The following is a 110,976-nucleotide window of genomic DNA, read 5'->3' on the forward strand; positions in this document are numbered from 1 at the left end:
CCAAATCGATTTTATATGATGTGTGGCCCTATAGATCCATATTTTCAAAAAGTAGAAATGGCCCATACCATAAGATGATCCAAACCGTCCATTTGCTGGGCCACAATGTAAATAGATCGTGCCCCGTTAATCAATTCCATAGGATGATCCTAACCCTCCGTTCTATAGAGGGACTACACATTATGGAATCTTCTATAATAGATCCAAGGGTTAGGATCATCATATGAAAATGATTTTTGAGGTACAAACTAATTACGTCGCGCCCAGCAAATGGACTGTTTGGATCATCCTATGACCTCTGCAACAAATGGACGGTTTGGATCATCCTATGACCTGTGCCGTACCGTACTTTTTGAAAAATACGGGGTATATATGGCCACACGGCCCACACATCATATAAAATCTCCATCTAAACGGTATCCAGTACCTGGTCACCTTAAGTAGCCGGTTACTGACGTGTCGGATATGCCGACGGGCCATCATTTCTTGTTGAGAAATGATTTATGCGCTCCAGTGTTGTGGTAAACATGCGCTCCACTTGTTAGTCGTGTAGTATTATTTAAAGGGATGTCAGAGGATATTACGGTTCTCAAAAAGCTCTTAAAACAATTGAGCGCATGTTTATCAAAACATTGGAGCACTGAAATCATTTCCCTTTCTTGTTTTCTCCTTTTATTTTTAGGGAATTGTTATCAGCACAACCCTATTCTGATACTTGCACAAACCCAGCCGTCGTTTTTTTCTTTAATCGGCTCGTGAGGCTATTTTGGGAAATGTAAGACTTTCAAAATATCTTTAAACAGCACTAAAAGACAAGACGGGTTAGCGAAAATATCAAAATAGGGCTGTGTTGATATCATTTCCCCTTTTTTCTTATCGTGTATTTACAACTGCCATTTTATATCTGTCCCCACTCTCTCTCTCTCTCTCATCTTTCTTTTGGGACAAGGAGAAGGTAAGCCTCCCAAACCCTAGAAAAACCCTACTAGCTCTTGATTTGTACTCTTACTGCAAATATCTTGCCTTCTTTTATCTATATTTATTTTATCTTTACTGTTGCATTTGCTTCTCGGGTTAGGGTTTTTGTTGCCTGAGAAAGAGATTTGCTTCTTTTTCGCCTCTGCTGTTGCATCTGATTAGGATTCTACTTGAAATTGTAATTTTCTATACACTCGATTGTTTCGTTTATATATCTATTTTTTTTTTGCTGTGATTGGATGGCTGTGTTGATTTGGGTTCGTATGTTTTCAGCAGTCAATGATGGCAAAATTAGGGTTTTTCTTACTTTTTATTTAATTCTTCATCGGACATGTACTCCTTTTGACCTAAATTTCTTGTTTTTATGGCTTTCTGGAACTACGAGTAGCCATGCTTGTTATTTTATCTTTACTTTTGAATCTGCTTCTTGGGTTAGGGTTTTAGTTGAAGTGGGTTTTTTCTTCATAAGGAAGGGATTTGCATCTTTTTTTCATCTTTTCCGCTGTATCTGATCAGGGTTTTACTTGAAATGTGTTTTTTTTTCTTTTGAAGTTTTGAATTTTCCAATTTTCTATAACCATTTCATTCTACGTTCGATGCTTCTGTTTACTGATCTATTTTATTTTTTTGCTGTGATTCGGTGGCCGTGTTTATATGGGTTCGCATGCTATCTGCAAACAAGGATAATAAAATTAGGGCTTTCATTACCTTTTTTTCTTTAATTTATATATATAATATTTAATCATTTTTTATCTAAATTTCTTATTTTTATGGCTTTCAGTAACTATGAGTAGCCGTGCTAGTCGAACCCTCTATGTTGGTAATCTCCCAGGCGATATTCGGGAGAGGGAAGTTGAAGATCTGTTTTTCAAGGTCAGTTTGGATTATCAGTTGTTTTGCATTCTATTTTTTTCTCTGACGAAATTCCGTTTATAGCTCGAGATCATACCAATACATGCCAGTGTTGATTTTTTTGATGCAATACATGTTAGTATATTTTTCCTCAAAAAAAAATACATGTTATTAGATATTCTGTTTGATTCTTTCAATTGAGTGTTTCTATATGTCACACACCTGTCTATAGCCTCTTACGAAAAATCTAGGAGCACCTTTCCTTCCCCTTTCCACCTTTGTAGTTGGCGAGTTAATCAAACTCATGAAATGAGCAGCAACTTTTATCCTTTGATAATTATGTTTTGCAATTATTAGTTGAAAGTTTCTCTCACCTCTATGAGTCATGACTATGCTAATAAAACCTTGAACTCGTCTTTCTCCATCCTGTCTTACAAAGCAGAAGCTCCTCTCCCTGTGCAACTATGTGTTCTAAAGGATAGATATGGACACACTCAACCTTGAGATATGTGTCCGTTCGCGCATGTGCTTGCCTTCCCACATGCATTGTGTATCTATATCCCATAATTTTTTATACGTTCCCCCTTTATGATATAAAGCTATTTTTTTCCGGACACAAAAAATACTGTCACCTCTTTCCATCTCTCTGCGTCACTTTCCCCTTTTCTGTCCTGTATTCCTCTCCTCCACATCTCTCAAAATTCATGATTTCTTGCAATCACCAAAAGAAGAGGAATTCGAAGAAACATGCCTCCATGAAAACTATTACAACTGCTAACCATAAAAAACCAACTCATAAATAGAAAAGAGTGAAAAAAATACAAAGTTTGGATTATGGTTGGTTTCTTTTGGTTGATCGCCAAATGAAGGAATGATGATGTGAATCCTTGGATCTGATATCAAATTTATGTGAATCCACGACATCCAAGAGAGAGAGAGAGAGAGAGAGAGAGAGAGAGAGAGAGAGATTTTCTAAAAAAAGAAAGGAGAAAGAGAGAGAATAGATAATCAGGTTCAAGAATAAGAAAGACTAAGATCAAGAAAAATCACGATAAAAAATGCTCATGATTAAGAAAGATCAAGATCAAGAAAGAGAGGTGATAGGAGTCGAAAAGGGGAGCGATTTATGAACTCAACTGGGAAGGGTGGAGAAAAAATGTGAAAAAGAAGGGAAAAGAGAAATGCGACTAGAAAGAAGAGATATGAAAAGAAATAGAGGAGATGGAGAGACGCATATAAGAAGTGAGAAGGATAATGGGGTGTCGGCTTATAATCCCAACTGATAGGGATTGGGTGGGGAAGAGAAGGAGAACATAAAAGAAAGAAAGTTAGATAAGAGTTTATTTTTATTGTTTCTCGTGTACTTTCGGGAGTGGTCCTCCTCGGCCCGCTCCCTTATCTAATGAAATCATTCTACCATTTCAAAAAAAAAAGTTAGATAAGAGTTTATGGATAGAAACTAAGCTGTCATAAAGCATCTCACTTCATAAATTCATCACATTTACGCAAGAATGAAAAAACTTCACAAATATTTATGCATTCTATCATTGCATATCATCAAAGAAAAGTGCCCTGACACTACATATGTATAATAAAAGAAAGAGAACTTGAATCTTCTAAAATCTAAAACAAAAACCAAACAACTTGAATGTTCTAAAACCTAACACTTTTGGACTAAAAATACCCTCTTATATTCTCAAGACACTCTCCCAACTTAAAATTTTCTTAATAAATGTGTGATACCTTTTTAAAATACTCATGACTCAAAAAACTTAAGTGATCTTGATGGGAAAAGACTATTGCCTCTATAACTTAAAGACTTATATAACACTTTAAAATCTAAACAAAACTCTTAACATCAGCGATAGGTCCCATCTTCGTTACTCCTTGATCCTCCATGTCTTGGATGGTCTCTTATCATATGGATTGGAGGGCTCTGTCTTTTCCCAAATTCCTTGAAATCTTTGAAGGAATTACATTAGACGAGAGTGAGGAGGAAGGGGGCTGCTAATAGTGAAGGGGAGAGGAGAAGATGGAGGGAGGAAAATCTGCCAACCTAGGGTTTTGGGAGCACCAAATTGGATGAAACCTCAGGCCCATTTCTCTCCTTTTTCGTTCATTTTTTATATTTTTTTCAACTTGTAAAATTAAGATTCATCAATATGGAATGCAAAGTAACACCAGAAAGAGTGAATTCTAGGACACATTTGTGCCCTATGAATGAAAAATGAGAAGTTGCTATGCCCTAAGGGTGCCCAAACATGCTGTCTATCCATGTGTTATTGTGCTAGGCATACAATGCCAATGTATAACTTCACTAAAGTTATGCACTAATTAGCAAAGTTATTTGTCATTTCATTCTGTTGTTTCTAAAATTAGGGGGCTTAACATCAGTTCCCTACATATATGTATATTAGTATATACATATGTACACGAATGTTTTTTGCTAAATACTCATTTGGGTGCTCACCATGCAGTATGGGCCTATTGTCGATATTGATCTGAAGATCCCTCCAAGACCTCCAGGCTATGCTTTTGTTGAGGTAAAAATACAATATTTTCCATCAAATTTCAAACGAAGATTTATAACTAGCAAGTGTATATCCTATGCCTGCTCATATATTACTGTCTTTCTGTTTCTCCCAGTTTGAAGAGGCTCGTGATGCTGAAGATGCTATTCGTGGCCGTGATGGCTATAATTATGATGGGCATCGGTTACGGGTAAGGCAATTTTTCTTTGTTAGATACTTAGATGTTTTTGATGAAACTACCGCTTTCTGATTCTTTACTAATTATAGGCACCACCCTTTCCAAAAGGGATTGGTTACTGATATTTTAGCTTATATTTTGGGCTGATATCTTTATAGGTGGAGCTGGCACATGGCGGGCGAGGCCAATCTTCATCAATAGATCGCCATAGCAATTACAATAGTGGTGGTGGTGGAGGCGGAGGTGGTGGTGGTGGTGGCCGTGGTGGTGGAGTCTCTCGACGCTCTGAATACCGTGGTATGTAATTTCCCATCAATTGCTGCATCCCTGTGACAGTGATTCTTCATCTTTTCCTTTTGTGGAGGCATCCTTCCTCATAAATTGTTCTAAAATTATCTGTTGTGCAGTGTTAGTTTCTGGATTACCATCTTCTGCTTCTTGGCAAGACCTTAAGGTTAACTTTAGGCTTTATATTTTTTTCTTTTGTTTTATATTTTAATTCTTCATTTTTTATCCTCTGAGCTTTGAAATCATTGCCAAATCCATTTCTAGGACCACATGCGTCGAGCTGGTGATGTTTGTTTCTCCCAAGTATTCCGTGATGGTAGTGGTGAGTTGCATTCCTTTTTTCTTTTTTTTAGTTTTAGTTCTTTGTTTGATATGTAAAGCAAATGAGTTTCCAAATAAGCTATAAATTCTACCGGCATGACATTTTTTCTTGGGAATTTACCAGCTTGTTATTTAATGGGTTAATATCTAGGAATTTATTGTGAATAATGACAATAATAGAAATTGTAATAAAAAAATATGAAAAAAATAAAAACTATATAAAATTTAAACATACATGGGATAATTTTATTTGGTTGGGATATTATTCGGCAATATTGTCTGAAATAATTACAGCGATAGTAGCATGACAACATTGTCCGAGCCCATGTCAATTATTTTAAAGCTTATTTCTTTTTCATATTTTGTCTTGTCTATCTAAGCATTATCGTAACCCTTCCAACAACAACAACAGAAAAAACCTAAGCATTATCTTAAAGTTAATATTTTGTCTTGTCTATCTACACGTTATCTTAAAGTCTTCATCAGTTTTTCCAGATATTACCTGCATGATCAGCTGTTTTATACATGAAATGAAAAAAATGTCTTTGTCCATGTCAATTATCTTAGAGTAAAGCTTAGTTCTTTTTCTTATTTTGGCTTGTCTATCTTACCCATTATCTTACACATTCTCCATAAAATAGAAGTATGTGTTTTCTGTGTAATATAATTTATCTAACTCTTCTCAATTCTATTTTGTTATCCATCTGAATTATTTTTTCTCTAGGGGTTTGCTTTTCCATATGGAATTGTATAGTTTCATTCTCGCTGCAACTCTTACTTTCTTCCACGTGTTGCTTTTCCTTTTTGCGTGCACTGTTCTAGGTTGGATCCATTTAAGGCTTAAGTTCCGGATGAAAGCTATATTTAAGTTATTTTTTTAAATAATTAATTTGGCTTTCTGATTTGTGGAAAATGAACAAAGCTGACATTCACAATTCTTGACAAACTCAATACTTGATGGTTCTAAACTATGTTGCACGGATTTTTTTGCCCCCCTATGTCGAATTCATGTCGACATGTCTCCACATGCGAATTGGACATGGATTCACGTGGGACACACTTGGATTCTTGTCGTAGCCATGTCCCGCACGAATCCTGTTTTTTCGGACGAATCCGATTCATCGTTGTCTTTTTTAAAATGCGAATCCTACATAGTTCCCCTTTAAATGTGTTTTCTTCTTAACTTTTTTTATATGAAAGCACAACCCATAATCTTTTAATAAAAATCCTAATGCCTCGACCCTCGAAAATCGACCCCCTTCCTCCTTCAACTCTCTTAATACAAAACTCGCCTCAACCCTCTACCCTCAAACTTTTCATGAATACACACGCGCGCGTGTCCACACACACACGTATATACATGGGATTTGCTAGCATCCATCGCAGAAGGAATTTTGCGGATGGTCTGTTGCATTAGACAGCAGCCACAGAGGCTCACTTTTCAGCAGATTTTGTCTACATTCATGAGGTGTCTGCTGTCAGGTGCAACACACACACACACACACACACACATATATATATATATATATATATATATATATATATATATATATATATATAGAGAAAACGGTTCCTACACATATGTGTAGAGAGTTCTCTACACACTAGCTTAAAATACAGTGGGGACCCACTTTGTTTGGGTGATCCAAGCCATCCATTTTAAAGGCCCTCACATAGATAGGCTGTCTACAAAAAATCAGATCCATAGGATCATCTCAACCCTACGATTTGTGGAGGTAAAATGGATGTCTTTAAACCTTCACAAATTAGTCCATTTTTTGCCTCCACAGTTCGAATGGTTAGGATGATCCTATGGATCTGATTTTTTGTGGACACCCTATCTATGTGAGGACCTTAAAAATGAATGGTTTGGATCACCCAAATAATGTGGCCCCTACTATATTTTAAGCTAGTGTGTAGATAACTTATCTACACATGTGTTAGGAACCGTTTTCTCATATATATATATATATATATATATATATATATATATATATATATATATATATATATATATATAGAGAGAGAGAGAGAGAGAGAGAGAGAGAGAGAGAGAGAGAGAGAGAGAGAGAGAGATTATATGGTGCCCGACCGTCAAGTCCCGTTTGTGCGTGGGCTGGTGTTGGATCAAATAACAAGGGCGGTACTACCCACATGGGACTTGACGGTCAGGCACCATATAAAAAGTCATATATATATCTATTACTATATAGCAGAAGAGAAATTGGATAATTATTGTCCATTTAACACATCAGTGTGCATGATTTTTACCCTTTTTTGCCCTCCCCACTTATCTGTACATACTATCTATCTATGAGGGTAAAATAGACATTTAATTCACCCGAAGTATAGCAGTCATCATTACACTTTTACCATCATCATTACTCTTTTACCATTAACTCCTTTGCTGATATCTAACATCTAACTCTATGAGAAATTATTTGGGGGTAAAATCGTAATCTACATACAAAAAGTACCAACACAAGGTACCTGTCTATGACAATTACGGAAAAAAAATACCGAGAAGAGGTAAAGACATATGACAATGACAAAATAACTACTTTATATTGACGGATTCCGGGCACCTGAAGAGGAACCAACAATTATTGAAACCTCTCTCGATTGGAGAGCTAGGATCAACCTATGGAAATGATTTTACGGGTACAACCGATTGATGTTGTGTTCCATCACATGGACGGTTTGGATCAACCTATAAAGCCACATAATTTCAATCTTACCCCCCTCCTTTATGCTTTTTTAATAAAAAATCTATAGGGTGATCTTAACCATCCGATTTAAAAGGAACATCATATTATGGAAACCTCTATAGATTGGAGGGCTAGGATCAGCCTATGGAAATGATTTTTGGGGTACAACCTATTTATGTTGTGTTCCATCACATGGACGGTTTGGATCAACCTATGATGTGGCCCGTACAGTTCTTTGTCGGCCCGTGCATCGCACGGGTTTTTTTACTAGTATATATAGATATATATTTAAATTTTAAAAATTTCATTTTATTTAAAAATTACCGAATCCGAATCCTACTTTTCGGGTTTTGCCGAATCCGACACCTCGAATCCGATTCCACACAAGTTCTAAAGAGTTGCTCTGTGATTGGTTTTGTAGGCACTACTGGGATCGTGGACTACACAAACTACGATGACATGAAATATGCTGTAAGTTGGCTATTGTTGTCATTCTGATCAACTTATAAATTGTATTTGCGTTAGTCATGCTTCATCTATACAGTTATATGCGATCCTTATGATTAAAGTTGATATAACATGAAATTTTAGGTGCTTTCTTTACTGTTGGATGTTTTTTGTGTTTCTTCTTTGCAGATCAGGAAACTTGATGACTCTGAGTTTCGCAATGCATTCTCTCGGGCATATATACGGGTATAAAATTTTGCAATTTAGCATTAAAAAAAAGTTGTTGCAATTTCTTTCTTTATATCACATCTAACTGTACTATTCTACATATACGTGTCCATTTTGACGTTGTAGGTGAAGGAGTATGATTCAAAGCGGAGCCTTTCTAGGAGTCGTAGTCGTAGTCGATCCTACTCAAAAAGCAGAAGCCCTAGCCGTAGTCGAAGCAAGAGTCGCAGGTTTGGATTTTGGTGGGGCCTAATAATATTATATAATATGGTCTGAGGCATAATAGTTTCCAAACTAAACACAAATTGTTGTGCAGCAAGTCTCCAAAGGTCAAATCATCCCGCCGTTCTTTATCCAAATCTCGATCTAGGTCTGTTTCCTCGCGCTCTCGTTCACGGTCAAAACCACGCTCTTTGTCAAGGTATCCCTTCCTTATATTGTCATTCTTTGTCTTAGTCTTATCATTTTAAGAATTTTTCGTATGTATTTATATGTTGTATTTAAATTGCTTTTTACTTATGTCACACATACCAGATGCCCGTCAATATTGTCACAGTTTCCATTTTTTAGTGATCTGAATGGATATATTGTAACCATTTCATTTGGACCTTTTTGTATTCTTTTGACCAAGTGATTGGTTTAGACTACTGATGCAAGTTATTAATTTGGACAAATAATGCAATATTTAAATTAATTTGTGTTAAATGTTACAATGTCGTCATATTTTCCTGTCAAGTTTCTTTTTTCCCGTGCTCGAAGTTTTTGTTAATATATGTTAGGTTCACCTTGGATTGCAACGGATGTTGTTATAGATATTCTTGATTGGTTAGGTTTTTTTTTTTTGGGGTGTGTGTGTGTCAAAACAACGTTGCTTGCAAGAGTTTGACTTGATTGGTTGAAATTACTTATAAACTCTTTCGTTGTAGGCTTGTATAAACAAATTGGGGAATATATGTTGGGAACTACGTCCATTTAGTTCCTTTGAAGACATGGAAATGTCAAGTAACACTTTTAAAAATGTTGGCAAAATTAGAAATGAAGAAAAAAGGAGACTAGAAACAATACACAAACTAGTGTGAAATGACGTGGAAAAGGGTTGAGTATGAGGATTATTGGAGGAATGGATGGGAAATAAATTAAGTAGTATTTCCCAAGTTTATATAATTAGTATTCTTATCCATTCCTTTGATGAAGTTGCTATTGAAGAAGAAAATTTTGAACGCAAATACGATATGGGGAGTTTATAGTGTGAGATTTGGTATAATGCATGAAATGTTGTCTGGAAGCAACTTAAGTATCCGTTAATTGGGTTATTTGGGTGCATTGATGAGGCTCTGGGAAGGTGCACACACCGATTTCCTTATATTTTTAAGTAACGGAGTTGGTTTGTCGATGTATGGTCTGCATTCCTCTTATGTATGCATTTTCTGCAAACCTGCTGCATATTTTGATATTTGCACAAACTCCGCTATATTTTCTTCTTTAGTTGGCTTGTGAGAGCTTTTTGGAAATTGTAATAACGTTTTGACAGCTCTTTAAATACTAAAAGACAAGATGGTTTGTGAAAATACCAAAATATGGTTGTGCTGATATCATTTCCCTTTTATAGTCATATACTCCGGTCCTTGCTTGCCCCATTTGTTGCTGCCCATCACCTGTCATTTTATGGAGCTATGTTGTTTTGTTGCTTTGGAAGTCAGCTGGCCATTGTAATAGTTTTCTAGACAAATCACTTCTCATCTACATTTTATCTGGGGCAATGTTGACCAATTAACAAATTTGTGAGTTTTTTTAACTACTTTCCGTCAGGCAAATGAGACTCTTGCAATTACATAGCCACTAAATCTATTTTATGTTATACAAATTATTTACTATATTATTGACAACCATAAATCATACACTTGATATCAGTTCTCACGCATTTGTTTATGCCTCTGGATAAAACCCCATCTGGGATGCATTGTTTGACTTGGTTTTATCTTGCATCATTCTTATTCTGCACAACATTCTTTTTATTTTATATAGTCATGTAATTTGAATCATACCAAAAATCTTACCAAATTGCGTTGCCGAAGTATTTACCTGCGGCAGTGGTGTTGCGTGATATTCTAGCTCTCATTTTTTGCATTCTCTGGTGTTGGGTCAGAAAATAAATTACAATTCATCTGTTAATGTTCTAGTAGATTGTTATGCACAGATTATGCACATATCTGCTATTTCCCTTGACTCGCCTGCTGTACTTCAAAGTCGCCTGTTTTTTTTTTCAAGCCTTTCCAAGTGTGCTAGACACTATTTTTCTCGATAAAAGAGCTGGCCCCACTGCGTCCTAACATTTGGGTTTTGGAGTTTCTATGCTACTGATGTGTGTGCCATGCTTATGCTATTTAGTCAATTTTATGTTCCGAATGCTTGCTCAAACTTGAAATTGATTGTTCCAAAGTTGATGGGGATAATTAAGAAATAGCATACCGGGTTGCCCAATTACCACCCCATGTTTATGAAAGTTGCCTTGTTTGTTTTCTAGATATGGAATTATGCGGCGATTTGGGGATTGCATATTAGGAACTTCATGGATTGGATTTGGTGTGCAAATACCTGGACTCCTTTTTGGTTGTGGAGGTATGCTGTTTCATGAATGAGCAGCATTGAAAACCCGAAAAATATATTAGCTTTTATATGTTGTGGAATAGTGGATGTCTAGCAGATGACCCGTTGCTACAGAATTGGATGGAAAGGATGGGTTGCAATTTTAGAGCTGGATTCCAGTGACCTAAGTGGTATTGGGACTTACCAATCAGCTAATAGGAGGTTACGCTCAGGATTCTGGATGTGGACTTGATGGTATAATCGAAAAATGTCCTATTTTCTAATGTCTTAAATTTAGATTCCTCTGCTTTCCGATCTTAATCTTCGCTCCATTTGGTCACTAGTGGCATTTATTTTAGTTGTTTTGGTTTAGTACTGCCGTTTCCATGACCTGCCGCGTGAAGTTCCTTTGTTATGTTGATTGAATTTAATGCTTTCCTTTGTTGAATGATGCTAATATGGTAACACCGACGTGGAAGAGGCGTTGAGGCTTTTGGATCAAGGTCTTAGAGCAACATTGTGGATATTGAATTTGGTTGTTTCTGAAACTTTTTGCAGATCTCAGTCCAGATCCAGATCCCCATCACGCTCTGTAAGATACTCTCTTGTGCTATAATTTCTGTGGTTTGCACACACACTTCTGAACTTGTCATTGTGCAGCCCCCTCGCAAGAAACGAGTGAGTAGAAGCCCAAGGAAGCGGAGCCCTGTCAGAGGCAAGAGCAGGAGCAAGAGCTTATCTCGATCACCTTCCCCTGCCGTGAAGAAGGTATATCAGGTTACGTTCTTTGATCTTTCTTGGCAGCGCTGCTTAGTTTTTTCGTAGCAGTGAACGAAAGAACTCAAGAATTGTGTTCTTCAATACCTGACCCGTTTTGGCCCCATTTCTTTTATTTCCGACTCTTGAGTCGCTGATTTGTTACGAATTCTGGAGCGAAGCAGAGTTGCTGTACCAAATTATCTTATGCCCACTTCGCCCCCTCATAGAAAAACTGGAAGAAAAAACGTTGAATAACATGCCATTTTCTATGGCTTTCAAAAGATCCTTTTTATTTTTGTGATTACTCTTCGTCTGGGGTTCTGATATCATTGAGGTTTTCTGGCAGGTGAGATCTGATCGCAGCCGATCCGTTGATTCCAGAGGCCGTTAGTATTGCAGAAGATGGACTGCGGGTCGCTCGATCATACATGTTATTGGTAAACTGTGGAGCCTTTTTTATTTTGCTAAACTGTTTTAACCAAGCCATTGGACTTGGTTAACAAGTTAGGAAAACTGAGTTAGTTTTGAACCAATTTGGGTGAGCCTTTATCTCTTCTGAATGAATGTTTCTGCTTATGATGATATTCTTTTAGCTTTGGTTGAAATGGTACGAATTAGCTCTCCATGCTTTTCGTTCTAGATAAAAAAGTGTGGGCATTCCCTTTTGTTTGCAAGGTGTAGTAGGTTGGTTGACAAGTTAGTAAAACTGACTAAGATTTGGACCAATATATCTCTTTTGAATGTTGTTGCTTAAGATGATATTCTTTTAGCTTTGGTTGAAATAGTACGAATTAGCTCTCCATCATGCTTTTCGTTCTGGATAAAAAAGTGCAGGTGTTTGATGCTTGCTGTTTTCTTTTTTATGGTTTACATTTCAGACCCTGTTTGGATTGCAGGAATTTTGTGGAGAAGTTTGGAAAATAAAAAAAAAGTATGAAAATAAAAAGTTTTTCAAAATTTCATGCTTTTACATTGTTTGATTGCATACGAAACTTCAGCACTTAAGTTTAATTTACATGGACCTTTAATATCTAATAATATCCCTAAAATTGCTATAATTTTAAGCAAAGAGAAGCTAATAGGGGTGGAAATATCATTTTCCTACTTTTTTTAGTGGGTTTAGTAAAAGATGAATGATTTTTCCCTAAAATTGCTATAATTTTTAGCAAGAGAGGGTGGAAATATCATTTTCCTACTTTTTATAGTGTGTTTAGTAAAAGATGAATGATTTTCCCCTAAAATTGCTATAATTTTTAGCAAGAGAAGCAAATAGAGGGTGGGAAAGATGACTATGGAGATTAATATTTTTTATGGGAACTATACTCCATGGAAAATAAAATTGCATTGTATTAGTCTGCAGTTTTCCTTGGAAAACAGGAAAAATTTCCAATTTTTGGAATAAGAAATTCATGGAAAATAAGTTTACCATACACCGAGAAGGACATAAAAGTAAAAATTTTCCTTTTGCTATCAGATATCTTATGAATGTAATTTCCTTATAGCTATCAAATATTTTACCAATGTAAATTCCTCTTTAGCTATTAGGTACTTTATAAATGCTTAGCACTTAGAATCCTTGCACTACTATTAGCATCAATAATTGAGGGAGGGGATTTTTAACTATGAATTATACAAAGATTCAAAAGTATATTTTGTGTTGTGAATGCCAATTACCTTGTAAAGTAAATATGAGGCTTATAATCTTATGGTTGAGCCCTTTCCAAAGGCTTGCTAAGGTGTTGCTAAATACTGTATCGAGTGGTGGCTCTTTCTTCTTCTTCAACTCTCACATTGTGGGTACTGTATTTCTGTGATAGTTGTGGGTATTATATTTCTAAGCTGCACTATTATTCACCAGAGTAATAGAAGGAAACTTTAACTAGAAAATATATAAAGATTCAAAAGTTTTTTGTGTTGAATTCCAATTACCTCTGAATCTAATGGTTGCGAGTTTTTCTTAAGGCTCTCTCCGGTGTATGTTGTAGAGTGGTGGTTTGTTCTTCGTCTTCCAACCATCATGTTACAGCCAATCATGAGGTGAAATTCTTTCATGTATAGTTTAGGAGGTGAAATCCATGAGCCAAATTTAAACTAAATATGCTCGAAATAAAAAGAAATTTGAGTTGGCAGTGGCACACCTCCGTTGGTATGCAATCAGGTGCTTGCTTGCTACCCATCTCCAGGATACAACACCAGTTGATGGCGTCTTTAACAGTGTACACATGAGTCGGGTTTTTTCTTGGAAAACCTACGGTTCGTAAACCTGGCCCTACGCGAGATAGTTTCTCAGGTTGGGTCGGGCTTTTGCACATAAGTCGCCTTCCCATTCCCCTTGGAGAAAATGGCACACAAAACATTTCACCAACTATGGATTGACATAGACAAGAGTGAAGAGTATGGACTCCTCCAGTTAGAGCTTTATATGGACAGGGATCAACCCTAGAAAAATTTAACAAATAGAAAGATGTAATATTATATTGAAAGATGGTGTAATAAAAATGTTAGTTCATATAAAAGCATAGGTTACTGAAAGTTGTCTATCTAGATAAATGGAATTTTTATTAACGCGGCAAAGAATAGTCACATTATGGAAACCTTTACATATTGGAGGGTTGTGATCATCGTGTGGAGATGATTTTCGGGCAGCACCTTTTCAAGTCAGGGGACACACACACTCACACAAAAAAAGAAGAAAAACCCGGAATGGTTTGGATCATCGATATAAACCCCGTATAAAAACGTCACTTTATGGAAACCTATGCTTATATGAACTAACATTTTTATTACATCACCTTTCAATGTAATTTTACATCTTTCTATTTGTCAAGTTTTTCGCTCTATGTTCTGTATCTAGATAAATTCCATTTATTTAAGGGAAATGATATATCCGCTCCTTTTGATCACCAGGAACACCCGTTGTCAGTGTATCAATGACTAAAGAGGGGCTGTTGTACTTTTGTCAGAAGAATTCAATAACCTTGATTGCCACAAACACTGACAAGGAGTGTTCCTGGTGATCAAAAGGGGCGGATATATCACTTCCCTTATTTAATTGTACAACTTTCAGTAACCCATTAAATAAAGGCTAGTTGTATTCACACTACCATGTTTTAATAGCAAGACAAACTTGCCTTGTCTTTTCTTTTTAATCGGCTGCTGAGAGGTTTTTGGGAATGGTAATGGCCTAAATAAAAGACGAGGTGAGTTCGTCTGGTTATCTAAACTCGTGTGGGAATATCGTAGTCTAAATAAAATCACTAGGCTATGTCTGGATGCCAATATTCTGGCCTGTTTGGATGCATGACATATACTTGAAGATCAATGGAATAAGTAGTCAATAGAGAGGAGACAAGCATCGGATTTGCTTGGAATTACCTTGGAGAACAATGGTAACTAGTGTTTGGTTGTTCGGCATAGATTCTCAGAGTGGGGGGATAACTAGGGAGTGTCATTCCCAGTGTAGAGGGAGGAAGAGAGGAAAGAGCGAGAAAGAGAGAGAGAAAAAAACACAGTTCCCAAGGTTTTTCAAGCAAAAGCCCACCTTTTTGTAAAATTTTGTTTGAAAGTTTTAAAGAGGGGACAAGAATGTCACCTCGGCTCTCTGCAGACATGCAATGGGACATCCTAAGAAGTCTCTGGAGAGTTCAATGCAATATTGGCAACTAGGGCTGCAAAAGGGTCAGGTTTTTCAAAACCCTAGCCCAACCCTGGATCCCATTATCTCGGCCCTGACCCTGAGTCAGGGCAGGGTCAGGGCCGACAAACCTCAACCCATTGCCCGCCCTACAGGGCTCAGTACGGCCCTGGCCCTCCCTGATTGGGCAGGGCCTAGCCGGACTAGCCCTGATTGACTCTAGTGCAAATACTTGTTAAGAGTGCTAAAAATAAAGCAACCACATATCATACAGAACAAAATGATCAATAAACAGAGAAAGAGAACAAAATATGACAATATGAATTCAACAACATGACGGGCAGCAGAGACAATTAATAATAATAATCTAAAGAAACATCAATTCAAAATAATAGAAAACATTAGCAAAAGAAACATGCACAGATTATTCAATTCTATAATAGAAAACTTAGGGTCGGGCCGGGTCAGGGTGACCCGAGACATTAACCCATAACCCGAGTGAGTTAGGGTCTAAAAAATGAACCTTGACCGGCCCTCAGGGTTGGAAAATCCAGCCTTGACCCTGTTCGGCCCCGGACAGGTGAGGGCTAACAGGGCCAAACTTGCACCCCTAGTGGCAACGAAACAATGAATGACATCTCTTGTGTAACAAAACACAACCTAATGATAATTCAGGCATTTTTCCGGAAAAAACTAATGGGCGACAGCTGTGATACAACACTTTACTTTTTGAAAATGTAAGGCTGACATGAGGACGTGCTAGTGTCATGATTATCCCAGACCGCTGTTGTAAAATTGCCTAGTACAGTAGAGTGAGGTTATTGTAAGGGCTTTTTTGCCATAAAAGTCGGGTGATGATAAATTCGCAGCCCTTTATAACGTGATTTGACGACAAATAGCGTTAAAGGGTGCGAATTTATCATCTCCCAAAAGAAAATAGGCGTGAGACTCGTGTCTAACAGTTGTAAAAGTGTCCAGCTTACCAACCAAAAGCCTCTACTGCTTTTTGACGTCAAATCACGTTAGAGGGAGCGCGCTATCATTCAGGGGGGCGAAAAAATCACCTTCCTTTATTTTTCCTTTTAGACAGTGACAGTCACACTGACACACACTAAAAAATCTGCCACTTTCCCTCTATTTATGCCGTGAGACGACTCCACGCATCTGTCTCTTTGAAGTTTTGAGAATGAGAGTTTCTTCTAAATTTCTTCTGCTAAGTTTGTTAGCTGAGGTTTGTTTTGGTAAATACACCCCTACCAAATTTAGCAGAAATGATTTCCCTTCGGGCTTTGTTTTTGGTGCAGGCACCTCTGCTTACCAGGTGCTGCTTTCTTTTCTGGGTTTAAATTTTTTTAAATTTTTTTGTCATCAATTCCAAAAGAAATAGAAACAAAATAAGGGTTTTAAATTTCAGAGTTTTTTTTTTATGGTTGTTGAATGTAGGTTGAAGGTGCAGCAGCAGAGGATGGAAGAACGCCCAGTATTTGGGACACTTTTGCTAACTCTGGTCTGATTTTATTTATTTAATATCTTCAAAACCCTTTTTTATTTTTCATTTTTCATTCACATTAAGGCCTCATTGTAATATAATGTGGGACCCAAATAGCGGGTCCTATCATTGGATTGATCTGAACCGTTCATTTGATTGATCTTGCTTTGGAACTTCTATGGTGCCAAAATCACGGCTATCAGGCAATCATAGTATCAGATAATGTGTACTGGTTTTCGTTGAATGTGAACCGTTGTTTATATGTAGTTCTTGACTCTCGATTTTTAAGTTTTTTAACATAAAAAGTTACATATTATTGGATTTTTGCATTGGAAGATTGGTCTAATTTTGCGCCTATCAAGTGGGACAGTTCGGATCATTCAGAAATTGGACCCACTGTGTAGCGGCATGCCACATTGGAGATCCAAAGCAAGGCCTGCCAAGTAGACGGTTCAGATCAATCAGTGGGACCCACTATGATGGAGTGGGGAAGGATTTCTGTTTTTTTTTTTTTTTTTTAAATTATTTTTCATAGGAGAATGAAAATTTTCATAGGGGGTGGAAATATCATCTCTCCATATTTTTAATCCATTTTTTGAGCAAATATCTCCTTTTATATTTTTATTATCTATTTTTTTGTTGAGAAAATTTAATTTACAGGAAAATTGCCTGACAAAAGCAGTGGAAATATAGCCTCGGATGAATATCACAAATATAAGGTAAATCCTACTCCCATCATTTAAATGTTACTATTTATTTATTTATTTACTTCACAAATTAATTGCCTATTTTACTGATTGTGAAAATCTAATTTTCCGAAACTAGAAAATGCATATCATGGTAATGCAATGAGACACAATTATGGGCCCACGTTCGATGATTTTGTGGATCTCCAATGACCAAAGAGTGATTTGGAGATCCTAATATCCATTCCATGTCTTCTATAATGTTAAATTTCTTATTTAAATTAATTAAAATCACAAATTTGTTATATTCAATCTTGTTGGGCGGAAAGAGTCATAGACTCGTGAGTCGTGATTGGCACCGATATTTTTATAGTGGTACGGCACAAACCGGCCTACATCCACTCCATGAATCTCCCCTTCGTGGCTTCAGCTATCCGGACTTCTTACGGGTGAAGTCCAAGCCGTTTACAAGCTTTTATCCCCAAAGCTTCTTCCCGAGGTTGAATCCGTTCCTCGTCCACGATCCTCAGCTTTATGCCCAAGCATGACTTCAAGGGTCATCAGGACGCCCTCCACCACTGATTACAAGGATGAAGAAAAATAGCCTTCTAAAAGGCAAATACAACAATAAGCTCTCACAAGAACAACAAAGGATGTACAAGTGATATCCTATCTCGAATCCCTCATATGATCACCAAATAGAGGCACAAGGGTGTTTAACACTCAATGGTGAGTTCCAATAGTGTTTTTTACTTGGATTTTTCTAGTAGTTTGTTGGTATGACACGTGGGCAGTCAAGACAGAGACAAGCTAAGTAGTCTCATGGCAGCTTGAAACTCTACATGCAACCAAACATGGTCATATGGCAGCCAAAATTAACACAAAACTCCTACAAAATTCAGGATATTATGCAACCAAACGGACATTAATTGATTCATGAATTTATTTCTTCACACATGTTTTGCCTTATCTTGTCAATAAAAATTCTTCTTAACTTGCCCGAGTTAATGAAAAATTGACTGCATCAATCATTATTTAGCTTGGGTCGACTCGCTTTTGCCTTGCCTGAGTTCTCATCTGTGTCCGAGTTTTGGAACATTGATTCATGGATTTATATTGCTGCACACACGTGTTCCAACTTCTAAGTTTCTTCTCTCAAATCTTTTAGGAAGATGTTCAACTCATGAAGGAGATGGGTTTGGATGCCTACAGATTCTCCATCGCTTGGTCAAGGCTTCTCCCGAGTATGATCACCTATCTCATGGCCTCATTACCTTGCTGACAAAAATATGAAAGGAAATGATATCCGTGCTCCAACATTTTGATAATGCCATTCCTCACTCTATTGCATGCATTTCCAATTTTTTGTTATGGGATCTTGGAAATTGTGGCAGTTAAGAGTTTATCAGAGAAGTCTAAAATAAAGGGAGGAGTGCCATTATAAAAGGGAGCGCCAATATCATTTCCCAATATTTATATAATTCATATTTCTTATTTGCTGTGTGTTTATTGCAGATGGAAGAGGGGCTATAAACCCAAAGGGCTTACAGTATTATAATAATCTCATCAACGAACTGATCAGCAATGGTATATGGTTCAAAACTTCAAATTCATGTGGTGTCTACAAATAACATATAATTATATGTAATCGTGTTTTCACTGAAGTTGGGTATGAATGTATGATGCCATATCCTAAATAGTAGGGGTGTCAAAAGACCCAGACAGTTTGATGGATCGTAAGGGTCAAGACTTAATTGGATAGGACTTGGGCACAACTAGATTCATAGGAAAAGATTTGGATTCATATCCTAAGGTTTGGAAATGTGCCAGATCAGACCCAGACATAGGCACAGAATCCGTTAAAAATTCCTAATCAAAGCCATTTTCCCTCCTTTCAAATTGATGAAGTTTCAAATTGATTCTCTCTCTCTCTCTCTCTCTCTCTCTCTCTCTCTCTCTCTCTTGAGTTTCTTTCTTCTCTCTCCCCTCTTCCCCTAACCTAAAGCCCTAACCAGTTAGATTAATCATAGATAGGAGATTGGTTAGAATAAACTGCGTAGCGACACTAATAGTGGAGAGAACATTATATATTTTTCCGAAATTCCAAGTTGTAAAATGTAGGTAGTATATAGGACTCTCTAACGGATGGTTTGATTTGAAATGGATTGTGGCCCGGACACCGTAAGTAGTATCCGAAGAACACTCCAAAAATGATCCGACCGATAAGGGATCCGTATGAATCGTGACACAGACATAGGTGGATATGATCCACATTGGATCCATTGACACCGCTACGAAGTACTACAACAAACAATAAAAAAGGAGCTAACATTTGCACTGATTTGTCTCAACATTTGCTTTTGGCGCCGTTTATTTAAAATTCTCTAATTGGGTGCTCATAACTTGCTGGGAATTGTAAAACCCAACAAAAGATGTTTAAAATACAGACATTAAGAAAGCTTCGTTGCTACTAACAGCTCAACCATTTCATTGTTTTTTTTTTTCACAACCTTTGGTTGGTATAGCATCATGTTAATTACTTGTAGCAATGTATAAATCAATAAAATAACTGTCATGCAAATATAACTTGTGTAGATCTTGTGAAGCCATACAATACTATACAATTTGCATTGGCGGGTCCGCCCTTTCAATGATCCTAAATGGTCTCCAGCATGGCACACTGTGGTCGTCTTGCTCCAAGTATCTCCCCCTCTTAGTGATTCTAGCACTTCAATTGGTTATCTGCAAATGGATGGTTACATAAGATACAATCATATAATCCACATACTGGAGAAAAAACTCTATTGGAGGGTCAGGATCATTTGACGGTAGGGTGATCTTTTGGGCGTGGTCGAATCCTTGATGGGGTCCAATAGATGAGCAATTTGGACCATTGAAAGGGTGTTCCTGTCTGTATCATTGCACATTGTCCTGTTTTGTATGGACAATGACCATTAATTCCTCATAACTCTAATGGGTTGTCTTAACTAGAGCTCTTACACACTCACTCGTGCATTTGTAAACAGCTGACTGACATGTGTACATAATTCGTGAAACTGTACATTGGATTGCGGAATATTTGGAGATCATTGTATCTTGTCTTGGATCTGTTAAGCATATATATCATTCTTTAAAAGGATTAATCCCTTACAGCCGGCTTCGTAAAATGCGGGGCAGGTTTTGACCTAAATAACATAAAATTGTTTCATTCTCCTGGTTACTTGGTGTTCTTTTTTCATTAATCAATTCTATCTTACCTAGAATCAACTTTTGCTTATCACTTCTTGTGTTTAAGCAGGAATTCAACCACATGTTACACTGTTCCATTATGATATCCCTCAAGCACTTGAAGACGAGTATAGAGGATGGTTAAGCCCAAAGATTGTGTAACTTTACAAACTCAGCCATGACATTTTGGTTTTGTCTTTTGGAAGTGTTTATTGTTCGATTGTTTTTAGATAAATTGAGCACTTAACTTACCCAACTTCCTTCTGTGTTTAAACTTATGTATTAGACGTTCAGACGAACACGGATGTGCACTTACACACCATGCCTAAGATAGAAACTCACTGTATTTTTACCTCATGATGTAGGAAAGATTTCAAAGAATTTGCTGATGTCTGCTTCCGAGAATTTGGTGACAGGGTTTCCCATTGGACCACTCTAAATGAGGCCAATATATTTGTAATTGGTGGTTATGACAGTGGCATTTTTCCGCCTAAGCGGTGCTCTTACCCATATGGGTTTGATTGTACGGGCGGTAACTCCTCGTTGGAGCCATACATGGCTGGCCATAATTGTTTGTTAGCACATGCCGCAGCTGCTACATTGTACAAGAAAAAATACCAGGTATCTCTTCCCAAACACTCGGCGGCAACTTGTGATTGACCTTGATATTAACCTTAACAATTATTATGATAAATAAAAAATTATTAGAAAAACATTGGGTGTTGTAATGGATCATTCCTCATAATTTCTTCAGTCACTTCATTTCTTATGTACTCTCTCTCTCTCTCTCTCTCTCTCTCTCTACACTATCTATAAACAGAGAAGAGTTAAACAGATATGTTGATGCAGGCCAAGCAACATGGTTTGATAGGCTTGAGTCTCCTTGTTTATTGGTTGACCCCTTTGACAAACTCAGAGGACGATGTTAGAGCAACCCAAAGAGCCAATGATTTCTACACTGGCTGGTTTGTCTGTAAACTTTACTCATGACAACCACCACCTTCACTTGGTCTGCTAAGGACTCTCCGATTGCAGGTTTGTCAACCCCTTGGTGTTCGGGGACTACCCCGACACTATGAAAAAGATTGCTGGACCAAAGATCCCGTCTTTCACCAAATACCAATCGAAACAACTCATGGGGTCGTCCGACTTCATTGGGGTGAATCACTACAGGTCAATGAATGTCAAGCACAGTCAGAACAATCAGATGACAAGTCAAAGAGACTTTTTGGGAGATATGTTCGCGGAAACTATCGGTATGCTTTCCTATAACCATTTTATTAATCTTAACTTGGAAACAAAAAACATGAGTAGATGAAGTTTAGAATTGGGTACTTGGATCCCAATCAAACCGAGTTAGCTTGACCATGTTTCAATGGGTTTTTTTTTTTAATGGTAACCATGTTTCATGTTGAACACCAAGTTTTTGAATATTGAGACCAAGTTTAGCTTCCTATTACTATGAAATGTTCTCTCTTGGGAGGCCAACCAAAGCTCCACAGCTCACCTCTAGATGGCTTGTATTGCAGAGAAGAGGGATGGAACGCCTGTCGGCGAGGTAAGACCTTAAAGATAGCCTGTTGGGAGAAGTTTAGCTTGTGTGACTAACAACATATATTTCAGTTCCCTCTCGTTCCATCTGGTATGCAAGGAGTACTGGAGTATTTCAAGGAAGTTTATGGCAATCCTCCTATCTATATCCATGAAAATGGTACGCATTCTCTCATTTCCAGCTCTTCTTTTATGGGTATCTTCTAATGCATGAAGCAATAGCTTCTTTGAGATCACCCTCGACCCACACAGAGAAGATGCTGTTTTCTTATTTGAATAGTTCAGATGTCTCATAAAGATCCTTGCTTAAATAGGTATATAATTACTCAATCAAGTTGATTTTTGGACCATAGGCAATTCAAGAGGTGGACACATGAATGGTTTAGAACTTTAGATCGACCAAGGTGGTATCTACATGTTTAGTAGAGCTAGGCTCAACTTGGTCTTTCCTCCTATTGTCAATCCCTTGTCTTTCAACTTGGACAGCAGTAAACATCTGGTGTTAGTATCTTTACATGAAGTCATGGTATCCTTAGATCTTGATCGTTGTACGCACAACACGTAACTTTAATGCCGGATGTGTCGTCGTCTCTTTTGCCTTCAGATCGTCACCCCGGTTTCTTATCTCCGCCATGGTGTTTCTTATGGTTACAGAACAATAGGTGTTCTCTACCTCTGATTTGATGGAGACAAGCCATTTTAGTTTTTCAACCATATTTCCTCATCCTACAATATATATATAGATTACATGTTGGTTGTCTCCTAAAACCTTGCTAATCAACACCGTATTAAATGGTTACGAGTTTTTGAATAAAACCCAACATGCAAATCAACCCACTTAAGTGGGGACCAACACTGCCATTCTCCTCCCTACTGCTCTCATTCCTTATATTTTAGGAAACAATCGGTTGCTGAAAGTCCGAAACACATGGAGTCAGTCTAAATAGATTTTTTGTATAATACCCACTTGTTGTATTGTTCTTTGGCAAATACTCACCCGTATTATTGGAATTTGCAAAAACCCACAAAAGTTTTGTAGGTATAATATGCAATACTAAAGGTGGGTATTTGCAAAAGAATGCTAGAAATAATTTTTTTTTTTTTTTTACAAACCTTGATGTTCCTCGTGTGACCATGTTCAACCATCTTGCATATCCAGGTTACAGTACGCCCTCGAATGAGACATTGGATGACGACACTCGCAGGGTGACATACCTGAGTGAGTATATGGAGAGCATGCTCAATGCTATAAGGTATAGTTTCCATTTGATCTTGTACTTTTAAAACCCAGCCATTGGGAGTTTCTTTCATCTCTCTCCTATCAAGAACAACCATGGAGTCAGGATTTTTGCAGGAATGGATCAGATACAAGAGGATACTTCATATGGTCCTTCTTGGACTGCTTTGAGTTATTTAATGGATACCAATCTCGGTATGGTCTCTATTACGTGGACTTTAAGGATAAGGATCTGAAGAGATACCCAAAGTTCTCTGCTCATTGGTACTCAAATTTTCTCAAAGGAAATAAGGAGATTGGCATTGTCAAGCCCACTGAATCTCCAAATTCTCATGTTCCTCAATAGTGATTGTGGGTTTTTTTTCTCTATTCCCTTGTGGTTTTGCTATGCCATTTTGTTGGTGATTTTGTTGTGGTCCTAATAACACGAGACTGATTTTCTCTACATATATAAATCAGGTTGCCCTTTTGGGACCCATCTCTAAACCATTTCAATTCGGTATATGGTTGGCTATTGATTAATTAGTATTTTTTAACTGATAATCTCTAGTACTAAACAAAGATTGGAGATGAAAAAATCAGAGTTGCTACAATTCGAGGAAAAACAACAATACTCAACTTAAGAAAATTAACTTAGTCCACCTTGTTCTTTGTTTGCTGAGGCCTAAAGTAAATTGGGCCTCGCCGAGAAAATCATCTCCATTGATACTAGCCCTCCTACTTTGATACCGAATGACTATTTCATATATAAAACTCAAGAGACGGGAAAGTTAGATCATCCTGTGGAGATGATTTGCATGCAGGTGAATTATCAAATATTAAGGGTGGTGCTTCTCTTAAATAAAAATATGAAGGGTTGAACCATTAGATATGGATCCGATAAGACAGGCACAGGCTTCGAATCTAAACGGATCTAATAAACAGAGTTCAAATCTAACTAAAATAAATTTCAGATCTTGCCACAAAATCTTAAATCCTAAACCCCCAACTGTTGTGCCAAAATCATGTCCATAGATTTTCAAATCCTTTGATCCATCCGACTGTCCGGGTCCATTGCCACCTTTGAGCAACCAAACAGAGCATTAGGGTTTTAAAACAACAGTACCATTAACATTTGGACTACCTTGTGAAAGAAGACTCAAACTGCTGAAAAGTGAGCCAATGTGGCTGCTCTCACATGCAATGCCTTTTGCTATGGACACTGGCAAATCCCCTAAATATAATATTTCAAATGCAATAAAAATCTTCCTTTCAAAATACCTACATTTACCATAAAAGTTATGAAAGATCATATGAGACTATTTTTGAAATTTTAGAGTACTCCATAATTTAAACATTTTTTTGGGGCATGCTCTTTTTTATGGTATTTTATTCTTTAGATATAACAACAGATATGAAATATTTCAACGATATTTAGCAGAACTTAAATGAAACAAAATTTAAATATGCAATAAGCCCCATGCAAGTCAAGTGTGTATATAAATAAATCCATTGAGCTACTGGCCAACCAAAAAAACCGCCATTAGTGTCGACCAAACAACAGACAGGATTGTCCAAAACTTAGTTTTGGATTGAGAAATTCATGAAATTTCCAAGAAAGGTGAGGCCATCTCTGCCCATTGCGATTTCACCACCAGAATTTTCTTTTCTTTCGCTCATTGCAGAAATCATTGAAGGATAGCGAACTCCAGAAACCTGCCCGCCTTTGTCCGGGTTCCCTGTTTCCTCTTTCATGCCATCTTACCAGTGATTTTATTTTATCCTCAGGCTGATATAAGAGGAATGATTGAACACCCAAAGATTGTTTCAGTTTTCAGCAGAATTTACAGAATTTGGAGATCTTACCATTTCAAAATATTCAAAGTGTTTTCAGTTTACGCAGTGCTTCAGATGAAAGGATGCATCGTTGGGGGATGAACAGAATGATAAGAAGAATTCGAATTCTCCGTTCGACTCTGTGATGATGACCTTTCTGAGCCATGACTCTGCCAGAATCCTGTTCTGTTGCCGGAATTGTGGCCGGAATCTGACCCAGTTGGAGCCGGGTGGAACGGGCGCCACCAGCTTGATTCTCTGTCAACAGGAACCAACGGGTAGGGTGCGAACTGATCCCGTTCCCACGCATAAAAACGGTTTCCTAATGAATTATCTGCTTCTTGAAGGTTTCGCACAGATGATCCTGAGGACGGAAACATGTAGAAGCCGTTATGGTCGGGTGGTGATGGTGGTGGCCCTGGAGGTAAGCCTCTCGGATTGCTGGGTGTCCTGACGCCAGAGAAAATAGGTTGTTGATGGTATGAGCGTGGACCATGGACACGTGGTTGGCCACGAGAATTACCAAGATAGGGTGGAACCATTGAGGAGAAAACTGAGCTACTAGCTCTGGAGCCAGACCTGAAAAACAGAACAGGAAGGATCAGATATGAGCACTGAATGAGTAGCATATAATACACAAACCATATGGATTTTATATGGTGCATGGACCAAATATGTTAGAGCTTATATGGGTATGATCAGTCACAAATATTTGTATTGGGAATTTCTCAGGAAGTGTGTATCTTGGAATATTTTAATTTTTTTGTTATTTTTGGATTTAAATCGGAAAAAACTGGAAAAAATAAATATTTAAAATATATAAATATTATAAAATTTAGGAACAAAATTAGATATTTGAATTTATCCCACTGTTTTTGCAAAAATAAAATAAAATATGAAAATATATTGATTATTTGTATTATGCCGGTTTATCAAAAAATTGCAAAAAAAAAAAAAAAAATCACAAAATATCGTGATATTTTCGAAATTGCCGGTGATATTTGTGAGAATGGGTATGATAAAATTACACATTAACAAATCAAACAGTATGGATACCAATGACCTAATTAAAAGTAAATAATGATTTGAAGCAGAAAAACTACGAGCAAATATATGCTTGAATGCATGAGTGCTGCAAACTAGCACATGCACTTAAATTTCAATAACATGCAGTTAATTACATGTAAAATGGCCTGCAAGTTTAAGCCCTAAATGTATGACCTAGAGAAAGTGGAAGGAAAAACCAAGGCCTCTGTAGAATGAAATTGAATCATAATACGAGGATATGCCTGTGTGTGAGTAGGTGGTTAATCATGGGTTTCCTTCGATACACAAACAAATCACATCAGCAAAACCAAGATGTTTTTCAATTTAATGGGTGATTTTAGAGGGTGTCTTGAGATTTAGTTGTACAAATGTTGCATTGGTGGGATGCCTTGACCTCATTTGATGTAATCAGGTTACAGTTATTAATAAATCTGTTATCTTTCAAAAACAAAAAAAAAATTTCAACACACGCGTGCTTACCCGTTGCCGTGAAGAAAAGGATGCACAAAAGGACCTGCTCTTGGTAGACCATCCGGATCAGCCCTCGTTGACCTCAGGGTAGCAGAAGAGAATGAAGCCTGATCAGCACTACTGATATGGGTGCTAGTTGAAGAAAAAGGTGGTGAATGGTGGTCCCAGTTGTGATAATGAAGATCGACAGCAGGAAAAGCATGTGAAGTGTCATTGGGTCCAGAAAGCGCACTCCAATGATGTTGAAAGGTGGGTCCATCAGCAGGACCATCCACAGAGTTTGAGGATGAAGGTTGCAAAGGTTGGAAGTAAGCCACATATGGACATGAATGAGCAGCCGATGAAGCAACTGTATGTTCCGCAAAGAGTCCATGATGTCCTAAAAGATCATGATCTGCAGAGAGGAAATCCTTGGTAATATAAATAAAAAGTCTTCCTGATGCCAATTATAGGCCCAATAAGTGGCATATTTGCCCATTCGGACTGTTAGTGATTTATTTCCATGTTATTTAGTTTCTAGGATTTTCATTTCCATGTTTTAGTTTTACAAATGGGAAATCAGCATCGCAGCAAAGACTTACAAGCAGGTGATGGTGACTCCCCTTCCCTGGGACAATTTGAAACATCTGAGTGTTAGTTAAGGAGCATGCAATACAAAGCAATCATGTAGCTAGCGATCAGTTACTTCTATAGAATATAAGTGACACCAGCTAACTGCTCACCACTCAAAATATAGTGTAGTTCATGCATGTCTGAGACTAATACTTAATTTAAATGATAAATTTCCATAAAGTGTTCATCATCACCATAGAACAGATTGCATTCTCACCCAACTAATTTAAGGAATTTGTCACAAATGGAGAATGTAATTTAGTTGTTAAAGGTCCTATTTTTTAAAAAATATATTTTTATTTACTTCGAAGAGTTTCTTATTGACCATAAAGTGACATGATTTAAATTGGAATTGGTTAACCAGTGTTGGATTTGGGTACATAGTTTAAATTGGAATCGAAAACTAGGAGTGCAATTAATTGTGTAGTGGTTGCCCACATTCTAGCAATTAATAATGAAGGTGGGCAGAAATCCAACTGGAGGGACAGGAAACCACCCTTTCAATAATCCAAACTGTTAATTAACTGAGCCCAACTGTATATGAGCCATGCCCCAAAACTTGCATTTTCTTTTTTTCTTTTTTTCTCTCCTAAAAGGATGCCTTTAAAAAGGCAACAGCCCAGGCTCACCGTAAAATCTCTACAAACCAGAGGGTTAAGATCATCCAATTGTGGAGGAGGTGGGGCTTAGCAGATGAACAGATTGGATCATCAAAGGGTGTCTCACAAGCCATAATTTTGGCCATCAATATTATATCAATTCAAATAAAAAACTCATCACCATATAATTCCTCATCATATTTTCTTCGTAGAAATAGGGGATTATTTGCTGAACATGGCTATTCAATAAGGATATGTTTATACCATCACTCATAGTTTTCCCTCTAAACCCATAGTAGGGATTCTTTGCTGGTCTGCAAAATTTAAGAGGATAGAAAAGGCCTTGGGACTTGCAAGCTTTATGCAGGGAGATTTTGTCCAGGCTTTGAGAAAGTTTGAATGGTCAATTGACTTCATCATTGGATTGCCCGACTTGACTTGGTTTGATCCAACCGAGCCAATAAAGGACTCCTTGGACTTCCTCGAGTCAGTAAATAATTCACAGCATCAATCATTAACTTGTGCGAGTTCTTGCCTTAGTACAAGCTTCTGAGCACTGCTTTGCCAATGATTTCGTAAGTAAAGAATTGGCATTAATGAGCATACTAAACCACACGTCACTTGCACTAATGAGCTTACTTGACCTGTCTTGCCTGCCTTGACTGCCGCAATTAGCTGATTCCACATGCTTACGCCGCCTCCCAGAAATCTCAGATTGGAAACATAATTTTCCTCGTCTCTTTCAGCCAATTGTGAAGAATACAGAACTTTCCGCATAATCCACATTCCCTATTTTGAGTCATAGTTATTTAGCTGGTTTCAATTCCAAATCATTGTTCTCTCTGCAAAACACGTACATACACTGTTTGGCTTGTTGCCCCATTTCCTCTTATCCATTTGTTAAATCTTATCAGAGGAGAAGATCCAAAAGCATTATTATTGGTAAAAGAGAGGGAGGGTTCTTTCCCATTGAGTTCTACTAAGAAGCTAACAAGTCAGAAGAAATGCCCCAGAGCATCCTGTGCAAGAGCAGACATACAACCCCTTGCTAAGTATTACATTTAGGAATTTTAATGTTGTGTGTTTACCATCATCAGTGTACAAGATCAAGTAATGTCTAACTAATCAACAGGAAAGAACAACTAACTCACCATCCCCCAACATACCTAGTCTAAGGTTAAATTCATATCCTGAACATAAGTGGCAGCTCAAGGAGCAATTCGTCAAACAGTATGCTTGCATGAACGGATAAACTAGATTTCCGTTTATTCAAAGGCGATGACCTAACTACCCGGATTTAAAGCATTGAACTTTGGTTACCATTCAATCAAAGTCTCCAGGAGCACAAATTGAAACTTATAACCAAATTACAAGTTCAATGGCATGAGTGAACCTAACTCCTATCTAATCGGATATCATTTAGGCTCTATAAGGAAATTTAGTCTCAGCGATTTGAAGATTCCAAGGGAGCAATTACTACGCAGTGTCAACTGTCAATTGACCACCATTTCCGAAAACTACATGTAACTCAGGAAGCCAATGCCTTCTTTACCAGTAGTTTTATTAGCAGCATTGAAGAGGAAACTCAACTCAACTCAACTAAGCCTTTGTCCCAAACTAGTTGGGGACGGCATTGAAGAGGAAACCTTAAAGATAAATGTTTTATCCCAATTCAATTGCAGAACCAATAGGAAACCTTGGAGATAGATGTTTTATCCCAATTCAAATTCAGAATCAATTGTTTTTTTTAATATTTCAATAGTTTAATTATTATAGTTTGTATTAATTTTTAAAAATAAATACCATTAGGTACTACGGCTAATCCACTAGACTGCCTAGTATCTTTGTGTCCTCGGAAGACCATTCAAACCAATTTGGACCTGCAGTTGAACCAGTTCAGAATGAACCTGCCCCTTTACTAGTTAACTATATGGTCGGGTTTTCAAAGCGCATGGCAATAAGGAGAGTACAACCCAATTGAGCAACTTTATTGACAAACATGAAAAGAGTAGCCAAAGGCAGCGAAAGGCATTTTAAAGAAATGAGATTTTGGTATTGAAAGATAAATAAAAGCTAGGACCAACTCCTTAAGGATGGATTATGACAGATTCCAAAATCTCAACTAAGGAATGTAAAGCCAACAGCAGAAACTCAAATAAGAGCTCATGGATGAGTAAACCACACTTACTCAAATGATGAAGGAAGTCGAGCCACTGCACTAAATGGACACCAATGAACTCCAATTGTCTGCAAAAGATATAGAACAAAAACATAACAGCAAATGAGAAATGTGGCAACATGACAAACAATCAAATGTATACACCCATGCACAACCAGTGAATTAAGAATTGCATAAATTGATTAGCATTCATAAAACCCAATAAGGAATCTGTTAAAGTATAAAAGATTAAATAACGCCTTCTCCAACAACTTAAGCTTTTGGAGTAACTGGTAGTTTCACATGGTATCAAAGCAAATGCTTGGGTTTAAACCTCCTTGATAGCAAAATCCACATGCAATGGCCAAACCCAAAAGAGGGGCCACACGTGACGTGAGGGGGAGTGTTAAAGTATAAAATATTAAATAATGCCTTCTCCAACAGCTTAAGCTTTTGGAGTAACTGGTAGTTTCACAGAATCTATAACAACGATAGCATCCAAAATGATATTAGCAGGATGTGTGGCATCCCTAGTTGGTGTAACAGCAACCTCAAGTTTTGAAGCAAGTTTCAGTTTAATGCATACATGAGAAGCTTCTCATGTATGTATTTATCCAAACAATAGAATCCAAACTAGATGAAATCCAAACTTCCATTGTTTGGATTTTAACTATTTATCTGGATTTTATCTAGTTTGGATTCTATTGTTTGGATAGATAGATAAAATCCAAACAATAGAAGTTTGAATGATATTTCAGCTGATACATCGAAACCCAGAGAGATTACAGATATTCTTCTTCCCCTTTTTCCTTTGTTTAATCTTCAAGCTTCGGTTCTTGAATCCATGCTACCCAGCCAACCACTAGTCTTGGTGAAGGAATATGTGTTCTTCTAATGATCCTCGTGTGGAACTTTTGAGGGGTTTTTTTTTTTTTAATGAGCAACTTTTGAGGTTTTAAGAGGAAACTTTGTCGATGAAACTTCAACATGACACAGAATGAGCAGCGCAATGGGATGTACAGAGAAATAGGATCCGCAAGAGGATTTTCAAGGCAGCTGGGGAGAGGACGAGGAATCTCGGTGATTGGTTTCACCATGAGTACAGATTCTTCAACTTTAGGCACGGGTTGAATGCTGGAGATGTGATAAGGTCTGGTCCAGTCTGGACAGAAACATTTCACCTGAGGTATGTGCTCTACCATAAGTTAGACAGCCAATGCACGATGGGAACTGGATTGATTTTACCAGTAGCATGGCGTGGATGATAGCACCGTGCAGAGCCTTGGCCAACCCCCCAAGGTTAAAGCTGATTTTTCCTCTGGAGTCTGGACAGAAATATTTGCAGGAAGTTGGACAGATGGGCTTCGACCCGGGATCCTTAAAAAACTTGGATGTAAAGGGTGACGGGAATGAATAGGAACATTGATGTGACTCTTATCGGAAATCTTGTGGTACCTATTTCCATTCTAGACGGAGTCTGTGTTCATGATATGATCGTTCTTTGTCGAAGCCAGGATTTCGATGTCCCTTCTCTTCTCTGGAGGAATGGGTCGTCAGCTATGATTTAGCCGACACTTTGAATTTATTGTAGACACACGTGTCCTACCATGTCTACACTCCTTTGGACATTTTTAAATGTATTGCTAGGAATGTTAGAGTTAATGTGGGCGTGTTGACACTTAGTTGTGTAATAATCAATAATTGTATGTAGATGTCACCATTTCTAGATTTTTACATGTTGCAATGTCAGAAAACTCATATCTGTGTCGAAACTCGACAAACGAATCCGTATCGGCAAACTATGATTATATATACTTACTATTTTAGCCGTGTCCCCGTTTCTAAATTTTGGGGGCTTGCCGTGTCCGACACTCCGTGTCAGTGTCGACATGACACCCGTGTCCGTGTCCACAAATCATAGGTCTCCGGCTAGAGCCATTGTTTTAAATTTCAGCCAAAATCCAAAATTTCGGATTTCGGTTTTTGGCCGAAATCTGGTCATTTTGACCGATTTCGGCCGAAATGACTGAAATTTGAAAAAAAAAATCAGTTTTCCATGGCTAGAACCCCCCCCCCCACCCACAAAAAAAAAACGCCCCCCAATAAATTAGTATAGGAGATTAGTGATATTCGCCCTAGCAGGAAGCCCCTTGGGGAAGAAGGTTGTGTCATTGGAGCGTTCATGTAGCGGAGTTTGCACAAGGGTTTTAGGGAGGTGTCCATCAGAGGAGTGTTTTCCGGTGGACATTGCTGAAGGTAGATGCTAGCTGGTTGCTCATCCGGAAAGCCCGTGACTCAGCGGGACCATTTTGGCCGGAGGGTTTTCTTCAAACAGAGGGCAGTTTTGAAGGGGATTACTATGTGTTGATTCTTGCAGCCTGGGTGGTATTACTATGTGTTGGATCCGATTGGAATCTACGCCATTAGCTTTGCGAGTGCAGCATCCTTTTCATAGTTCGGACGAAGGTGTCGCAACTACTCTGCGTCAAGAGATGATCCTTCCAGGTAGGAATGCTTTAAATTCTATTGCGGGTTCTAGTTTTTTTCCTCAAATTTGTTTTGTTGCTGGAGAGAGCTCGGTGTCTGACCGCTTTAAACAGTATGGACACAGATGATCTGAAACAGTTTGGAACTCATTCGCCAGCTGAAAGGATGTCTAAGGGAGAAGCAGTAGGCTTGAAGGAAAACCGATTGATGGCGAGACCTCGAGGAGAGGATTTTTTTAGTAGGGTAGGGGCTCTAATTTTAATCTCCGAGTCAGATGAAGATGCGATGCCTATCAGATGGGAATCGGTTGAGTCTGACACTTTGTCCATTCTGGAAAGCACAGGGGAAGAAATATGGGAATTGGTTGAAAACCACTGCCTCGTGAGCAAAATATTGGGTCTTTCTTTCAAAGGGCTGGAGCTAGTGGCTAACAAATTGTTCCTCGGAGCGGAACTCGAAGACAAACAAATGAGAGATCCAATGGATTCATCGAGGATCGAGAAATCAAGGAAACTAGGAGCTTGTCATATTACATTCCAGCATCAATTACAATAGTCCGGCCTTCAGGAAACCAAGGGCCAGATCGCGTGGAAGGTACGAGAGGGGAGCTTAGCATTGACTAGATACTGATGAAGATCCAAATATGGAATGTGAGAGGGATGGTGATGTAGAACCGGGAAGGGAAATAGAAGAAAAGGGAGAAAGAGAAGAAGGAGAGGAAGAATAGAGGAGAAAAAGAAGAAGAGAAGAGGGGAAGAATAGAAGAAGAATAGGGGAAGAAGAAGAAGAAATTAGGGGAGAAGAGAAGAGGGAAGAAGAAGAGAACTAGAAGTACGAGAAGAGAAGAATTAGAGAGAAGAAATCTCAATCAATTCAAAACTTAAAAACAAGGCCTATTTATAGGCAATTGAAATAAAATTCCATGGAAAATAAAATCCTAAAACTAAAACATGAAAGTAAAATCCTAGAAACTAGATAACATGGAAAATAAATCTCTAAAATCCTAATGGGCAAAGATGCCCCTTATTAGGCCTACAATCTGCATCATTCCCCCCCGCTTGAAAAGAACTCGCCCTCGAGTTCTAGTCCACCGGGATCAAATATGAAAACGATCCATTGAAGCAGTAGTAGTCGTAATCTGTCAGAGGCACTCCTGACGCCAAATGCCCGTGACAACCGTGAAAGTAGTCTGAAATGCTGGTGAAGCGATATGGAAGAAATCACCCATGTAGAATCATTCGAACACAAAACACTTCAACGAAGTAAAGTGGCTGGGAAGATAACAACATGCTCCTCCTGGGCTGGAGTGATTGCCATGGGAAGCATCAATCCATCCCCTATAAGGTCAATATCTAACAAGCCTCGGTAAAACGTTTCAATAATACTCTGCTTTGTAGTCTCAAATGGCCCAGCTGAACCCATCTCTGCAAATACCAAGACCCCCTGATCAAGCTACGTAACAAGGTCCTCTGTGTCAGCACAAAGCTAGGCAATCTGCTCAATCGGTTCAAAGATAGGGCAATCCTCACCAATATGCTCTCAATCATCCATCTCAGGTAAGGGCTCATCAGTCAGATCACTCGTCTCTGACTCATGACGGTGCTCGGTCGACTCTATCAATGGATCAACCTCACGTGGCTTTGCCACAATATTTGCCTCGACTGTGGAAGTGTCAAGCCGTCTCTCTAGATGCTCGGCAATCGGTCTTAGGAAAACATCTGAATCGCCATGCTCGTCAACGACGACCTCATTAACACTGGACTCTCTGGCGCTATATCTGTCATCTCTGACTCTGTATCTACCATCATGGACTCTGTATTTGACATAATCAGGGGCTCAACGTCGATAACGGTCTCATCAACATTAGCATCTGGCTTTGCAATAGTGTTAGCAAATTCCTTCTCCCCTTCGTGAGAACTAATATCATCAACACATGGTGGGGAAGAAGAAATAGCTAAGCAGCTCTGCAAATCCCACTCACATATGTGACGCTCTGGATATGCGGCTTCTCATTTATTGCGGGCTTCGGCTTCTCTTTTACGTCGAGCGGCTTCTTCACGCATCATTCTTTGTTTATACACTTCTCTCTCACGTAGTAACCTCTGTTGATACTGATTTGCATAAATCCTCATAAACTCAAAACGAACTTCTTCCCACAGATGGAATGGTGGCTTGCCCAAATAACGACGCTCTAGTACGAAGAGTCTCCATTTCGACTTGGTGTCGCTGTACACTGTATCCTTGACTCGGCGAATGGTTATCTAATGATCATAACCATAGTACTTATGGTATGCATTAAGAGCCTTGATCCATTCTAGACCTGCATCCTTGAAATCTCCATAGAAATCTCCATAGGGATAGTAGTAGTCATCATAATCATAGAAATATGGAACATGTGGTGCAGTCATCATAGTGGGGCTAAGCCGTTAGATTTGTCTGTGATGTCGAAAGGAAAACAATGTTTTTCGCGAATCTCAAATCAAACTCCCGGATAGCTTGGATTGGGGTTCGAACCCAAACGACGAATGCCAAAAGTTGCTCGAAGTAGTGGTTGCGCTAACTGTTGGGCTTCTAATAATAGGCTGGATAGACTCTAAAAGTTGTCACGAACAACGTTCGTGTTGATGGCAAAACCCAATTTTGAGCAGAAGTGGTCCGAATGAGGAAAGAGAAAATGATGGAGAGGAGAGAGGCTTGAGAGAAAGAAAACTCTATTTTTGCCTTTTCCTTTCTCCTCTTTTTTTTCTTTCCTTTTACTTTTTACTTTTTCCTTTTTTTTCTTTTTCTCTTTTTTTCTTTGCTTTATATATATAATATAATATAAGGTTACTGGACGAATGGGATAAGTAGTGGTGGTTTCGAGAACCACTGTTATGTGAGACTACAGGATACACACGGAGCTTCTCTTCGGATTCTTTTTTTTTAAGATAGCACTTATCTACATCACATGCAACACAAGGCAACTTACCTCAACGTACTGTGCAAGCAATAGCAACCTAATAAGGTAACTTACCTTCCCTTATCATCCTTCCTTCTATATATGTATGTAACTTTTCTTTTCTTCCTTTTGAATGACACATGTACAACACCTTTGTTGCTTATCTGAGAAGCAACTTTCCTTATTTTTCTCCTAAAAGTTAGTAAACCATTGGCAAACAAATCCCTTCCGAGAAATCAGACTTGCTTAGTTGCCTATTGCAATCCGCAAGTAGAGTCCGAGGAGATGCCGTTGCAGCAAGGTGTCCGGCCAGCAGTGCTTGGCCGAGCGGTGTGGCGAGATGTGGCCTTCTGGTGAATTTTCCTGGGCTATTTTATGGGATTGCAGTAGATGGCGATGAAGGGGCTGTTTGGGATATGAAAAACTTGAGAATGATGGGCTGTTTTTGTGTGGTTTTTGGGCTGGTTTTCGAGTGAAATATCTAGGCTGATTTCTAGGGCAGCAAAAGGATTGGTTTTGGGTGAAGGTTGACGATGGCTTGATGGGGACAAGATCAATCATTCTGTGAATTAGTGAATCTGACAGCTTCTTGATGGGGGCGATTTACGGCTTTATTGGCATGCAACTGGAGGATGAAGTTGAAAACTGTGAATAAGGGCAATGGCAAGGAATAAACATGTTTTGATTTCATACGGGATCTCTCTAACCCATGTGTATAGAGAGAGCGGGAGAATAGTAAGATTAGGAGTCAGCTCAGATATAGTATCGCTGTTGGATATTGTGTCCCTTGGGTGCTTGACCTATACGACCAGGCTCAATTGCTGGAGCGTCAGGGGTGGGGACCAGAAAGAGTGGTTGTGGAACACATGGCTGAAGTGGATGAAGCTGATGAGTAAATCGGCGATGAACTCTCACTATCCGAAGATATTGCTCTCCACTTTGAAGAACGCCAATATCTTAAACAAATTTGGTATCAGAGCCAAAGATCCAAGATTTTCCGTCCAATTTCTCACCTTCCCATCTCTATCTTCCGAAACACAACAGCCTACATTGAGCGAACGATCCAAAGATCATCTTCATCCTCCAGTTGGCACGCCGATAAAGCCGTGAATCGCCACCAGCAAGAAGCTGTCAGATTCACTAGGTCACGGAACCATTGATCTTGTCCACCAACACCCTCAAGCCTTAGTCACCTTCACCTTCACTGTGACCAAAGTTGTTCCAGCTAACTTACAGATTTACTACTTGTCTATTTTTAGGTGATGCCAGTGTTATTAAGTGGTTGGAGCAGCTCCAAAGGAACATCCTTTGGAATGATTCAGAGGATAGGAGGAGATTCCATTTGGTCAAGTGGAAGGAGGTTTTGATGTGATCCAGGCTTCGCGAGGATTTATTTCAGCACCTTGCAGATGTTTACTCAATGGAGTCGAGTTCTTCCCACACGGGGAGAACCTGATGTGATCCAACCGTTGGATCATCATTTATTTGCTTTAAGGACCATTATGTTGCTATATTTTAGTGTTATTGGACAGTTAAATTCTGTGATTTTCACTAATCTCAGATGTGTTTTCATTAATAATAGAGATTGCTTAAATAAGCAATTATAGATAAAGATAAACATTAAACAAAAGAGATAAAGATAAGAAGATCATCCTAATCTAAACCAACTTCCCTAATCTACCACATCCTAATCTAAACCAACTTCCACCAAGATCATAAACGGTCAGATCTTATCATGATCTGATTTGACAAATCTCAACACCCCCCCTCAAAAGTATATTGATAGGAATTCTATATACGTTTGCATACAATGAAAATAGTTAAACTGATTACAATAAAAATCCCCAAACAATTACAATAAAAACACCCCCAACACACTCAAGCGGAATATTGCCGATTCTTCTAGTGTAATGCACACCAAGTTGATGACGAAGGTCCATTAACACTGATTGATGTTTCTTGCCACATGTACGTCACTGCAGGTTGCGGAAAGGAAGCCACAATGGGCTAAATGAGACTAAGGCCTCTATGGGCGAGTCTACATAAAATGGGTCACCATGGACCAATGCCAAAATTGGCGAGAATGAGCCTCAATGGGCAAGAAAACGCTCTTAGGCACGCACTTCAAGGGTCCGAGAACACACCTCAATGGACTGAAGCACCTAAGTAGACTGGCTACTATTTTAGGCACGTACCCCAAGGGTCCGAGGCATATACCTCAATGGACTGAAGCACCTCTACTGAAATAGTTTGGAGAAACGAAAAACTGAAGAAAAAATAGGTAAGAAATTGTTGTGGTCAAGGCTTCAGGTTTGCTGGCCAAAAAGAGATTACGGTCTAGGATTCAGGCAAATCAGAGTGATGAATCGCGCATTGCTCGGCAAATGGTTGTGGAGATTCAGCGAAGATAGATTGTTGTCATGGATGATGGTAATTGAATAAAAATATGGTGCTAGCCTTGTGGATGTTCATTATTAAAAAAACCATACAGTAAAGTGGAAGATTCGCACCTCTAAACCCCAAAACTAATACCAAATACCTTACCTCAAATGGCAGACATGAAATCATTCATATAATTTTGTATGGATATGCGTGCAGTATGCCCAGTCTCGAAAAACAATGATCATGCAAACCCAACTTGTTGACATATGCATAGAATACTATATAAACATTAGTTTTTTTGTTTTTTTTTGAATGGTATAAACATTAGTTTCTAAGACCATAAGCAATAGAAAAGCATATCAATTTAAATACAAATGCACCTCAACTAACAGCAGAAAACATGAACAAGAAAAGATATAAATTATGGGTTTTCTTCCTGACAGCCATGTCGATGTGACACATGAGCAAATACACAATCCCTTATGGCTGCAAATAAGCATACAAGGCGAAAAAAAATGAAGGCCGTATGGCAATGAACGGAAAACAACTAAAGATAAAACAAACAAAATTCTCCTCTAGCCAACAAGTACAAGACCATGAAAAACAAAAGCACGATGAGCTATTGAATTGACTTGTAATTATTACCATCTCAGGGTAATTTAGATCATAGAGGTCCTCTTCATGGGGCCAGTCATCCATGCTAAACTCCGGAATTGATCGACAACCATTTGCATAAAGCCATTGACCTTTCTCAATTTTCCGGCAATTAGGACATTGCATCAATCCCTTAACATTGAATGCTGAACCAATACAATCTGTGGAAAAAATATGTGACACACACAAAAGTATAAGGAACATAACATAGGATACATCAAACCATTGATCATAGCATAACAACAGCAATTTATTTTTTGCAACACACTATAGAAGCCTTATACATAAAAGCCCATTGAATGCAATAAAACTAGATGTCCAATCAAACTCTACAAAGTAGAGTACCGATAGTATTACCAACTTTACAGGAAAATTGACAGGGTTTAACAATATTGAACAATTAGTGAGAGTTGTAACGCATGTCTAATAATTCAATACATGCAACATTTCACATGTAATTCGTATAAATATTCATACATAACACATACATCACATTTCACATGCAATTCATATACATATAATTATGTAATACATACTGATATAGTATACCACTAATACGGATACAATTTTGGTTTCATTGTGCATTCTAGATTCGGTATATATTTCGGTGGGGATGGCAACAGAAACATTTTGATCGTTTCGTGTTGGTTTCGGTGGAAAATTTAAACTATGAGCATGACTTCCTTTGGAGTGATAGAGAGGAGTCGAATAAATAACATTTGGTGGCTTGGCAAGAAGTTTGTTAGTTGAAGCAATCATATGGGTTTCGATAGAACAAGGCTCAAGGAAATGAAAATCACACTCCTGAAAAGTGGTAGCCGAGGTCTAGTAATTGGCAAGGAAGGTAGTTTGGTGTCAAGTTTTATCTAAAAAGCATGGAGTGGGTTTATTTTTACCCTAATGATGTATTGGGCGAGAGAAAAACTATGCCCAATTAAAATCGAGTTTCCCAATTTGGTGATCAAAGCTATCTTTCTTTTCAGGAGGAAGATGGAAACAACCTCTGCTTGGGCTTGGTGAGGATGGTAGTAGTTGGTGTTTCTCATTCGGTGTATGTGGTTTTGATGAATCCATGAGGAGGCTTTTTTTCAGAACAAACAAATAGCAATATATCTCTTTCTGTTGTACTTTGTTTGGATCCATGAGGAGGCCTTTTTTCAGAACAACAAATAGCAATATATCTCTTTGTGTTGTACTTTGTTTGGATGGATGTAATGTGTACTCAGCTACTCACATTTTTGCAAAATATGTTCATACATTTTGTACAAAATATGTTATAATCTTTGTGGAAATAGTTTGCCCAATTTGCTCTTGAATTTGTGTTGGACATTGCCCAATATTTAGCAGCAATGTAGAAATCGGGAACAGTATTTTCATTTTTTTTCGAGGGTGTAGGATTTACAATAAAAATATATTGTACCTGTTAGTAGTCAACTACAAAGATTTCGTAAAGGAGATGATCATTGTGGTCTGTATTAACCTATAGGATATGTCTTTGACAAGGATAAAGATGAAGGACTGATCAATGCTGAGTTTACATGGTGGTTGGACTCTAAATGATGGGAGTTATGCTAATGTCTTTTCATCTATATTAACCCATAGGACATGTCTTAGGCGACGAGAAAGATGAAGGATTGATCAGTGCTTAGTTTACAAGGTGGTTGGACTCTAAATGAAGTCAGTCATATTCATGTCTTTTGATGGGGCATGCCCTTAGGCTTCAATTTTATATAATTATTTGAGAAAATTGATTAACTGGGAGAAAGTTGGTAGCATGGTTGAGTTGTAAATGTTATAAATGTTGAAGAAGAAGAAGAAGAAGAAGAAACAAGAATATTTGAAGGAATTATCTTGACAAAATTATCTTGGGATGTCGAGCATGGGACGGTATTTGAAAGCCTTTTGCAAAAAAAAATGAAGTGGATTCATTGTTCATGCATGAACTATGTTATTGTGGAAGTGTGAGGGTTATTAGAGTCATTTGGGTTGGGTGGCAAGGTGGTTGTCATTTCTTGAAGCCAAGGGTGATACAAGTAAGGGCCAGTTAGGCAAGGCTTCTCATTCTTGCCCATTTAAATGGGCAAGAAACGGAGTGATGAGAATCTTTACAAACTGTTATTTATCGATTTGTAGAATCCTATTTTTTAGTCAAAAAAGTAGGCAAGTTTTTAGAAACGGACCTTAGAGGGTCACACAGCCGAACGGGATTTTTGAGATTTTTTTGGCTTTCGTCATTCTCCACCTCTAAAAAAAGGGAAAATCCCGTAAAAGAATAGTTGCTGAACACTCCCTAAATTACTAGAAATCCACCAAAAATAGGAAAACTTCCTAGAGAATTGAACAATCACGCAAGCAATCCAATATATTTTCACAAACTACATTAAAGAGAGAATGTGGTAATAGATAAGATCAGCACAAGATTTAAGTATGGTAAATCCCAAAACACAATAGGGAAAACTTGTAACTATTTATTTATCTCTTGGAAAGTACATTAGAACTTCTTTATGAAAATTTTCTAAAGGATTCACTAGCCGACCCCAACTAGTTTGGGACAGAGACTTAGTTGAGTTGCGTTGAGAAAGTAATAGATCTATTTCACTTCGTAATAGCAGCAATAGAAAAACCTCACATTACCCTGAATTCTGTTGGTTAAAGAGCACCCAAAGAACCTTACCTAACTGTCCCTCATCCCCTTAGCCCCCACCTGTTATAGTCTGATTACCACTTTATCATAGATCTATTACAAAATTTTATTACAAATTTGTCACAGAATTGCTAGATTTTATTTACCAATCTATTTCAAATTTGTTATATATCTGTTAAAGATTTTATACAATTTTTTACATTCTTTTTCCAACCTAAAGTAACTGTTAGAAAGCTTGTAAATTCTTGCACCCTATTCCCAAACAGATCTGATCGAAACCTGTTACAGGCTTTAACCAGTCATAAACCTCATTGAGACAACTTTTCTACGACCCAAAATACCTCCTACAGCCTCTAATTGCCCATACCATCAAGCCTTGGAGTTACAGTCCACCTTATTAGAATGTGCAACCTATAACCTATGATTTGTAGACACGGACACGAGTGTCATGTTTCGACAAGGACACAGAGTGTCGAACACGGAAAACCCACAAAATTTAGAAATGGGACACGGCTAAACCATAAACGGGGGCACAAAAAACCAATAGGATACAATGAATATAATATTGGAATAAGAGTTTGTTTAGGGTTTTAGGTTTAGGAGAGGGGATATAACATCCAATATTAGTTAAAGAAGAGCTAAAAGAAGAGTTTATCATATAAGAATAGTTAATGATCAAAGAGTTAAACACAATATTCAATAATAAAACAGAATATCACCCTTGATATGGTACAAAAATTGTGTCGGCACGCCTACATTAAGTCTTAACACTTCTAATAGCACATTACAAGTGTCGAAAGGAGTGTGGACACGGTTGTCGTGTCGACACGACTACACGATACAACACGTGTGGCAACAGTAAATTCGAAGTGTTAGCTAAATCATAGCCTATTTAAACCAATCCTGTATCCGTATGTTCTACAACCTTTAATCAGTCTTATACCCGGCCTAAACCAACTTTTTTTTTTTTGAATGGTACCTAAGCCAACTGTTACACAGTCATAACCTCCCAAATACACATTACATTCCACTTTGAACTTATTACAGTCCATCTAAACCTATAACACTCCACATAAAAGGCCTACACAGTTTTCCCACCAACTGCCTAGATTATTTCCAAGCCTCCCAATCTTTAAATGAATCCAGACTCATTATATTATCACAGATCTGTCATATTTCACCCAATTTCTCAGATCTGCCAAGAATTGTCATCTTTATTGAATCTGTCACAACAGCCCATATTTCCCTAATGTCTACATTTGTACCTTAACCCATACATATTGACATAGCCCAATTGACCTAAATCCAAGCATAATACCTAAAAACATTCCCATCTCTTGGCTGTCATACGTCAATTGTTACCGTACCTAATGTTTTCCCTTATCCATCCTGCATCAAGTCGACATCAAACTCCCTTCCTCACCACTCACTAGATCTCCACAACCACCAAACATGGTCCGAATTTACACAGAATGGGAACATCTATTGTTTATTGTCAAAAAAATATTCTATGTTTTCAAAAATGAATGGAGAATTATCCGAACAGCATAAATTTCATATAATGAACAAAAACAATTTCTAAGTCTCAAATTACAATTACAATGATAATTAAATGCGACTCACGATCCAAAGTACAGAAGAATTACAAAATAAGTCAAGTAATTACAAAACTCCACCAGATACATCAATTGAGAGCAATTTAACAATAACCCTGCATTCTCAAATAAAATTATGTGTATTTACCAAACCCACATGCCATAAAAACTAAATTCAAAATATGCAACACAAATACCAAAAAATAAATTAAGCACAAAACCCTGATAAAAGTCCCTCAAATTCAACAATCTCACCAAAAAAAAATAGATGAAATTCAAAACATGTGACCTAAATACCAACAATCAACTCAAAACCCTAATAAAAAAATTTCACAAATTCAACAATTTCAGCAAAAAAAACAAACAGTTTCCAAATACATCTACTCACCAAGATGAAATTCATGACCGCATTGCAGCTTCGCAGTCGATCTATCCCCATTATCCGTCACCGTCTCAAGGCAGATCGAACAAGAAACCAACGAGGCTACTAACGACAGATCAGTGTCTCCAAGACCCATACCTTCATACCAAAGCCCTAATTTTTTTTTTTGATAAATTTCAAAAACCTAAATTACTCAGAAAGGGAGTACAAATTAGCTACCAATCTCCTTCAGATCAACGCCCTCCAACCCTAGAAGTAAAAAATCGAAGCTTTTTCCCCAAATCAAAGAACAAAGGAGAAACGAATAGAGAGACTCTTTTCTCTCTCTCTCTCTCTCTCTCTCTCTCTCTCTTTCTGAACCGTCAAACTAAAGGCTTCTATTACGGGGCTCTGGTCTTAAATAGACGGTGTTGAAAGAGGATTTGGATCTGCCGATAGATTTGATCGGACAGTGGATATTTATCTGTTGTTTTTAGTAAATTTGGCTGCCCCACGAAAAAGAAAGATCAGCTTTGACTCCATGTATTTAACTGTGGTTATAATTTAACTTGAGCGTTTGGTTGCCTTAGTCACGTGCTTTGTGAGGTTGAGTAGAATGGAGAATGAATGATTGAAGTTTGCTGGATACGTGCATGATGCCATGATCCGACCGTCCATCGCGCAGACTCATTATAAGGCTTTTCATCGTATAAAAACTCCTGTTTGGATTGCAGGAATGTTTTGGAAAAGTTTAGACAGGAATTTTTTTTCCAAAATTACCTACTTTATTTTAGGGGTGCAACCCGATTTTGGCTCGGGTTGGGCTCGCATTTTCTCGGGTTGGGGTTGGGAAAGGGTTGGGTTGGGTTGGGAAAAGCCAATCCGATTTAATTTCAAGTTGGGTTAGGGTTGAGGCCTTTGCAACCCGACCTCTGTCCTCTAGTTTTCTTATGTTTTTCTAGGATCATGCTTTTTTTTCCTTGCATTTTTCTATTTGGCCTGAGATGAACCCGAACCCACACAACACGATTTGGAGGCGGGTTGGGTTAGGGTTGACCATCCTCAACCAGAGGCTTGGGTTGGGTTAGGGTTGAGAGAATGCAATCTCGGTTTGGGTTAGGGTTGTATCAACTCAACCCAACCTGACCTGTTGCACCCCTACTTTATTTACACACAAAAAGGAAAAGTTTACAAGCTTGGTCCAAGTTATCCTACTTTTTCCATAATTATCTACTTTATTAAAAATCCAGGTCTGGATTTTTTTCCAAAATTACCTAATTTTCTAATCCACGATTGTAAGCTTGAATGTGTAAATAAGGCGTGTTACTATTCGATCTTCTAAAATCCAGGTTTCAGATGGTAAAACCCAGGATTTTAGAAGTAAAAAATCCATGTATCCAGAGGCAGAATGTCTTCCCTGGATGGGTGGACATGTAGGTTGCCTCGTGATGTTTTACAGGATCAATGGTCTTGATCTCACATACACACCCCATATGACCCCTTTACGACCCAAAATTTGCCTTTTATTGCTTACCATAGACTACATAGAAACACACTTTTATGATCTATGATGAAAGGCATTTTATGGATCCTAGAGGGAATACACACACAAAATTAAGATTGTTGATCTTGTAGAGCATTGTAGGGTAACCCACATGATCTCGGTCCCATACCAAAATGAGCATCTCATGCATAAGATGATTGAGGAAAAAAATTAGTGGTTTTACTTTTCTTAATGGAACAAAATGAGGACTGAGGGATCGTAGGCATAAGATCATCGATCCCAGCCAAGCATTCTCAGTGGCATTTTGACCAAACTTGTGGATATCCTTCGGATCAACAAATATACCCCATTTTCTTTTAGGCGGACCTTGGTCGGCATCTTTTAGGAAGGAGTGTAAGAGTGATTTTCTTTTGATTGAGTGGTTTATATCATGGATGTTGACCATTTTTTTCGCCGAACCTTCATCCCATGGTGCGACTGATTAACATAGTAGAAATGTTTTTTGGTTGGTAAGCTGGGATTGAACCCGACCTCTATGTCAAAGAACAATGCCTTGACCGTTGAGCTAGAGGCTCAGTCCCGATAAGTTAAGACCTCGAATCCCATGTACGCGTCAAATACGTGTCACGTGCTTATCTACCATATAAAATAATTGTAGGGAACTTCCCTTATTTCCACACCACCTATTTCTCAAATACAACCAGAGCCAGGATTCTGGTTGTTGCTTTTGGGAGGAATCCAAATATGGAAACTATGTGCATTAGGTTTTGGAAAGCCAATGTGGCAATGTGCAAAGGACTCCATTGCACAACCAAAGCATAGAGGAGAAAAGGAGACGTGTTCTATTGGAGGTGAAAAGAAGAAGAAGGGGATGTGTAGACATGCTCCATTTAGTGCACAAGAGAATTCTCTTGTGCGCAATCCAAAAGAGGAAGGTGAGAAGAGGATGTGGAAATAGTTGTTAGGGAAGGGTTTGAGAATTAATCAAGTGTCGATTGATTGAAGAACCTATTATAATCTCATTTTACTTCCTGCAATGTGAAATATTTATCTGGATCGCCGTTCATTGAATCCAATGGCTAAAACATGCAATGTCCTTTAAACTAGGGGTGCAACTCAGGTCGGGATCGGGTTGAGGCCAACCCTAGGCCAACCCGAGATGGCATTCCCTCAACCCCAACCCAAGTCTCATGTTGTGGATGGATGGATGGTCAACTCTAACCCAACCCACTTCCAAACTAGGTAGGGATGTGTCATGTTGGGTTCATGTTCATCTAGGGCCAACAGGAAAATACAGGGAAAAAAAAAAATACCCCAAAGAAAGTCATGATAAAATTAGAGGACGTAGGTCGGGTTGCCAAGGTCTCAACTCCAACCCAACCTGAAATTACATTGGGTTAGCATTCCCAACCCAACCTAGTCCGAGAAAATACCAACCCAACTCGAGCCAAAATGGGGTCGAACCGAACCCAAGCTGCAGCCCTACTTCAAACAAAGGTGGAGGCTATAAGGTCTCCTGTATAAATAGGCCACGTTCTTATAATTGAAAAACTCTTTTTTTTTTTTTTTTTTTCCGATTTGCCTTTGAGCCTTTTGGGAATTGTAATAACCTTCAACAGCTGGTTAAGCATAAGCTATATGACAAAAGACAAGGTAAGTTAATGCAATTATTAAAACATAGCAGTAGCCTACGAGGCTACGATATACTAAAAACAGATCGGACGGCTGAGAAAGCTTGACACAGAATCCACATTCACCGCGTACGAGTACGACACAGAACCCATCAAAAAAAGAAAAGAAAAAAGAGTACGACGCAAGTATTTGTTTCCGACTAGAATTTTACAAAGGATGGTGATATTTTCACCCCCCCCCCCGGCAGTACGCATTCGCCCCGCCCCCCCCCCCCCCCCCCTCGGGGGCCTTTTACAAAACAACAAACCCTCAGCTATAAATAGCTAGTGTCTCATCCTCTCTCTCTCTCTCTCTCTCAGTTCGCTTCTGTCTCCGTGTTTGTAGGGTTTCGAGTCCGGAAAGATGCTCGTGTATCAAGATCTTATCGCAGGTATTCATTCGACACTATTTTCCCTGTTCCTATGAATTTTTTAGGTTTCCAGGTACGTGCTATTGGATTGAATTAGCTTTCTGTCCCCTTTTTTTCTTTGTTTCTAGGATTTTTAGGCTTCCATGTACGTGCTTTTGGAATGAATTAGATTTTTGTCCCACTTCTCCTTTGTTTCTACGATTTTTAGGCTTCCATGTACGTGATTTTGGGTTGAATTAGATTTTTTGTCCTTTTCCCCCTTTGTTTCTAGTGTTTTTAGGATTCCAGATACGTGCTTTTTTATTGAATTAGATTTCTGCCCCCTCCCCCCCCCCCCCCCCCCCCCCCCCCCCCTTTGATAGATTCTAGGGTTCCACGATTCGTCTCTATTCGTTTACATCTGCTTGCAGGGTTTCTGATTTTGATTTTATGATTTATCTTCCGACTGGATCTCTCGAGAATTTTTAGATTTTCCTTCTGTATGCTTCTAGGGTTCTTGATCTGGATTCTTTTATTTTCTTCTTGTTTTCAAGTATCAGCTATCTGATCTGAATAGATAGCTTTCGATGACTTTTCAGCCCTTTTTTTTGTGTGTTTTTAAAATTTCCTCGTTTTAGCTATCTGAAATCTGAATAGATAGGATGACTATTCAGCACGTTTTTTGCGTTTTTGTTTTTAAAATTTCCTTGTTTTAGTTAATTTTTTTCTTCTCTCAATTTTTCCCTTTATATACCCTCTCATGTTTTTTCTGCTTAAAACGTTTTTTTATTAGACAAGTAGCCGAACTAAAGTGAATTATGTTATTGATTTAGGGTGATGATAAATTCGCACCCCTGTAGGATAATTCGCACCCCTTTTAATGTCAGTTGACGTCAAAAAGTGTTAAAAGTCTTGACACAATTCACGTTATAAGGGGTGCTAATTATTCTACACAGGGTGCAAATTATCATCCCTCTTTATTTAATGATTGATGAACGTGCAATCAGGCTTTCACCACCGTAGTTAGGATTTTGTCTGTGCATGGCATTTTCTACAATAAAATATAATTAATCTTCAATTCGTGCATCAGATTGTTTATTCATTTAGAAGTCTTTTTTTCTGTGTTTTGTGCGATTTTGTTTCCATATTTGTTTTATGGAGTATTTATAGGACAAGTGAAAACCTTAGGCCCTGTTCATTTAATTACAACCATGGTTTTAAATTTCGACCGGTGGAGACTGACACAGAAACCACTAAAAACCGAAACGGTCATTTATTTCGGCCGAAATTTCGGTTTTTCCGAATTTGACCCAAAAAATATGTTTTTTTTTTTTAAATTAATTTAATATTTCACCGAAATTTAATATTGGTTTTGATTTTTGTACCAGATTTCGACCGAAATTTCAGGGTCCGAAACCAGTACAGAAACCGAAATTTTAAACCTTGATTACAACAACCAATTGTAAGTGCCAAACCGATTATTGGACTCAAAATTATTTAAATTTGAGTCCAATAATCGGCATAGCACACACAATCGGTTTTCATATTCTTAAACAAACATGGCCTTAGTCTTTACAGCTTCTCGCATAGCTTCTGCCATTGTTTCGATGATGCCTGCATGAATACAGTGTACTGAGCTAATTTATTTCGTTCCAATAGTACATCTGCTTATTTATTTTTTCTCTTTTAAGGCAGTGGTGTTAATTTTTTTATTTGTTTGGAATTTGTTTATATAGGACATGATAGTGGTGTATGTGTTCTCGCAGATATTTGGATTATTTACATCGAACTATTACAGCTTCTGAATTTGTTGTGTTTACATATTTTTCTATCTTTTCCTTTTAAATTTGGTATGCTTCAAGCATGTGCATCAGTGCATGTGTTCTGGTGGGTGAGTGGGTCTGATTAGCATCTGCCTTTCGTAATTATTAGTGAATAGGTGACGTTGAAACATATACATGAAAAAAAATGAGACCCACAACAATGTTCAGACTAATTGCAAGGGAGATGCTATTATCTGCCCTGACAGGTGAGGGTAATGCAAACTCAAGAGCCATTGAATTATAGGGGCAAAAGTTTGGAAGAGCCTGTGTTGCTCACTTGTGTCTTCTGCTCGTGGGAGGGCAAGCACACAAGTGACAACTCCTAGTTGCTCGGATGATATCAGAGTGCCATAAACCAATTGGATTATTTAAAATTTTGATGTTGTCTCCTTAATTATGCTTCTGCTCGGATGATATCGGAGTGCCATAAACCAATTGGATTATTTGAAATTTCGATGTTTTCTCCTTAATTATGCTGTTGTGTTTGGACTTGTGCGCGTGGGCCTGTTGAGACCTCGATTCGGGTGTTGACATGGCTCCTAGCGTCTGATGACGTGCTTACTGAAGTGTCCATGCCCTCTCAACTCTCAAGTACGCAATTTGAAATGTGGGGGTGTGGATTCACTGTTTATTTTCGTGAATTCTTTATTCTGAAAACAATATAGGCCATGAACGCATTGTTTTGTGTGGGGGGTGGCATCTATGAGTTGCCCTCTTTCCCAGAAGTTGTGAGGCTATTGCAAGGTAGCATAGCAACCGTATGGCAAAGCTAGATGGCGACATCTAGTTTTCGCAGTTACAAAATGTTTAAGTATAAAAAGATGTAACATGTATTAAAAAAAAGTACACTTTGGCGCATTTCTGAGGTGTGCATCCGGTTAAGGAGATTAGCCATTATGCTCTCTTGGGTTACTCTCGGACGAGTCTCGGTCACCAAATAGTATACACATTTAAGATTTTTTTTTGAAAAATAAGTGTCGCAACGACAGTTGCTGCTCACACTGTTGTAATTAAGGCAATTACAACGGAATGGCCTCTCCAGTTGCCGTGCAACACAAGTCTTAGTAACAAAGTTTTTTATTCATTGCATAAGTCGAGGGCATGCTTACCACAGCACAGCATTGCGTTCTTTGGTAAGCCAGTTGCCGTGCAACACAAGTCTTAGTAACAAAGTTTTTTAATAATTGCAGCACAGCATGGCGTTCTTTGGTTATCACGGCAGGCGCTACCATGTTTTGAGATTTATGAGGTGATTTTTGAAAAACAACATTTGAAATTGTATGTTTGGCCGAAGAAAACTCCCCCGAGCACACTAATTGCTCCACACTTAGAGCTTTGGATGTTGGCACTAAACGATGTGTGTACCTTTCAGAGGCAGTGGCTTCACGTAGTCATGTTCCTCTTTTTTTTTTTTTGCATGGATGATGCTGAACATGTTGTCTCATTTACCATCTCAGCATAGGAATTCACAAAAATCAACATTTTGGGCTATAAATTCTGCATGCATGCTCATTTTTTCTAACTTTTAGTTCAAGCAATCTCTAAATCTGCCGAGCTTCATATAGAATGTCTTCTCATTAGAGCCCCTCCATGGGGGTGATAGTGTCGAGTTCGATCTACCCTTCTTTGGATATTTACAAACCATCTGGAGCATGGCTTCCAGCCTCTTCGAGCTCAAATTCCAGCCCGAGCATGTCACAATGAGTGCTATGCACAGGTGGCTAGCCGCTTCCTGAACTCAATCGGATGTCACCTATCTAGGGTTCATGGTCGAATAGGGGTATCCTCTGATTTTGTAAGCACTTTGATCAATTTTGATGTCAAATCTTTGTGAGGGTTTTGACTTTGAATTATTGACATTTTTGGCTGTGTTGAGCCTTCTTTTTATTATGATTATGATTTAGAGGATTCCACTAATGCTCTAGATTAGGGGCTTGATGTGATCATAGTAATTTCAATGGATGGGACGGCGAGCGGCTGGGATGAGAGTATGTCTTTATTAATCGTAGAATCTATGGGCATGCCTGATTGTTTTTTTTTTTTTTTTTGTTGAATGGTCTGATGTTGTACAACTTGAAAATCATATTTGGTGTAAAGTCAACAGTTGAAAGGTTCAACTGTTGGGACAATTTTTTAATAGCTTTTAGTTCAGTAAGTATTTTATTTCTCTTTTATATTTTTTTATCAGAAGTGCAATTTGATTAGAACTCTAATTAGATGACACTCTGGGGAAATACGTATATCATTGAGATTGCAATTTCAAGTAATTTTTGACATGTTTGAATAAGAGAAAGAAGTTGGGGTATTTTCCATGTAGATGTGTCTACAAATTTTGTTCATGGGGTTTTCTCAAAGAAAGAAACTGCAACTTTCGAAGATCTTTTGCTGCAGATTTTTGCAGTGTTTTCAAAGGTGTTAATCAACCTCATGGTTTCAAATTTCGGTTTCGGAATGCGTTTCTTTCCTGAAATTTAGGACAAAATCTAACGAAATCAATAAAATAATATTTTATCTCGTACAAAATTTCGGGAAAATATTAAATAAAATAAAATCCAGTTTTTTTGGAGATTTTCCTTAAATTTCGGACCGAAATTTCGGTCGAAATTTTGTAACGTTTCGAGTTTACCCAATTTGGGTTTTGGGATTGACCGAAACCCGAAATTTTGGATTTCGGTCGAAATTTAAAATCTCAACCTACATTTATTCTAACATGTAATCAACCTACATTTAATTTATTTTCTCCGCCAGGTTCATTGTTCTGGTTTATTATCAAATAAAAGGTCAGATATTATAAATTTTCAGTCATAATTTTCTTCTCAGTTGATTCCATATTTGAATTATATTGTGCATATTTGAACTCAAGAGCTACCCATCAACTCTTGGGTCATATTTCTGTTATATGCTACATCATCTGCTATCATAGGATAATTATCAGATCGTAATTGTATATTTGTTCTACATTATTTGGTATGCGAGCATTAATAGTAGATTTATTCTACATTATTTGATATCAGAGCATCAATCATAGATTTTTTTTGAATAGTAACTGCTTTCATTACTAAAGTGGAAGAAGACCAAGAGGGTCGTACAACCAACATGCATAATGATCCGCAAACAAAGGAAATAGAAAAAATAGTACAACACTCAAGGGGGGAGGAAATCAAACATCTCCAATCTCTTCCTCCCAACGCAATCAGCGTCACTGTCCACCGATCTCCTGACATGCTTGAATACCAACCCCTTTTGAAGAATCGCCTTCCACTATTGTTTTATCCAAAAGCTCCATGCTTAAGTGTTTGATGCCTTGACAGGCAGCTCTGACGTCCGCTTCATTAGCATCAGTTACACCAATCGAGCTAGAAAAAGCCCAAGTGACATCTTTATTAGCCCCTCTTAAAACTTCTCCTATTCCTGCCGGCCCGGGATTCCCCAAACTTGATCCATCAGGGGGGGGGGGGTTGGTGTTGTTGTTCCCAATATTGCACAAATTGTTCCCTCCTCTCCGAATTATTGTATTATTTCGTTTTAGAGCTATGATGACTCCTAGAAAGCCCTTCAGTCACGATTTTATTGAAGAGATTCAAGAAAAAAAGAATCTTGAGGAGATTAGAGAGTAATTTAACAAGGAGAAAAGCATGATCATGTGTTGAAAGAGATGAGAGCAATTCACACTATTGAATGTTGCTCTTAATAAACTCATGCATAATGAAAAGATGGATCAAATTCTCGGTACTTCAGAACATGGATAGACCAATTTGGGAGGAATTGATTCTTTGGTATGTATTAGTTTTTTTATTATTTGCTATGCATCTGTGTATGCAATCTTGGACCAAAATTCCCCTTTGTAAGTACTAGTTTGATTGTTTGCTATGTATGATGGATCTAGGATGTTTGCACGCACAGATTCTCATTTCCCATTCAAACATTGCTCATCTGGATTCATGTTGCATGCCTCTACGATAGCTGATAATTCGATGATGTATGTTGTGTTATATTATCATTAAGATAAGTTGAATGCTTGATCTACTACTAACCGTTCTTTTGATGCGTATGGTGAGATTATTCTCTGGTGTGTGACCTGCTATCATGTGATATTATTGTTGTCCATGATTATCAGGAGATGAGCTTCTCTCAGACTCGTTTCCATACAAGGAAATCCACAATGGGGTGTTGTGGGAAGTTGAGGGGAAGGTCTTAACACTGGTATTTAGAGTTCAAATGTGACAAAAACCGACTTGGGCCTTTGTCACACATACACTGTGCGCGCGCGTGCCCGTGTTAAAAATATAAAATTCAATAATTAGCTGCACGTAAAATTCTTTATGTTGGGTACAGCACAAGGTTGATTCGCCAACATGCACAGACGAATGTTCCTGTCACTTTTGTTTGTTACCTTTTTAAAAAAAAAAAAACAATGCACAGACGAATATGTCTCTGGGCCCCCTTTTTTTTTTTTTTTTTGGGTTTTGAGAACCCATTGTGACTCCAAAATTGATTATTGGAGTCAAAATTAAGTTCAGGCTCAGTTCGTTTTGGATTTTGAGAATTTATTTGGACTCCAAAACTGATTATTGGACGGAAAAATAAATGCAATTTTTAGTCCAATAATCGGTTTTGGACTCAAAGCCCTGTTTGTGTCATATTCTGACAACCGATGGTGAGGCCCCAACCCAATTATTGGACCAAATCGAAATTTTGGTCCAATAATTGGGTTGGGGCCCCTCACCATCGGTTGTCAGAATATGAAACGAACGGGGCGAAAATCTAAAACAAACAGGGCTTTAATTTTGAGTTCAATAATCAGTTTTGAACTCACAATTGGTTCTCAAAATCCATCCCCTTCCCCCACACACAACAAAAAAGAAAAAAAGAAAAAAAAAAGCCTTGATATGAGAGCTGAATGATTGTAACTTTGGCTTGTTAAGCAAAAGACACAGTGTGCTGTCAATGTGAGAGCTGTTTCTGTGAGATAGCAGCATGCATCTCAAATTCTCAATGACCAAGCATATTAACATAAAACAAACCAAAATTTAAATAAGAATCTAGAAGATCACTCATTACAGTATGTTTTTTTTAAATGGAAAATTATTACCGTATGTTTTTAGGTTTTATTTTATTTTCCTTTTGAAGCTCAGAATCTCCCGCATTGGGAAAATATTAATATCTCAAATGTTTTACAGTGGGTTGTTCAAGGAGCCATAGATGTAGACATTGGTGCAAACCCTTCTCAAGAAGGTGAGGAAGATGAGGGGGTCGATGATCAAGCCGTCAAAGTCGTGGATATTGTCGACACATTCCCGTCTTCAGGTTTTGTGCTTGCTTGTCTTAAAATAATTTCTGTTGGTTAAATCTCAAGTATTTTTCAATTCAACCTCACAAATAGTCTGATATGCGAATTGGTCCTGTTGCAGGAACAACCTTCATTTGACAAGAAACAGTTTGTGACCTACATGAAGCGATATATCAAGTTACTGACACCCAAGTTGGAGGGTGAGAAACAAGAAGAATTCAAGAATAACATTGAGGGAGCAACAAAATTTCTGCTTTCCAAGCTCAGCGACCTCCAATTGTACGTTACTTCTACTTTCTAGGTTATTATTCTCTCTTTTATTTTGATGAAACCCTAAACCCATGTAAACTTTGTTGAAAATAAAATAAAAACTCTGTTATAATTCATAACACAAATGAAACTCCGGTGACTATATGCTTAGGTGTATCTCAATATGACAGTGAATAGTAATGTGTTTTCATTACCGCTTCGTGATCATGATCAAACAGTAGAATAATGTGAAAATTCCAAATGTTACTAGATTTTCAGTGTATATGGGATCGACCACATCTTTATATTTGTTAATTACTATTATTATTATAAGGGATTTGCTAGGCAATTTTGCAGCTGACTTTTGCACCAGAGAACATCCACACAGGCTCACATTTCAACAAAATTTGTCTTATTCATTTATTTCATCCGAGGTGGCTGTTCTCTCATGCAAAAATCAGCTGCAAAATGGCTTTCTGTGAAATTGCCTAGCAAATCCCTTATTATTATTTAAGAAAAGGTTGTATATATTTTTCCCTAGTCATGTGTCTGTGTTGCGGGGTTTTGGGTCATATTTATCTTAGACTGGTATGGTGTTCTCTGCAGTTTTGTGGGAGAGAGCATGCACGATGATGCTAGCCTGGTGTTTGCGTACTACAAAGAAGGCGCAACAGATCCGACATTTTTGTACTTTGCCCATGGGCTGAAGGAGGTCAAGTGCTAGAAGAAAAGGTTTCACAACAACTTCGATACAGAGGTGTTGTAGTGTAGTTTTATTTAATTTATGATTTCTTTTTCACTCATTACGAGAGCTTATAAAAAAGGGAGGTTTCTCTTTATGCTTTTCCATGGCTTTCCTAAAGAGTATCACACTATATGCTTATATTTGCAAATTAGAGTAACCTAGTTTGCTATTTTGCAAAAAGAGTAATGGGTTGCAAACCCGGTAAAGTTGATACTCTCTTGACTGAATTCAAACCGAAAGTGTTTTTAAATTTGAAAAAGGATAAAATTACCCTTTATTTAAAGAATGTTACAGGTGGCATTATGATCTTTCCACACCCCCCTTGGTTTTTAGAGTTCTCATTTGGAGCCATCAATTTCATAAGTGGTTTATGGAAAAAAGAGTATCCCACTACACTATATTTGCAAACAGGAGATTTTATACACTTGCAGGGCATCCACCTTTGATATTTAATCTAACAGCAGCCCTAGCTAGTGTATGTGCCAGACACGGTATAATTTCTTTTGCAAATAGAGTATCCTAGTTTGCAATTTTGCGAAGGCGAATGATATTTCCCCCCCTCCCCCGTTAACGTTTTCCTGGCAATTTTTTGCTAATTTGCAGAGAGCAGTGGGATTTGGCAATTTCCTGCAACAGAGTTAAAGTTGATACTAAGGTGATTTTTAAATTGAATTAGGATAAAATTACCCTTTATTTAAAGAATGTTACGCGTGGAGTTTTTATATGGAGTTTTTAATGTCACACCATAGTTTCTTTGAAACCATTCATTTGATGGGCAATTGCGTCCCAAAAATCATTTCTATAGGATTTTTTAAGAATTGTCAACAACTCCGACTCCGTCTTGAGAATTGTCAAATCCAAGAGAAACTTAATATGTATGGGATTGTCCTCTTAATTTATTTTTGTTAGTTAAGTTGGGGTTAGGCAGACAAGGCAAATGAAAATTACAAGCGGGTATAGGATACCCCAAGAGCATCACTACGGAAGATCCTAGAGAGTTCTTGGGTATGCAAGTCAGGGGAACATTCTCTCCTTTACAGCTACAATCAGTTTTAGATTCTCCAAACATGGGACACCTTCCAAACTGAGAATGGGCAAATTCATTGATGTTAACCACAAGTAGGGAATCAGATTCTACCCAGACATTATAACTTTTTCGACAATGCAAGCTTGAGGTTATGAACTATCGCTCTCATTTCTATGATAGGATATGAATCTCCGCTCAGCTTACATCCACATAAAGAGAGCGAGGACCTGACCTTTGAAATCCCACCAAGACATGATAAACAATGCAAGCTTGAGGCCATGAACTATGCTGTCATTTCTAGGATGTGAATCTCCGTTCTGCTTACATCCACAGATAAAAAGAGCGAGGACCTGACCTTTGAAATCCTGGATCACCACACCAATTCCAGCCCACATCAGTGTTGATTTTAATGTGTCTCGAGTTGTGGCAAATCTTGGAGAAAAACAATTATGATGATGGTTCATCAAGAGGGATATTATCATAAATTGGAGGTCACTACGTAAAAAAATTGTGTAAGGTTGGTTCAAATGATCTCTTTTTTAGCATGTTAGAAAGGTAGGAACTTTTAGAAATATTTTTCCTTTCCAAGTTCCAAAAAATTTCCTTGAATCGAATACATGAGTAGCCAAAAAATAAATGAGTGTAGCCTGCCAAAATAACAACTAAGAAGGAAATTTTGTTCTTTTCAAAATTTAGAGTAAAACAATATGATTATGGTTAATCAAGAGGGGTATCATCATAAACTGAGTGTCCCCCTATGTAAAAATTGTGTAGGGTTGGTTCAAATGATGTTTTTTAGCATGTTAAAAAGGTAGCAACTTTTAGAAATATTTTTCCTTTCCAAACTGTTCCAAAAAGTTTCCTTGAACCTGAGGAAAACTCTAATTTACATGAGTAGCTAAAAAATAAATGTGTAGCCAAAATAAATGAGATAAGTAGAAATAAATTATTGCGGAAGTGTGGTTTGGTTAAAACTAAATTAGAATTCATACTAAATATACTATTAGAGAGGGCTAGCAACAGTAAGGTTGCTACATTGTCACCTGGTGGTCACAGGTTCGAGTCACGGAAACAGCCTCTGCAAAGCACGGTAACCCTCCCCAGACCCCGCAACCACCCGGTAACCCTCCCCAGACCCCGCAACCACCGGACTGCGAAAAAATTGAAATGGGATAGGCTTGTAATCTCTTATACTGAATTGGATGCTAGTTCTAGTGGGAGCCTGAAAACCCTTCAGGATATAACATATCACTTGATCTTGGAAGGAATTGATGATGATTCATACAGAATCGATGGCGGTTCTAACGTCACTGTAGAGAGAGCAACTCTTTCCTCTGATGCAGGAAATAACCGAGGAAATCAGTGCAATTACAAGATGTGCAGAGATATGCTCTTTAGTGAGTAAACACTAGACAAAGCTGTTTGTTTAAGTAGGAAACTACATGTTTTAAGCCAGAGTAAATCAGAGTTCCCCACTGTTGGACAAAATGGGTTCAAAGGTTGACAATAATCCTGCCATCGGTTTACACTAGAGGGGACTGTCCAGAGTTAAAAAAAAAACCAGGAGCAATCTATAGCTTCCCGAAGGAAATCATGTCTTTTTACTTTGATTTTCCCATTTTTTTGTGCAACTCCCACACACTTCACTTCCATACAAGCTAGGCATTAACTACCCCATAGCCATCGTAAGAACAATTCCACACACAAGGACTCTTTTGGACTTAACATAAACAAACCTACTTAGACGACTAAGACACTGCCACATCATTAGATTTTACAAAATAAATAACATATTTCCCAACTAAAGATGACTCCTTAGATCGCTTCTTCAGTAATAGAGGTGGTTTGGACTGTGCGGAGAATTCTCCTCAGAGGAGGACCTCTCCGGGAAGGGATGGGGCAACCCAGTTTGTCAAATTTTTCTTTTCTCCAGACCAGCAGGGACTTCACTGTCCTCGATCCCCTTCTTCTCTTATTCTACAATTAATAAGCATGCAAAAAACAAAATTGTTAGAGAAATAAAGAACCCAAAGATAAGACTGGTTGTCTCAACCTATTCTACAATTAATAAGCATGCGAAAATAGAGAAACCAAAGAGAAGAAATGAAGAAAAGTAGACATGTACCTGTTTTTTTTCCTATATTACCTATTCCTTAGAGCTAGCCTGTAATGAATAAATATGCAATTGTAAAAAGGGAGATGATATTTGAAACTTTTTTCTAAAACTTACAATATCTCATAAAGAATCAACAAGTAATATTAGTCTACAATTGTAATCAACCATTATAATCGAAAAATTGATAAACCACACTTCACCATAACTAGCATTGTTTCTGAATCTCATTCAGCAAATGCAAAACAGTGCAGAATTTTTCACCAAAAGACACATGTAACATATACCAATAAAAGAAAAAGAGTTTTTATATGGTGTAAGCCCTTATAGTCCCGTACTTTTCAAAAAGCACTGTACAGACCACATCATAGGATGATCCAAACCGTCCACAAGAAGGAACACGATGTGAATAGGTTTTGTTCCCCAAAAAAACATTTCCATAGGATATTCCTAGCCCTCCGATCTATAGATGTTCCATAATATATAGTTCCTCTATAGATGGGAGGGTTGGGAGCATCCTAAGAAAATGATTTTTGGGGAACAACCTATTTACATCGTGTTCCATCTTATGGATGGTTTGGATCATCCTATGATGTGGCCCGTACAGTACTTTTTGAAAAATAAGGGACTATTAGGGCTTACACCATATAAAATCTCAAAGAGAAAAATGAAAAAAAAAAAAAAACCAAACATGCATAATTCCTCAAGAGACAGCATGTAGGTATTGATGTAATAAACAGGAGCAAAATGCAATGCTATTAATTCTAGGTGAACCACATAGTAGAAAAGAAAAAAGAAATCCAAAACTAGCATAATCTGTGATTGTAAATGCAAAAGGAAGCCAAATTATGTTGATTTGAAGTAGGCAACCCAAGTAAACTGTATCTTTGAGTTCCAATCTAATCTCACAAATAGAGTTTGAAGGAGCAGGGAAGGTAAAGTTGAAAGTAGAAAAAACCACTCGCATTCTTTTCCCTCTAAATCAAACTCCAGTAACGTAAGGATTTTTGAATAGAAAAGATTCGAAATTCAGCTCGAGTAATGAATCAAAAAGAGAGAAAGTGCAAACATGATACAGAATCCATACAAACCTACTCTAATACATAGAAATAAATCCTAATCTTCACACCTAAAAACCCTAACAAAGTGGTAGAGAAATCAAGATATTCAAATCAGAAGGAAAACCCTAATCATTCATGATTTCGATCCTAATCTCATAAACCCACGAAAGCCATAAACAATGGTCGCAAAATCCTAAAGCTATAACCCAAAATCTGTACTTCAAGATAAAACACGATGATGCCAAAGAAATGAAGACCGAATTTCCCCCCACAAAACCCATTGAAAATCCCCGGGAAAAACCACCAAAAAATTCAATGTCAAAACCCCCACAATCCAAATTGTTAGGCCAAAATTCGGTAACAGAATCGGCAGTGACGTCGGAGCTGAGCTAGAGGACCCGAGTAGCCGAAGTGAAGGAGCTGAGTTCTGCGGAACCGAAGTGAAGGAGCTGAGTCCTGCACAAGAGCAGACGAGGTCAGAAGACCAATCCGGAGTCGTTACTCCGGACAGGCCCTTCGACACTCAAGTCAGTATGAGAAGGAGTGCAGAGCGAGTTTTTAAGAGTGATAGGTTGAGAAGTTATTACCCTCGGTTTGAGCCCTGAAAGGCCTTTTATAGAGGGAAACCTGGGGTGGTTGGATTACCTACCCCAGGACAGGTGTCGACCTGTTATAGGTTTAAGTTTACCTACTGAGGTAATTACCAGAATACCCCTTGGCTGACGCTGGATTTGTGGTGGGCCATCCCGGGGCCTCTTGTCATATCCCCAGGAAGATACCTCAAAATTTCCCCCAACATATCCCACCAAAAAATCCCCAAACATCTCTCAACCAAAAAAAGGGGAGAAATAGCTTTATCTTCGGTAAGGAGGGAAGTGAAATTCTTTTTATTTGAGAAGTGAGGAAAGGAGAAAAGACAGAAAAAAAGAGAGAGAAAGAAGGGAGATGTTGCTTTCTCTGAAAATTTATGCAGGCTGTTTTTGATGAATAAACACCTCACTTTTCTGTCTTTTACCTCAGGAAAAACAGCGAGGAAGAAAACTGCCCCTTGTATAAGACCTAGCATTAACTCTTGAACAATTAGAAAATTCATTTCAAGTATATATTCTTGCCTAACATTGATACTATTACTCTTATCAAGAGGTTCTATCTTTATTATTGTATGTCATGGTTCAATCCACAGAGAAAGCATTTACACATTCAAAGTAGTTTCAAGATAAATATTCCCTGTTTTTCTTCTTCCTGATTCACCACCCAAGCTATACCAATCCTCATTCCCTACAGTTTGAGGTACAAACACTTGGTAGGTCAGACTTCGATAGATAAACTATTGAAAACAAAAAAGGGGAATCAGAATTTGCTAGAGGGGGCTTTTGTCTACAATCACACTAACCCAAACCCAACACGAAGAAGGAAGAATAAGTTCAAAAGGAAAAATGGAAAAACAAAAAAATTCATTGTCGACTAACCACAGAATGGAGAGAGAGAGAGAGAGAGAGAGGACGAGAATAAAAAAGAAGCAAGCTAAAACCTTCAGTTCTCCTTTTTTCTGCTTTGTTCTTTTTCTTCTCCATTTGATCGGTCATCCGTCGTAGGCTGCACACAGAGAAAGAGAAATTTCAGTAGATGTTAAAAGTTCACCATCAATCCATTTCTACACCTAGAGATAGAAAAAAAGAAGAGAAAATAAAACATGAAAAGAAAGAAAGAGAGAAATAACCCACTTATTTCTTCCTCCCATATCTTCTTATTATGGCGTTTGAGAGAAATATAGAAAAGAAGAGTTGAAAAGATGTCCGGACGCCCTTATTTTGATAATGACACCCTTCTAAGGCGTCCTTTCCTAAATGGCTTGTTCAGAGGCTATTATTATTTCCAGAATAGAAAAGTGTTCCTGCGCTGCAGCGCAGGGAGCTCAATTGCGCTTAAGTGGTTTATAAAGCCTCCCATTGGTTCGTACAGTGTGTCTCCCTTTGAAACATATAGCGAGTTCAATGGGAGGCTTTATAAACCACTTAAGCGCATGAACACTTTTCTCTTCAGGAAAGCTATTTTTAGAGAAGTGCAAAGTAAAAAGTGGAGTGCCATTATAAAATATTGGGATAGTGGATATCATCCCCTGTAAGACTCTTTGGCCATTATGTTTACCTGCTTGATCAATGTTACGTATCGACCATCCTTGGATTAGCTCGTTGAGGAAGTTACCCATGGGCCATGGAGATAGTAATCCTTGGATATGCTGTTCTTGAGATTGTATTCCCTACTTGCATAATTTTATCTTGAATAAATCCTTGGGATTGGCGAATTCATATGCTGAGTCCATAATTCCTTTTGTTTTAGGCAAATTCATATGGTTTTCATTGAGATATTAAGGTTATTGGAATTCAAATTTCATTGCGAAATAAATCTTTTGATTACACGGATTCCTATTTTTCAATGATATCCCATGATTGAGACAAATGGCCAAGTCCCATCAAAGTCCCCAGGCTTTATGGGATCTGGTCCATGAATCTTGTCGGCCTTCAAAGTCGATTGTAGCCCTTGATCAAGGATCACAACAAAACATCTTTAAGATAATATTAATCCATTGATTATTTGCAATCCTAAATTTTGCGAATAGGATAGATCTAGACCCACTGGGTGGCCAGTTATGACCCAACAGCTCAAAGGTCCCATGCAAAATGGTGAGGGAGGTTGGAAGAGGGATAGACACGAGAGGGAACGGGTGAGGAGAGGCTAAGAAAAGCCTGAAAAACAAGGAAACAAAAACACTCCTCCCAAATTGATTCTTCCTTGTTTTTTAGCCACCTCTCACCATATTCCTCATTCGTGCCCACTCTTTCCTTCTCCCCACCTACGCCTCTGTCACCGCTCCAGAAGCTAATATATCATGAAAAAAAGGTAAAATTGTCAAACATGGTCTTAGGGTTGTTCATTGCGGGAATAAAAATCCTTACAAAAGTTGTTCCTGGATTGGCTATCTTGCTTGGATAAATTTATCTTGAAATTAGTCTGTCCCTTTTTCACTAATTTTTATGGTAATATGTTATCCAAGAATAAGTCAAATTAAAGAATAAAATAAACCCCCAGCTCACTACCTCCATTGTGAACAGCCCCATGAAGAAAAGCTAGCAAGAATTCTGATTTTTGAGCAAAATTGACACTAGGTAGATGATCTTGACGCGTATAAGAACCGAGTTTGTGTCATTGGTAAGCCTCATATAGTTTATTGGTTCACTCTTTAAGAGTACATCCGAGTCCTTTTGTCTTCCCAATCTTATGTGATAGGGCTGGTGTTTAGCATACTTGAATGTAATATCTTTCTTTTTATTTAATAAACCTGTAGAGTCCCCACCAAACCTCAGCTTACTCATCAAGAAAAAAAAATAAAAATCTAATTCTTCTTGCAATTGGTTCCCTGAACTCCTAGTATTTCAAAATTTGAGCTGAAGAAAACTCAGCCGTGGGAAAAGCGAGTCGTGGTCATTTTTTCATTGACGGGTGAGTCAAAGGAGTTTTGATTAACATGTAAGGCAAAATCCAGAGTTAAATAAGAACTCAGCCAAGGTAAAAAGCGAGTTCACTCGGACAAGTTTACGATAATCACAGTAAGTTTTTAAATAATGATAGAGGTAATTGCTACGTACTTTCACGGAATGGCATTTTGCAAAATTGCTCCCAACTATAGTGATAATGCCTTTCCGCGAAATTCCCTAGTGATAGTGTCTAAACTATAGTGTACAATGCCTCCCAACATTGTAAGGAGAAGAAGATGAAAAGTGGAGATGTGAGCCCTGTAATGGTGATTTTGGAGGGGGTGACACTTCTGTTTTGAGGGATAAAAAAGAAGAAGCAATATCACCACTCCTCTCACAAATCACCATTTGATTCCTGACTTATATATGTCTTCCTGTTTTGCCAAGTAGTCTTTCCGTACCTAACCTCACCACAAACTTGACCTTGTTATATGCACAACTGGTTGGTGCCGTGTGAGCATCAAGACTCATTACAATGAGTCCTTTCGATGCTCAAATCACAACAACATACCTAGACAATAAAACATATATTCCATAAATGGGATTCGCTAGCGTCCATCGCAGAAGTCATTTCGCAGATGCCTGTTGCATGTGAGAGCAGCCACCTTGTGAAAATCTGCTGAAAAGTGAGCCTATATGGCTGCTCTCACATTCAACATGCCATCCGCGAAATGCCTTCTACGATGGACGCTAGCAAATCCCTCCATAAATTATATAGCTAATGCAATCCATTTACATTTATAGTAAATCATGAGTATGAATACCATTATACCAATCATACAATACCTAATGGGCACATTTCTGCAATTATCATATGATAATTCTATTTAATGAATAGTCTGGCTGATATGTGCCTGAATGATATCTTACAATACCTTGATTTATTTGACGGGTGAAGAATTGAATCGATCAATGCTTAGTCTTCGGTTTCTTCACTATCATCACAGTGCAGTGGGCATGGTGAGCACAGTAATCACTTACGCTCCCCAAAACAGCCCTGTAAAACGTCCGGAGAAAATAAATGAACTAAGTTATATTAGAAGATAAATGGGCAAAAAGATGTATACACTATTCTCTCTCCCTTTTTTTCATCATCTGTTTTCGATTCCTTCCTATTGGCAAGGTTGAAGTATTGTGTAGAAGTGATAATAGCAGCCTCAATATTTTTTTATTTCCAGAAGTTATGAAACTTTCCATCTCTTGGATACTAATCTTATTCAGACAGTCAAAAAGTCTGGTATAAATGGAAGTGAAAAATGATGACTGATTAGCCAAAGTGTTAGCATGAACCCCATCGAAAACGCCATTAACCAACAAAGAGCTCAATAAAATGGTCTTGAATGATTAGAAGGGGCAGCTCCCCTGATCCAAATGGTCTTCAATCATTCCTAGGCAGCTTCTACTTGGAGTGCATGGAGGCAAACCCTCTAGCTGGGTATGATAAATAATTTTCTTCTTAAAATGAAGAATTAGAATGGTAATCACCCATGTATTGTCAGTCCTATATCCTAGGCTATGGACACTGGGAAAGCAATGTGTGTCATGCAGTAAAAAGTGTGAGCATATTGCCACGTATGTTGGTGATGGTTTGAAGAAATGTTGTTGGATGGATGCAACCCATTCTTAATCATACAATATGTTTGAAATCTTAGGTTCAGTTCAGTGGAACGCCATTTCATCTCCTCTCTCCCTTCCAAACAATGGAGTCGAAAGGGGATCCACCACCCCTCATCTCTTCCAGTTACATTAGAACTGTAACAGTGAGTTTCAGACACAATTGCTTGCCGGATTTCAACTTGAAATCCTATTAAGAAGTGAACTACAGGTTGGTGAGATAGTCTTTTGAGGGTTGAATTGAAAATATACATATAAGTCGACCATGGTCTTCACAAGTAAATGGAAATTTCCTTTTTAATAAAATCAATTGAGTTTTAAGGAGTCCATCACAGTGATGATATCACTTGGTTAATGACGAAGAATGGTTCAGTGGTTACTGCACAAATGCAGATCCAGAATTACACAAATCAAGGATCACTAGTTTTGGGACCTTGTGTGATTTTGTTCTCACCATTTTTCAAGCCACAGATACATGCCATATTGGGTCCTTGATTGATGGAAAGGTATGGTTCCTTAAGATGTAACAAGGGAGTCTCTTGAACAATTTCGAGAATACAATCCTTATTTCCAGTTTGCTACGTAAGGACGTTTCAAAAAAATATGGCATGGAACAACTTGGTTTCTCTTTCAGTAGGCTTTGATCTATATTGGAAGATCTGTGAATGGCTATCTTGCAATTTGGTTGAGACAATCAGGAGCTAACAGTCAACAGATATAATTTCATTAGCCTGGGGATACTTCCTTGTGACTTATGTCAGGAAACTGTTGTGTCAAAAATATTTTATTGAAAGCTATAATTCCATGGATATTATATAAAGGGAAATGATATCAACACAACCATTTTTTGATAATTGCACAAACACAGCATGTCTTCTCCTTTCTATTTAGTTTGTAAGAACTTGTTTGGAACAGTAATAACCCTTGACAGCGCTTTAAATAATAAAAGACGAGAAGGGTTAGTGCAATTATCAAAATATGGTTGTGCTGATATCATTTCCCCGTATAAATTGCATGCTTTATTAATCTGGACATTGACAGGACCTAACAATATAGTCCATGATATAGGAAGAATTCTCTAAATGCATACTTTCTCCAACAATATGTCAACTGTTAATTTTCAAAATAAGAGTACAGATTATATACCGATACAAAAAAAAGTATAGATTATAGATGTGATACCTTTTTATAGCTCCATAACCATGGCTTCCTACCACCAAAATGGTCGCCTGGTGTTTCTCTACAGCCTCACAAAGAACATTCCTTGGATCCCCTTCCACCACTTCTATTATTACATCATTCACCTGCACATCAATCAAAATGTTTTGAAAAGCCATGGAGATAAACTTTTTCTTTTTTTTGAATAGCAGCCATGAAGAGAAACTTAGAGCAACCTCCCTGGTATTTTCCATCGAGAATACTGCATCTGCCATGGATTTACGGCCATGCAAGTTTTTTCAATGTAATATTAGTTTATCTACTAGTAAAGAGGAGCAAGGAGCATGGGAGAGGGACAGAATAGAGTTTTTCTTTTCCCTGTTTTTCAGCCTTCCCACCCCTCTCTTCACTCATGCCTTCTCAATTCCCTCCCTCTCACACTCTTTCCACCCTGCTCTCACCACTTGGCAAACTAATACTCCCTGAAACAAAAAAATTTCATGGTTGACAAACATGGCCTACAAGTCGATGACCATGCCAAAGGAAAATTTCGACAGACAACCTTTAAATATGATCAGGATAACATTCAAGTTCATTTCTTTTTTATTAATGGTAACCGTTCGTCACATCAAGCATCCATACCCGATTTTCACAAAACATTCTTTCATGCCTCCATTGTATTCTTCAGCAATACATAAGCATCACTTTAAGAAGATGGATACAGAAGTTTAAAGGTACTTCAAAATTTTCAGTGTTTAAAAATTTGGACATGGATAAGAAGTTGGCCATGGTTTGTAATTGTGGTCAATGAATGTACCATAAAAGGCATCTCTCATTGATCAACCTTAGCTCACAATTAACAAAAAAACCCTGAAATTAACCATAATGCCACAATGGATTTCTTTACAAGTGAGGTAATGCGGTCATTTGCAAGGAGGTTTCAAAATTTGGGGGACTTACATAAAAAATCAGCACTATGCCAATTTTCACTAAAAATTAAAGCTCTATTGTTAAAATACTATGGTATATTGTTCAAACTTTTTGCAGTGGATTTGCAAGGAGATAAGCAATGTAACATAAACACAGATGCATGTGTCAGTGTTGGGCACAAACATGAGTGTCAAACTATGGGACCCTGGAATATTGGACACATTTATAAGTACATAAAATTGAATTATATTATTAAAAACTAAATTTTTATAGAAATATTAGTTCATAAGAGAATAAGATATATGAATGCTTATCTGGATAATATAAAATATATTATCGTCATCCGATGAAAAACACAAATGAAGGGTTGTTTTCACTTGATATGCTAACAAGAGTCTACATGGAAATTCTTCTGCAAAGTGGAGCGTCCTTGTTAATCATAGGAAAGAAGTCACTGCACTGTATGTTCAGAAGACACATCGAGATTGGTCAAGTGTAAGGCAATTTACACTGATCCAGTCTGAGTTTTTGAAGCATGGTACGAAAGTTTCATTCATTTTGATTTTGAAATATTACTGAACCATTTTGTGGTCATGAAGGAATCTTGCTTTGATCCAAATACCATCATTATTCTCCTCTCCACACTCAAAGTTAACAAAGCCACATTCATTAAAAAAAATCGTACTCTTTTTTACCCTCTGTAATCAAGAAAGTTAAACCTCGACAAATCTCTTCAAAAACTTTCAACAAATTAATATGTTTGAAAAAAAGAATTTGAACCAATTTACGATGAAATAAGAAAAATCAACCAGAACATAGCAATATTTCCAAAATTACAATATAAATTGCATATTTACATTACACGTATCAAACTAGGAAAAAATCAATTATTGATGATAAACGCAAAGATTTTATTACCAATTTACTGTTGCAGATCTCTTTAGCTATCTCTGAAACTCTAGCAGCAATCTTCTTCAAATGATCAACCAACGGGCAAACATCAATAACCCCTGTATGAAATATATAAGCTCCAATCTCGGCACAATTTACACAGAAACTGACTTTGAATCCATTTCAGAAAGCAAAGAAAATCGTTAAAACTTGAAATCACATTGACATCCACATAACAATAACACTAGAAGATTTTAATAAAGATTAAAAAGATAAAAAAAGTGAAAACAATGGCAAGAACAGTATTATTTTTGGAAGTGTTGCTGCTAAAATCTGGACTGGACGTCGGAAAGAGAACTATGTTTATGGAAAGTGGACCTGCGACCTGCGAACACAGAAGAACATGTTAAGGTCCTCAGTGGGGGCCCGCCTTGGTATGAGAGTGGGTGGGACCTAGCCTGTTATGGGACAAGTTTAAAGGGCACAGCCTAACACGTTCCATCAGCTATTGAGCTTCTGGCATATTGGTTAAGTACCTAACATTTGGTATCAGCGCAGCCACCACGTCCTGTGTTCGAGTCACATAAGGGGTGTGACCTATGGAGAGGACTACCTGGTAAAATGCCAGAGTGAAGTTGCCATAGAGTGGGTTGCTGCAGAAGAGGTGACCTGTGGAAAGGGCAACCTAGAAAAACAGGCCAGAGGCATGTAGGATAGTTACAGTACTTAGTGGGGGGCCCACTAAGGTATGTGACTGGGCCGAGCCTAGCTTAGTATGGGATAGGTTGAAAAGGCCTAGCCTAAAACGTTGCAGCTATGGAGCTTCTGGCATATTGGTTAGGTACCTAACATTTTATATCATAGTAACCACCACATCCCATGTTCGATTCATGGAAGGGGTGATCTGTGGAGAGTACTACATGGGAAAATGTCAAGAGTGAAAGCCGCCAGATTGAAGTTGCCACCAAGGTTCTAAATTTCGGTTTCAGGCGAAATTTCAGCCCTTACCGAAACCGAAATTTCGGTCAAATTTTGGTAAAAGTTCTCCAGGTGCCACATAACCGGCACCGGCACCGATTGAATTCCGAATTTTACCCCAACATGAAGAAACAAAAATCTCAAATTAAATCTGGAAAAAAGAAAAAAATCGAAAAACATAAGAAACAAACAAAAAACACCTCGATCTCCAAATATTTTCAAAGAGAAAACTTCCGAGCTGAAGATAAAATAAAACCCTGAAACGAAAATCAGCAAAAACCTAAAAAAGAGAAACGAAAAAGAAAAAAAGTTAAAGAGATGGAGGTGTGTATAAATATAAAAAAGTTAAGTATCGAACCAGGCCCTCCGAGTCCGATGATGGAGGAGGGAGAAGGCTTAGCGTGAACGATAACGAGTTTGAAAGGGTGATTTGAAGTATAAGGAAAGAAAAATTTGTCCAGAGTCCATTCCAAAGCGTAGATGCTCTCCGTACTATCGTCTATTCCCACTATCATTACCGATTTCTCTTGCTCCGTCTCCATGGATACAACTCTCTCCTTAGCTCTCGCTCTCTCACTCTGATTTCTCCGTTTTAAGAACAAAAAGAAAAGAGTAGGACACAGTCCAGAAGAGTCCAGAAGATACTGTACAAGCTGGAATTTGATATCCACACCCTTCTTTTTTTTTATTCGCACCCCTTGCGTTTGATATGATACCCAATCATATTCCACAGAGTCGAAAGCAAAAGTAAGACTGTTTGTGGGGTCCATTACTTCCGCGCCACATGCATAAACAACATAAAATCCACAGGAGGGTTATTAGCGCGCAGTTTCGAATAGGGGTGGGCATTCGGTTAAAACCGAACCGATTTCAACATTTTTAACCGAACCGAATTTTTCGGTTACCTAAAATTTATAACCGAAACCGCAACCGAATTAAGTTATAACCGAACCGAACCGAAACCGAGAAATAATTTTGGTTGTTCGGTTATTCGGTTATAACCGAATAATTGGCAATATCAGGCTTTTGCTCCTTGCCTGTGTAGTTTTAGACTTTTAGGCTATCTGTCATGTTCCAACTTCAAATATACCATTTGAAAAAGAGTATAGCAGCACGGGAAAATATCAATGCCCTTTACAAATCGTCAAATCCTCATGCATTTATGCCAATACATTATACAACAATACGTCAAATTCGTCAATACTACTCCAAGTTTATCATTGCAAAATGCAAAGAACAAATCCTCATGCCAAATAGAAATAGGCCCAAGACTCCAGAGGGCCAGTGGCCACTGGCCACCACCCACCATACAAATATACAATTTCTCTTAAAATGATTACAGAACTGAACAAGTGAGTAATTCATTGAGAGGGAATTCGACCATGTGATATGAAGATGTGAGTAAAATACAACTTACACGTGAATAACCCCTATGCTGCTATAGTGCTATGCACAGGTAAGTACTAAGTAGGTAACACTGTAACAGGTTACATTGTTACAATACTAAACAAGTGAAGTCGTGTAAACATACACTGTGACTGTGATATCAAAACCTCAAAGCCCACCATACAATTTCTCTAAAAATGATTAAAGTACTGAACAAGTTAGTAATTCACTGAGAGGGAATTCGACAATGTGCTATCACATCAGAATAAAAATGAAAATTGAAGGTACTGAACATTAAACAATTTAGTGAGTGACAGTGTGACACTGTGAGTCTGTGAGCTAGTGACATTGTGAGTTTGTGACAATACTGATTACTGAACAAGTGAACTGTGTGAACATACACTAGTAGTCTAGTAGTACTGTAGTAGTACTACACATGAAAGACTGAAAGTTTCAAACCCTACAAGTCAACAACAAAATAAACAACTGAATGTCTAAATCCACCACCAAGTCACCAACATTTCAATAACAAAATCCACCTCCAAAAAGAACACATCCAGATGCTCATGCACTACCTAGGTCCTAGGCTACTTTCATAACAATATTGACAATAATAATTGCTGCCATAAGAACACATGGCAAAGTATATTTTGTGGGTTTCCGATCCTCACAATCGTCGATCTCCTCTTTGTAATCCTCTTTGAAATTCTTACAGGCTTGGATATCCACTTCAGCAGTGCTTTGTAGAAATGCAGTCATAGCCTCTTGTGCCTCCTCCATGCTTTTATATGACTTGTGGCATGCTCCACTATACCCATTTACTTGTGCATGGCATTTTGGCCAACTGCAAAAAATACCTACATGTCTGCCCTTAAAAACAACATAAAATTTCTTCTTACCCATAACACCCGATGCAAACAATAAAAAGGAGAATTATATTATATAATCATTCTAAATATTAACAAGAATAAAGACAAAAAATTTATAGAAATAATTAACAAATTAGGTCCTAAAGAGTAAAGAAAATATATAAAGAGAAGTAAAGAATTCCACAAACCTCAGTCTTACAGTCTTCAAAGATCAGTAGTCGAAGAAACCTCTCCAATATTTGGAAAATCTGAAAAAAAGAAGAAAAAAGAATATAAATATATCAAACATAAAGCTCCAAGAATATAGGTAGAACCGTAGAACATACAACTATTCAAATACAATGAATCAAAAATAATAAAAGATTACTCTTTTCAAAAGTTTCAAGATCCTCTAATGCCTCTTCGATGTTAACCCGCATTGATGATGATCGAAGCCAATCTTAAGCACATATAAGAGCCTCTGCTATCTTAGGAGTCAAAGAACTCCTAAACGAATCGAGAACACGACCCCATGTGCTAAATGCGGACTCGGAAGCAACTGTGGAGATGGGAAATGCCAACACATTCCTAGCCATTTGTGACAAGATAGGAAATCTAGGACTATGAAGTTTCCACCATTCTAAAATATCAAAATCCTCATTAGTGTCCTCCTCATTATCTTCATTTAAATATTTATCCAACTCCGATTTATTATCCCCACATCCGGATTCGATCTTGTGCTTCTTGTACTTTTCCTTCATCATCTTCCTCACATGTTGTTTCGGTTCTCTAATTTGTGAGGCTTGCAAATTATCCCTTGAACTTGATATCCCCAATTGACCTTCATTGTTGTTGACCATGTTCTTATCGTTTAAGTCATTAAACATTTCAACTACGGCATCATACACTTTTTCCCCCAACAACTTGCCTTTTCTTTCTCCATAAATATCAATTAGAGCAAACTTCACAAAATCTAATTTATTTCGAGGGTCAACAACAACCGCGATATAAATCAACTTATTCATCTTTTCTACGTCGCCCCAATATTTGTCATACTTCTCTTGCATTCGCCTTGCCATCATTACCAACTTAAAATCATCACTCTCACTCCATTGTTTCAAAAGACATTCAACCTCACTAATTTCATGAAATAATGTGTTGGATGTAACATACAAAGAGGCCGACACCTGTACAGTGAGATCATAAAAGTTTTGAAGCAAATTAGCCATCCTCCTAACTGCCTCTCAATCTTCATGATCGGGCTTCCTAAGCCCATCCAACTCCCCCGAATCAAGTTCACTTCTGAAGAAAGGATCTTGATCATTAAAACTTTCAAATGCTTTTTCAAACTTTTGAGCTGCATTTAACATTAGAAAAGTCGAGTTCCATCTAGTAGAAACGTCTAGGCACAACGAGCACTTGCTCTGAATCCTTTCAGTGTCAACACACTCTTTGAAGAGCTTCAACCTTGATGGAGAACTCCTCACATATCTAACTGCAGCCCGAACACGATCAATTGAAATCCCAACTTCTTTCAAGCCGTCACACACCACTAGATTGATTATGTGAGCAATACACCTCATATGGAGGTATTTTCCTTGCAGAATACTATACCCCCAGTTGACAATTCTTCTCTTCAAATATCCAACTGCAACATCATTTGAACTAGCAATGTCCACAGTAATGGTGAACACTTTATCAATCCCCCAGCTAAGCAGACACTTCTCAACTGCCCTACCAATAGCCTCACCTTTGTGACTCGAAATTGGGCAAAATTTTATAATTTTCTTGTGCAATTTCCAATCACTATCAATATAATGAGCTATAAGACACATGTAGTTTACTCTTTGCAAAGACGACCATGTGTCTGTGGTGAGACAAACCATCTGAGATGACTGTTTAAAATACTTCTTCAACTTTAACCTCTCATCCATGTAGAACTGAAAACAATCCCTCGTAACCGTCGAACGTGACGGAATGTGAAACCGTGGACATGCAACCGACATAAAATCCCTAAACCCTTCCTTCTCTACATACTTGAACGGAAGCTCGTCAACAATGATCATGCGTGCTGAGGCATTTCTAATACTCTCCTGATCGAACTTCCAATTAGTAAGGCTCCCAATACCATCTCCCTCTTGACCCGTAATCGGTTTCAAATTCAACAGTGTCTGCTTTGTACTTTTATTGGAGGGGAACTTTCTGCATGAATTAATGTGATTCCAAAGAGCGGTTGTTCCATTTTTTCGCGGATCACAAAATAACTCCTTCTCGCAGTAGTTACACCTACCCTTAGTTTCCCCTTCCTCATTAGCAAATTTTGCAAAGTTCTCCCACACCCCTGACCTTGGCTTCATCCCCTTTCTCTTTTGTGAGGTTGCAACTGTGTGGCTTGAGTCTGTGGGGTTTGAAGATTGGTCGCTAACAATAACATTGGGAGTAGAAGCATTGCAAGCTTCTTCTTGCGACATCTAAGGAGAAAATGAATTGTATCAAACTAGCAAATTAGCAATGGGAACACAAATAAACAAAAACAACAAGTCAACAACAACAACAACAGACAACAGAAGTCACAATCACTTAATCAGTGCACTCACAATCACAAGTCATAATTTACAAGTGAACATTTCAATTTTTGAAGTAGGGCACTCAACAGAAAAACTATTTTTTGGGTCATTGTACAGTTTCAAGCGAACATTTAAAGAGGAAAAATTTAAATCAAATGTTCAATTCAACGAACAGGGCATGAACCCAACACATATAACAGAGCATGAACCCAACAACAGGTCACTAGGCCAGCAGTGAACAACACATATGAAGAGACCACAGAACATTTCCCCTCTTCAAATCTTCACTTTAATTGAACATTTTGGGTCATTGAAGTATTGAACTGAACATTTCAACTGAACATTTGAAAGGGAAAAAGTTCAAATCAAATGTTCAGTTCAACGAACAGGAACCCAACACAAAATCAAAACTCATTTTTGGGGCATTGTACAGTTTCAACTGAACATTTGAAGGGGAAAAACGAAAAATGGTATTCATGGCTTCATGCAAAAACTAAAAAGGGGGAAAAACCAAAAAATGGTATTCAATATTCATGCAAAAAAGGGGGAAAAACCGAATGCCCACCCTAGTGGCCTGTGGCCCCCTAGCTTCATGCAAGATAAAAAATCAAAATCATTAAAAAAACAAAAATCAAACCCTAATGGCCTAAAGGGATAGTAGAAACTAGAAAGTCTAGAATAGAGGATTAGAGATGCCATACGCCCATACCTCGATTAAGAGTGGCGAATTGACAGATTCTTCTTTCTCGTCTCAGAGGAACTCAAAACTCAAAAGTCGAAAACCCTAGAAGAGATGAGAATCGTCACTGAGGAGAAACTCAAAAGTCGAAAACCTAGACTTTCAAGTTTCAAAGAGGAGAATCAACGGAATCGTCATCTCTGAGGAGAAACTCAAAAGTCAAAACCCTAGTTTTCTTTTCAAGCACTGAACGAGAAGTCGAGAACCCTAGTTTTCTAACTTGGGAAGTTAAATCGTAAATGACTAATCTAAATAGTGACATATATATATATATATATATATATATATATATATATATATATATTACATTTTCACAATTTCACCCACCTTTTTAACTCGGGACAACCCTCACTAGTCACTATAAATATTAGCCTATTAAAATTGTAAAACGAGTGGCCTATATAAGTAAATTTTTTTGCAAAAATCATAATTTAATGCATACTTTTATTATTTCGGTTTTTCGGTTAACCGAAACCGATAACCGCAATTCTTAGACATTGTCAGTATAATTCGATTTTCGGTTTAACCGGAATTTTTTTCTACATAAACCGAAACCGAAACCGAAAACTGAAATGTTATTTTCTTCATAACCGAAACTGAACCGATTCCCAAAATACCCGAACTGAAATAACCGATTGGAATCGGTTCGGTCGGTTATTTCGGTTTTAACGAATAATGCCCACCCCTAGTTTCGAAGAGCTTTAATGGCCGGAATTTGATAGATGCACCCGCACTGTATCTTTCTCTCTCCGCTGGGTTAGACTCTCCCTATATGTCTTTCTCTCTCCTCTGGGTTAGACACATGGGGATAAAAATTGAATAGGGTTGATTCAAATTATCATGATTTTGGGTAAAAAAGGTAGGAAATTTTGTTCATTTCCAAGAAAATCTTAAATCCAAACAGGGCCTCTAAGTTCAGCAACGAATCCAGCGGCCAACATTAGATTTTTATGAAAATAATATGTTTTTAAGCTAGAAATCAGTGGTTGGTCTCAACAAATCCTGCAATCAAGTTTTGCCTCAACCTTCTGAACAAATGCAAAAGAAGAACAAAAGTGTCTAGACAATGAAACAACATATATTCCAGAAATTCTGTAATTAATACAAACCATTAACATCAAGGGTATCAATACCATTATACCAATCATACACAACCTAATGGGGACATTTCTGCAATTATCATATGATAATGCTATTTAATGAATATTTTGGCTGATATGTCCCTATACTACATCTTATACATGAAATACTCTTCATTTATTGACGGGTGAAGAATAGATCAATGCTTAATCTTCGGTTTCTTCACTATCATCACAGTGCAGTGAGCATGGTGGGCACAATAGTCACTTACGCTTCCCAAAACAGCCCTGCAAAAAGTCCAGAGAAAATACATGAATTATAAGTTATATTTGAAGAAAAATGTGCAAAAAGACACACACACACACACACACACTATTCTCTTTCTCTTTTTTTTCCACCATCTGTTCTCTTCTCAAGGTCTGCATTAAAAGCTAATCATAGAGTAATTGAAGTAGATTCCAACAGTGAACGCAGTAGAGAGGGTTCATGTCTCATGGAAATTACCCTCTTGAAATTTTTGCAAATTCATTCCTTCCTATTGGCAAGGTTGAACTATTATAATTTTTTTTTTTTAAAGGTAAGGTTGAACTATTATGTATTAGCAATATTGACAGCCTCAATATATTTTCTATTTCCAGAAGTTATGAAAGTTTCCATCTCTCGTATACAAATTTTATTCAAACAGTCAAGATGTACTTTACAAATGGAAGTGAAAAATGATGACTGATTAGCTAAAGTGTTAACTTGCAACCCATTGAAAACCTCATAAACCGAGAAAAAGCTCAATAAAATGGTCTTAAATCATTCGAAGGGATAGTTGTCCGGATCCCAATGGCCATCAATCTCCTAAGCAGCTTCTATCTTGGAGTGCAGGGAGGTGAACCTTCTAGCTGGATGTGATAAATATTTTTTTTTCTTAAAATAATGAATTAGAATGGGAATTAAAGAGATGTTGTTGGATTGAAATCCTATCAGGAGGGAACTACACGGTTGGTGAGACAGTCTTTTGAGGGTTGAATTGAAACTTTACATATAAGTTGACAGAGGTCTTCACAAGTAAATGGAGCTTTCACTTCTAATAAAGTCATTGGTGTTTTAAGGAGTCCATCACAATGGTGATTTCTCTTGGTTAATGAAGAAGAATGGTTCAGTGGTTATTGCAAAAATGCAGCACCAGAATAACAAATATCATGGATCATTAGTTTTGGAAACTTGCAATGATTTTGGGCTCACCATTTTTTCAAGTCCCAATACATACCATATTGGGCTCTCTCTCTCTCTCTCTCTCTCTCTCTCTCTCTCTCTCTTAATGGTAGCAATTTCATTAAAAGAAACGGGCAGACCAAGATAATCAAGCCCAAAGTACAATAGGCACAGAATAGAGACGGGCAGACCAAGATAGTCAAGCCCAAAGTACAATAGGCACAGAATAGAGAAAGAGAAAAGGAAACAACACAAAACAATAACGGAGGAGGAAATCAAATGCCATATTGGGTTCTTGTTTGATGGAAGGGTATTGTTCCTCAAGACGTAAATGGAATCGCTTGCACAACTACGGGAATACAACTTATTTTCAATCTGCTAGGTAAAATTGTTTCAAACAATATGGCATGGAACAACTTGGTTTCTCTTTCTGTAGGCTTTGGTCAATATTGAAAGATCTGTGAATGGCTGTCTTGCTATTTGGTTTAGACAATGAGGAGCTATCAGTCAACAAATATAATTTCATTAGACTGGGGATACTTCCTTGTGGTTTGGATCAGTTAACTGTTATTTCAAAAATATTTTATTGAAAGCTATAATTCCATGGATATAGTATCAAGGGAAATGATATCAGCACAGCCATGTTTTGATGATTGCACAAACACAGCTTGTCTTTCACTTTTTTAATTGGTTTGGAAGAGCTTGTTGAGAACTGTAACAACTCTTGACAGCTCTTTAAATAATAAAAGACAAGCTGCGTCAGTGCAAGTATTAAAACATGGTTGTGCTGATATCATTTCACTGTAAAAATTGCAAGCTTTATTCATCAGATATAGTCCATGATTTAGGAAGAATTCTCTCCAACAGTATGTCAACTGTAAGTCTGTAACAATATTCAAAATAAGAGCATAGATCGTAGATCCGATACCTTTTTATAGCTCCATAACCATGGTTTCCTACCACCAAAATGCTCGCCTGGTGTTTCTCCACAGCCTCACAAAGAACATTCCTTGAATCCCCTTCCACCACTTCTATTATTACATCATTCACCTGCACATCAAACAAAATATTTTGAAAACCCATGAAGATAAACCTTTTTTTTTTGAATAGCAGCCATGAAGAGAAACTTACAGTAGGCTCCCTGTATTTTCCATCTAGAATACTGCATCTGCCATGGATTTTACGGCCATGAAAGTTTTTTCCATGTAATATTAGTTTATCAACTAGTGGGAGAGGGGCAAGGAGCCTGGGAGGAGGAGAGAATTGAGAAGGCATGAGTGAGGAGAGGTGAGAACTGGCTGAAAAACAGGGAAACCAAAAAACTCAACTCAAAATAGAGTTTTAGTTTTTCCCTCTTTTTCAGCCACTTCTCACCCTCTCCTCACTCGCGCCTTCTCAATTCTCTCCCTCTCCCACTCTTTCTACCTCTCTCTCACCACTTGGCAAACTAATATTCCCTGAAAAAAAATGTCATGGTTGCCAAACATGGCCTACATGTCGACAACCATGCCAAAGGAAAAAAAAAGACACGACCTTAAATATGATTAGGATACCATTGAAATCAACTTTTGTTTAATTAATAACCACATCAAGTGTCCATACCTGATTTTCACAAAATATTTTTTCAGGCTCCATTGTAATCTTCATCAATACATTAAGCATCACTTTAAGAAGATGGGTACAGAAATTTAAAGTTACTTCAAAATTTTGAGTGCATGTAGGTCAGTCTTTAAAATTTTGGACTCAAATAAGAAAATGAATGTACCATAGGGCATCTCATTGACTGACCTTAGCTCACAATTAACAAAAAAAAAAACAAGAAATTAACCATAATGCCATAATGGATTTCTTTACAAGTGAGGTAATGCGGTCATTTGCAAGGAGGTTTTGAAATCAGCACTATGCCAATTTTTGCAAAAATAAATAAATTCTACTGTTAAAATACTATGGTATATTGTTTTAACCTTTTGCAGTGGATTCACAAGGAGCTAAGCAATGTAACATAAACACATATGCATGTGTCAGTGTTGGGCACAAACCTTAGTCTCAAAGTAGGGGACCCTGGAATATTGGACACATTTATTTATTAGTCCATAAAATTGAATTTATATTATTAAAAGCTATAAATAGAAATATTTCTTCATAAGAGAATAAGAAATATGAATGCTTATCTAGATAATATAAAATATATTAACACACAAATGAAGGTTGTTTTCACTAGATACGGTAACAATAGTCTACCATGGAAATTCTTCTACAAAATGGAGCATCCTTGTTAATCATAAAGAGATGTAATTTCACTTGTTACTATAAAGAAGTTACTGCATTGAATGTTCACAAGACATATTGAGATTGATCAAGTGTAAGGCAATTTACATTGATTCAGTCTGTGAGTCTTTGAAGGATGGTATGAAAGTTTCATTTACTTTGATTTTGAAATATTTTTGAATAATTTTGTGGTCGTGAAGGACTCTTGCTTTGATCCAAATACCATCATTATTCTCCTCTCCACGCTCAAAGTTAACAAACCCAAATTCATAAAAAAAAAAAATCGTACTCTTTTTTACACTCTGTAATCAGGAAAGTTAAACCTTGACAAATCTCTTAAAAAAATTTCAATAAATTAATATCCATGAAAAAAAATTTAGAACCAATTTAAGAGGAAATAAGAAAAACCAACCAGAACATAGCAATAGTTCTAAAATTACAATATAAATTGCAGATTTGCATTACAGATATCAAACTAGAAAAAAAGAAAAAGAAAGATCAACTATCGATGATAAACGAAAAGATTTTATTACCAATTTACTGTTGCAGATCTCTTTAGCTTTCTCTGAAACCCTACCAGCAATCTTCTTCAAATCAGCCTCAACAATCGGCAAAACATCAATAGCTCCTGTATGAAACATATATAAGCTCTAATCTCAGCACAATTTACACATAGACTTGAAATCAAATCATATCTACCCACAGAACAATAAACCCTAGAAATCTTTAAAAAAGAAAAAGAAAAAAAAAACAAACATAATCGCAGAAATAGGATATTTTGGAAGAAACAAAAACCCTAAATTAGATCAGGAAAAAATCATACACAAAAAGCATGACACGAAAACCCAATAATCTCGAACCGAACCTGATAGAGAAAAACAATAATACCAGAAAGCGCATTCAATCTTCAAACACAAAGCAAAACAAAATTAGAAATGAAAAAAAAAGAAAAAGAAAAGGTAAACAGATGGGGGGGTGTACGTATCAAAACAAGAGGGGAATTAGAGTATCGAGTATCGAACCAGGTCCACCGAATCCGATAGCGGAGGCCGGAGAAGGCTTAGCGTGAACGATAATGAGTTTGAAAGGGTGATTAGAAGAATAAGGAACGAAAAATTTGTCCAAAGTCCATTCCAAAGCGTACATGCTCTCCGTACTATCGTCTATTCCCACTATCATTAGCTCCGACGCCATCTACACAACGCCGTCCCTCTCTCTCTCTCTCTCTCTCTCTCTTCTGGGGTGGATTTCTCGTAATGTTCGCAGCCCTTCGTACCCCCCTTTTTAATATTCGCACCCATTAGTTGGATATGTTATCCAATGGACGCGTCATACTCCACGGGGCACGGACTGTCCAGTCCTACGCAGCGTGAGTGAGTGTCTGTTTGGGGTCCACCACTTTCATTGCACTGGACAGGCATAAAACATGAGGCTTCGCACACAGTTTCCAAGAGCCTTTACTGGCTGGAATTTGATGATTGCACCCTCTGGTTTTTGGAATTGCACCCTTAACGTTTGATTAAGGCTACTGATATTGGGACTACCATGTTTTATAAGTAGCACAAACTCAGTTTTATTATAGGCTAATGATAGGGGTGTCAATGAACAAAGATGGCCCTGTGGACTATCTGAATCCGAAGTTATATGGACAGGACACAGTACTAGGATCCATGGACATATTTCGGATCTGATGTCTGAAAAAATTACCGATAGGATCCGGACAACTAATAAAAGCCCATGGAACCGTCCTAAATCCGATACTATAATATTTTTATGAAAATACCCTCCAAGCATCAAGTATTACTTAAAAGGGTATTTTAGTAAACATAAGCCAAATTCATTTTTGGAGTGATTTCTATTTCCAGTATTTGTCATTCATTTGTCTCAGGTCTTGAGTCACCCTCTTCTATTCCTTCCCTAACCATTGACTTTAAGTCCCTAGTCGCCATAGCACTTACCCTCGCCCTCTTGAAAGAATTTTAATTGCGTACAACATAAGTAGGACCTGCTAGGACACTCCTATGGACCGTATACACAGAAGTAGACCTACTAGGACCCTCTTATGGACGGTCCAATTTGAAATGGATCGTGACCGAAACGTGGAAAGTAGGATCCGAAGAATACTCCGAATCCAATCCGACCGATAAAGGATTTTAATGGATGGTGACTGAGACATGGGAGGATCCCATCCATAGTGGATCCGTTGAACCCCTAGCTAATGATATTGGTACTACCATATTTTGATAATTGCACAAGTCACCTTGTCTTTTCTTTTTTAATTGGCTTCAGAGAGCTTTTTGGGGATTATAACAATCTTTTTACAGTTGGTTAAGTAAAAAAGATAAGGCGAGTTAGTGCAATTATGAAAACATGGTGATGCGAATATCAATAGCCTTGTTATGAAGACCTTCAATTTAGGCTACTCGGATTTCGGTGGGATCCGAAATTGGTACCGAAACCGAAATTTCGGGCCAAAATTTGGTACTTTGGTTTGAAATTTCAGACCAAATTTCCAAAATTTCGGCCGAAATTTTGTAACAATTCTTTTTTTTTTTAATTTAAAAAAAGCGCATATTCTCAAAATTTTGGACCAAAATTCGAAATTTCAGCAAATTTCGGTTTCAGTCCCTGCGGAAATCCAAAATTTCAGATTTTGGCCGAAATTTAAAACCATGGTTATACGTCACAGGAAATAGACAGGGTGTCGCGGTGTGGTCGTTTTGTTTTCCTTGGACTCAGAACCAACCGTCCAAAAAGTAGGGGTTTGAGAAGGCAACTTATATTGGCAGTCCCATGTTTTGATAATTGCACTAACTCATCTTTTATTATCTTAACTGACAACGTTGTCGTATTTGGGTATGATAAACTATCCCACGGGTCCCACCCCTAACGTCAAAAACCGTGCGAATTTATCATCGCCCGTTATTAAAAGGGGAAATGATATTCCTTACTTTTTCTTACTTACGAATGTAAAAGAGTAGTCACTAGAGGCTGCTGTCCCAAGTAAGAAAAGGGGTTGAATATATCCCTTCCCTAAAAAGGAGAACCATTTAAAAAAGGACCGGCGCCATTATAAAAATGGTTATTGATGTTGACACTACTATGTTTTAATAATTGCACAAACTCACCTTGTCGTTTCTTTTTTAAATAGCTTTCAAAGGTTATTACCGTGCCCAAAAGGCTCTGAAGTCAATTTAAAAAGAAAAGATAAAGCTACGTCAGTGCAATTATTAAAACATGGTAGTGCCAATATCAATAGCCTAAAAAATGGGACTGTGTATATCGCCTTCTGTTCTTGGGATTGCCAAGCGTGCTTAAATAATTTTATCTTGAATAAACCCCTGGGAGTGGCTATCCTGCTTGTCTAGTATACCCTACCTGTGGCTGTTAAGACTGTTCTCTATTCTCGACGAGAACGGCTTGAAAGCCTATCCTTAGATAAAATAAACCCCTAAGTGCTAACTCTGTTTGGTTGCTTGTAGATGGTTGGGAGATTAGGAGAAGAAGAAGTCAAAGATTGTGTCTTTTTATGGAAGTCGGTTGGCATTTGTCTGGAATATGGACTTCTCTACGCCGTTTAGTTGCCAAATTTGAGCTCAAATTCCATTTGAATACCAGACATGAAGGTGACATCATTATTACACTTTTTCTTAGGTGATGGTGATGTGACGGAGTTGTCCCATCTACTAAAATTCCAATGTAAAACTTCTTTTTTGGAGTTTTTTTGTGAGAAGAATAGTGGAATTTGTTTCTCTTATATAATCATTGTTTTTTTCCTTTCTTTCTCCCTCTTCCTTTTTTCTCTTCCACCGCCCATTTTGATAATGACACCTAAATATTTCAACACCTCTTCTAGCAACCAAATGCCTTTTACCGCTTTTTTCCTTTTGACTACTACTCTTCTCCCCTAGACAAGCCTACACAACTTCCATGCTTGTCACCTTCTCCTTTGACTACTTCTTCCACTAAAATCCTAGCAACCACACAGGGAAGAGAAAAAGACAAGCATGGAAGATGGGGAGAAGATTAAGAGGAAGATTTGTGAGTAGTGTTTGGTTGCGCGAGAAAATAAGCGGAAGATGTAGGGTGCCGTTATCAAAATATAGGGTGGAAGAGAGAGAAAGAATAAGACAAGAATCTTCTCCTAATTCCCCACACAAATTTCTCCATTTTGGTGAAAAAAGGGGAGAAAATTATGGAGGGAACATCTCCACCACGTAGGCGCCACCTTAGGATAAAATGCAATAATGATGTTTAGAAGTTGTCTGGTGGTCAAAGGTCTAAATGACAACCTAACATGCTTGAGATTTTCCTACAATCCCCCCAAAATGAGCAACCAAACATAGCACGAGAACACCATTCGGTTCAGTCACAATATTGTGATATGGTCTATGATCATGTCGGCCTTCAAAAAGTCCGGCCTACTGTCTGTTAGTGTCATTCTCATCATATGATCCTAGGCCTTGATCAAGTGTGTCACAAAAAAATTCTTTTAAGATAATATCGAAGCCATTGATTCTTTGCATGCCTAAATTTTGTGAATAGGATGGACCTGGGCTCACCGGGTCGTTTGTGAATGAAACCCAGAGTAGGGAGAAAGTTTGGAGCGTGGGAGTGAGGATGCATGAAAAGCTCCTAAAAACGAGGAAAACAGAAAAACTAATTTTCAATAGGTGTTTTTTAACTAGTTTTAAGGGATTTTTTATGCCACCCGCACATTCATAATCTCTCCCCCTCCATCCTCCACCCCTTTGGCACAATTGAGCCCATAAACATTCCATGACTTATTTTTCATGGTTACCAAACATGGCCTTAGAATAACCTTTTATCCAAGATTAAAAGTCAAATTGAAGATGATTGAAACTCTATCAAAGAATAAAAACCTCGGCTTACTCTCTCCATGGTGAACAGTCCCATTAATTATCGTATTCTTTTTGCATTTGGTTCTCAGAATCTCTAGTATTGAGAGGGGTGAGTGAAGAGATGGTGCATAGTGGCTGAATTCCTTTCCCTCTCTTTCAGCCACTTCTCACCCTCTCCTCATTCATGCCCTCTCAATTCTCTCCCTCTTTGATGATCCTAAGTTGTTCAAGGTCCTAGCCTAACACGCTCCATCAATCATGGGGCTTCTGGCATAATAGTTAAGGTGCCCGACCGTTAAGTCACGTGAAGGTGGTACTTCAAAAGTACCACCCTTGATATTTGATCCAATAGCAGCCTCTTAAAAAGTGTGCTGCTGTTGGATCAAATATCAAGAGTGGTACAGTTTTGACGGTACTTGATGGTGGGGCACCATATAAAAACTCTTGGTTAGGTACCTAAAAATAGATATGAGAGTTAACCTAACATTTGAGATTAGAGCTAACACCACGTCTCATGTTCGAGTCAAGGAAGGAATGAGGGAAAAGAGCTACCTGGAGCAACTAGAGTGAAGGTCATCATAGAGTAGGTCGTCAGACGGAAGGGGCAACCTGTGAAAAAAACTACCTGGAGCAATCAGATTGAAAGTCATCACAGAGTAGGTTATCGAACGGAAAGGGCGATGGGGAAAAGGGCTCCATTGAACAACCATAGTGAGAGCCATCACAGAGTGGGGCCGCCGACGGAAGGGGAGACCTATAAGAAAAGGCTACCCAGAGATCTCCAGAGTGAAGGCCGTCACATAATGGGCTACCGAGGACATCAGCTGCCGGGAGTGGTGGAATGTTACGATCCCAAGTGGTTTAAGGGTCTAGCCTATGCATTCCATCAGTCCTAAGGCTTTTAGCGTAATAGTTAAGGTACCTAACATGGTATCCAGCAATCAAGTTTTGCCTCAAGTGTACGTTGGCCTAGACAACAAAAGAAAATATATTCCAGAAATTATATAGTTAATACAAACCATTTACATTCATGATAAATCATGAGTATAAATAACATCATACCAATCAAACACAACCTAATGGGGACATTTCTGCAATTATCATATGACAATGCTATTTAATGAACATTATGGCTGATATGTACCTATACAATATCTTATACATGAAATACCATTCATTTATTTGATGGGTGAAGGATTGATCAATGCTTAGTCTTTGGTTTCTTCACTATCATCACAGTGCAGTGGGCATGGTGAGCACAGTAGTCGCTTACGCTCCCCAAAACAGCCCTGCAAGAAGTCCACAGAAATAAATGAATTAAGTATACACTATTCTCTATTTTTTCATAATCGGTTTTCTACTATAGGTCTGTTAAAATCTAATCATAGAGTAGTTGAAGTAGAATCGAACAGTGAACGATAGTAAAGTGGGTTAAGGTCTCATGGAAATTACTCCCTTGAAATTTATGGAAATTCATTCCTTCCTATTGGCAAGGTTAAAGTATTATGTAGATGTGATATTAATAGCCTCAATATGTTTTTTATTTTCAGAAGTTATGAAACTTTCCATCTCTTGTATACCAATTTTATTCAGACAGTCAAAAAGTACATTATAGATGTAAGAGAATAGGATGACTGATTAGCCAAAGTGTTGTATGAACCCCATTAACCAAGAAAGAGCTCAATAAAATGGTCTTCAATCATTCGAAGGGGCCGCTCCCCTGATCCAAATGGTATTCAATCATTCCTAGGCAGCTTCTATTTGGAGTGCACGGAATTGGACTGTCTTGCTAGATATGATAAGTTATTTTCTTAAAATGAAAGGGAAACACTCATGAATAGTTAGTCCTATATCCTAGACTATGGACACTGGGAAAGCAATATGTGTCATGCAGTTACAAGTATGAGAATAATGAGATCATATTACAACATAGGTGAGTGATGGTTTGAAGAAATGTTGTTGGATGGATGCAACCCATTCTTAATTATATAATAAGCCTGAAATCTTATCCATGCTTGGCAACCATGATTTTTTTTTCATGAAAAATTAGTTTCTCAAGTGGCTTAAAAACAAGGAAAAAATCAATCGTATTTTGAGTGGAGTTTTTTGTTTCCTTGTTTTTCAAGCTTTTCTTACCCTCTCCTCACTCAGTCCCTCTCATGTCTCTCCCTCTCCCACGCTTCCTTACCATTGGGTAAGCTAATATTCCAGGAAAAAGAATTCATGTTAAGCCGAAGATGCCCTTAGGTGCAGTAAAGTGAAATGGATTTTCGTCTGCCCTCTCTCTTCCAAGTTCCAAGCAATGGAGTCAAAGGGAATCCACCAACCCCCATCTCTTCCAGTTATAGTTGAAGAACTATAACAGTAAACAATTCCATGCTATCAAAGAAGGAACTACAGACCGGTGCTAGGGTCTTTTGAGGGTTGAACTGAAACTTTACATATAAGTTGACATGGTCTTCACAAGTAAATGGAAACTTCACTTCCATCACTGTGGCGATATCTCCTGGTTAATGAAGAAGAATGGTTCAGTGGTTATTGAACAAATGCATTGCCAGAATTACACAAATCAAGGATCATTAGTTTTTGAAACTTGAAATGATTGTGGATTCACTGTTTCTTAAAGTCCCAAATACAAGTCATATTCGGTTCTGGTATGATGATAAGGTATGGTTCCTCAAGATGTAACAAGGGAATCTCTTGGACAAGTCATATTCGGTTATGGTATGATGGTAAGGTATGGTTCTTCAAGATATAACAAGGGAATCTCTTGCACAACTGCAAGAATACAATCCTTATTTCCGATCTTCTAGGCAAGGATATTTTTAAAAATGGCATGGAACAACTTGGTTTCTCCTTCAGTAGCTTTGGTCAATATTGGAAGATCTGTGAATGCCTGTCTTGCTATTTGGTTGAGACAATGGGGGGCAGTCAGTCAACAGCTTGAATTTCATTAGCTTGGGGATACTTCCATGTGGTTTACATCAGTTAATTGTTTTTGCAAAAATATTTTATTGGAAGTTACAATTCCATGGATATTATATAAGAGAAAACAAAATACAGTGGAGGCCCACATTGTTTGGGTGATCCAAACCATTCATTTGATTGGCCCTCACATAGATAGGGTGTCAACAAAAAATCAGCTCCATAGGATCATCCTAACCCTTCGAACCATGTAGGCAAAAAATGGACAGATTTGTGAAGGTTTATATACGTCCATTTTACCTCGACAAATCATAGGGTTGGGATGATCCTATAGAGCTGATTTTTTATGGACACCCTATCTATGTGAGGGCCCATCAAATGAATGCTTTGGATCACCCAAACAATGTGGGCCCCACTGTATTTTAAGCTAGTGTGTAGACAACTTATCTACACGTGTGTAGAAACCGCCTTCTCATTATATAAAGTGCATGATATATTCATCAGAACATTGACAGTACCCAACAATATAGTCCATGGTTTATGAAGACTTCACTAAATCTATACTTTCTTCAACACTATATCAACTGTTCTAATTTTAAAAATAAGAGTATAGATCATAGATCAGATACCTTTTTATAGCTCCATGACCGTGGCTGCCTACCACTAAGATGGTCGCCTGGTGTTTCTCTACAGCCTCGCAAAGAACATTTCTTGGATCCCCTTCCACTACTTCTATTATTACATCATTTACCTGCACATCAATCAAAATTTTTTGAAAAGCTGTGAAGAGAAACTTACAGAAACCTCCCTTTACTTTCTTCTAGAATCCTGCATCAGCCATGGGTTTTAAAGGTATATGACCATGCCAAAAGAAAAGTAAGAAAGACTACATTAAGGCCCTGTTCGTTTTGGAATTTTTTTTTTTGAGGAATAGTTCATTTTAGATAACACATGTCCACTTCTTTTGTATTATTGATAACTTTTGGTCACAACAAGCATCCAAACCCAATTTCCACCAAAATTCTTTCATATTACAAGCATTCGTTCATGTTAAAACTCACTCCATTGTACCCTTCGTCAATATATAAAGCATCATTTTAAGAAGATGGATACTACAATTTAAAGTTCCTACAAAAACTTGAGTGCATGTAGTTCAGTGCTTAAAAATTCGGACTCAAATAAGAACTCGGAAAACATGTGTTTTTGTGGTACATAGGGCATCTCATTGACTGAACTTAACTCACAATTAACCCAACTCAACTCAACAAAGCCTTTGTCCCAAACTAGTTGGGGTCGGCTAAATGAATCCAACTCACAAGTAACCCAAACCCCTGAAAATAACCATAATGCCATCAATGGATTTGTTTATAAGTGAGGTAATGCGGTCATTTGCAAGGAGGTTTCGATATTTTGGGTGAATTAGATTAAAACAATCAACACTATGATAATTTTTGCTAAAAAAAATAAAGTTCTACTGTTAAACTATTGTGGCATAATTAAGTTCACTCCTTTCCTTTGACTTTTTGTAGTGGATTCACAAAGAGCTAATCAATGTAACATAAACACAGATTAACTTTTCAAAAAAAAAAAAATGTAACATAAACACAGATGCATGTGTCAGTGTTGCACACAAACCTGAGGTGTCAGAATAGGGACCTGGAATATTGGATACATTTATAAGTCCCATAAAATTAAATTATAGTATTAAAAAATATATCATTATAGATGTATTAGTCCATATGAGCATAAATGTAGCTAATATAAAATATATTAACACTATCCAATGAAAAATAAATTTGCAGTTTGTTTTCAATAGACAAGCTAATAAGTTGTTTTCACTAGATATGCATGGACATTATCCTGCAAAATGGAGCATCCTTGTCAATCAGAAAGAGAAATAATTTCACTTATTACTACTTTTTTTCTAGTAAGGAGTAGAGTCACTGCAATGTAAGCTCACAAGCCATATCTAGATTGATCCATGTAAGGTAGTTACGTCGATCCAGTCTTTGAGTCTTTGAAGGATGGTATGAAAGTTTCATTTATTTTGATTTTGAAATCTTTCTGAATAATTTTGTGGTCATGAAGGAATCTTGCTTAGATCCAAATTCCATCATTATTCTCCTCCCCATAGTAAGCATTCGAGTAGCTTTTTCTTCGCCAAATTGCCCGAGGCTTATGCTTTTTCCAATCCAATCGTAGATTCTATGTCTTTGAGTCTTTGAAGGATGGTATGAAAGTTTCATTTATTTTGATTTTGAAATCTTTCTGAATAATTTTGTGGTCATGAAGGAATCTTGCTTTGATCCAAATTCCATAATATTCTCCTCCCCATAGTAAGCGCAAAGTTAACAAAGCCGCATTCATAAAAAAAAAAAAAACAAAAAAAAAACATGGCACTCCTTTTGACTCTGTAATCAGGAAAGTTAAACCTTGACAAAATCTCTTCAAAATCTTTCAACAAATTAATTGGTAAGAAAACAATATTTCAACCAATTATCGATGATAAACACAAAAATTTAATTACCAATTTACTGTTGCAAAGCTCTTTAGCTTTCTCTGAAACCGTTGCAGCAATCTTCCTCAAATCCTCTTCAACAAATGGCACAAAACCAATAAATCCTGCACGAAATATATAAGCTCTAATCTCAGCACAATTTACACCGAAATTGACTCTAAATCTATTTCAACAAGGCAAGAAAATGATTAAGACCCTGCTTGGATTGTAAGAAAAACATATTTGATGGAAATTTTTTATTGAGAGTAAACTCAAAGCACAAGAAGCAAAAACCCACAAACACAAACCATAAAAGAGACGAAGAGCGAAATTTTTTCCTTTGAACAATACTTCAAAGTACAAACCATACACACTCTTCCCTCACATTCATGTTTTGGCTCACTCCCTTTTATCAAATCCCTAACAAATTAGGAGTAACTCCACTTTCTAAAAACTAACTACTTTCTAAAGACTAATTAGAAACTGATTAAAGTTTCCTTTTTCTAATTAGAAATTAACCACTTTCCTTTTCTAACTTAAACAAATTAAAAACCACTTTCCAAACACAAATTAGAAACTTCTTTACTAGCAAATTAAGGTCCATGTGGGCCCACGTCGGCCCGGCCCGGCCCCTCCAACGCACGTGTAGAGTCAACGATGACCCTCAACACTCCTCCTCAGCGATGACTCTCTACTGGTCATGCCAAGTACCTTTCTGAACTTGGCAAGCTTCTTGTAGCTCAACCCTTTAAAAACAGCAAGGACTTGTTGCTACAAACACACGAACCTTTGTAACTTTGGCTACTCGACTAAACGTCTCATCATAATCATGCACATACTTCTGCAAGAATCCTCAAGAAACAAGTCTTGCCTTGAACCTCTCTACCGATCCATCCGCTTTCATCTTTATCTAGTACACCCACTCACCCAAAATAGGAGACACTTTAGCAAGTAGTGGAACTAGATCCCACGTTTCATTATGCTTCAAGGCTAGGATCTCATCTTCCATTGCTTCCTTCCATTCAGGAATATCTTGTGCTTCTTCAAAAGATGTCGGTTCGGTAATACCGACTTCTTCAACTAATGTCCCTATATACGCCACATCTGCATACTCTGGACTTTCTGAGCTTTCATCTATGGGCATCACCTCCTCCTGAGAATCTATTGATTCGACATCACCTTCACTAGAATCATTGTCGAACGGAACATCTGTTACATGATTAGAACATCCCAAATTGTTCGGTCAACATTGTTTGTGACCTCCGAACCTGCGACATTCACACCATCTGTAGTCGTAAGAGCAACTTCACACACATCGGCTTACTCTTTTGCGATGGAGAGAAAAGAATTCCACTCCTCATGGCTATCAACCTTGTGGAGATCTTGCAGAGTTACCTTCTCCATTCTTCTTCTTTGGTGCACGACAATTTCTAGCAAAGTGACTCGGCTTACCACAATTGTAGCAAGTCCATCTTTGTCTCATGTTTCGAGTTTGTTTCTCAAAACCGCGACCACTTGAGGCTCTCCCTTGATCATAACTTTCTTGCCTTTGATTTAATCGGGCCTTCACATTACTTTTCTTAATCTTGGAATTCTGAAACTTCTTTCCTTGGCCAGAGAAGAGAACTTCCTCGTTCCACTTTATCGTAAATCTAGCCATCTACTTGGTTAGACTCTCTTTATTTGCTAAGAGAGTCTGCAATTCAACTAACGTTGGCTGAGTCACCATCCTTGGATTGTTGTAATGAAATTAATGTACTCGAGTTTCAATCCTCAGATTATAATCCTCCGCATTCGCGTCTCTAAAATTCTGGACTCTTCATCGAGCTAAGATATTTCATGAGAGACCTTCTTCACCTTCATGAAATGCTCAGAAATTGTGATATTCCCTTGAGATATGGAACCTATCTCATCTTTTAGCATCAAGAGTCTTGCATCGTTTATTTTTTAAAACAAAGTGGCAAAGACATCACATGCTTCCTTCGGAGTCTTAGCCTCCATTAGGAGAAGTGGTTTCCGAACCATTCACTATCTCCCATAAATCTTGTCCTTTGAGATATGATTCTATACAAGATTTTCAATATTGATAATTTGTGTAGTTCAGCTTCTCAATTCCGTTGACCGAATTGCCGAAATCCATCTCCTTGATCGACCTTCGGACGAGTGGCAGACTTGAAGTTGGATCCCAGATCTACAGCTTCGACATTAGAACCCTGAGCGCAGACGTGTCGGATTTGGTCCCTAGAGGCTTAATCAACCTACGATCGTCTACATACACAAGTCCTTGACTGATAGCTCTGATGCCACTTGTTGAAATCAAGATCAAACAAAGAAGTAAAAGCCCAAAACACAAACAACACAAGAGAGAGAGAGAAATTTCTTCCTTCGAACAATATTTCAAAGTATAAACCATATGCACTCTTCTCTCACATTCATGTTTTTGGCTCACTCTCTCTTATAAAGCAAAAACCAAATCCCTAACCAATTAGGACTCTAACTCCACTTTCTAAAGACTAATTAGAAAATAATTTAAGTTCCCTTTTTCTAAGTAGAAACTAGCCACTTTCCTTTTGTAACTAAATCAACTTTAACAAATTAAAAACCACTTTCCAAAAAACAAATTGTACCTATACAAGATAATATAACATACCGCAAGAGGATCTTTTATTATTTGATTGTCTTGGGGTATGATTCATGATCCCCATAGAATTCGAGTTAATCGGCAATGGAAGGTATTAAAAACTTCTTTACTACTAAATTAAGGTCCATGTGGGCCCGCGTCGGACTGCTTGGCCACCTGTGTCAGCCCAGCCCCTCCGACGCACGTGTCGTATGATTATTGCGGAGTCAGCAATGACTCTCAACATTTTTTTCTTAGAAAAAAATTTTCTTTCTACAATTTAGAGGAGAATGATATGATTATTGTTGATTTAAGAATTTTAAGAAATATTCTCCCTTTCCAAACTTTTCCAAAAAATTCCTGTAATTCAAACTCAGCATAAATTTCAAATCCTGTCTGTATCCATAGAAAAACAAACACTAGAAAACTTTAAAAAGGAAAAAAAAAAAAAACCAAAACAATTGCGGAAACATGATATTTTAGAAGAAACCGAAATCCTAAATTAAATCAGGAAAAAATAATCACTTAAGCATGATATGAAAACCCCATTTCAAAAAAGAAAAAGAAAAAAGGAATTCAACTCAAGAATCTCGAACCAAACCTCATCGAGAAAAACAATAATAGCAAAAAGCGCGTTCAAACCTCAAACAAAAAGTGTAAAATAATAGAAAATTATATTAATCTTGGTTGCTTACAAAGATAATCCATTGGTGCTTTTATAGAGCACTTACATAATAAACATAGAAATAAATTAAGACAACTATGGAAAGAGATAACACTAGATTATTCTAATCTAACCTAATCAAATCTACTTTCCTAATCTATCTTGCTTGCCTATTCTAATCCAATTGGCTAATTTATCTAGTTGCTTCATTTAGCCACTTGCCCAATCTACCTCCAAGATGATCCAACGGTGAGATCTTAACCCAATCCAACCGTTGGATCCCACATATTCTAACACAAAGCATCACGATTTCCATTTTTCTTTACCCCGTTTGGATTGTAAGAAAAAATTCGCACAAAAAAAATTTCCCTAAAGCATCACGATTTCCATTTTTCCTTTCCACAATTCAGAGAGAAATATTATGATTATGGTTAATTTAGAGGGTTATCCCCTTTAAATAAAAATTGAATAGAGTGGGTTCAAGTTATCTCGTGCCCCGTCCAGGAAATCTTAGAAATATTTTTCCTTTCCTTGCTTTTCTAAGAAACAAAAAACTCCAAGCAAAAGATAAAATAAAAGCATGAAACCCTAGAAATGGAAATCAGTTAAAAAATAAAAAGAAAAAGGTAAAGAGAGGGGGGTGTAACTACCAAAACAAGATGAAATTTAAAAAAAAAGGTTTGGAAACGAACCAGGTCCAGAGAGTCCAGTGATGGAGGAGGGAGAAGGCTTAGCGTGAACGATAATGAGTTTGAAAGGGTGGTTGGAAGAATAAGTAACGAAAAATTTGTCCAGAGTCCATTCCAAAGCGTGGCTGCTCTCCGTACTATCGTCTATTCCCACTATCATTACTGATTTCTCTTGCTCCGTCGCCATGTATACAATCCTGTCCTTCGCTCTCTCTCTCTCTCTCTGGGATTTCTCCGTTTAAGAGAAAGAAGTGTCTTTGCAGGGTAATACATCATTGCAAGAGTAGGAAACCGCCTGTTTTTGGCTGGAAATTTGAAATTCCTACGCCATTTGTTTTATGACACTGATAAATTCACCCATTCTAGGATGAATTCACCCCGTTGTAATAAAATGGACTGTACAGCCCACACCATAAGATGATCCAAACTGCCCATTTGGGCCCAACGTAAATAGGTTGTGCCCCAAAAATCATTTCCAGAGTATGATTCTTACCCTCTGATCTAAAGGAAACTTCTATAGATTGGACGGTGGGATTTATCCTATGGAAATGAGTTTTTGGGGCACTAGTGCACAACCTATTTACATTTTAGCCCATAAAATGAACGGGTTGGATCATCGTATGGGGTGGGCTGTACAGCCCAATTTGAAAAATACAGGGTGAATTCATCCTAGAAGGGGGTGAATTTGATATTTTCAGCCTCCCTTTTTTTGTAATCACACCGCTACCGTTTTGACTTTTGATTAATTAATTCCCATCATAGTCCATGGAGTTCTACGTCACAAGAAGGAGACACCCCGTGGATTAAGTAATCACACGCCCACCATTTTGATTAATCAATTCCTTTTTTGGGTGATCACACATTCACACCCCCACCTAAGTCTTAGTTACTAATACTATCCATTCAAATCTCTCATCAGTAGGATTGGATCAGGAGTGTTCTTCGGAGATCCATTTCAAACAAGACCGTCCGTCGGAGTGTGGGTCCTACTTACATTTTACACTGTTAAAATTCTTTGTAGACGAAGGTGAGCATGAGCCATAGTGGCAGCGACACAGTGAGCTAGGGACTTAGGGTGAGAGGTTAGAGAAGACGGAGACGAGAGACGAGAGACTGAGAGATGAATGAAATAGTAGGAATCTTTCAAAAAATAGATATGGCTTATTTTTACTTCAGGAAAAATAAAGATACACCCCCTCAACTATGGCCAAATTTCACTTCTAATCCCGTAGTATCGAAGGTGCCAAAGACACCCCCTCAACTTTATGACATTTTTAAGTAGACCCCTGACTTTTCACCCTACAGTTCAAAATTCATCAAAGACACCCCTACAATTTCTTCGTTCCCATCTACCATGTCACGTAACGAGCATTATGGAAAGATGAGAGGGTGTTTTCGGTGAAGTCAATACCACGGGTCAGAAGTGGAATTTGGCCATAGTTGAGGAGTGTAAATGTAATTTTCCCTTTTACTGTTTTACTCCTGAGGGTATTTTTGTAAAATAGAATAATAAAATCGTGTTTTAGGACGTAACGGGCTTTTTGCTAGATTTTTGGATCCGATATTTAATAATTTTAGATCCTATAATAGGGTCTTGAAATGTGTCTTTGGATCCTTGTAACGTGTCTAGATCTTGTTCGTTAAAGTTCGGATTCTGATGGACCATCCGACAATATAGGTCCATTGACTCCCTTAGACAAACATAAACAACAGGAAATACACATTGTGGATTCCTAGTCTTGGCTGGAATTTGATATTTGCACCCTCTTTTTTTGGCAATCACATCTCCAGCAGGAAGTGATATATCCGCCCCCTTTGATTACTTGGGACACCCAGCAGCAGTGTACGGGGCAATCAGCCGCATTGAATCCTTTTTGACGTGAAGTATATCAGTCCCTCTGCAGTCATTGATACACTGCTGCCGGGTGTCCCAAGTAATCAAAGGGGGCGGATTTATCACTTCCTTTGATTAATTAATTCCAATCATATTCCATGGAGTTCAAAGTCACAAGAAGGAGAGACACGGTGGTCATCTTGTCTTCCCTTCTCTGTGTGTTTTTCAAACCCAACAGTCCAAAAGAAGACCGTTGATTTGTAGGATTACAGACGAGAAGGATTAGAGATGAGAACGAGTACGCAGAAAGTTACTTTCACGGTCAATGCTGGAAGGAAAATATTGGATCTAAGGGGATGCGTGTACATAAAATTGAGACCGTTGATCTTATGTAACATGGGGCCACATGATGGATATCCCATGTGTAAGATAACCAACTACAAAAATCAACAATTTTAAAGGTTTCTTGTCGGAACCCGAAGGTATGGTTGCATTTAGGTACACGTCTGATCACACGTACACAAACATAAGTGAGGCCCAATAAGGGTCTTTTAGGAAAAAGCATAACCCTTTTTTCCAACCCAAACCCTGAGAAAAAGTAAGGTCGGGTCGCGTCGGGTTCGGGTTGAGTTTTCCCAATCCGGCTTGAATTCGGGTTCAGGTTGAGGGTTTGGGCAACCCAACCCGTGTGAAACCCACCATTTTTTATGAAATTTTTTCTTTGCAAGGTTAAAAACTTGGCTACGGTCGGGTTGAACTCGGGTCGGATTGAACCTCGGCAGGTCGGAAATCGGGTCGGGTTCGGTTGGAGAACAAAGGTTCCTCGGGTCGGGTTGGCCTCACCCGACCTGAGTTGCACCCCTATTTAAGGTACCTAACATGGTATCCCGCAATCAAGTTTTACCTGTGTACCTCATGAACAAATGCAAAAGAACAGAAAATGGCCTAGACAATGAAACAACATATATTCCAGAAATTCTGTTGTTAATACAATACATTTACATCAAGAGTGTAAATACAATTATACCAATCATACACAACCTAATGGGGACATTTCTGTAATTATCATACATAATGCTATTTGATGAATATTTTGGCTGATATGTGCCTGAATGATATCTTATACATGAAATACCTTTTCATTTACTTGACGGGTGAAGAATAGATCAATGCTTAGTCTTCGGCTTCTTCACTATCATCACAGTGCAGTGGGCATGGTGAGCACAGTAGTCGCTTACGCTCCCCAAAACCGCCCTGCAAGAAGTCAAGAGATACAAATGAATTAAGTTATATTAGAAGATAAATGGAAAAAAAGTTGTATACACTAATCTCCATTTTTTTTTTTTAATAGTTGTATACACTATTCTCTATTTTTTTTTCATCATAGCTTTTCTACTCTAGGTCTGTTAAAATCTAATCACAAAGGAATTGAAGTAGAATCGAATAGTGAATGATGGTAAAGTGGGCTAATGTTTGATGGAAATCACTCCCTTGAAATTTTTGGAAATTCATTCCTTACTATTGGCAAGGTTGAAGTATTAGGTAGAGGTGATATTAACAGCCTGAATATGTTTTTATTTCCAGAAGTTATGAAACTTTCCATCTCTTGTAAACCAATTTTATTCAGACAGTCAAAAAGTACTTTATAAATGTAAGAGAATTATGATGACTGATTAGCCAAAGTGTTAGCATGAACCCCATTGAAAACCCCATTAACAAAGAAAAGAGCTCAATAAAATGGTCTTCAATCATTCGAAGGGCCAACTCCCCCGAATCAAATGGTATTCAATCATTCCTAGGCAGCTTCTATCTGGAGTGCAGGGAGGTTAACTGTCTTGCTGGATATGATAAATAATTTTCTTCTTAAAATGAAGAGCTAGAGAGGGAAACATCAAACAGTCATGAATAGTTAGTCCCATATCCTAGACTATGGACACTGGGAAAGCAATATGTGTCATGCAGTTACAAGTATGAGATCATATTACAGCATAGGTTAGTGATGGTTTGAAGAAATGTTTTTGGATGGATGCAACTCATTCTTAATTATATAATAAGCCTGAAATCTTAGGCCATGTTTGGCAACCATGATTTTTTATTTCATGAAAAATTAGTTTCTCATGTGGTGAGAGAGGGGTGAAGGAGGACGGGAAAAGGAGGAAACTTGAGAGGGCAAGAATGAGTAAAGGGTGAGAACTGGCTAATAAAAAACAAGGAAAAAATCGATCATATTTTGGGTGGAGTTTTTTGTTTCCTTGTTTCTGAGGCTTTTCTTTTCCTCTCCTCACTCAGTCCGTCTACCGTCTCTCCCTCTCGCACCCTTCCTTACCATTGGGTAAGCTAATATTCCAAGAAAAAGAATACATGGTAGCCAAAGATGCCTTAGGTGCAGTTCAGTGGAACGACTTTTCATCTCCCATCTCCCTTCCTAGCAATGGAGTCGAAGGGGATCCACCTACCCCCATCTCTTCCGCTTATAGTTGAAGAAGTGTAACAGTGAGTTTCAGAAACAATTGGTTGCCGAATTTCAACTTCAAACCTATCAAGGGGGGAAGTACAGATTTGTGAGACGGTCTTTGGAGGATTGAATTCAAACTTTACATGTAACTTGACCGTGGTCTCCACAAATTAATGGAAATTTCATTTCTAATAAGATCATTTGAGTTTTAAGGAGTCCATCACAGTGATGATATCTCTAAGTTAATGAAGAAGAATGGTTCAGAGGTTATTGAACAAATGCAGCGCCAGAATTACACAAATCAATGATCATTAGTTGCAGAACCTTGCAATGATTTTGGGCTCACCATTTTTTCTAGTCCCAAATACATGCCATACTGATTTTTCGTTTGATGGAAGGGTATGGTTCCTCAACATGTAACTGTTGAAGTATAAATGATTAGATAACACCATCTCTAACAGCTTAAGCTTTTGGAGTAATTGGTTGCCTCACAGCATGTCCTATTCGAAACCCAACAACTCCTTGATATTAAAAATCCATGTGTACGGCCAACCCAAAAAAAAGGGGCCATTCTTGAGAGGGAGTGTTGAAGTATAAATGATAAAGGAAATTCCGTCCAAAATTAATTGGAATAAATAGGTTTCCTAGTTAGAGTTAATTAGGGTTAGACAGACCTACCTATTTAGGACTCTTAATAAGAGTCTATAAATACACATTAAAACCACAAATCTCAGAACTTTAAACCCTAAAGAGAAAACGTGTGGGATTTGGAGGAGAACATGTGGATTCTTGGAGAAATCGATCGTCAAGAGGTATGTAGTTAAGATTGAAAGTTATTTTGTAGCTAATTCTATTCTCTACAAGATTCAAATCTCCCTTGAGAATGATATTAGATGATTGGATCTAGGATTTGTTGGATTGGAAACAACAAACGTAAATCATAAAGTGAAGATCCTATGTTCTTCACTGTGAAACAATTCTTGAAGGAAGAACCATGGATTAGGGTTGGGGAATTGGTTCCTGAAGATCTTCGCGCTCTTATGTGTTTGATGCCCTAATCAAGTAAGGAAATTAAAAGAAAATTGATTGAGTTATGTTATACACTTAAAAGAGGATAAAAGGTAGGATTTCGGGTGGAATATTATGCAGAAAACAGTGCTCCCGTGCATTTTGGAAAACCCAAATCACGATACTCGAGCGCCCGAAACGGACGTTCGAAGTGGCTTTCGTACGCCCGAAGGAAAGGGATCGGGCGCCCGAATACACTTACCCGAGAGATACCCGAGAAGGTTTTCTTTTATAGAGACACCCGAAGAAGTGATTCGAGCGTCCGAAGGGGTCTTCGGACGCTCGAACGCACTGAATGGGGTCGATTTTTGGGAGTAAATTCCGGGACAGATTTTGAGGGCCAGATTCGCCCGAAGGAATTGGTTGTTATTCTAAGGTATTGACCTATGGATAATGTGGATTGTAGGTGATACTACGCAGTAGATATAAAGGGTCCTATTCGTGGGAAAGAAACTCAAACCAATACTATAGGTGAGTAGACCTGTTCGACAGTTCATTCTTTCATCTCGTAGATGATTTGTTATGCAAGTTGCGCATGTTCTTATCTACCTGCAATAGTTATTGATTGTGTTAGTGTACACAAAGATCGTTATGCACAGTATTGTAGGTTTCCGAGTACGGACTTGCAAGGTGCGTGTTATTTGCTAGTTAGACTTAAATGGTCACAGTTTCGCATCAGGACATTGTGAGGTCCGAGTGAGGATACCATAGTTATAGCTAGTCCTTTGGGACAAGTTGAATCCGTTTGGATTTGATAGAGTGTGTGAGACTTTTCTAGACGGTCGAAGGAGGTCACAGTTCTAGCCGTAGTTGATGCTCTACGTAGTATCTTCGAGAGCACGATCCTAACAATATAGTCCATGATTTAGGAAGAGTTAGCTGAAACTGTACTTTCTCCAACCCTATAACAATATAGTCCATGATTTAGGAAGAGTTAGCTAAATTTATACTTTCTCCAACGCTATAACAACTGTTTTGACATTGAAAATAAGAGTAGAGACCATAGATCTGATACCTTTATATAGCTCCATAACCATGACTGCCTACTACCAAAATGGTCGCCTGGTGTTTCTCTACAGCCTCACAAAGAACATTCCTTGGATCCCCTTCCACCAGTTCTATTATTACATCATTCATCTGCACATCAATCAAAATGTTTTGAAAATCCATGAAGAGAGACTTTTTACAACCTCCCTATATTTTCCATCTCCCATGGGTTTTACATGTTGATGACCATGCCAAAGGAAAAAAGAAGAAAGACTACATTAAATATGATGTAACACAAGGCATCTCATTGGATGTCCTCAACTTACAAGTAACCAGAACCCCTAAAAAACCATAATGCCACCAATGAATTTCTTTACAAGCGAGGTTTCAAAATTTTGGGTGAACTAGGTAAAAACAGATATAAAAAATGCTGATTTTTGCTAAAAATTAAAGGCCTGCTGTTAAATTACTGTGGCATAATTAAATTTATTCTTTTGTTTTTTGAGGTGGATTCCATCGGAGCTATAAAATGTAACATAAACGCAGTTATGCAGATGCACGTGCCAATGTTGGACTAAAACCTGGGGTGTCATACTGTATGACCATAAAATTGAATTAAATTATTAAAAACTATATTATTATAGAAATATTAGTTCATAAAGATAATATAAAATACATTAACACTGTCCAATGAAAAATACAAATGAAGGTTGTTTTCACTAGATGTGCTAATAAGTGTATAGAGACAATAACGTACTCTTTTTTACCCTCTGTCATGGAAGTTATTCTGCAAAATGGAAATTTCATTTATTTTGATTTCGAAATATTTCTGAATAATTTTGTGGTGCTGAAGAAATCTTGCTTTGATCCAAATTCCATCATCATTCACCTCTCCATACTCAGTGAAAAGTTAACAAAGCCACATTCATTATAAAAAAAAAAAAAATCGTACTCTTTTTTACCCTCTGTATTCAAAATCTCTTCAAAATCTTTCAACAGATTAATTGGTAAGAAAAAAATATTTCAACCAATTTAAGATGAACAAAAAAATCAACCAAAACATAGTAATAGTTCCAAAATTGAATTATAAATTGCAATTACACACCAAACTAGAAACAAAATCAATTATCAATGATGAATGCAAAGATTGAATTACCAATTTACTGTTGCAAAGCTCTTTAGCTTTCTCTGAAGCCCCAGCAGCAATCTTCCTCAAATCCTCCTCCACAAATGGCATAAGATCAATAGCTCCTGCATGAAATATATATAAATAAGCTCTAATCTCAGCACAATTTACATAGAGATTGACTCTGAAATCTGAATCTTTTTCAGAAAGCCAAGAAAATTGTTGAAGTATAAATGATTAAATAACACCAACTTTAACAGCTTAAGCTTTTGGAGTAATTGGTTGTTTCAAACAAATCCTTAAACTTCGAATCATATCGATATCCACAAGAAAAAAAAAAAAAAAAAAAAAAAACCCTAAAAAAAGAGAGAGAAAACAATTGCAGGAACATGATAAAAGGTAAAGAGATGGGGGTGTGCATAGAGAAAAAAAATGAAGTATCAAACCAGGTCCACCGAGTCCTGTGATGGAGGAGAGAGAAGGCTTAGCGTGAACGATAACGAGTTTAAAAGGGTGATTTGAAGAATAAGGAACAAAGAATTTGTCCAAAGTCCATTCCAGAGCGTACAAGCTCTGCTTACTGTCGTCTAATCCCACTCATTAACGATTTCTCTTGCTCCCTCGCCATGTATACAACTCTCTCTCTCTCTCTAGAATATCATTGGAAGAGTCGGACACAGTCTAGAAGAGCCTGTCTTGGCTGGAATTTGAAATTCGTACCCCCCATTTTTTATATTCGCACCTCTCAGACATTCGATTTACATTCCCGCCATATTCCACGGGTCTAATCTCTTGTACGGGACAAACATAAACAACATGAAATACACATTTTATTGTGTGTTGGTAGAGAGTTAGGCTGAGCATGCCTTTGTTTGAATTTGATATTTGCACACTCCTTTTTTTTTTTTTGGTAATCACACCCCTACCGTTTTGATTATTTAATTCCAATAATATTCCATGGAGATCTACCTCACAAGAAGTCTACCTCACAAGAAGGAGACGCTCTGTGGATTAAGTAATCAGAGGGCCACCTTTTTGATTAATCAATTCCTTTTATGTTGATCACACCCCACCTAAGTCTTAACTTATCGGTCGGATTGGATTAGGAGTGTTCTTCAGGTCTAATTGTTGTGCCGTGGTCACGATCCATTTCAAATCAGACTGTCCTATTGGGTCCTACTTACATTTTACATGGTTAAAATTCTCAGAAGAAGGCGAGTGCAAGCATGAGCCGTAGGAGCAGTGATAAGGTAAGCTAAGGACTTAGGTTCATTGGTTAGAGAAGAAAGAGATGAGGGTGGCTCCAAACTGAGAGAGACGAATGAAAAAGTTATAAAAATAGGATTTTTTTCCAAAAAAAATAAAATAGATATAGCTTATGTTTACTTAATTGCTCTTAGTGCGTGTTTGGCGTACCGTTTAAAACACCGTTTGGCTTTTGAAACACTGTTTTGGCGCCAAACAGCCGTTTGAAACGCCGTTTGAAACACCGTTTTGAACGGTGTTTTTGAGCTACGGGTTTTTACATGTTTGCCCTCACAAAAACCCATTTTTACGTATATGCGTGCGATTTTATGCGTTACGTCAAATATAAAAAAAGTGGGGGTGTTAATATCATTCTTGAGGACACAAATTTGTTAAATTATTAATATTTAATTCAAAACAAGGGGCTGCTGATATTATTATATGATCTCTTAATTTTGATTTTTTAAAGACAAAAGAATTAAAAGAAACCCTAGTTTCTTACTTTCTTCATCTACTTTACAAAGTTGCAAATCCTCTCACACCTCACTGCCTCGGCGCCTCCACTCGTCCGTCAAATCCGGCAAATCCGGCCGTTGAGAAGAAGAAGGAGAAGAACCCCAAAGGTATAGCCATTTTTTTTTTGGCAATGATGTTAAATTTTAATAGTGTTTGAATGAGATCCTAATGATCTTTTAATATTGGGCCTAATGAGAGAGTAGTTGAGTTACATTAAAGCCAACCAAACAATGCCCTTTTTGGTCATTTTACCACTAAAACTCCGTTTTGGAGCATTTGCAACCAAACACACAATACCTCCGTTTGCCGTTTAAAACGCCGTTTTGATCTGGCTAACCAAACATGAAAATGCCGTTTGGCAAAACACCGTTTTGAACCAAAACACCGTTTTGAACCAAAACACTGTTTTGCAAAACGGAGTTTTAAACGCTACTTCAAACGGTACGCCAAACACACCCTTAAAAGCCTTGATTTCTGATCCAACAAAAAGTCCGGGCAGGAGTTTTCTCTCTCTACGGCCTTATTGTTTGACGGTCGGACATCGTATAATTTCTCATTTATTTTTCTATACTGCAATTATCCATTACTAAATCTGATAGTCCGATCTATATGTTGGTTCTTGGAATGAAAAAGGTATAATACTTGCTACCAATGTTTACACCCTTGCATCTAGTTCTCCTACCCCTGCTACCTGCACAAATTATTCCTGAATTAATGCAAGGTTCCCAAGCCATTATTCTTCTACTTCTCCGATACACGGTTCATCTTTGATTCTAATTTCAGCGGCACTCATATTTGTGCTAATTGTATTGCAACAGGAAATTAAGCTTTTGGCAGAAGTGAACCAACCCGGAAGCCTCAGACAACTATGTGATCCAGCTGACTCAAAATTGTGTACCTCGTTCGTTTTGGCCTTTGAGAATTGATTCATGTGCTTTGGACTTTGAGAATTGATTTATTTGGCTAAAATTTTGAATGCAATTTTAAAGCCCAGTAATCAGTTTTGGACTCGAATCAATTCCCAAAATCCAAAACTAATGTAGCCATAATTTTGAGTCCAAAAATCAGTTTTGATCAGTTGATCCTACAAATATCACTTTGTTTTACACCTTTTTAATTAGCTTTCCGCAAGTAGTATAAAAAATGCTACCAACAGCAATCAGAAAAGTGTAAAACAACATTAGTGCCATTATCAAAAGGGATTTGCTAAGCACCTTTTCGCGGATGGTCTGTTGCAAGTCAGACCAGCCACCTCGTGTATAGAGACAAAAGCTGTTGTCTTCATTAACGAGGTGGCTGGTCTGATGTGCGACAGACCAGCCGCGAAAACCCCCTTGCGATGGATGCTAGCAATTCCCTTGTCAAAATATAGCATCATGTACATCAACACATTGAGAGGAATGTTAAGTAGGGCAGCAACTCGGGTTGGGATGGGTCGAGTTCAACCTGAGGCTTGGGTTGAGGAGGGTCAACCCTGACCCAGCCCCGTCTCTGAATCTCAACCCCAACCCAACCATTTTTTCCCAAATAGGGCTGGGTTGAGTTGGATGGGGTCCCGACTCCTGAGGCACAAACAGAGAATAACCTTGAGATTTTAAAAATCACAATAAAATCAGAGGAAGGGTTGGGTTGCCCAAGACCCCAACCCGAAATTTAATAACCAATCCTAAACCAACCCAAGTTGAGGAAATCTCAACCCAACCCGAGCAAAACTCGGGTTGAGCCCGGTCCAAGTTACACCCCTATGAAAAAGGCAGGAATCTTGCCATTTTGAAATTTCCACGTTTTATAGTGATCTCCGTTTCATGTAAACCAAACTTCCAATATTGTATTTAGTTTATGGAGGAATGATAGATGCAAGGGCGCCCTTGCATAAAGCGCCGGGAGGGCCGTATCCCGGCCCTTGAATGGATCCACGTCATTTTTGGTAACCTTTTAAAATCGGTTGAGAAAGTAAATTCGGTTAAGTGGATAATTCGGTTACGTGGATCCAATCAAGGGCCCTTTCCCAGCCCTTTATGCAAAGGCACCCTTGCATCTAGTACCGGCATTAAAGATAAACTTGCAAAGGGAATTTTCATGTGATTCTCGAAGAATATCAGTTTCTTCATGATAATTTGAAATTGATTTGTCTAGCAACAACAAAAGAGAACTACTACATCTAGGTCTCATGTTTGATTAATGATACAATGGAATCGTCCATGTTGGAACAAAAATGAACATCTCCCTATTCAAAACCACGAAGCCTAGGAAGAACTCTTACCACGTTGGGAGTGATACCTTATGCATAGTTTCTGCAGTGTTGCGATCGAGTGTTGCATTGCATTTAATTTTGTATCCATAAACATACTCTGCAAGCAACAAAGGATACCAAAAAACGATACAACATAAAAAAAACATTTTAGGAAAGATATCCTATAACCCGATGTGTTAAGTGAGCCTTTGAGATAAATATACCTGATAGTCATCACCATACTTCTCAATCAATCGACCTATGTGTACCCGCTGTATAGTAGTCAATGGCTGCAGAGGGGCAGCTTTTCCATCTCTTCGCTTCTTTCCAAGGGCTGATTTCAGATCTAGAAGGCCAAAAGCAACAGAAAGTGAAGCAAAACTAAGTAATACACACAAGAACCAAATAATCCATCTTAAAGACCGATGTTAAAATCTCCGAGCTACAACCCTAGTCTGTCTCAAATAGCAATTTTGAAACCTTCGAGCTACAACCCACATGCAATTTCATCGTGACATTTAGCCCAAGAGGTGAAACATTAAGGTGATGATGAAAAACAGAGCTACCAAGGAGTCACTATATTTTCGAAAAAAAAATATCTTTTTTTGGTTGTTGGAAGTCTGCTTCAACTCCATTAGTTACAAACCAATAACCAAACCCAATCATGAGTTGAATCAGAGTTCAGTAGCCTACTCCGCCTAATTTTTTGAAAATGGTAGCCAAATGTATTAATAAAAGACCGAGATGGTCAGAGTACAATGAGAACAAAGAACAACAATATAAATCTAACATTTCAGTCCTAGAAATTACACACACACACACACACACACACACACACACACAATGCCAAGAAGGATGATACTTGACACCACTCGCTTATTGATCCACCCAGACTCCTGGATTCAGCTATAAACATTCTACGCTATGTGTTTCCATCTCAGTTACTATAGAGGAAGTCAAGGAGAGAGCAACAACCAGAACGAAAAAGCAAACCATTCTAAGATCTAAAATGTTCAAGGATTACAAGATCTTGAAGTAAGAGGGACATTCCCACCAACTACGATTGGCCTCCAATGAGCCATTAAGATGGTCCTCCGTGGGGTGTAGTCTTCTTTGAGCATTAAACCGTGTTACTCGAAATAAGGCTTGCCGTTAACATTTTTTTTTCGAATGATAGCCTTGACTCTAACGGTATGAATTGGAGAAGCAATAAATAAATTCTCCTGGCAGGGAATTACATTCAATACTTTTTTGATATTTTTAACAAATTAAATTCTTACTTGTGGAGTTCAATACAGTCTTCCACACAAGAACCTAGACACATAACTACAGAGAATGAAAACTTGATGTACAACAAGTTACAGGAAATGTTGTGATCTGGTCTTGCTGAAAGTAGACTAAGAGCTATTGTAGACAACAATACCAGGATCTAGCCATTGAAAACTAGAGTGAAATTTTCAAAACGATAAGGGTGAGCTAAATCGTTCGGTAAGTAACTGAACCATGATCAAAGTTCAAAATTTCACTTGAAAATGTAATTTAAATAGGTATATAAATTCATAATACAGAAATCAATCTACTGGAGTTCAAACGATTGTTCGATGAGACTATTCTTGTCATGAATTACCAAAGTTAGGGTATTTAATAAATGAAGCGCATACATAATTCAAAAATCACTTATAATACTTTTCAAAAATTTACATATCTTTTAAAAATTCGCATATCTTTCAAAAATTCTCATATCCTCAGAGATCAGATGAGACCGAATATGCATCTGGCTTAAGTTTCAAATAATACCACATCAATATATAGATGGGTTCAAATAATACCTAGTCAGAGATTCAATTTTTTATTTATTTTTTGAATGGCAAACCAGATATTCAATTAGGAACATGTTACCATAAAAAAACAAGATTCTTGATACAGACACAAAACCTGACATAACTACATATAAAAAATCAATCACCATAGATAGAATGAGCATAGAATTGGATTCGGAACTCAAATGCATGGAATTATTACCTACGGGAACAAGAATAAAAATATTGTGTTGTTACCAGACATAACCCTAGAATTGTAAGGAATTAGAACGGAAAAGCAATAGAAATAGTTACATGAAGTCAAAACCCTAAGATTTCCTTTCCAAATCTTCCGAAGAAACAATAATAAATGGAGAAGAGAACAAATGAACAAAAATTGTAAGGAATTTGAACAGAAAAATCATAGAAATGTTGCATGCGCTTAAAATCCTACGGTTTTCCTTTCAAATCTTCCAATGGGGAATAGAATAAGAGAATTGGAATTGTAAGGAATGAGAACAGAAAAACCCTTGAAATAAAATCCTAAGATTTTCCTTTCAAATCTTCCAATGGAGAATAGAATAAGAGAACTGGAATTGTAAGGAATTAGAACAGAAAACCCATTGAAATAATTGCATATAAATAAGAGAATACCCCATTTGGATTCAATAAAAAGAGTTTCAAGACCGAATACAAATATAATAAAAGGTCAACTATCTGGTTCTTGTACAAAATCCGACCTTTTCGGTCTTTTCGGGTTGGGTCAAAATCTTAACTTCCAAACGATGAGGAATTTTGCCAATTTTAAAATTCATAAATTCTACCATACCCAAACATGGTTAAATCCCAAAAGTCCGGTAAAAAAAATCTTGTGTTTTGGTCTCAAAATTTTTCATCTAGTCAGGCATTGGCCAACACAGACATTTCAGCTGACAGAGATTTTCTGTTAAGTACAGGTTGAACCTTTACATAATTGGCCTATTGAGGAATTTTTGGTTTCAATCTAAAAGGTGGCGTAGATTGAGAAGCTCACCCTTGGTTGGCCTGATTAGGTGGTGGCAGGCTACAACGGGTGCCTGCATTTTATATGAAGCTTGAGAAGAAGCATTTTGTGCAGTGTGTCCTCGTTGGTAAATATTAGGTTTGCTTTGGTTGATATTGTGGACCTCCTCCATTATTAAAAAAAGATATTGTGGACCACTTGTTTATGGCCCTTTCCTTTATCAAATCTTAATTCCTTCTCAAAAGAACGAGATGACGATACCCATAGGAGAATCTTGCCTTATTGAATTGTTGCTTAAGTTCATAAATCGGCACTGGTGTGAGGTGACGCTGGGTAACGATATAACCTTTGATCGAGCATTGTGCCAACATGATGACCATCGTTGTTTGATCTTGCTCATCTGGACGGCCCCCAACTAACTTGAGCTGCAAAATTTCAACACCTACGAACATAGGCAGCAACTGACTCACACTCTGACTGGGAGAAGGCCTCCAGTTCTGTCCTTTTTAGTAGAGCATCGAGGTGAATGCAAGTGCAAGTGGTTCTCCTTGTTGAGAACTCAACAGCTCCAAATAAGGCTGAGGGTGCAGGCTCTTTCCAAAAATGAATGTAAGTGGGGTAATTCTGGAAAGGTAATTCTTGCTGAGCTAGAAGCAGCAGTGTTGGGCTTGGAACCTGTGGATCAGGCCTCGGTGTTTGAACACTTGGAATTGTATTTGACACTATCACCAAGATTCGTGTTTGCATTCAAGTGTACTGACGACGCATCCTATCAATTAACAGAGGTTTAAGGAAGAGATGCCAACTCCGATGTGAACCGGTGGCCATAGAATACATCTCATTACCTAAGCCATTTGACTACTCAACTCTCTTATTACTGCAATGAAATCTTGGATTTCATTGGCTTCTCCACTCCTCGGTTCACGCGGTGGACCTGGCAGTGGGGTGGAATTTGGTGAACTTGCGAGGAAACCATCTTCTCGCATGTTAGTGGCCGGATGTAAGAAAAGGGCAGATTCATTTTGGCGCATCAGTCCTTAAGCAACAATGCTAGCTCAAGAACAAGGATCGCTGTAAGCGATGAGCAGGACAATGAAACCTGGGACTCACTTTGATCAGATGAGATTCCTGATTATCAAGGTACATGTACGATTTCTGGATTTTCAATAAATCATAACTTTCCCAAAAAAAATAAAATAATAAGATACGTGTAGGACGATTACAAAGATAGTGTGGGTCTTGGTGATACAAAAGAACTCAAACAAACAGGCCAACAAGGGCCCCATCGCCCCCACACACAGACAAATCAAAACCATAAGCAAAGTTCAATTTCTTTTTCAGGATCAATGATGTTGAACGTCACTGGCTATGTGCTCAACATCACAGAATGATGCTCAACATGACCTGTGTTGTGTTCAGCAATCAGCATCACTAAGATTTAATTTTAATTTTAATTTTATTTTAAGAAAATTCGAACCTCCCCTGATAGCGCAATATATGGAGGGTATGTGGGAATGGTATAAAATGAGAGAGGGCACTGTGAAGTGTGTGAAATATGGTAGTTCTCACATGTTAGGTCTCCTTATATCTCCCACAAGGCTCTGCAGGATAATATGTTGAGAGTTTAGATAGTCATGTTGCTAAATGCCCATTTTGTTAGCATATAGGGGAATAGAAGGACATTGATTCATTTCAAAAAAAAAAAGGACATTGATAAGAGTAGCTCTCATGTGCCGTGATTGACAACAAGGATAGTGTCTACGCTTATCCATTGACCCCCAAACCCTAAACCACAAAACCCCCAAACTGCCAGATCCCCAAAACCCTAAAATTTTAAAACCGAACAGCAAATAACCCTAAACCCTAAACTTTTAAAACCCAAAGACCTTACTCTATCCAAACTTCTTTACTTGAAGGGATTCTTCACCCAACACTGACAAAAACAAAACTTGCAAACAAATCTCAACAAACACCAACTCAGAACCAACATCAAGCAGAAAATCTAAGTAATACAGACACATAATAAGATAAACAAAAAGAAGAAAGATAAAAGGATGCTGAAAATACCATCTTCTTCGAGATCGCTACCGCTATCAATAGGCTGGAATGCAGGGATTGGTTGAGAATCATTAGGAGGAGGGACCTGTAAAGAATCGATCTCGACTATGTGGGAGGTGCGAGATCGAACACCTAAAAGATTAGGGTTTGATACTACGCCGAAGGACTTGTAATTGGTTAGAACGGTACCTGCCTCATCCCATTTGATCCCTTCACTATCCAATAAACGAAAAAAAAATGAGAATTAGAAAAATAATTAGAGAGAGAGAGAGATTAGGGTTGTTTCAGAGAAGAAATATAAATGACATAGAGAGAGAGAGAGAGTAGGAGTACGTGGTGATGAGGGATTTGAGCTTGGGAGGGATGGTGAATGCAGGCTTGAAAACGTAGGGTTTCTTCTTTGGGAGACCTACTCGGACCTTGGGGCGAGATCTCTTGTATTTTTGACGAGAACGAGCCATCTCTCCCTCCCTCACTCTCTCCGTATCGATACTTTATATAGTCCGACTATGCGAACGATCACCGTTAGATCCGCTTTAATCCTCGCAATGAATAACGGGTCCCACGGGGGATTGGTCCTGCAATCTTTTGGCAATGCCTTAAATAAGGTCTTCTAGATCAAGGGCTAAGATCATCTGATCAAGATCAAGTTGACGATAACAGGAGGGACTCGTGCTTGGCTAGATCAAGGGAGCTATTCATACCATCACGACACAAGTGAGGGCTTAAGGATAATCGTTATGAAAAAATGCTAATGTTGATTGTTTTTATATCATTTTTCAATCATATTTTGATATTTGCACTACCATATTTTGATAATAGGTTTAGGGCTTAGGTGTTAGAAAAGATATGGAGAAGTAGAACTGCAAGTAGAGACCACCAAACCATTTATGGAGAAGTATAAAGCAAATCCCTAGAAAACAGCCTCTTTTTTCCTTGACAAGACAGAATTCTGGTGTTCACTTGTTTTCCTGAGAAAGTAACAAGCCTAGGTGGAAAATGTCAAATAATGACATGAAAATTGCCACCAATGATGTGAAAATGTCTCTTTTCTCACAAGTGTGGGAAACCAAATCCCACTATTTTGGTCAGATTTGCTTTCCTGAAAAACTAGTGAAAAAAGGTGGTCAAGCAGTTTCTCGGGAAACATTTTCTTGCACAATTTCTGCGCACGTGAACAAGAGCGGGAAACCTTTTCGTACACAGTTTCCCTCGATTTCTTTTCCTGTGCCACGTCCGATTCCAAGAAAACCTTTTCTTTTCCTTTCCCGGAAAAACAAGTGAACAGAGCCTTACGGAAATGTCATGTTCCAAAATTCCCCACTCGTGGGGAATGTTGCAACCGTGAAAAAATATTCCATGGAATAATAGTGGGGCCGGGTGTGAACAAGGAGCTTAGAAGTGAAAGGACGGGAGTGAGGAGAGCGCACCTGAAAATTAGGGGAGAAAAAATCTAATTTTAAGCATGGGATTTTTTTACTGGTTTTTACATTTTAGGGGATATCCGATTCTCTCTCCACTAGTGCCCTCTAAGTCTCTCCCCTCTCTCTTAAGCCCCTCTTTCACAATTGTGCCCACGAACATTCCTTACGAATATTCAATGGAATACTTTGTCATGATTGCCAAACATGCCCTTGTAGCATAGAAACCCTGAATTGTGGAGGTTTTCGTTTCACATATATAAATTGCTGTTCCAAAGGCTTAGAATTATCTAGTGCAAGAAAATTTGGTGCATGGAGACCGAAAATCAACCCGAGTTGTGGAACCAATCCCAACCCAACCCAACCCAATTTCATGGTAAAACCCCTACATGAATTCCCAAAAGTCAACCCGAGTTGCAATAAGGATATGATGGTCCGACCGGACAGAATGATCCATCCTTGATCCATCAAGCCTCTTTT

General features: G+C 37.9%; 9 protein-coding genes and 1 long non-coding RNA gene across 20 annotated transcripts; 3 read left to right on the forward strand and 7 right to left on the reverse strand.

Annotated features, from left to right (window-relative positions):
- The first annotated feature begins 829 nt into the window (after positions 1-829).
- Positions 830-12,630, forward strand: SR34 (RNA-binding (RRM/RBD/RNP motifs) family protein). Of its 4 annotated transcripts, XR_013251952.1 has the most exons (15): positions 830-955; positions 1,760-1,851; positions 4,308-4,373; positions 4,477-4,551; positions 4,698-4,836; positions 4,947-4,993; positions 5,092-5,149; positions 8,278-8,327; positions 8,493-8,549; positions 8,658-8,761; positions 8,848-8,952; positions 11,056-11,150; positions 11,236-11,372; positions 11,676-11,709; positions 11,778-11,880. XR_013251952.1 is itself a non-coding variant. In XM_077384578.1 (14 exons), the coding sequence occupies exons 2-14, from the start codon at positions 1,765-1,767 to the stop codon at positions 12,265-12,267; spliced, it is 984 nt and encodes a 327-aa protein (XP_077240693.1). In that variant the 5' UTR covers positions 841-955; positions 1,760-1,764; the 3' UTR covers positions 12,268-12,630. The 4 variants fall into 4 exon arrangements, 3 of the variants coding, with proteins under 3 accessions (XP_077240693.1, XP_077240695.1, XP_077240694.1); XM_077384578.1 differs by lacking the exons at positions 11,056-11,150; positions 11,236-11,372 and adding an exon at positions 12,223-12,630 and having other exon boundaries at positions 841-955; positions 11,778-11,894; XM_077384580.1 differs by lacking the exons at positions 11,056-11,150; positions 11,236-11,372 and adding an exon at positions 12,223-12,630 and having other exon boundaries at positions 850-955; positions 11,778-11,885.
- BGLU11 (beta glucosidase 11) lies at positions 11,838-24,177 on the forward strand. 4 transcript variants are annotated; one of them, XM_077384575.1, is made up of 13 exons: positions 16,669-16,831; positions 16,954-17,017; positions 17,660-17,718; positions 18,854-18,929; positions 19,201-19,272; positions 20,984-21,071; positions 21,279-21,534; positions 21,763-21,878; positions 21,949-22,169; positions 22,443-22,471; positions 22,537-22,624; positions 23,624-23,717; positions 23,808-24,177. In XM_077384575.1, the coding sequence occupies exons 1-13, from the start codon at positions 16,697-16,699 to the stop codon at positions 23,935-23,937; spliced, it is 1,428 nt and encodes a 475-aa protein (XP_077240690.1). In that variant the 5' UTR covers positions 16,669-16,696; the 3' UTR covers positions 23,938-24,177. The 4 variants fall into 4 exon arrangements, with proteins under 4 accessions (XP_077240691.1, XP_077240690.1, XP_077240689.1 ...); XM_077384574.1 differs by having other exon boundaries at positions 23,819-24,177; XM_077384576.1 differs by lacking the exons at positions 16,669-16,831; positions 16,954-17,017; positions 17,660-17,718 and adding exons at positions 11,838-11,885; positions 12,223-12,313 and having other exon boundaries at positions 23,819-24,177.
- A 952-nt stretch (positions 24,178-25,129) lies between these two features.
- Positions 25,130-43,839, reverse strand: LOC143881492 (E3 ubiquitin-protein ligase RFI2-like). The gene is made up of 6 exons (XM_077384581.1): positions 43,492-43,839; positions 38,856-39,025; positions 30,434-30,492; positions 27,616-27,641; positions 27,044-27,428; positions 25,130-26,095 (listed from the first exon to the last, which is right to left on the reverse strand). The coding sequence occupies exons 1-6, from the start codon at positions 43,619-43,621 to the stop codon at positions 25,588-25,590; spliced, it is 1,278 nt and encodes a 425-aa protein (XP_077240696.1). The 5' UTR covers positions 43,622-43,839; the 3' UTR covers positions 25,130-25,587.
- Positions 43,840-46,911: 3,072 nt separating this feature from the next.
- LOC143881493 (translationally-controlled tumor protein homolog) lies at positions 46,912-58,204 on the forward strand. Of its 4 annotated transcripts, XM_077384584.1 has the most exons (6): positions 46,912-47,030; positions 53,992-54,118; positions 54,223-54,380; positions 54,957-55,107; positions 55,699-55,750; positions 56,303-58,204. In XM_077384584.1, exons 2-4 carry the CDS (start codon positions 54,056-54,058, stop codon positions 55,072-55,074), a joined length of 339 nt encoding a protein of 112 aa, XP_077240699.1. In that variant the 5' UTR covers positions 46,912-47,030; positions 53,992-54,055; the 3' UTR covers positions 55,075-55,107; positions 55,699-55,750; positions 56,303-58,204. The 4 variants fall into 4 exon arrangements, with proteins under 4 accessions (XP_077240699.1, XP_077240698.1, XP_077240697.1 ...); XM_077384583.1 differs by having other exon boundaries at positions 55,699-58,204; XM_077384585.1 differs by lacking the exons at positions 55,699-55,750; positions 56,303-58,204 and adding an exon at positions 50,002-50,060 and having other exon boundaries at positions 46,941-47,030; positions 54,957-55,197.
- Positions 57,671-61,108, reverse strand: LOC143881495 (uncharacterized). 2 transcript variants are annotated; one of them, XR_013251955.1, is made up of 4 exons: positions 61,021-61,108; positions 60,828-60,892; positions 58,248-58,286; positions 57,671-58,099 (listed from the first exon to the last, which is right to left on the reverse strand). It is a non-coding gene; the product is annotated as an uncharacterized LOC143881495 (long non-coding RNA). The 2 variants fall into 2 exon arrangements; XR_013251954.1 differs by having other exon boundaries at positions 57,671-58,286.
- A 2,443-nt stretch (positions 61,109-63,551) lies between these two features.
- On the reverse strand, positions 63,552-69,012 carry LOC143881496 (universal stress protein PHOS34-like). The gene is made up of 4 exons (XM_077384586.1): positions 68,762-69,012; positions 67,453-67,544; positions 65,629-65,750; positions 63,552-63,829 (listed from the first exon to the last, which is right to left on the reverse strand). The coding sequence occupies exons 1-4, from the start codon at positions 68,943-68,945 to the stop codon at positions 63,742-63,744; spliced, it is 486 nt and encodes a 161-aa protein (XP_077240701.1). The 5' UTR covers positions 68,946-69,012; the 3' UTR covers positions 63,552-63,741.
- Positions 69,013-71,881: 2,869 nt separating this feature from the next.
- On the reverse strand, positions 71,882-73,108 carry LOC143881258 (zinc finger BED domain-containing protein RICESLEEPER 2-like). The gene has a single exon (XM_077384246.1). It carries the CDS (start codon positions 73,106-73,108, stop codon positions 71,882-71,884), a length of 1,227 nt encoding a protein of 408 aa, XP_077240361.1.
- Positions 73,109-75,003: 1,895 nt separating this feature from the next.
- LOC143881497 (universal stress protein PHOS34-like) lies at positions 75,004-79,764 on the reverse strand. The gene is made up of 4 exons (XM_077384587.1): positions 79,517-79,764; positions 79,028-79,122; positions 77,155-77,276; positions 75,004-75,310 (listed from the first exon to the last, which is right to left on the reverse strand). Exons 1-4 carry the CDS (start codon positions 79,686-79,688, stop codon positions 75,223-75,225), a joined length of 477 nt encoding a protein of 158 aa, XP_077240702.1. The 5' UTR covers positions 79,689-79,764; the 3' UTR covers positions 75,004-75,222.
- Positions 79,765-84,326: 4,562 nt separating this feature from the next.
- LOC143881499 (universal stress protein A-like protein) lies at positions 84,327-92,984 on the reverse strand. The gene is made up of 4 exons (XM_077384591.1): positions 92,755-92,984; positions 88,809-88,903; positions 86,911-87,032; positions 84,327-84,645 (listed from the first exon to the last, which is right to left on the reverse strand). Exons 1-4 carry the CDS (start codon positions 92,936-92,938, stop codon positions 84,558-84,560), a joined length of 489 nt encoding a protein of 162 aa, XP_077240706.1. The 5' UTR covers positions 92,939-92,984; the 3' UTR covers positions 84,327-84,557.
- Positions 92,985-95,530: 2,546 nt separating this feature from the next.
- On the reverse strand, positions 95,531-109,567 carry LOC143881498 (nucleolar-like protein). Its single transcript, XM_077384590.1, has 7 exons — positions 109,409-109,567; positions 109,085-109,290; positions 104,440-104,561; positions 104,246-104,333; positions 100,252-100,346; positions 99,124-99,245; positions 95,531-95,839 (listed from the first exon to the last, which is right to left on the reverse strand). The coding sequence occupies exons 1-6, from the start codon at positions 109,534-109,536 to the stop codon at positions 99,126-99,128; spliced, it is 759 nt and encodes a 252-aa protein (XP_077240705.1). The 5' UTR covers positions 109,537-109,567; the 3' UTR covers positions 95,531-95,839; positions 99,124-99,125.
- Between the last annotated feature and the right edge of the window lie 1,409 nt (positions 109,568-110,976).

This window comes from Tasmannia lanceolata, unplaced genomic scaffold, assembly GCF_043159265.1.
Source record: "Tasmannia lanceolata isolate RefF3 unplaced genomic scaffold, GAP_Taslan_0.1 ptg000007l, whole genome shotgun sequence".
NCBI lineage: Eukaryota > Viridiplantae > Streptophyta > Magnoliopsida > Canellales > Winteraceae > Tasmannia > Tasmannia lanceolata.

Coding starts and splice junctions, on each gene's coding strand:
- SR34 (XM_077384578.1), top strand. CDS start 1,765: ATGAGTAGCCGTGCTAGTCGAACCCTCTATGTTGGTAATCTCCCAGGC. Junction 1,852..4,307: donor TTGAAGATCTGTTTTTCAAG/GTCAGTTTGGAT, acceptor CTCACCATGCAG/TATGGGCCTATTGTCGATAT. Junction 11,895..12,222: donor CCGTGAAGAAGGTATATCAG/GTTACGTTCTTT, acceptor GTTTTCTGGCAG/GTGAGATCTGATCGCAGCCG.
- BGLU11 (XM_077384574.1), top strand. CDS start 16,697: ATGAGAGTTTCTTCTAAATTTCTTCTGCTAAGTTTGTTAGCTGAGGTT. Junction 21,535..21,762: donor TGTACAAGAAAAAATACCAG/GTATCTCTTCCC, acceptor ATGTTGATGCAG/GCCAAGCAACATGGTTTGAT. Junction 22,170..22,442: donor TATGTTCGCGGAAACTATCG/GTATGCTTTCCT, acceptor CTTGTATTGCAG/AGAAGAGGGATGGAACGCCT.
- LOC143881492 (XM_077384581.1), bottom strand. CDS start 43,621: ATGGGTCTTGGAGACACTGATCTGTCGTTAGTAGCCTCGTTGGTTTCT. Junction 39,026..43,491: donor CGGTCATGAATTTCATCTTG/GTGAGTAGATGT, acceptor TTTTTTCCACAG/ATTGTATTGGTTCAGCATTC. Junction 27,642..30,433: donor CGACTTCCTTCATCATTTGA/GTAAGTGTGGTT, acceptor AAATTGTCCCAG/GGAAGGGGAGTCACCATCAC.
- LOC143881493 (XM_077384583.1), top strand. CDS start 54,056: ATGAGGGGGTCGATGATCAAGCCGTCAAAGTCGTGGATATTGTCGACA. Junction 54,119..54,222: donor CGACACATTCCCGTCTTCAG/GTTTTGTGCTTG, acceptor GTCCTGTTGCAG/GAACAACCTTCATTTGACAA. Junction 54,381..54,956: donor AAGCTCAGCGACCTCCAATT/GTACGTTACTTC, acceptor TGTTCTCTGCAG/TTTTGTGGGAGAGAGCATGC.
- LOC143881496 (XM_077384586.1), bottom strand. CDS start 68,945: ATGGAGACGGAGCAAGAGAAATCGGTAATGATAGTGGGAATAGACGAT. Junction 67,545..68,761: donor CATCGGACTCGGAGGGCCTG/GTTCGATACTTA, acceptor TATTTCATACAG/GGGTTATTGATGTTTGCCCG. Junction 65,751..67,452: donor AGATCTGCAACAGTAAATTG/GTAATAAAATCT, acceptor ATTGATGTGCAG/GTGAATGATGTAATAATAGA.
- LOC143881258 (XM_077384246.1), bottom strand. CDS start 73,108: ATGTCGCAAGAAGAAGCTTGCAATGCTTCTACTCCCAATGTTATTGTT.
- LOC143881497 (XM_077384587.1), bottom strand. CDS start 79,688: ATGGCGTCGGAGCTAATGATAGTGGGAATAGACGATAGTACGGAGAGC. Junction 77,277..79,027: donor AGATCTGCAACAGTAAATTG/GTAATAAAATCT, acceptor TTTGATGTGCAG/GTGAATGATGTAATAATAGA. Junction 75,311..77,154: donor GGTTATGGAGCTATAAAAAG/GTATCGGATCTA, acceptor GACTTTTTGCAG/GGCTGTTTTGGGAAGCGTAA.
- LOC143881499 (XM_077384591.1), bottom strand. CDS start 92,938: ATGGCGACGGAGCAAGAGAAATCAGTAATGATAGTGGGAATAGACGAT. Junction 87,033..88,808: donor AGCTTTGCAACAGTAAATTG/GTAATTAAATTT, acceptor ATTGATGTGCAG/GTAAATGATGTAATAATAGA. Junction 84,646..86,910: donor GGTCATGGAGCTATAAAAAG/GTATCTGATCTA, acceptor GACTTCTTGCAG/GGCTGTTTTGGGGAGCGTAA.
- LOC143881498 (XM_077384590.1), bottom strand. CDS start 109,536: ATGGCTCGTTCTCGTCAAAAATACAAGAGATCTCGCCCCAAGGTCCGA. Junction 104,562..109,084: donor TAGCGATCTCGAAGAAGATG/GTATTTTCAGCA, acceptor TTGGCCTTCTAG/ATCTGAAATCAGCCCTTGGA. Junction 104,334..104,439: donor AGTATGGTGATGACTATCAG/GTATATTTATCT, acceptor TGTTGCTTGCAG/AGTATGTTTATGGATACAAA.